The sequence below is a fragment of the Solea senegalensis genome, linkage group LG2 (genome assembly GCF_019176455.1).
Source record: "Solea senegalensis isolate Sse05_10M linkage group LG2, IFAPA_SoseM_1, whole genome shotgun sequence".
Classification (NCBI taxonomy): Eukaryota; Metazoa; Chordata; class Actinopteri; order Pleuronectiformes; family Soleidae; genus Solea; species Solea senegalensis.
This window is the reverse complement of record NC_058022.1, coordinates 24,864,028-24,985,923: the sequence shown is the minus strand read 5'-3', so window position 1 is coordinate 24,985,923 and position 121,896 is coordinate 24,864,028. Positions and strand designations below refer to the sequence as shown.

At 40.8% G+C, this 121,896-nt stretch overlaps 2 protein-coding genes across 2 annotated transcripts; both read right to left on the bottom strand.

The window, feature by feature from the left end:
* Nucleotides 1-4,905: 4,905 nt before the first annotated feature.
* Nucleotides 4,906-96,539, bottom strand: gli2a (GLI family zinc finger 2a). The gene is made up of 14 exons (XM_044018946.1): nt 96,066-96,539; nt 79,684-79,823; nt 42,151-42,256; nt 30,958-31,163; nt 28,513-28,737; nt 20,822-21,023; nt 20,081-20,279; nt 17,781-17,891; nt 16,867-17,010; nt 13,341-13,490; nt 11,969-12,133; nt 11,283-11,564; nt 9,475-9,841; nt 4,906-8,899 (listed from the first exon to the last, which is right to left on the bottom strand). Exons 2-14 carry the CDS (start codon nt 79,796-79,798, stop codon nt 6,627-6,629), a joined length of 4,545 nt encoding a protein of 1,514 aa, XP_043874881.1. The 5' UTR covers nt 79,799-79,823; nt 96,066-96,539; the 3' UTR covers nt 4,906-6,626.
* LOC122764944 lies at nt 67,703-73,467 on the bottom strand. The gene is made up of 5 exons (XM_044018956.1): nt 72,062-73,467; nt 69,833-70,825; nt 69,567-69,719; nt 69,183-69,275; nt 67,703-68,666 (listed from the first exon to the last, which is right to left on the bottom strand). Exons 1-5 carry the CDS (start codon nt 73,031-73,033, stop codon nt 68,367-68,369), a joined length of 2,511 nt encoding a protein of 836 aa, XP_043874891.1. The 5' UTR covers nt 73,034-73,467; the 3' UTR covers nt 67,703-68,366.
* Nucleotides 96,540-121,896: the final 25,357 nt, after the last annotated feature.

Below are 121,896 nucleotides of genomic sequence, written 5' to 3'. Positions count from 1 at the left end.
CATATTTATAGTTTGACATGTTATTTTGTTTTTAATGTAAATGTTTTGACCTGACAGTTTGAAAGTTTGTATATTATTAATGTGTTATTTATTTTAACTTTGAATTTTAGATTTGTATTAAAATGTCGCACGGTCATTGTATCTGTATTTAAATATAATATGTACATATATATATACACACACACACTACTAGGGCTAGAGAGATGGTTGGCACCAGATTACTGTTAATGCAAAGATGCTAATTCCAATTCAGTTGCTCCAGGCAATGCAAATACCTTAAATATATTGTAACACTTTAATATTTAGGTTGTTAACTTGAGTTGAAATATTGTAGTGTAGTGTAGAGTAGTGTTTTTTTTATTAGACATTCACATTTATAGTGTAAAGCAGCTTTAAAGCAGTGTAAAGCTAGCATGTTGTCACCGTTGTAGTTTTTATTTAATACAAAAATGTAGTATTATCTTTTTTCGTCAACACTAATGCATGTTAATATTATCTTAGTGTTTTATGACATTGGTGCAGTCTCATCATCATCTTGTTTAAGTGATGAAAAATAGGTTGAATACAGAATATTTTGTCTGTAAATAGAGCCTAAAAAATATCTTTAACCCTAACCCTGTATATCAAAAAATATCCAATGAGAGCTACTTGTCCTTTTTATTTTGTTTCTTATCACCTGTCATATGTAAAGCTAGACATTTTTATCACAGTAATAATGTATTATTTTTAGTCTCAATTACCTTCAGATAGCATTTGGTCCGTGTGGGTCAGCTGAGGATAGCAGTCTTTCATCCACTTGACCCTTTGCCCCTCTGATGAGTACTGTTTTGTCTGCTCGCAGCTCTGGTGCTGGGTGTCAGCCGACAGCTGACTTCCTCCAAACGCCCGCATCGGCACTTCGGGGCCGCACAGTGAGACACTGGTCACTTAGTGACAGCTGGACTGTGAGGAAGGGGATTCCACGGATGGAATGTTCTCTCTTCATCTCTGACATCTTGGATAACAGCGAGACCAAAATGACATTAATTACTTGCATGTGTGCAGACATCCAGTGTGACAGTGTTAATAGGTGTTACCAGATAATGATGAACCATTGTGTGGTTTTGTTGAACTCTTACAATGAACCTTTGCAACTAGGACAAGGTCCCAAAGAATTTTTATGTGGGACAATGTGGGTCGCCCATTACCATTGCTGAGCGGTACTGCTGATAAATTGTCTCGTTAATTTATAACATAAACACAGGAGGTTCACAATCTGGTTGGAACAAGCGCCTTTCTGCTTGGAGTGCATATTTTCCCTGGGTGTGTCTGGGTTTTCTACAGGGTTCTCTGGCTTCCTCCCACAGTTCAAAAACATGCAGGGGTTAATTGGACAGTCACTGACCGTAGGTGTGAATATACAGTCGTGCTGATAGGTTTACATACAAATTACCCAAATGACCCTGATTAAAAGTTTACATACCCTAGTTCTCAATACTATGTATTGGCCCCTTTAACTTGAATGACAGCTTGAAGTGTTTTGTGGTAGTTGTGGATGAGGCACTTCATTTTCTCGGATGGTCAAGCTGCCCATTCTTCTTGGCAAAAAAAACCCTCCAGTTCCTGTAAATTCTAGGGCTGTCTTTGCATGAACTGCACGCTTGAGATCTCCCCAAAGTGTCTCAATGATATTGACGTCAGGAGACTGAAATGGCCACTCCACAACCTTCAGTTCTTTCTGCTGTAGCCAATGACAGGTCGACTTGGCCTTGTAGTTTGGATCCTTGTCATGTTGGAACGTCCAAGTATGCCGCAGCTTTCAGGCTGACGAGTGCAAATTTTCCTCCAGTGTTGTCTGATAACATGCTGCATTCATCTTGCCATCAATCAAGTCCCCTGTGCCTTTGTAACGCTCATCAGTGATCTCCCTTGTGTTTCACAGTATGAATGGTGTACGTTTCATCATAGGCTTTGTTGACCTTGTTGTGGCCATAAAGTTCAATTTTGGTCTCATCACTCCAAATATGAGACTTTGCAAATAACTTTGCTTGAGAAGGCTGTCTCTGTGCTCTTTGGCGTATTGGAAGCGGGCTGATTTGTGGCATTGGCGTTGTAATAGCTTTCTTCTGGCGACTCGACCATGCCGCCTCCTTGTTGTGCATCTTGAAAAAGCCACACCATTTTTTTTTTGGAGAGTCCTGTATGTCAGCTAAAGTTATTGTGGCTTTTTCTTTGCATATCAAACATTTTTCCTGGCCGTTATGGCTGACATTTTTGTTGGTCTTCCTAACTGTAGCTTGGTTTTAACAGAATCCCTCATTTTCCACTTCTTAATTAGTTTGAACACTGCTGATTGGAATTCTCAATTCCTTGGATATCTTTTTATATCCTTTAACTGTTTTATAAATATAAAACTACCTTCTCCCGCAGATCCTTGGATAATTCTTTTGCTTTCCCCCATGGCTCAGAATCCAACAACGTCACCGCAGCATTGGATGAAACATTTTAAGGAGAGGAAATGTGAGGAAAAATCATGACCTCTATCTAGCTCTAACCAGGGGCTTGTTGTGTTTGGACCGAATCACATTCATAAGCAGGAAATGGTTGTCATCACGCTTATTTCCTCATTTCAGCCAAAAGCTTCACATGTTTATGTGCATTTAAATAACTACGATAATTCTGGTACAGAAACATGATCCTGGAAACTGTGCTGCTGAAGTACAGCCCCTAAAGTCTGAGAAAGTGCTATTCTTTATCTTGCATGCACATGATATTATCATTATCTTATCAGTAAACATATACATACCCTCTGTGAGAAACTGTGCTTTTCTTCCCTATCAGACGCAATGTTGTAGAATCAGATACGTCACATAAAGCAAACTGAGATCCTTCGCAGCATAACATAGCCTCCTACTACAGAGATGCTAACTCCTTTATTAATAAAGAGTGCAATTTCAGGACACAGTGAATACAGACCAAAGTGTAGCGGATTTGATTTGATCTCATCTCCCAGGTCGTGAGTTAAACTAACATATAGTATAGTAATGCAACTAGTGTATTTGTCTAACTTCTATTCTTTCCACTATAACAGCTGAGAATTCAAGCAATTGTGCCATGTTTCAAACTCACTTAACTCTTTATAATGTTATTAATAATGCAATTTTTATTATGCAGATGTATTCTACGTGTTTCCATAAAATATCACAAGAACCTCTGTACAGAGACAGATAACCAGTGCTTTAACTCTCTGGTACACAGAACCGACACTTCTTATACCTCATATGGATATGAGGTATATGGACTTCATGCACTGCAGATATTCAGTATTTTAGAATCAAAAATAAATAACAGCTTAAGGGTTTTGTCAGTTGTTCTGTCTCTAGCTGCATTAACATGTTGAACATATCAACTTTGCTGGTCACAAAGTATATTTTAAATGTTTAGCTTAAGCTAGTCTCAGTGTTTTCTTGTCAGTCACTGACAAAGAAACAGATTGATCTGTGATCCAGTCGATGTTCTCCTCTGTGGTGAGACTTCCTTCTGGCTATTTTCCTGCCGGCCTCTCTCTCTCTCTCCCCCTCTCTCTCTCTCTCTCTCTCTTTCTCTCCCTGAGAGAATAAAACATTCCAGTGGCAAAAGCAATCAGTGGCTTTCACTTCTAACCAGATCCCAGCTGAGTTTGCCGTCACTCTGAAGATTATTTGTTCTTGTTTATCCTGCATGTAGCATTCTGCATATTTTATTTCATGTCTCATATTTAACGTATATACATATAATTATATACTTTTACTTATTGTATACCCCATAACAACAAGGCTCCCTCATGTTTTCACCAATTAAATGCTTTGCTTTGTTCTTTCTCTAGAACCCACTCGTCATTCAGAATTTTGGACATCATGCTGTCAACTTAAGTTGATGCTTTGTATGTATTTTGTATAAATTGTCTATTTATATATATTTTTTTCATGCTATAAGATCACCAAAAGAGGTACAGGACACATACAATGTACAAACACATACATACTCTTGAAAGCATACAAGCAATCAGGACTCACACACCTATTGCTATGAATTAGGAACCTATAAAGTTGTACACGCACACATTCATTCACGCATGTAAAATAATTTGACACAGTCTAATTACATAATACATAATATCTAAATGTAGCTATTGTATTTTTTACAATATATATTTTTGATAATACAGTATTTAACCCCCCCTCCCCCTCCCCTGTTTTAGAAAAGCCAGTGAAAAGCCAGGAAATAGAGATTAACAAATTAGCCTTGGCTTTCATGTAAACTAACGTACTATAAACCAATAAACAACTTCCAGAGACTGACAACAAGCGTTAGTTGCTGTTATAGTGACCTTTTTGCTGATCAGAAAGGGGCCACACTGGTTGCTACTCGTAAGTTCCGACATGTGTAAAAGATGATTCTCCAAAGTTCCAGTTAAGAAAACAAAAGAATCTCATCAACCCTGAGCTAAATGACCTTGCGTTAATGGAGAGCATCCTCCCACTAAGTGATGGGAGGTTCCAAACATCAAAACCAGGCTTCAAATTATGGAGGAGTGAAGGCGAACTCAACTGTCCTGTGTCCTAGGACACACGCTCCCCTGAAAGCCTACTTTGAGACATTGAGGGGAGTTCTGAAACATTGTCCATTTTTGTGTCACAGGTTACAGACTTACAGATTTTCTGTAAAATGAGGTTCCTCAAATAAATAAACTTATAATATAATATTTACATACCAATTTATTAACACTGTCAATGTCTCCACTAATTAAATGTTATTCCTGCTGTTGCCATCCATGTGTGGAGTCAGTGAATTTTAGAGTGATTTCACTTGTAGTGCACAAGTCTTACTCTGATGTGGTCTCAGGGGACCCAAAGACCATGAGGTTTCAAAGAGGACGCAACCAAGTGATTTTAACTGAAAAAAAGAAGATAGTTTATTTGAAATGTACAAAAGCTATATACACGCACTCGCACAAACACACATACACACCCAAACACACATATAGCATAGGAAAAGTGAATGGTAGCATACACACCAACATTTGAAAGGCTACTTGAAAATTCAGCAAACATAGTAAAACTGAGGAATTTGGAGAGTTCACTGATCCTTTCAGAAACAAGATTTCATTATCAAAGTCGGAGTCCCTTCCTGGTCTCTCTGCAGTTCATTGAGAACCCAGGGGAGTTATGGGATGTAGTGTAGGGAGGCTGCGTGAATGTGTTAATTAGAGTTGGATCTGTGCTGAGAACACACAGAGGTACTTGCATATTCCTTTAGAGAACGCTTTTCATCAGACACAGGGGTTCATGCGTCCTGGTAGACCAACACAGTGGCAAATCCTTGTCCTTTCCAATTATTTACCCTTGTGAGACGGGACCGAGGAGTGTTCATTCCTCTGATCCAAAGGGCAAAGGAGGAAATGTGTGTTCAGGGTTCATCAGTGCCATCCCCAAGAGCTCGGACCATATGATCAAAAAGCATTTAATATCTGTGGACAATAATTGTGTACAACTGTGGTTAAACCAGGGCTGTCAAACTCTTCACTTTGTGAAAAGCAAATAGTCTTACAATTCTGAGTGCGTGGTACTGCTGCAAATTGAACCTTTATTCAAAAACACAGGTTGCAACAGTAGGTCTTTATCAAATTTGAGACCATATGGCAGTAAATGCTTGGAAATGCTCCACCCATATAGGCATTGTTTCATTGCATTTATTATCCCACTCGGCATATATTTTAAATTCCGGAATAGCAACCTTTAACCCAAAATGTCTAATTAGTGTATCGGCTTAGCAGAACAGCCAATAGGAATGCTCTTTGTCTTTGACCTGCCCTGTGATTGGTCAATATGTAACTGCCTTGAAGGGGTGCAGAAGTCTAGTTCTCTCTTAATCACTTCATTTACATTACGCTTAAAGGTTATTATGGAATTATTGATCAACAAAGACAAAAGGACATTGCCTACCCCAGCTTGAACTCATCTTGCTCTTCCTATAATATACACATTGACAGTAATAAGCAGTAACTGCAGCGTAGCTATGTAAGCATGTAAGAATCTTGCAACCCTTATAAAGCAAGACCTTTGACAGCCCGAGTTTAAACATCGAATGTCTATAGCATAACTTACAGCAAGTACCATATAGTATAATCTATACACACAAATGTCTTCATGAAAAATATTACCTGAAATCTACATATCATGTCTGTGTCCTGGTAATTCTGTTTTTATGTCATCCTCTACCTACCTTGATGTCCTCAGCAAGGCACGATGTGAACTGCTTTCAGTGCACAACTTTGTAAAGGGCTTTTAACGCCAGCAAATACTGAATGGTAGTTGTTTGTAGAAGTGTTTATATACCCTGGGCTATCATATATTTGTGGCTAAAAAGTATGGCTTTTTAACAAATGATGATGGTCAAAAAGAAATGGTCCTTAACCCTAGCTATTCTTACTATTCAGTTCAATTAACATATTATCTGAAGCAAATATTACAAGATCAGCATACTACTATGGACAATGACAAAAAAATGTATAAAATAACCAGTTGTGCATTGCTCAGTCAGTGCTTTCATGTCTATTCTATATATTCCTGATGTAATGAATGGTTAGCATGGGTGTTTAATTCGCCTCAGCTTATCATGTTGAGGAACTTGCTTTCTTCAGCCAAAGCAGTGAGCATGGAGTTCATGTCGCCAATAGCCATGTTGCCAATCCCTGCCGGTACAGAGGCAAGGGTGACAGAGTTGCGAGGTGTGGTCAGACGTGAGGAATTCTGGGAGAGGCTCTGTAAAAGGCCAGGACTCAGTGTGCCTGACATGAGGCTGGAGTGGTCTCCATCATCGAGCATGGTGTCAAAGTCAATCTGGGAGGGCTCAGCTCCACCAGATCCACCGGTGGAAGAGTCCACTGTACTGCTGGATACCTGGTTGACTCCAGGTGAAGCCATGTTGGGTGCTGCAGTGTTGCTGCTGGCAGGAGCCTGGCTGGCACTGGGGGACATGGGTGTATCAAAGCTGGCAGATGCTGGCTCAAACATGTGAATCTGACCTGTGTAGAATACAGCAGAGTTTGGATTTTCAGAGTTGCCGTTGTGAGACACTGATCCGCTGGGCCTTTTTGGGCTCGCCTCTGAGGTGTCATTGCCACGATTGTGGCTCAAATCAGTTGGCTTGGGTATTCGGCTTGGATGCATCATGTTAGACCCTATGTGTTGTCTGGATACAACCTTTGGCTCTGCCGGAGGCCGGGGTTGTAACATTCCTCTGCCTCCATTATGGATACTTTGCTGCTGCTGGGTGACGACACTGTAATTTTGCTGGTGATCTACTTGGTTCACATGAGAATACCCATCAGCCTGTGTCCTTGTCCTGTAGGTTTGCAGTTCTGGATCTGTTGCACTGTTGCGGGCAGGTCTCATGCTAGTGCCCTTAGCTTTAGAATTTGAAATTGCCTCTTGGCCATACCCTTGCTGTGGACTCATTTGCTCACTGAAGTTATTGTTGTTGTATTGCCTCTGCTGCTGAATCTGCTGGTGGGTCATATTCATCAGCCTCTGACTGTTGTGGTTCACATAGCCCTGCATAGACATGTTATGACTCATAGGCACTACCTGCTGGTTGCTGTTCAGGCCCTGACCTTGTGACTGCAGGGATCCAAAATTGTGCCTCTGCTGAACAACAGCTAAATTCCCCCTGACAGGATGCTGCTGTTGTTGTCTGGAATGCTTGGTTGAGGTGTCCACAGTCCCCGAACTCACCTCATTCCACTGCACTGGCATGTTGTTCTTGTTCATGTTGTCTGGTGCTGAGAAGGGCTGATCCTGACCATGAGTCATGGTGGCATCCACCATAGCCATCCTCCTCTGTGCGTAAAATGATGCTGGTGGGGCCATACCTGTCTGGTAGCCCTGAGCCTGATTATTGGAATGATAGTCTGCTTGGCCAGAGTTGTGACCTGAGACGGCAGAATTCTGAGACCTGAGGTATTGCACCACATCATCTGGAAGCACCATGTCATCCTCCCCACTCTCCCCTCCAACAATCATTCCATCTACTGCCATGTTTTCCATGGCTACATTCTCAGAAATGCTAGGTGGCCTCGGGGCAAATGGGTAGTGTTGCAGGCTACCATCAGAGCGAGTGTAGCCCTGCATAGCCAGTGACTGGTGGCGTTCTGAAGCTGAGAAACCATTGATGGGGTTCATATTGTTCATGCTGTTGTAGCGCTGGACCCTTGGAAAAGAAAGATGATCAAGGGCGGGACGTCGCACTGGGTCACTGGCACGACGTGGAAGGCTGGCGGGTACCTCGTGGGGCATCATGCTCCTGTTGCCATATCCAATGTCACTGCAGCGCCGAGGTGCAGCTCCAGGGGGTGGTTGACGGAACACATGAGACGAACCTTCCTGGGAGTCACTGTACAATGCCATGCGGGTCCTAAGGCTCATTCGGTCCATATTGGGGAGGGGAGTAGGAGGAGCTCCACCTGTGGCAGCAGCGTACTTTGCCTTGAGTCGATAATGCTGAGCTGGTGTGAGACTAAGGAGGCTTGGGAGACCTCCTCCACCGACACCACCACCACCACCAGTGTGGCTGGCTTCACTGGAGCGGCGGGACAGGTCAGTGGAGATGGGGTCATAGGAGTCAGCCGAACTGATGTTGTTATGGCGGTTGGCACCAAACTGGGATGCCTCACTGGAGCGACGGCTGGAATAGCAGGGCGAAATACCGGAGGAGCGGCGACTCATGGTGTAAGCTGAGCTGAGGGTGCTGGTGGTGCTGTCACGGCGCTCATTCAGCTGGTTCAGCAGTGTGATTTCACATGAGGTCTGGTCACCCATGCGTTGGCTAGGTTGCAGACCATTTAAGTTACTTATCACATTGGAGCTCTCCAGCAGGGAACCTGGCAAATACAAGGAAACAGATTACATAATGACAACTTATGACACATGGCCAGACCATGCCAAAAACGGTCAATCACTTAGTCAGTGAAAACATGGATATCAGCAGGGAAATTACTATAAGACAATATCATAGAAATAATTATTTTCATTTTGTATCTGTTTTTTTTTTATACCCATAGTTCTGGACGGGTATAGGAAATTAGGGTCAGTTCACAGAGAGCTGTGCATGTGCACAAAATTAGAGTGGTGCCATTGTGATGATCTTTTGATATTCAGGCCAAATAAGTAGGTCAATGTAGTCATTGACGACTGAAACAAGATTAGAACATTCATCAAGCAGACAAAGCTCCTGAATCATTCGGCGAAGGATAGGGTGCATCCAGACACAGCAAGATTTTTTTATTCCCACACTCATAAAGCAGCAAAGATGCTGTGAGGGCAATGTGGTGGTGTTAATCCGTTGTCTTTATTTTGAGATTATTCTTTTCTCTCCACATGTTTTAGGCGTATGTAAATAGCCAGTTGAAATATAAATGCCTTAATTTCACAGTTTAGCACAGCACACATTTCTTACCGACTGCAGGTATGGGAGGCAGCTTCATGCTGTTGCATTGGCCCTGCGGTGGATGTGGTGCAGAACTGCCCCAGGGGCAGGAGTCCCTCACTGTCTTCAGCCTTTCCTTTTTGATGTTTTCTAGCTTGATGGTGATCCCACAACCGTGACCTGCGGTTTTCCTCAACTGAAGCCCCATCCCACCAAACTGTCCCCCAGCAGGAACAGTGGAGTCAACCAAGGGGCAATCGTCCTGTGCACTGAGGTCCCCAAAGCTGCCTCCGCTGTGCATGGCCATCTCTACCCCACTGTCGTTGTTGTTGGCACTGCTGAGAGGCGACGGCTCACTGCTACATGACGAGTGGCCGCCAGGACTGGACTGATATGTCTGGAGGAGGACAGTGGAGTGGAGTTTGATGTAAGTACAATGAATCAATTAAGTATAAAGGTTCACTGCAAAATTGTACACACATTACAAAAGAATATATCACACCATGGTAATGAGCTGTTTGCATATATGATTAGAAGAAATGCAAGAAATAGAAAAACGGAAATGATTCAAATGAAATAATACTCGTTCAAGTCCCATGCCACATTCAAATAAGTCCCTGATGTTCTTCCATGTTAAATAGTTACCACAGTTACAGAATCTGATTGTGATGGTGTTTTGTAATAACTAATGGAGGCTAAAGTTCCAAATTCTCATCAATTATAGATGGGTTTGATTTATTTACAACAAGAAAACAAGTGGATAATAGATGAGATCTGTGAGCAACAGTAATTTCACAATGGTCAAAAGTGAACTACAGTCTTGATCACAGCTTGACACTGGCACTGTTTGTTCAGCACTCATGCTCAGTCCCGGCCTTTAAATATTCACGTGCCAGTGACTTTTATCATCAGCTGACAGCAGAGGCAGTGTGTGCGTCTGCACATGCATATACAACGCTGTGTGTATTATAAATATAATGAATGCAGTGATAAATGTGTGAAAGTGGATTATCATGCAAAGAACCATTTCACAAACACAACACAAAGCATGAGAACACGCTCGCTCATCTCCCACACTGAGTAACAAGACGTCAGAGGGACATTGTGAGCGCTCACCTCAGTGAAGTCTTTCCATTAGGAAGGTTAGAAGGGAAAGAAAGAAGCAAGTTCAAGCAAGAGCCAAAGAGAAGAGTTGGGAAGGATGCAGGAAGTGCTGGCAGTAAAATATTTAACCTCACAGCTATATAAGTAAAGCGAAAAACAGTGATAAAAACAGGTTTCTGTGCGTGAGAGAGACTCTCTTTGTTGTTTCCTACACAAACAAAGACATGCAATTATTCGATCATGTTATTTTAACAAAGAACACTAAACATGGTTACGCTCCCTCAAGGTGCAATCCAATCAAATCTCACACATTGCATTCAGTAACAATGATTTTTCTGCAAACAAATAATTACACTGTGTTCAGTGTAGAGCTGCACACTGTATAATTGTAGTTATCACACTGAGTGAAAGCGCAATACAGGGAAATGTTGAAGGAGGTCAATTAGATCAAACAAGTCGTCTTCTTCTAATCATTTCTGGTAAGCTGTACACTGAGAGGTGCAATTCTGCCCTCCACATGAAAAACTGTTTATATTCGCAGGTCAAAATGTTTAACGTTAAAGTTATATTTTTGTAAGTTTGTCATGCTGCTACTTTTTGCTTCAAACCAAACCACCACAGTCCTTGCTTCCATGACTAATCTGCAAAAGAAATCTGTCTGATATAACATGACTTATCACAATATTCATTCTGGCACAGTGACGTTTTTGTAAATGTATGGAATCAGGACACACCATGGATGTCTCCGTCTTGATAGATTTGATCTGAAGATAATCGTCCACTCCTCTGGACGTGCTGTTGGCCTCAATCTTGCCGTCCACACCTCTTGCACCATGCTTGGAATTGGCCTCATTCTCCCCATTGCCTTTGGGTGGCTGCTGTCTGGGAGGAGCGTCGCTACGTTGCTTCTTGGTGACGTGAGCCTCTGGTCCATGCACTGTTTTGACGTGCTTCCTGAGAGAACTTGGGTCCGTGTAGCGCTTGGTACACCCCGGGATCTTACACACGTATGGTTTCTGCCAACATATCAGATTTATCACAGTTCTTATTGTGCAAGGAGGCAGGAATGCTAACACAGGTGTGAATGACGTTATGCATTGCTTCTTCTCATACATACGTACTAAAAAGTTGGCAGTGTTTTCTTTATGTAAAATATATAGTTATACATTTTCTAGGTATACATTTCACTTGAAGTATACTTCAAGCAATGCGCCTGGTGAAATAAAACTATCATAATTCAAAATGCAAACAAGGTCAACATTTAATTTATCATCAATATTTTCCTGAACCCACAATTAAACAACAGACAAAAACTATTATACAGTTATATACTATATAAAGGTATGAAAAACTATATCTTCATCGACTAAAACTACATCACATTTGTTTGATCTCCTTTTCTCTCTCTCTGTGAACATACCTCATTGGAGTGTGTGCGGTTCTGGTGTTTGGCCCGGTCTGAGGCGTTGGAGAAGGCTTTGTTGCAGCCTTCATGTTCACACACATACGGCTTCTCTCCAGTGTGGGACCGAAGGTGTGTTTTGAGGTTCTCCAGACGGGAGTAGGCTTTGGAACAGCCCTCAAACTACACACAGACAGACAGACAGACAGACAAGAGGGGCAGACAATGAGACTGACTGCGTGACTGCTGTAATTTTGTCTTCAGTGGGTCCGAGAAAATCGCTGAGCAGCAACAACAAAAAAACCCTCTGTGTGTTTCAGTTTTCAAATGTGATCCACTCTTGGACTCTCGCCCACCTACTGTGGCACGCCACACTAAAGCAGCCCTACATCCCTTTGGTAGAAAGAGCTATTATGTGAAATATCTAAACTAAGTGTGAGGTGTGGCGGAGCCATGTGTCTGGTATTCTTTACTGTGACAAATAAAAGTCTGTGTTTGGCCTTTGTGTTCACTTTTATTGTACAAGCTGTAATTTGGTATTCCTTCTAAGCAGTTACTGTAAGTGTAATTGGCTTTGAAATGAAAAGAGAATTAAATTAGATGAGCTCAGAAATAAGATGCAAAAATCTGATTCCCACTGAAGATGCATGTGGTATTTGTGCACATAATATACAGCGTGATCCTAATAAGGGCCCTTGGCCCCCTGCTTGTCTCCTTTTTACAAGTCATCTGTTTTAATGCATTCACTCGAGCCTGTGAGTCAGCTTTGAAGCCATGAAAACAGGCCCTCAATTTGATCTTCACACGGCAAATGAAGGCTTAAGTAAAGCCCCCATTATTTATTGACACGGAAACAGCATATCACTGGTTCTGAGCACAAAAGGAAATTCATATTAAGTTTTTTAAAACAGTTTTCTGTTTCTGAGGCTTCTGTCAAAGGAGAGAGACTATTATGGCTTCTAATGTTCCTGTATGACAACTAAGTCCAATTTCTTGGAAAGTCCTTTATAGAGGGCCTGTAACCCAAATGATACGTCTGGACCTGATGTTAAAGGGATATTTCAGGGTTTTTTAAAAAAATAGGTGTGCTTGTATGAGGCACTGCGACTCTTTATCTTCCACATAGCTGGACTGCATTGTGCATGTCTGCTGTGATTAGAACTTTAAAAAGACAGACAGGCACGCTCTCAGTAAAAACATGGCTGCCAGCCGGACAGGAGAAAAACTTCCCTATCTTAGATCTCTGCAATATAAAGAATGATTTTGCTGCTTTAATTTGCCATTAGACAACCTTGTCCAACAGGAAACTGACGTTTATGTCGCTGTGTAAAATGTTCATGCTCCTGCACCTGTGATATTAGCAGACAGTAACCTTTGTTGGGTTTCTTACTGTGCATTTGTGTGGCTTCTCTCCCGTGTGTCGCCTCATGTGGACCACCAGCATATACTGAGCCTTGAAGGGCTTCTGCTCCCGGGAACACTCCTCCCAGCGACACACAAACTCCTTCTTCTCGCCATGGATGTGGTCATTGTTGATGTGCTGAGGAGGAGACAGCCAATCCAGTTCAGGTCAAGTCGGTTATTAGCATCACGTGTTTCAGAGAGAAGAGGTTAAAGAAACACGGTGACTAATCTGTGTGTCAACATGAGTATTTGTTAAAAAAAAGTAAATCCCTCTTTAATGCATCCATACATTTTCACTTGTACAAAAGTAGCATGCACGCACGCACATAGTGAGTGATGGCTCCATCCATTATAGGTGACAGTTATTATGTGTCTGTCAACAGGAGACAATCGCTTTAAAAGCGGCGTCTGTTTTTTCAGGCTCTGTGTTTATCTTGTGTCTGTTGGTTTCTCAAGGAAGAGGAACTTCCTCACATGCCAGTAAAAGTGATCAGGAAGAGCATTTAGTGACCACCTTGTATTTAAATTCCCTTCTCCTTATTTTGAATAGATAAGGAAGTTAGTTAGTTGGTGTCAGACGTTTTCCAGGGTGAACTTACTTTATAGTTCAAGTACTAATGTTGTCTAATGAAATCCATTGTGATACCAGCATGCGTTCCACCTTTTTTGTCTGTTTAAATAATTAAATTGAAGGAGGCAGTTACCTTCTCCTACAAACACTATGTAGACATCATATCTCAGCTGAAAAATATTATATTTAAATACATTTTATTTTGGTATGTCAGCTCTCTGTCCTATGCTCCTCTAATCAGATGAGCACGGATGCACTTGCTTCATACGTGAAAGATTACTTGAGAGACAATCTCTCCATCTTTGAAACTCATATAGATATTAACACATATTATTGTGTGTATTGACTCTCTTTTAAAGTATTTCCTTTTTTTAAGGTTCCGTTGTAGCACAGAACCGTTCCTTGTCCCAGGCTAAGAGGAGGTACAGAAGAGTCACTTGATCCACATTAAGATAAAAGGTTATCATGAAATTATTGATCAATAATGCCAGAGTTCTGCCTGCTCTACCTTTAAAATGCCTCTTTTTATTTTGAAGGCATGGTTGTGTAGACCAAAAAACAAAGTCATGTTTTTAATTATCTTTGAGATCACATCAAACGAAGACCGTTTTGAGTTCACGATGCAAAATGACACAATCTTTGAATAATGTCATGTAATAACCTTCAATAATTCCTCCAGAAACAGAAGTAATAATTTCAGAGACAATCTCTCTAATCTCTAATCTAATAGCAGCGGATGTCACCTCATTTGCTGAAATCGCCCGATAGTAATGAACAGCTGATAGATTTCTACTTTAGATGCATCGGGCTTTACACACAAACACAAACACACACACACACTCCACACACAGAGAATATTTCTGAACAGACACAAACTCAAGAGCTCTTATCCACTGCACCACATGCAAATATCCACACACCCAGAGGAACCACTTCATTTCCTGAGGACATCCAGGCCCACAATGCTCCACTTATGTGGCCATTTCTTCACCCGCGAAAAAGCTCAGCGGTTTGACAATTCCGCTGAGATCTATTTTGAGTGAGGGAGGAGGAGGAGGAATGGAAACAAGTGTGTGGCCCCAAGCCTGAGCGCAGGCCTCTATTTTCAGGTTACACTACTGTGAATCCATAATTGGGGGCTCTTGAAATGGGATTAATTTAACTTTGGTTAAGCAGAAGCCTGCGTAACCCACAGGTGTGTGTGTGTGTACTTGTATTACTTACCTCTGTAGGACCTTTTCTAGCATAAACACTGACCTTGTCAGGACCAGTAGTCCTCATGAAGTGCAAAACCTGGTCCTAATGAAGCAGAACCTCATTTCTGAGGAACTGGTTAAGTTTATGGCTAGATTTAAATTGTGGTTACATTAAGATATCAACTGCTAATGGTTCAGGTTTACCAAAAGTTGATGGAAAGCACATTTCAGAGTGTGTTGCCCTCACAATCGTCCACATCCGGGATCAAACCACCAAATCCACTGATGGACCGCTCGCTAATCCTGGCAAGCTTTCACAGAGTTCTGTAGTGTGGGAGCCAGAGCTGGGGCAAAAGTTCTTAAAGGTAACTCTGGTCCTGACTTGTAGCAGCGCAGAGTGACCTGCCCATCACCTCCCATCAGTCTCTGTGTCTATGGACCTGACACATGCTCTGACATCCATTCACACAGTGGAAAGCAAGAGGAGAAGTTGGCCTGGAAAAATGTGGGAGTGTGAGGCTCCACAGCTCCAGAGCTGCTGGCATGACGATGGATTTATAGCCCGCCCTCTGGGCTTTCAGAGGTTGGGGGTGTTGCTGGGAGTGAGAGGTTAGGGGTTAGGGGTCACGGGCTGAGGGTTTGGTGGGACACAGCTGCAGGGCTTGGGTTTGAATTTGGCGAGAGCCAGTAGGCTCATTAATGCTGAGCGTGTCAACCCAACAGGAAAGGATCAGTTACTGCGGAGCTTTGACTGGACTCAATCAACACAGATTTAATGAGTAGCAGAGAAGGTGTTTGAAACCGTGTAAAATGCATTGGTTGTTATACAATAGTTTGTAATTGACTTTAACTGCACTGGAGAATATAATCATCAATACTGACAAAAGATGCGGAGCAACAAATGTAACATTATTTGGGTTGTCAAACAAAAAGTCATTGATATAATTGAATAATTGATATTGAAAATTAGATTATGTACCAATTTGTAACTGTACTGATGCCAGCAGTGCCATCTCCTGTAATGTAAAGTGTCATTTAACAGGACAACACAATTACTTGTGTCTTGCACAGGTGATGTATTTCTTTTAAAATCATAAAACTAAGGCTATGAAAAGTTCAAGCAAGTATTTGATCAGCAATGAAAGTGACAAGTCACCAGAAGCACAGAAAATAAACAGTTGCATTGAAATGATGCTGTACTGTATGTTTTTGTGCAACAAGAACAACCTAATTTTTGATTATCCCCCTGATATCATGTATCTGTATTTTCCTCGATGCATTGAGTAAAAATTCTAGTATTGTAAAAACCCTGGATGAAGTATGTGATTTCAGTTCAACATCGTGATAAAATATGCTCACATTAATTTGATCATGGTGAATTTATGAGAATTATCTTGACTTGACATTGCTGTCTAGTTTTCTACGTACAGTCCTAGTGACTTATTTTAAAGTGCCACAAGGGGGAGCCTGCATCTTTCCAGTTATTCAAGGACTTCAGGATATATAATGATCTTATCAAAGATGAGCGTGTTCAATTAACGTTACAAGCAGGTTTTATATAACTATATTATTATTTTGACGAATATAATTGTCGCTTGAAAATTAAATTTTGTCCTATGCCAATGTTACATATCTGCACACTTGACATTGGACTCAATCAATCAATCAACTAACCGTGGGATTTCCTGTTTTAGGTCTACATACTATTTCTGTATGCGGGATCGTAACATGAACCTGACACTTACATGCACAAGTTGGTCCTGGGTGTCATACTCCTTGGTGCAACCTTCCCAGTGGCAGTTTGTCTCATAAATGGCCTCTGGCTCCTGCTTGCACTCATCTTTATCCAGATCCTCACTCAAGTCCAAGATCCCTCCACCACTGTGGTCCTGCAGAGAAGGAACATGACTAAAACATGGGCTAAATCCAACAGTACAAACATGAGTGAGTTAGCGCATATAAGTGAGTGGAAAAGGAAACATTGGGTGAATATTTTATCTGAGTATGTGTAAGGTTTCCTTAATTACAGTTGCCTTTTATTTCACTATCTACAATCATTTATAACCATATTAACAGTTAAACAAACAACTACCTTCCTACTCTAGGCAGCTTAAGCTGTGATAAAAATACTTAGAGCTGCAGTGTATAGAGGTATGTATAAATACTCTGTCAAGCAATATTATCTGACCTGACGGATGGAGCGTTTGTGTATCTACAGCAGCAGAGCTGGGGCGGATGGGGACAAGAAGCATTTGCCCCGTAAAAACTGCTGAATGAGCAGGTTTTTTGAGCAGTAGGATTCACTTCAGAAACTTTTTGTTGGTGCTTCATTGTGTTTTCAGTCATACTCGCTTTACTGGCATTATGTTGCTGTTGGCTCAGTCTGACTTGACACAATATGAATCACTTTCTGTGTGCAGCACAGGAATGTCACTGGGTGACATGAGATCTAAACACTGCTATACTGAGAAACACAGAGGGTCATGTGTAGGTGATGGACTTAATCAACACTGTGTGAACTCATTTGACAATGTTTTGAACATAATGTAATACTTTTGTTTATATGTAAACGTTTCACACTACTTTGACTTTTTTTTTGCGTCAACATATTTGCTAAAAGTTGCAAACTGCAGCTTTAATACTTTAAGAATTGTCTTACTTGAGCAGTCGGTGAGAGGGGGAGTGGACCCTCTGCTTCTGTCTTGACCTTCGATCTCTTGGTGGTCAGTGGGTTGACCGTACTGCTCACTGCTGGGTCACCACTGGCATTCTGAAAAACAGACAAGCAGAAACAGGATTGAAGAGAAACATGAGGCAGAATAATATGCTCATGTTTATCATCTATGCTTTTGGCGGTGAATCATTCCATGAATCCTAACAAACACCAATCTATCCATTCATCTGTCAGTGCATTCATTAGTACTCCCACTGAGGAGGATTCTACTCAGTCAGACACTAGTGCTCTCCACACAGTCAACACACACAGAGAGAGAATAGAGGAGAGGCTGAGAGGAATCACATAATTAAGTCACAAAGATAACATACAATTTTTTTTGGCTCTGCAATCGGCTGCAAAGACATGCAAGGAGTCATGGTTGCGCCAGGCACCACGGCCCATAAGTCAGACTGTGACCTGCTGCCGAGACTAAACAGTTTAGACTGCTTTATGATCGCCAAAGCCACAAGGAAATATGAAAGAAGAGGAGTTATTGCCTTCGCTACAGAGTGGGGAAGGGTAGGAGGAGGAGGAGGAGGAGGAGGAGGAGGGCATGGGGACTTGGAAGGGGAAGGGGCTTTGATCTGTCAACAGATCCCGAACAAGACGGAAAGACAAAGACTCGGAAGGCCTGTTGAAGCTCTAATGGAGATGAAAAGAAAGGAACGATATAAATGAGAGAGGGAGAGAGAGAGTATTGAAGTTCATTGGAGGGGGTCGAACATTTAAGGGGGGGGTTCACTAATCCCACCCAGACGCTGCAGTGTAGTTGAGCATTTGTGGGGGCCTCCATGATTCATTCAGTGGCTGAAAACCAAAAGGGAAATATGGCTCTGATCACAGTTGAAACACAGCTGAATGTGCATTTCTGTGTATGTATATATAATATATATATATATATATATAAATATAAATACAAATACATATGTATGTATATACACATATATATGTAAATATATACATACATATGTATTTATTCATGGAGGATGTGTGTCTTTTATTTGTCTGTGCACATCACATACAGTATAAACTCATATAAGCATATTGTTGTGTGTCAGTAAAGAGACACAGCCTGCGGCAGTGTGAGATGAGTGATTCACTGAGGGGGAAGTTTACATTAGGAGTGGCAGTGGTGTATATAGTGGACTGATGAAGAGAAACAGAGGAGACAGTGGGAAGTAAGACAGACTGAAGAGGGTGGGAATCTCCTGCATATTTCTGACCTGAGACACATTTTTACAAAAAAAACTTCAACCATGAAAACTCTCAGATTTAGGCTCCGTACACAGCATAAGTCAGAACAATCAACTAAAAGCCAGTATGGAAGTGTTTAAAACTTGAATTTTGGTTTGTCTGCAGGTGTATAAGATTTATAACATCAGTAAACATTTTCCTGATCAGTGTATGGTTTCGATCACTACTTTCGGGTTTTATTCAATACAGCATGATGTCCATTATGACAACTATGATTTAGAGTGAAACTGGCACAGTTGCAGGTGTAGGTGGATGAGCTCTCAGTCAGGCTCCACCCACTTTCTTCCAAAATATGGTCACTTCGGGTTTTAAAAAAACAAAGTGACATCACAGTAGGCTGCCAAAAAAACTTGTGTAAAATCAAATGATGTGTGGATCAGGTCAAGTTCTAGTCAAGTTTCCAGGACAACAGATGTCCTGGCTTAGATCTTCTCTCTGCTAATTGCTGACAGTGTTGTCATCTTCTGGCTAACTTCCTGTCTGTTGCTCCTGTTAGTATCCAGCTCTCTCCTCACAACATCATCTCATGAACATATTTGTAAAAGGGAAGCATTTATTCATGGGCAAACAGCCTAACTAAGCGGAGAGAAAGCACCACTTTAGGAGTTCTGGCTCCTGCATGGAAAAAGCCTGAGCCTGAGACTGAGAGACCCATGTCACTGAGCAAACAATCAGGATTTAACAAAGCCATTTTACTGACAGCATCAATCAATAATAAATGAGCTCTTGCTTTTTTTACATTCATGTGTCTACACTCTCAAGATTTAGCAGTTGTTGCCCATAGCTCATCACTTCTCCAGCTTTTTAAATACAGTAGCATTAATCTCCCTGCAGTGACTCACATCAATACTGGCAAATCCCCTTTTACACATTACATGGCAGTCACCTTACACCTTCATTTCTGTTCATATTGATCACTAAACATCATCTCTACCATCAACCCCCACATACCTACTTATTAATAATAATAATGGGACGCTCGGTCCTACCTGGTTTGCCTCAGAGTTGGAGGTGTTGTGGGTGGTTGACATTGGTGGAGCAGTGAGGGGATGTTGTCGTGCAGAGAAAGAGGACGGTGATGGTTGAATGAGGGGAGGTGTGTGGCCAAAGGTGTTGAGACTCCTCTGCTGGGACAACAGCTGCTGGTATGCCACTGGGTTGATAGGGTGAGGGAAACTAAAGGAAGGACTAAGCAGGAAGGAAAGAAGAAATTCAGAATGGAGGTTTGTCTAGAGGAGGGAAACGGTTACATCTCTCTATTTACTGCAATTCATTTGGTCCAAATATCTTCTTATTCTGCTACATTAGCTGTAGATGCCAAGTGACGGTGTGAACCGTCCTTTCTGGTTCTTGGAGGTGGTTTCAGAGTCTTGATGTACATATAGCGGCTTTTGTTTGCTAGAAACAGATCTCTGGATATGTCATGCTTAGGCCACATTGATTGTGTGTGACGCATGTGACTGTTATTAAGCAAGTAGACCTATATACTCAACTCAATGCCGGAAATCTACAGAAGAGGTAAAGTAATATTTTAGATTAAAAGTGGGCGAAATAATAATAATGCACAATTAATAACGAAAAGAGTAATCAGTGCTCACACAATGCACCAGTAGAAGTATAGAGATGTATAGATAATGTAATGTTCACTTTACCAGACAGCAAAAGGAATTCAAAGAGTAAAATTTAACTGAAAGATGTAAAGATAAAACGTTGTGATGGTGTCTACATACCTGATACCTCCTACTGAAAGGTGCCCATAGGAGCTGCTGGCAGCAGAGCTGGACCGGGAATTATTGATGTAAGCCACGAGGGAGTTGGGCGAGGTGCGGATCATGGTCTGCAGGTCAATGCTGGCATCTGACAGGGGAGAGATGGACAGCGCCCTCTTTCTGCTCAGCCGTGGTGTCAGCCGCGGGCTGGAAAAACGTGATACTGGACACAAAGACAATGCACGGGCGTCATTTATTTTTCACTGATCCCTCACTGAACACAACTAGACAACTGCTTGCAAGCAAATGTGTTATAGGGCTTCTTTCCTGCAGTTATAAGAGTCTATCACACGCTGTGGTCACATCTTATTTATCTGAAGTACAGTAATGTGCAAATTCTCTGAGCTTGCATTAAATCTCCACATGGCCTCAATGGAAACCAGCATTTATCTTGGACCATGTTCCAAGAAACACTTAGCCCCAAGCATTGTATTGGAGGTCATAGCAATGCTAAGCTACGCTCTATCGCCTCCATCGCTCTCTTTCACACACGCACACAGCTCCCCTTTTTAACATTCACATCCTCTTATGCTTAATGAATGGCTCACAATCATTCTCAGTAATCACCGCGATAGAAATCTCTTTCTGACCGCTGTACTCGGCGGACTTAAAAGGAGGCAATTTGAACAAATTGATTTCAGAATACCATTAAAAAAGAACAAGGCTGACTAACAAAGGTAGGGTTCATGACCCTCCTGCTGGACCTGGTTGCTGGACTGTTTTCAGACTACTTTCCCATGAACTGAAAGCTACTTGTTTTTCCTTCCACACTCATAGTCAATCATGTGCATTTTACAATTTTCTTTAAACATTTCTGAGGCCTGTATAGCTCCCATAGAGATGGAGACCAACAGGTTGTGTTTGGGGGGGGGACTGATGTGTGTTTGAGCACATGTGTAATTAGGTCTTACAGCAGACATTAGCAGAGGTGTGAGAGGCAGGAAACTCATAATAGGCCCATCACAACACACCTAGACACATGCACAATGAAATGACACAAGTGTGTGCACAAACATACACACAGGCATGTCTTCTCCACTCCTGCCAATATGTTACCAATCCCAGAGTCTCTGCTGGTGAAACTCACAGCCTCTTGAGCCAAATGAATCCAGGCACCGACCATAATCACCACACCAGACCTACTGCCATAAAACCTGCGTCGCACTTCCAAAACTGTTATGTTTGGGGGTGCCGAGTCGTAAAGCGGTGGCATATGTACTTAGTTAAAAGGCCCCCAGGAACGTCAGACGGCAGACAACAGTAGTTGGGTCGAGATGACAGAGACATGTATGAAAGAGCTGGCAAAAACAACAAACAGTCCTCAGGAATGTGCCTCTTTCGAGCTAATAAATAAATGTGTCGTCTATAGAGAAATGCAAAACATGTTGAGGGTGGAAAGGCAGGCAATCGTCTTCTTGGGAAAATGGATTGTCATAAACGGGGACTCACTTCTCACAAACTATGCGTTACTCAACTCCATACGGGTTTGAGCAGCTGCTAGGATTTGCTATGTCTGCAGTGGGGCGAGCTTGCTGCCTTGCCAACAAATTTAATGTGAGATAAGTGTATTAATATCCCCCTTTATAAAGCAGGAAACAGACCTTACAACCTGGTGGCCTGGCGCCTGCCTCACCCTTCTGGGCTCTGTGCCCAAAACACCACCCTCCATCTTCAAACCACCCACTCAATCTATACATCTACCTCAGCTCAGAAGAATTCTTAATGCCTCCAGCTACAAAAAACGTCTGTGAGATTCTAATGCTGAGGTGTTGTTTTAGTTTAGGGTCTTTTTCTAGTGGATGTCCGTGGTTTAAGCACATTCTACCTGAAGGAAAGTTCACATATGCACATGGACTCAAAACTCTCACCACTTGGTGAGTGGAGTGTTTTATGGGAGGTGGTTATAATTGAAAGGGTGAGCAGGTTCCGGCAGGGAGTGAGAAACCAGATGTTGCACAGGCAGTGGCGGCGCAGCACTGTATCGTAATGTGAACGGTGTGGGTATGTGTATATACAGTATGTAAGTGTATGCCATTGCTCTGTAGACTGCCGTGGGCTGGTTGTAATTGTGGGATATGGGATTTATATTGAGAGTCATAATTACAGGGGTCCTGGTGCATATTGATACAGTAAAATTAAAAAGAAATGAGTCATAAAGTGTACAGTATATACTGTACATGTGTGCATAAAAGGCTAGGCATTAGATGTGTGTGTGTGTGTAATTATCTTTTAGTATTTGCCTTGTGCTGTTTTAACTAAAAAAGCTTTTGTGGAGAATGAAAACACTTAAATTGCAGGGTTATACAGATCCCCACATCAAGTTGGCAAATAGTAGTGATATGCAAAGCAGTTCTTTTTGGTGTACTGAATCATCAGAATCAGTTCATTGTCACCAAATCGCTCAGTACTTCCTGCATGACTGGAGCGCAGACTCCGTCTGACACAGTCACTGAACTGGAATACGGCTGAAAGGGTTGTGATTCGGCTCACGATCGCCAGTCAACCTTCGGCAGTGCTGTTGCTAAATACACCAGACTCCTCTGTTAAATCATGAGATCTTTTTAAATTAACTTGCTATAATGTTGGAGATAAATGCATATTTATCTGGAATTTGAACGAATTGGTCACTGAGTCCATAAAGGACTGCTATATAGCCTTTTTGCCCTTAACAGTGATTCAAAATTGAACGTGTGGTATAACACAAAAAGAGATCACATCAACAATGATAATGATAAGTTAGAATTATGGCCTCATGATTTTATACCTCTGCTAACCCATTGAGTTAAAGTCTATAGCAATGTTGTAGTATTCCATATGCAATAAGGACTAGGTAGAGACATTCAATAAAAAATATTAAATATTTGCACACTATTATAACAATTTATATGTATATTATATTTTATTTACATTTAGCACATTATACTTTGTATTTCTCACCATTTGTGTGAAATGTTAACACTGTTGGTTTAGTCTGTTAGAAAATTTGCCTTCTTTGATTTATTATTTCATTTATTTATCAAAAATGGTTTCCTGAGAATTTTAAGGTCTAAATAAAGTGTATAAATTGTATTATGACGTAATCTTTCATGCGATTTTTGTGACCTGCTTACTAACTGCCTGGCCAGAACAGCAAATCACTTCATATTGTCTGAATTAAATGTCATGTTTATATTATATATATATATATATATATATATATATATTATATTATTACCAGGGCGAGACAACTTTATTTACTGGTGGCAAGTTATTGTGTGTCATTACAGTGGAGTTGTGTACCGACAGTAAAGTTGTGTAGCAAAATGTACCAACTGCTTTAAGTTAGCCACATTAGTAAAGTTATCATGTGTCTTTACAGTGGAGTTATGGACCAACGACTTTCTAAAGTTATATTCTTACTGTCAAGGGTGAAGCTCCTGAGCAACCTGAGCAACCTCCACCACCACACCACAGCTTGAGTTTATACCAACAGGGCCCCATATAACCCCCATACAGGCCTACTAGAGAAGGAGAATATTTATTTTCCCTGCAAGAGCTCACTAATAGCAACACTGTGAATTTTATTAGTCGGGCAGCTTGTACTGAATCGTCTTTGAGAGCGGAGAGTCCAGCCGCCGTTGTGTTTGTCAGTGTGTTTATGCACATGGACCCACATATAGTTAAGTGTTTGTGTATGCTGTCTGAGGGGACCAACCCTCTCCCCCACCACCACATAGCTACATGAATCCATCTCCTTCTGCTGCATCAATACTAAAATCGCCTTCTTTCTCAGGATGGCACACATTTACTTTGGCTACCGCTTTTGTCGTGGGAGCTTCAATGTTTTCCCGCAAACCGCTCCGATATTGCTCCGCTCACCCACCCCTTACAGTGCATACCTGCTCACTGAAATAAAAACAGTTCCCTGAATGCCTCCCAATGTGAAATGTTACTTTACACTTACAGTGGTAGTGTCTGTCTTTCTTACACATATCTGCAGGTATATTTGTATTAAAATTAGGGTTCGGGTGGACCCATGATGGCTTGGTGTGTTGCAGAAGCGTACCTGATTTTATTCATTATCCTGCCTTGAGTGTGCACTGTTGAAGTGTATGGTCTATTCATGAAGGTTAGGACTTAGGATGAAGACATTAATGTCAAGTGGACCATACCAGACCTCAGCAGACCAGCAGATGCAGAAACAATTCAAGAATCAGCAGCAGCAGGTTATTAAGCTTGACCAGTTTCAAAAACAACTGGAAATGCAAGCAACTGATGATGGTATGTGTGGTGGTGGATAGAATTTGGACATAAAAGAGCCAATTAGGCCATACCCGATCATCTGAGGGCCTCTTTTGCTCAAAATATCTGCATTTAAGAGATCATCAGCCATTACATAACCTAATATTAACCTTTGAAATCCACTGTCTAACCTCTAACAACATTATTGTTATCAAAATGTACTGACTCTGAGGGTTGGATTTAAAGATAAAAGCATGATAATGTATTGATCCAACAAATACAGTATGTATACATACTATATAAAACTGGGTCTACACTGGACAACAGGTTTGTTTAAGGTGCAATTTGAAGGAGACAGGAGACTGCAAGGTGATGCCAGGGAAGAATGTGGCAAGGCAGCATAGGACGAAGTACCAGTGATTATATTAGACAAAGCATAATAAATATGGACAAAGTAGAAGAACACAGAGAGACGGTTCATGGATGTTGTGGAGGAGGACTTGAGGACAGTTGTAACAAAAGAAGAGACAATGGAAAGCACAAGGTGGAGGTAGATCATCCACTGTGGTGACCCCTAAGGACACCTATGGAGGAAACAATCTAGTAAACAGCGTATGGATAATCGATAAACAAGCCATCCAACTATTACATGGCTGGGTAACTTTATGTTTAACCGGGGAAATTAAAAAAAAAAGCTTTTTCATTCCTCACGTACTCGAGAAACATTATTCGATTTTAAGTGTTCAATAATCCACAAGTAGTCCAGTGAAACCTACACTTATGTCAGAAAACTTTGACTGACGCGTGCAAGTTTTCCACCAGCACGCATCGTACAGCGGCACTCACTGTTCAACCGTACGCCTTACATTTCACTATCCAGATGGGAAAACAGTGAGTGAAAAGAAGCCATACTATGGGTTCACTGAGGACTCCCAGTTCTTGCGGTGGGTCTGTCGAGTACTGGTGCATAAATTGATTTTTATTATGGGTTTTATCTGCACTGCCATCCAAAACTAACATTAAGGGATAAAGCACATTTTTGCCACCTCTGCAACTCCTCCTCCTTCTCCTCCTCCCAAGCTATGGCAGTAAATAAGGCCTTTGATTCTGGCCATGGCTGCCCACGATGACCATTAGTCGGTCTCCTCGGTCAATATAGGCCTTGTGTTTGGAGACTGCGATGGAAGAGCCTCCACATTGGCCAACAGCTGACCACATCACTCACAGCGTGGCAGAACACTAAATAAATGCTGCTGCTGGGACGGCGGCAGCGAGTGTGGACTTTAGTGCTTTAGTGCAAGCGGGGGTAGGTCGGGGGGGGTTGTGGCTATTTGAGTAAATAACTTCCCCAAACAAAGTGTGGGCAAGGCAGTACGGCGGCGGTCACTGAGGTGGCTAGAGGTGGAGAAGAAAAAAATTGGGAGGCATTTCCCTTCATTTGTGTAAGCTCCCTCCCAAAAACCCCTAGTTCACACTTCACTCTCAGTGCCTCTGTTGTGTTTACCAAAGTGATTCAGGTCAGTAAAAAAGATGAATTGCAAAGGAATCACATTTCTGTTTTGGTTTTCTTCGCTCTCTCGCTCTCTTTCCCTGTTGTGTTTTCCTACCTGTGCATGAGGATGGCTGCTTTGGTGTCACGCAGCGACTTTGGAGAGCGTAACACTGTGAAAGCAAAGTGGCTGTTTTGTATTTTCTGTGGGTTGTGGTTGGGCGGAATGAAAAGAAAAAGCGAGGCAGGTGTCAGAGCCAAGCGGAGTATTTGATTATCGGGCATTAAAAGGCCGACTTTCACGGACAGTTTTCCTCTCTGTGCGCTTTCTGTTCCCCATTCACGAAGGCTGAAAGTTTCTTGGACACATTTTGCTGCTGAAATCAGACGTGTTTCACGGTGCTTGACCGTGGTTTTGATTGAGGGCCGAGTTTCTGATTGGCATGAAAGAACAGGCTGGTCTCTGTGTGTACACGTATACAAGTTTTTCTGCACATTTGCCTGAGTGTTAATGCTTTTGTGTGGATGTGGCCTTCCTTACCCAATAAAAGCCTTGTAGCATAGAGGAGACTAACATCTCAGTTCCCTAAATCCTTTAATATTTTTAACAAAACTTAAGCGTGGATTATTTGCAGGATAAACAGCACAGCTTCATACTAAAGGGTCATGCCATTATTTGAGTATAGATGAGTGTGTTGAGTATTAATGGCTTCAGTTTGAATATACTATCCTTCAGCATGTTTGTACGTAAGTGTATAATCACTTCAAAATTAAAACTTGTTTGGTTTTTGTAGCCCAGGTTAAGCCTTTTATATCTACATTAGTCAACATTAGACGTTATTTCATGGAAACGGTCATTTTGAGCCACCATTTTTTCTGCCCTTTTATAGTTAAGTCATTTTAATTAACTCCAGAAAATGCCTCAACCCACTTTTGTAGACATTTTTGCCTTTCTTCACACATGGCAGGAGATTTTCTGGAAGTTCACAACAGCAGGAGAATCCCGGTAGCATCCATTCAAGGGGTGGAGCCTGGCTTGAGCATATACTGTAACACGTATGCTCACTGTGAATTATACAGGGCTTCTCCTGTTGTGTTTTGACAAGGATTCACTTGCACATTATCCAGGAATGTGACTTTGTAGCTGACAGGAGCAAATATGAAAAATGTCAGAAGTGACTTTTGGGAACATTTGCATTTTCGACTTCAGTAGCACACCTGAAACACCACCAGCATGAGATACTCTAAGCTAATGTGGTTTTATGAGGCATTTATGTACCCCCCCCCCAACATCAACAAGCTGTGGACCCCATGCTACATTAAAGTGCAGAACTCTCCACTATGTTTGATGTGGCTAACTCCTCCACGAAAATGCCTCAAGAAGAATAACAGGATGGTATCAGCATGTCTGATGTCTGAGAACAAAGGGCGAGATACAGCCACTCCACAGTATGTGCCAAAGACTTCATGGTCGCAAGTTCAACTCAACCCCCGGCAGGTTGTACTCAATTCCCTTGTAAGTCGCTTTAGATAAAAGCGTCTGCTTAATGACATGTAATGTAGTAGCTGTAAAGTTTGGCTGTTACTCCTCCACCTGAAATGCTCTTCCACATGTGCTTCAATACTGCTATGAGATATTGCTTCTGTGATTACATTTTCAGAGGTTTTGATGGATTTTTTGAGTTTAAAAGTTTAAACAATACTTTGCTAATCTCAGGCTAACAAAGCTCTTGAATTTGATAGGTTTTTGCCAGACTTAAGCATATTAAAGCTCAGGTAGGTTGAATTTGTGGCAATGAATAATTTAATGATGAATAATCACATTCAGCATGCTATAAATTCTGTAATCGGAGAGAAGGCATTGGTTGCGGCCTATGCTACAAGCAGTGTGAGAGTGGGACAATAAACACATTAAAAAGTGGTTCTTTGAAATATTGCTCACCATCCATGGGGCTGATATAATCAGGCAGGTGAGTGGCCGCTGCGGCTGCAGCTGCTGCCGCCGCCGCCGCTGCTGCTGCTGCGGCGCCACTCTGCATCAGGAGGTCACCGTAGGGGCTTCGCTGAGTGGCACTGGCCATCAGGTGGTAGTACTCCGTAGGGTTGGCTCCTGGTGGAGGAGGGGGAAGGCTGAACAGGGCGCGGTCCTTCAAGTGTTCATGGGTCACTGAAGCAGAAGACAGATGATGGAGAACAGGTCAATTTTATCTTCTTGGCCTCATCAGTATGACCACAGCATTTTCTGGACCCTTAAAGTGTACTGACATATAGTCATTGAGGACACGAGGAAAAACAGATTTTGCCATATATACACTTTTTTTGACACTTTATTGTACAACAAGAAACTTAAGTTTGTAAACTGCTCACTCGCCCACACCAAAGTAGAAATAAAACAATTTTTTTTAGCTCAGGCTGACACATGAAGCTACTAGGTGAGTCCAAACTAAATATTTCAAACACCCAAATCCCCAAAGTAACAGATTTTTACTTATTGATGGAGGCAGCAGTCAATCAACAACTCCTGTGTGCCATGATGTAAAATCACAGATTTTCTCTATGGACTTTGGTTTTCAAGATTTTCAAAGCCGAACCAGAAGCATATTCTTAAGATGGTAGCCTTAAGTTGGCAATGATATAATTAGATTTATTAGTTTGTTAAATTGCTAAAATCTGTTTCCTTGTGTCTCCACTGGCAGGCATGTTTTCACTCAAAGCAAGCTTCCATGTCTTAACAGAGGTTACTCACAAAGTGCAGTCAAAGTTGACTATGTATTGGTACCTCATACAACAACATACAGGCATAGATGTATAGGCTGATGCTGGTTATTGGTTGTGGGACTCAAGGTTGGTATCACTGGTTGGGGGCCAAGAGACTTATTTGGGAGTGAAAAATAGACCTATATAACAGTATAATGGTATAACGGTAATGGTGCACAGGAAGCATGTTTGTGCTTGCAGCAGGACCAGCAACAGCAGTGACCCAGTCATGTTCCTTTGTTCTCCCCACGGCCGCCAGGTCACGTTACTGCCACCGCAGAGTTTGTGTCTGAGTGTTTGAATGTGTGTGACCTCACTGCTGAACACAGAGGCATGAAAAGGAAGCGGCTATACTCCCACTGGTTTATTTTAAATCAAAGTGACACTGGTCTCATTCAGCAAATTCAGCAAAGGGAACACTCTGCAGTTGAAAGTAAATAGATTTGCATTTTTCTTTGCCTCATGATGAAGATGATGCAATTTAATTTTCTACAAAAAACATAGATAGTCTATTACTGACAGGCAGTGTAATGTGCATCAAGTTCACACACATAAAATGGCTGTGGGGATGATCAGATCTGACACTAGTATTTGTATTAGGTATTAAGGTACTAAGTATTGGTATTAGGGCTGCAACTATTTATTATTTTAATAATCAATTAAACTGTATAAAAAAATGTTTTTGGTTAACCGATCAGTTGTTTGGTCCATCAAATATCAAATCATGTTCAACACATGTCTGTGTTTCCCATATCTCAAAATGACGATTGTTCGATTGAGTCTTTTACTTTGTTTTATTTTGTCCAAAATCAAAAATGAAATTAGTTTTAATGATTTATTGGTTATATGGAGCAAACCCCCCGCCACAAAATAAGAACTAGGAGCTGAAAAATAATCAGGGAACTTGTTTTAATTATTAAAAAACAAATTCATCAATTATATATATATATATATATACAGTATGTATATATAGCGAGCATAGGTCTCTCACCATCACCTTGTGAACTCATTACTTAACTGATTCCACACGTCTGTAAAAAGTTGTTTTTTTTCTTATAAAATACTGTGACAGAGTTTCCAAAGTTTGTTCTTCTGTTTCAAATCAGAGGAATATTTCCATCTTGCAAAAGCATGAAGTGTGTGTGTACACCAGTGAATGACAGACAGCATGTGAGAAGTACACAGAATGAGTCTTAATCATCATTGGCCACAGGTAAACATTGAAAATGTGTCTGCATAATTACGTGTACAGTATCTGCAGACTATTTTTGTAGACTGATGCTGTTAACATTACCACAAAATGCTTAACTAATATTTGAAATAGTGACAATAAGTCTATCTCTATACCTGTTTATTTTTATCCTGGCGCATAGCAGTAGATTGTTTGTTTTCACACGTTAAAAAAATGACCACAATAACAAGTTCCACCACACCATTCCATAACTGAGACTGGGGTCTTTCAGGGGGGACACTAGTCCTGTTACTACTCTGTGTGATTTGTGTCTTTGAATCATTAATTAACAATGAAGGTAGACTTCATTATTATTTTTTTAACGCCTTTAAGTAACATCAACATTTGTGGAGATTACGGTTACAGTCAACATCCGAATAACTGTTGGGTAAAACTCACCTTCAGCGGGGCTCAGTCCCCTCGCAGCGGAGATCATGGACAGTGTGGGGCTTCCGTGCACTGAGCGCAGGTAGTGCTCCATGTGGGGACTGACGTATGGATGTGGTGGGCTAAACGGTGACTCACCCGCTCCGGCTGCAGCGTGGGGTGATAAACGGATGAGGGAAATATCTGAGATGACTGGACTGCCTGTCAGTCCTGGAGGTCTGTGGAGAGGAAATCAAAGAAATTAGACATTGGTATGTAAATAATTCAAGGAGGAATAAACCCATTCCATCAAACCCTCCCCACAATTCACCGCCGAAACCATGATTTGTTTATGTTGATTAGGTCTGGCATTTCTCTCCATTTCCATTTATATTTCTGTTTTTTATTGAGACTTTGTTTATTTCTAACCCAACTATTTTTATAAAGATATGTTCAGATATACAAGTTGCCATTCCATATTCTGCGTGTTATTCTTTCCATTTCAATATCTGTAGCGCCATTGGTTTCAGACAGTTTTAGTAATTTGTTCAATTGCTACTATCCATAATATAGGTGTAGGTATTTATTTTCGTAAACATCACAGATATTTTCCTAAAATTACCATAACCTAGTAAAGTTCATGGAGAGTTATGGTAACTTCTTACTAAAAATCGATCTCAAATTCCATTCCAGTCACAGAGATTTCTCACGAGGAGTTTGTCCTCATTTGTATGTCCTCGTACTCTTAAGTGCTTAGAGTGCGGGTACAAATTAACCTCCTCGCATAACCTCAAACAAGCGTCTATGGTTACCATATTTTTCTTCTTCAGTGTCTTTTTTGACCAAAACAAGTGTTGCGCTCCAGGGAGTATCAGCATATGCTGTGTCCATGCGGACTCAAACTGCAGGGACCTGCAAGGAACTGTAAGGATCACAGGACCTGAGCAAACATAGGCACACAGAGGGTACAACCCAGACCTTACCTGCATAGTTATTGAGTGATTTTCAGTGATATACCCCTAGACAAGCCTGTTTCCACTGTATTTTCTCAATCCATTCACACCCTTTACTTTACTCAGTCCCACAGCTAATACATCATTACCTCCTTTTGTTCACCTTGTTCTAAAACCCCTCAAGCTACACAAGATGAGGCCAACTGCAGACACTCTCTTTATCTGCGTGAGTAGGAAATACTGTGGTGTCTCTCATGTCACGTGATGTATGAGAAACTGCAACTTGACACTCAAAAAAGGTTATCAAGAGCTCATGGCTACTGTAAGCAAAAAAAGAGAGTCTCCAACAGCTTGGTGGTCACTCCAGGCTATACAGCAAACTTGTCATCTGTGGGATGTAATTACCAGCTCTGCTTGCAAAAACACAGACAAGTGGGTGTTGTAATTCCCAAGGCCCGAGGGGTTGAACTCTAGATAAAAACGTCTGCTGGTCGCTGGCGGTGGCACAACCCTTTGAACGGGGCAATACTTTCTTTACGTCAACCTGGTGCACTTCAGCTCTGATAAGTGGCCTGTTGCTCCCTCAGTGTGTGGCAGGAACACCTGGTAGAAAGTCAGCTGTCGCAGGGGCACTGAAGCAGGAGAAGTTATGACAAGGCTTTAATTTATGTGGACTTCAAGTTTAAACTACGCTCTACGGTCGGACTTGGCCTTCAAGATAATTTGACCCAGAGGAAAGAAAGCATCATAGACAGATGATGTCACAAGTGTGAATGATCTGAATCTTTGTTAGGAAATAATATGTGTTTTACATTGATGTAAATATTAGCTTGAAACTCGATCACTGTTATGTGGTAATGCGTTCAATACACACTAAAGCAGGCTCAAAGACATTTGACACTTACATTATTCTCTGAGATCATAAGGAAGTACAGTAGCCATTAAATGGGATAAACCCTGAGTAATGACCAGACTAAGACTCACTGTACTGTCAGCAGCGCAAAGGACCGCACACAGTGAGCCTGATTCATTTAGGATTAAAACTTAAAATGCTTAGAATTTACATTTTTAATGGCGTCATGGCTTATTTTTAAGTCTTATTTTACCTAAATTGTAAAATTTAGGTCACGTATTTAAAGATTTCACAATAACAATATTATCCTGAACAGATTTATCTCAGTTGTATGTTGCAAATGTTGAAATAAGTAGTGAGTAACTTTTTTCAAAATGTTACAATTATCATTAATACCGGGGTGTCATGGCCTTGATTGATGAATAATATTATAATACTGCTACCATGTATGCTGAGTGTCATTTTGATTGTTTACATTTTGAATTTAAAAAAGTTCATTGTTTAACCCTGAATAAAAGTCTGTGTCACACTCGTGTATCGTTAGTAATTAAACATACTTTCTCTTCACTTGCTTCAAAGTGGCACACAATAATGCAGTGCAATTAAAAATATAATAAGAGGGAATATGTTGCCTTTATGAGTCTGCGAGAGAAAGCGTCGCGAAAGCTACCACTTAAGCGGCTCGATGACCGCTGTGAACAAATGAGTGTTTATATGTGTGGTTTTGATTCTTGGCAGCATCAACTGCATGCTGGGAATACTGTGTGTTTCCTTGCATTTGTTACCTCTATAGGACTTGTTCTGGTTTAAACACCAGAAAAGTAGTCAACATTGAGACCAAAACCTGGTCCTGGTTAATTTTAGGGCTAAAGGTTGAATTGTGGTTAGGGTAAGTTTAGGATTATGGAATTAAGTGGTTATGGTTAAGGTTAGGGATAGTGTTTGTTTTGACTGTCCAAATGAATGGAAGTCAATGCAGTGTCCTAAGAGCTGCAAAAACATGTGTGTTTGTAGAAAAGGGTTTAAGGAATAAAATTAACATAATTAATTAAACAATTAAATGCAGCTTTGACTCTGTTGAACTTTTGAGGTCATTAAACTGCATCTTTGGCTAAATCTACTGATCCAGTTGAACAGTGGCAGAGAAAATATCTACAAGACAGAAGTAGAAAAAATCTGTTTTGTTTTGTAATATAACTTTGGATTGAGGGGACACATGATAATGCAGTGGCTAGCACCAGGATCTGGTCACCAGTCCAGATCCTGGTCTGACCAAGGGCCTTTTTTGTGTGAAATTTGCATATTTCCTTCCACATTAAGAAAAAACATGCAGATGGACCCTCTAAATTGACCTGGCCCTGGCCACACAAAGGTTTGAAAATTAAAGAATGAATTTGGATTGAGGACAGACAGAAAAGAATCTGGATTTTGAATGCATGCTTTCACAATGCTGATGCTGTACCAGTAAACATCTGATAAAAGTGATGGGCAAATCGTTTGACTGCTGAAATGAGTGTGTCTGTTGCAGGTTGTAGTTACAAGCCTGGCGAGCATGCTTGGCAGGATTTCTGCACACCATCCTCCCTTGAGTTTCCTTGCTCAGTCTCTCTTTCACTGTCTTGTGTGCAGACGCCAACCTGCCCCCGGCTCAGCTCAGCTCAGCCCTGCCCAGCTCAGGTTGAGCCAACCAACCCAGAGCCCGTACCTCGCTCCATTTCCAGTAAGTGCCTGCAGACTGCTAGCCTTGTCTGAGGGCCAATTTTCTGCCGTCAGGTCCGCTCTTCCCCTACAAACAACCATAAAGAGCTCTCTGTTTTCAGCAGAAGGGAAGAAGTGAGAAGAAACAGACGCTCCATACACAAAAACACACTTCCCTTGGTCTCCCTCTAAACAGCATACAGAGATCTTGGCAGTGCCTCCTCAGATTAGTGCTTGGGTGATTTACTGAAGGACTGTCTGGGTTAACTGGCACGGATGATGCCTCGCTTTCTTATCACATTGAGTGAATCAAAGCTCAATAAAGTAACTGCACATTGGGATTCCCAGCATTTAGCTAAAGCTGCAACTGTTTCATGTTTAAGAAGAACGTTATTAGAAACACCTGCATGTTTCATCATTTACTGATGAATCAATTGGTACCATATTACAACAGTGACACACAAAGGTCAACATTTCAGATTCAGGTTCAACCAGGGTGTGACTGCATGTTTTGTTTTATGTGTGTAGGTTTTCCCTGGGTATTTTTACTTTACTGCACAAATAAAGCCATTAATACCACTGTAGGTCCACGGCAGTGGCTAGCATTCTTCAAGTCATTCTCATGAGTCATTCTCATTTTACAACCATTCTGGTGGTGAATTGTGTAAATACTGATGAATATTTTCCTGAATATTTCATTCCAATTATGCATTATCTCATCCGCCCACAACCAACCTCTTAATCTGTAGTTTTATTGACGGGTTAACCATGTGCCTGCAGGCATTGAACTGCAACCTGCACATCTCTGACACAGCATGCCCATGTCCCACGCTCCACCTCCTTAAACCAGTGTGTCGACACACAAACACCACTTGCATAGCTATCATTCAAACAAGTGTGTATGAGACCTGCCGGGGATGGCAAATAACAGTCCTGTCTGACCGTGAGCATTATTGAAGCTTTGTCAATCCACTCTTTCTCTGACAAGATGTTACTTGAAGTCTCTGTGTCTTCAAGGGGTTAGACGGGAAGCTCTCCTTGGGCCTCAGAGTCCTGGGAGGACCTCGCCTCTTAAACTGCAGCTGCCATTTCAAGAAACCTCTATCATACCTGAGCATGATGGGTGGCTGCTCTGTTAGAAATGAGGGAAAACAGTTCCAGGACTTTGTCATTGATGAGAAATAGGGGCAGAGAGAAGGATGAGCAGCATTGAGTCAGAGGATGACATACTTTCAACGAGGTAATTGCTATTTGTCTCCATGTTCTGTACTGTGTGATTACATACTCTGTGTTGTTCCATTGCTAAAACTCTGTGGTGAGAAGAAGTGATCTGGACATGGTACAGCTTGTTGAGAATATACGTAATCACGTGAGTAGGTGCATACCAGAGAGCACGTACATTAGGCTGGTGGCAGGGGCAGGTTGCAGCTTTGTTTACACGTGCTAAGCTGTTACAAAAATTCAGTTCTACCAACTCTCTTTTTATGTTTTAGCCAGAGCAGTATCAATAATCACAACCAAGACAGTAGTATCACCACCCAGTGATTTTCTCAACGCTTTCTTAAGATAACACACAAAGCCTTGTGAGGTCGACCTCTGACTAGCAAAATACAATCACTTCACTCTTAAATCCAAGTGAATATCTGTGCCAAAAGTGAAGAAGTTTCAGAGAAAAAGAGATAGAATCACAAGAATGGGACAGATGGACAGATGAATGGATGACCTGACAACATTCTTTCCTCTGTCCCCTGGCTGTTGTCATAATGTAGTCATAGAACCAATTTTTTTAAATGATTTCCATATTATGTGTCAAAGCATTTCTGTAATATATGGTGGTTTTGTAATTCTTACCTGTTTTTCCATTTACCTATGGTGCCCAACAGTTTGATTAAATCCAACAAGCATGCACACTTTTTTGCAGCGGTTGACCAGGTGTGCAGGGTCAAGGGTTGGGGTAGATGAAGCGCTCTTAAAGCATGAATCGTTACTCCCTCTTACAGCACACGTTAGCAGGCTCTTAACACTCACAACACTCACAAAAGGCCATAACAACTTCAACCTTCAGGCATTTGAGTGTGGCAGCCCTTTGTATGAGCTGGTTCATGTTAAGTTAACGCCTTAGCCCTAGGTACAGTAGGCAGGTTGTTGTTTTGTTGTCAATGATCAATAATTTCATAATTATCATTCAGCTTAATATAAATCTTGGAGAACAACAGATAATTACACAAAGGCTTAAATGTATGTGTTCCATATTTAATTGTTCTTTGTACTCAAGGAAATTCATATTCATGCATTAGAATACCAAAGAGCTGTAACTTATTCTTATCTTCATTGTTGATCAATCGTTTCATCTATATTCTATCTATATCTAAATGATGTAAAATGGGTGAAATGATGACATCAGCAGACATCTTGTTTTGTCCACAAAGAAAATATATTCATTTCACTGTCATAGAGTAGAAATCTGAACATATTAACATTTAAGAACCTGAAAACAAAACAAAAAAGTCATGTGATCAAAACAGTTGGTGATTCATTTTGCAATAATAATCAGTCAGCCCTAATAGGGAGTGGTTCATATTGTGATGTGTCATATGGTAAAGTTTCATCATGTTTTGAATCCATAAACAGTAATTATTGAGCTGAAGCTTGAAATTAAATATAATGCACATCAAATTGCAAAATTGAAAAAAAAGAAAAATGTCCTTAGAGAGATTGCCTTGGCTCTTGTGTGTCAGTCACTGCATATGAAACTCAGCAACTATTTTTTGTGTGATCCTGCCCACTCATTTGTACATACTCTGCATCGACACAAACAGTTGATGAAGAATAAGGCTGTATGTATATGTTGTAGATGTGATCACTAAGTCTTCTGCGCTCTTTCTGCAAATGTAAAAGTCATCCAGTTTCACTGCCACAAGATGCTGCCAAAATAACCTGTTTTCATGGAAAGGTGATATAGTTCCCTCTCTGCTGGCCCGCCTGCCTACCATGCCCTCCTCACTGACCAAGAAGTTAGTATTTGCCCCTCTGGCATTTTCCCCACTGGCTCAGGGTGGGAGGAATTATGATGTGACACACTCCCTTCTGTACTTCTGGGCAGCCAAGGCGATCAAGATAAATCACCACGCTACCCCACAGGGGACATGCTAAGATCCTGCCTTGGTTGTTTTTGGGGCCCTGATGAGGATGCGGAGGATTTAGACACAACTTGATACTGTACTCCCTGTGAAGCAAGGACTGTGTACAAGGGAGGGGCTCAGGGAAACTATGTCAGACGACAGGATAATATACTTAAATGAGAAGGGATTATACACAGGGTAATTATCCATTATTCAGCTCCACTGCTGTCACATACCATTTGGTCTTTTTGAGAGCGGGGAGATTATGCGAAGGCTGTGCAGTTCACCGTGAACATTTCAGGCCATTGACTTGAAACTTCACAGTCTTTTGATTAATAGCTCCCTTGTCTTTTCAGCAGCACATTCCTGGCTGTGCATTGGTGGGGCATTAGCCGTGACGATGAGCCTAACCCCAAGCCAACAAACAGCAAGTATGATAACAACATGCCAGTCAAAAAAACACTGACAGCCAATAGTCTGAATTGACCCCCCCTACCCCCTTTTTCAGTGCCAAAGGAACCAAAACAATGAACAGGAATAAAACATCAACCAAAATGGCTGATGTGTAAACTGTATTTAATCAACACATTCCGTGCTGTGGGCCCTTTGAACAGGCCTGACTGCCTGGTGAGTGGGACCACATCTGTTTGTGCACTGGGGCGGTGTAGGCCACAGCTCTGCCGCACAAAAACCTTGGGCATATTTCAACTTTTCAGTGCTGCAATTTGCACCCCGACTGCTCACCAAAGAGCATAAATACAGGCTGTGGAATGAGCGGGGGATCTGTTTTTCTCATCCGTCGCATTTGTCATTGAGGTTCTGGGAACGGAAGGCCAGATTTTGGATACTAATTACCCGGTCAAACATGTTGGCATGGTGGCTGGCTTTCCTGGTTTGTGGCTTTGCAGAGATGCCCTGACTCCACAATGTGCAGCAAAACATCATCTAAGTGCTGTCTCTATGTCTACGTTCTACTGTCATCCCATGGGAGGCTTATCCTAATGTGTTCCAGAGACTGTTGGGATATGGCATTTTTTTTCTCCTCTGGTATGCTAAGTTCGTGAAAAGCAAGGAGACCACAGCTGGGAGGTTGCTAATTTAAAATCCTGAATCAAGCATCTTGGAAATGTGCTTGGAAAATATCCATACGTAAAAACACTGCGCCTTCTCACACTGTAGCCTATAAGAGTACAAAACACTGGAAGATTTAAAGCACTGTTTCTCAGATATAGCACAAGGGTCTGTGATAAGCTTATTAGGGTGTATCCTGCCTTTCACCCTATGTCAGCTGTGAAGCTCCCCCCACAACCCGGGGAGAGGATAAAGCGTTTAACAATATAGTCCTATATTGTTACTGTTATAACAAAAAACTTATCATCCAATTATTCCAAGGAAGATACACAGGGCAATCCCGGGAATGTTTTTATTTTCCTCTGCTGAGAAAAAAAAAAAGAAAAACCTCTGATATAAGGGTCTCAGTATGTACTTGTTGCATTGTCTTACAGTGACTGAAACCCAGTCCCATGGTAAAGGTAAATGTCATTAACAGTATAAAGTCATTTGTTTCAAGCATATCTTGAATATAATAATTACTTGCAGATATTCTACTTCTTCTTACTTGGACAATTTCAAGATCATGTTGTGGACTTTTGGAAACAACGGCAACAATTTTAACACTTACTGTCAGAAACAATTTTACCATTAACCTAAGAAAAGTTGCACGCAGATGGGCAACAGCCTATGAGCGACCAGCATGTGAGAACTGCACATGCGTGCGAAGACGTTGTGGCACGACTACAGCGTCTGTTTATCTCGTCACTTAGTCATCACACAGACAGACTTGCGATAGCATGACTTTATGGCCACGTCATATGTATTTATCGCTGCCGACAAGCACCACAACAGTGACTCTGGAAAGTGAGATTATTGTAATTCACTCCAAACAATTCAATAAATATCACATGAAAAAATGTGAATAAAAAAAGCATGTTTCCCATTCTGCAATGATAATGTGAGCTATGTGTTCTTACTGTATTTTAAGGTAAAGGAAAGAGGGGAAAAAGCAAAAGAGATGAGTGTAATTTTGTAAAAAGTCTGTATCATTATTGGAAGATACTCAAGGCTATGATATCAGTATTGCGTCGGTCATGGAGAAGTGGTTTTCGAGCCAAGGTGTTCCTTAGACATAGCCTTGACGAGATAAAACACATTATGTAAAGTCCCAAGCAAAATATAATCAATTCATTTTTTTTTTAAAGACATCCTTCAAAGCTTTACTGAAATATATCATTCACAAGGCAGAAATTGACATGTGAGGGCACCAAACCTCTGACCACCAAAATAGCCAAAGAATGTCCTCAAGACGTTCTTGGGATATCACGTCCACAAGAAATGGGATGTACATATGATAAACAGACAAGGCCTTGTAACCAGGCTTCACCTAGACTAACAACTACTTCCTGATTAATGTAACCTAACCCAAGAACCAAAATTCATCCATCCATTTCCTTACATTGTTAGCTGAGGAGCACAGCAGGGAACAAAGATCTGCGATATGACAGCTGTGGCAGTGTGACCGCCAGACCTCATTACGTTACACACAAACAGTGATGATGGCTGAACGTGTGAACATATGGTGTTAACAAATCTCACAAACATGAAGTCCAACCCGGACATGCAGCTATACCGGCCATTGACGGAGTGCTGCCACCAGGCACCGTGCACTGCTTGCCCTGCTCAATTTCACTGCAACAATGACGTGCAGTAATTAGGTGAATTTGGCACGGGTTGTGGGAAAAGACAAGTCAGATCAAGGTCTTGATGAATTAGTGGGGACACTGTCAGAGTTGCATTCGCATGAATCAAAAACAAACTGGTTGCATCCTCACCCCACAACCCCCATCACTCCTTTCCTTGCTTTGCAGGTGATGAATAGCTTTGCCTCTGCTATATATCACCTGATCTCGCTGAATTTAAATGTAACAAAACCACTGTTGATCTAACGCCTGGGTTCCCTTCCTTCCCATATTTGAATATTTCAGATAAAGAAGTACGGGAAGGCTTGGCATTGTTAAAATGGCCACACTTTGTTTATGGTAATGCCACAGAAAATAAATTAGTGTTTCTTTTCAGGTCGAGTTAGAAAATAACCAAACTATTTATCCTCTGGAAAGTTCAAAGTGACATAGTTTCACTTTAACAACCAATAATAAAGTTTGTCATCATACAGGTTATTCTATAAAATTGCTGCCACTTCTACTTAAGTGAAGCATCAGTATTGCTCTAGCGTCCTTCACTAGGGTTTCTTGTTCCACTAGAGACTCTTGGCACAGCACCTCATGTTTGAGTGATGCTGGCACCAGAGAGTTTTCCAAGTCTCAAACCATTAAATGTAAGGAGAGGAGACAAAAAAGGAAATGTAAACAGTCTGTTGTACCGCTGCTAAAATGTGGCCTGTCTCTCTTCATCTCTGTGTGATTTCTGTTCTGTGTATCTTATCTGAGGTTTCTGAAGTCGACTTTCTTGCTTGAGCTAGAAACTGTTCCCAGCACTGGTGCTGACAACCACAGAGGAGTAGTGCTGAATTCTCAGAGAGAACTGGAATTACTGCCCGGTGGCTGTTTGTCTCCACTGATCAACAGTTTCGGTAGACTTTCTTTTTCCTTTTCCAGACTCACATAACATGTACGATGACAACAAATATCACATTCAACAGGCCAAAAACATTGTTCTTTGACCTTTTAGCCAAATCTTCCAACCAAATTTAATAGTAAGAGAACAATTCTAGAACAATTTCTCAAAGGCTGACCAACAAACCCAGATAATGTGACTATAGGAGTTGAGCTATACTGCATATGTATGTTCAGTTGTACCAGCGTTCTGTGCATGCCCCACAGTTCCCACCTATTGTTAAACCTGTAATTAATAGATGAAGAATAAGAAAAACACACAATTTTTTTTTTTTTTTTAATTTAGGATCGAAAAGGAGACACATTTCATAAGAAATTTGATATTTTTAAGTGAATTAATTTTTACAAAATGAGCCTGACTTAACTGAGCGTGGAAACAACTGACAGTAGCCAAGAATTAGCTTATTAGTTCTTCCTTGTGCCATATTTATGAGGATTTCCTCAAAGTGTTCCTGAGTTTTCACAGTCACAAAGCAAAAAGTTGTGAGGGCACACCAAAACCCCATCTTCAAGTCCAAATGAACGCCGGTTATTGAGATGTTGGTTTCAAAAGAATAGGGCTGGCAGCAAAAACACGATGCTTCTGGCCACGGCTGTCGCCTCTGAAGCTTACTGCTCCACTATAAGTGTAAATGTGTGTAATGCTTTTGAATGCACATAGTGAACCGCTTGATGATCTTTAAATTTAAATGATCAATCTTTCTTAGAGTGTGGAAGTAGATAGATCATCCTTATAAAAGAAATAAAAACAAACAGTTGAAAAGTTTCTTTTATCATTTTGATAACTAATACGGTGCTCCATTGTACTTAACTTTACATTATTTTAAACTCTTTACCTTGCTTACTTGCTTCAGAAACTTTAAAATGCAGTGGATTAGTGGATTTGAATATTGGAACCTAATAACACTTACCCATGCATGGCATGAAGTGGGTGTGGTTCGTAATGGTACCGCCCCTCATGGTGTCTCATGTCGATTGGGATGGGTGTGTGAAACGGCGGGAAGAGGTGGTGGGCACCTGTGAATGCAAAGTAGAGAATGAACAGTGAGACTGGGAGAAACAAAGGCAGTGAGCGATTGGAATCAACATGAGGTGGACAAGACACTTCCTCTGAAATGCAACCGAGCTGTTTTTACAGTTCCTGTAATGCAGCGGTAATTGAAACCTTTTTACACCGTCTGTGACTTTCGCCCCAGGAATGTTCACTAATGGCTTCGCTCTCCAGCCAATGAGACCAAAGCAGGTTTTACACAACAATGACGGTGTTTTTATGTGTCAGACAAAGAATGCACAAATCCACTCTTTCCTGCCATAAATGTTCAGGAGGCTTGAGGGAAGTCTCATTAGAACAACACAGCTGATCTTCATTAATGAACGTGTGTCATCACAGCAACTGCGCATGGTAACGTAATCATTGAAGGACTGAAGGCAGGGGGGGGAACACTGGGTTTACACCAGAGGTCTGGTCAGGAGGGGACCGGTCAAGAGACATTTTGTCCAGCTGTGTGAAAAAAACAACATCTGTTCAGCAGGGGTGGGGGATTCGGCCTTAAAATTGAATCACAGTATTCCATCTTTATAAAACAATAACTACATTTGAGATGATATTTCACAGTTTTGATATGAAACCACACAGAGTTCCTCCCAAAGAAACCTGTGATGCAAAATGAATGAGAGAAAGTGATAGAGATAGATTCTTTGGTTGGGATGACCTGCGAGCAGAGAGACCAGCAAGGTTAAAGGTGAGAGTAGATCCTCCTAGAGTGAGAGTTATTATCTCTGTGATGCAGATCATTTTATTTAAATGATAAAAAATAGGTCATCTTGTGTTCCAAGTCTTAAAGCCACTTTCACGAGCAGAGCTAACAGACCGTAGATCAGGTATAATCACCATTTGATTTCAGTTCCACTGTGTCTCCATCATTTCTCTGCAGAGCAGTTAAAAAAGGTTAACTGCTTTTAACCTTTTTTAAAGGTGACGATTGTGGGTCTTAAGAAAACAGTGCAGCCAACGATAATATACGATGCTGATGTTTTTAGATGATATGTTTGACCATTTTTCTTTCCCATCCCCTCCATTTGATAAAACACAACAGTTTGATAAAAAAACAAATGACACACAAAATTGCTCAACTTACAAATGCTCTGTATTATTTGATTTTGTAAAATAATAATGTTTCAGTGTATAACATAATAGCATTTAAAGAGTTATTGTTTGTGACTGTAATCACAGCAATCATACTTTATTTACTTAGAGAGTTTACATTTTTGAAACACCTCCCTGTTTGAGATGTGCCTCAGGGAGAGTCCTTCCTTCCTTTGCTGTAAGCGGCGCCGTGAAAACAAGGTGAAACAGGATTCTGTGCCTGTAGGCGACGACAGAAAGCTGAGTGTTGTTTTAGCGGATGCCAGTTACAAAAACAGACTTTATAGCGACTTAAACCTGATTGGGGCTTTTGTTATTATGATTGAGGCAATCATCATGATGTTCTTTGTTAATTCTGATGGGATTACACATGACTGGGAGAGCAGAGCTGCCCTGAAGGCACCAGACAACTGTTCCCCATTTGACTGATGTGGAATCTGTTCACGAAGAAACATTAGCTAATCACTCATTGTTTCCCCTATGACAACAACAATAGATTTAAAAGTGAAATGTTTGTGCTAAGAGAAAATAGGACAGTGTTCCGGTATTAAAGGCGACCATCAAGAACAACATATACGAGTTGAGCTTAGGACATGAAACTTGTGTGAAAATATGCTGCAACAATTCTTATAGAATCTAAACTTTCCCATCAAATAAGGTATTAATGATGGGCTTTAAATATATACTGTATCTCATGATATCTGGATGGACAAATCAAAAATGCTAAACACCAAAAAATGTGTTTTGCATTTTGAACAACACACACACACACACGGGGTGTGTGTGTTGTGTCTCTCTCTCTGTATGTGTCTTACACATACAGAGAGAGAGAGAGGGAAGAAAGAGAAAAGAATCCTCTCTTTCAAACCAAAGTGAGTTGTAAAATTCTGTGTGCTGCCCCACACTCCCATGTCTCCTAGTCTTTGAGATCTGAGGGCCGACAGCTTTGTGTCTCTATCGAGATCTATGCTGCTGGATCGCAGCCAGTGACCCTCCATGGCTTTTGTGTGTGAGACAGGCGGCCAATTCCGAGTCAACTTACGTGCTACAAAGCCAAGCTAGACACTGAGTGAATGAGTGAGCGGGGGTGAGAGCTGGGAAAAGCAGTTCAAGCTTTGTTTCACGAGTGGAGCCAAAGTTGGATCTTCTTTTCCTGAGAGTTGCCCTCTGCTTGTGCTGACTGGTGCACCTCCATTGAAAAGCAATGGCCAAGGAGATCAGACAACGTAAAAGACGGGTTTTTACTGGAAGTGAGGACAGCACGGTAACTGGACAGAACAGGTAGTCATTAAACCTGGGGTGGATAACACATTTTCGGCATTACAGATCAGTTATTCCAAAATAACGTTTGAGCATAATGTAAATCAATTGATCCAACACAGACGTCGATTTGACCTGACCAGTCACAGGGCAGCTTGGAGAGAGAGCGCTGCTGTTCTACTGGGCCATGACAACGAATGATGACGTGCAAGCACAATAGAGAACATCCAGCAACTGTACCATACCCAAGGGAAGGGTACCATTATTGGAACAGTTGGGGCCGGTTATCTTGCTACTATTCCTAAAAAGAAAAAAAAACACAAAAAAATACATACCATACATACCAAACCGTACTGTTCCACTCAGTGGAAACACAACCTCAGTTGTTTTTCCAGCAATCCAGCTTTAAACTCACAAACTACAGGAACCCTTGTTGGAACCCTTTTGTTTTTTCTCTAACATATTTTTTGTAACTCAAAACCTTTAATTGCATTGCTGTAGGTCTTTACTTTTCCATAAGCTTTTACCAGCCACAGTGGCTTCTTGGATTGATTTCTTATGTTTTTTCCCCGAGAGACACCTGGCTACTTTAAAATAGTTTGTGTGGCAAACATTAAAACCTCCATGAACTTTTTTTGAAGTTCAGTAAAAAGTGGGGACAAACAAATGACACCAAGTCCCCAAGAGGCTGATTCCCCGGTTGCAGCTGCTGGATGTGGGGGTGATAAGGGCAGGACAGGCCCTTCCATCAACCAGACAGCTGTATTGTTTCCTAGGCTGCGGGAACACATGACTATGCTACACCAAGGTACATGACTATGACAATTGACTCACACACACACACACACCTCTATTTCTTGATCTGCTGTCTGCATTTCCCCTTTGGGTGTGTTGGTATGAAGGGTTACTTTATCCTGAGTATAATTTATTGAAGGCATACGAAAAAAACAACAACTTGCGCTTACAACAGCAAAACTATAACAAAGTATTGCTGCAGATAAAATGGTTACTTAAATAACTTTACTTTGTAAAATCCCATTTTGGGATTCTGCAGTCTGATAAATGCAGTTTCTACAGTGCATTATAGCATCTCACCACTACCATATCTTCACCAATACAGCCCATAGTGTATTTTAACTTATAGGGATAGTTTGGGATTTTTTTAAGTGGGTTTTATAGAATAAAGATAGGTTCATGTGAGCCCAGTTAAAACATGGCTGAACTGAAAATACTGATTTTAGCCACTTAACATGAGGCATGTTGCTTTTGTCAATGGACTTTAGTGCAGGGAGTAAGTGGCGTATAAAGCAACATTAACAACAGTTTCCTCTTGGAATAGACTGTTGATAAGATAGCATACACTCAAACTGACATTGATTTTATTCAGTGAACCTTTAGTTAAATGGCTAAAATGTGTGTGTCAAAAATCCCAATTTGACACAGGAAATGCTTGATATTGTTACGCAAGTGTCACTTTCTGGTATTTATATTTCTGTATACAAAATATACCTACTGTATTAAAAGCTGGGACAACTAGATACAGATTTCTTAGCTGTTACAAAAAAGGTTCTTTGTAATTTTGTGTTTCACTTCGAGGATCTACCTTTGTAAACCATGGCAAAAGCTCAAAAATCAGCACACTGAGGGGCTTTTGTGTTAGGGGGTAATCTTATATCATGAATCAGTCCAACCCACAGGAACCTTTGAGTGGTGGTCGGTTTTTTGGGGACTATATCTGTTTCTGATCTCCCATAACGTGTTTGTTTAAAGACCGAACATGTCTTTGCCCCTTAGCCCCCATAATCAGGCTCCAGACGTGAAAAACATCCTACCAAGCAGCAGTGAGAGTCCCACATCTTGTCTTTTTTTTTTTCTTTGTTTGCATCTAAAAGCCCAGGTTTGATCTTTCGCTAAAGACAATGCCAGGTGTTCACTGTTAACAAAGGTCCCATCGAGCCTCGTGACTCCTGAGCAATGAAGACGGAAAAGTACTCTCTCATTATGTCCAAATGAAGCCCCACATCAGGACCACGGTGAAGTGGAGAGTGAAGTGGGCTCATGTCTTTGAGGAAGTACTCAACGATAATAATAATGCCCTGAGAGGCCGGGCTGGGAATAATTTTCAGGAAAAAAAAAAACCTTTGTCGTGTTGAGAGAGAGAGAGAGAGAGCACAGGCAAGAGTGAGAGCGCAAAAAGAAAGAGTGAAGAGCAGAGCAGAGGAGCGGGAGAGGTGGGGGTGCTCCATTCAGACAGGAAATTCCAGCAGAAAAAGTTGGCCCGTGTCCTAACTACACAGCGCCGTGCCAACGGCTATACACAAGCGCTCATGTGCATGCATACACTCTCACACATTCACCATTACACACAAACAGACACGGATTTGTTCCGCAGCTCCCTCTCAGTCAGCAAGTGGCCGAGACAAACACTAACATTAACTTTGAGATTGAACAGAAAAAAAAAAAGAGTCTCTGAACGTGTTCACATCATGCTCGCAAAGTCACACCACGGCAAGTGTCATGCCTGGGGTTAATAAAACGTGTATGTTTAGCCTAATCCTGGAGAATCCTGCAGTACAAACACACACACACACAACAGGGAATCTGCAGGTTTAGTTTGCAAGATGTCGCTTCCTCTCGGGCGAATATGTGAGCAAGTGATGGCGACAGAGGGATTAGAGGCTTACAGAAGAGCATCTATGAAAGAAAGTCCTAACAGCATGGTTCTTTACTTTTAACTGCCCCTGGGAAGGGTAAAATGATACATTCTTATTGATAGGGGGATTTTGGGCACAGAAGCCATAAGACAATATCCAGAGTGACTTTAAAGGATATTGTCCACACATGTTCCTGTGACTTCAGTGCATGCCTAAAAAAATGAAACACACTGATAACTGATTTCCTGTTGACTAAGAATTCTGAGGCATATAGTGTCTATTAGGGTTGAACAACTTATCGCTTTCAAATTTGAAATACTTTATTTTGGTGACAATTCGCGTGTTCAAGTTGTCATCCTTGCGCTCGAATAAAAAGCCGTTCGTGTTTTGACTGTGTGGTGTGGTAATGCCACCATCCCGCCTTAACTCTATTACATAAGTGATAAGTGAAGTGAACCTTGGCTTTAAAATAATATGAATGAATAAATAAATAAATATATTTTTGTTGTTTTATGCTGAAAAACACAAGTCACTGGTAGAAAAACCAGCAGGGGCATCAGTGCAGTCTGTGGTGACACGTCCACAACACACATTTGACACCATTGCCCTTACATAGCAAACTACATTCAATAACTCATTTGTAAGTGTGAGGGTCGCTGTCGAGTCATGCCAGTCGTGTCAGAAAGTGATACTGAACCTTTAAACATAGTCATTTGATTAACTGTTAAAACTATGATTAGTGCTGCTTCAAACTGTTTCCAGTGATCACTTGCAAGTAGGTTTCTATCGGGCCCTCGGGCCTTTGTTTAGATCCCGTTGTCATGACGCCCTCATCCCTCCTACCCCACTCCCTCAGAAGTGTTGTATTATCTTGCAGGGCTGCTGCAGTCGACCGGGCCTTTGCTGCGTTTGCTGCGTTTGCTGCTGTCCGGGCCTGTTTACAGAACCTGCTCAGACCCAGCTGGCTGCTCTCCTCTGTGATTAGTCTCTGTCAAATCTGTGCGCCTGCCTCAGACAATCACTCCTCAGTCTCAGCATCAACCCGTGTGAACCTGCCGCCAGTGTGATCCATCACCTGGGCTACAAGGTGCCACATTGCCTCCCCTAATTGTTCTAAAGCCTGAGTACTACAAAGACCTTTATCTCACCTGTGTTGCCATTAGCCAGTGATATTAAATTCTACACAGTACCAAGGGACACAGGATAGCTCAGGGAGGCTATTGTTTTGTCGGCGATTTTAGCTCCACAAATGTCAGTAATCGTACCTTTGGATGATTTGGAAATGTAATTTATTTTTTAAGCTCCTTTTTTAGTGAAACGTTATGAACTCAGTTAACTAAACTAAAACTAAACACCAGAAAAATCAAAGTCATTTGCTCAGGTTTTTACCCAGCGGCAGCACAGGGGGACCACTGCATATTGACTACCATGAAACACCTGGCCTGAGTGGGGATTAGCGGCACATTACGACATTAGTCTACATAAGTAGAAACAAACTATGCATTTCAATGTCATTTTGGTCCACAGCATAAATCAGTTTTCTCTCTCTCACGCACACGCACACACATTACCAGGCAAAATAAGATCATCTACTATGAAAGTGTTCACTTTGCTTATAAAACAGTGACAGATTCCCATTATTAAAGCACAGTGACTGCAAGTGTTTGACATATATACTGTACCTCCATGGTTTTATCTGCCACTAAACATCCTATATATAACACCACTCATAGCCAGCTGCCAGATTATTACACTTGCACTTACTTTCAGCACCGATTGCTTTCTCGTACACACACTACAGACAGCCCTGTGCTCTCTCTCCCTCTATGAGGCTGTTCCAACCTAGTATTAACAACCATTCTGAGAAATCCTAATACGAGTGGACAGCTGTCCGTCCTTCCTTCCACACCTGCTACGAAGCAGAATTTTTATAGCCAACCTGCACCGCACTCCCAAAAACACACGTCATCACAATGTGCAGAAGCCTCCGCTTGAATCACCACTAACAGGTTTAACCCAATCAAACTTTTGCTCCCACTCTTTAATGTAGAACACAGTCTTTTATTTTTTTGGAGCAGGTCCAGCAGTCCCAGGCCTCTCATCGTTCTCACTCATATTTTCCACAATGCTAATCTGTTCGCCAAACTCCATCCAACTAAATCTACAAGGAGACCTCGGATTTCCAGCTCTCTGAAACAGCTGCACACAACGCCCTCACCTGAGAATGCATATTTCTATTTGAAAACGAGACACATGCCACCCGGAATTATTTTTTAAATTCAAATACGAGACGTCCCGTGTCGATGACGTGTCAGGATAATCGCCTTCCCGTGCAGACTTCAGATTTATTTTCTGGCCACTTTAGAACACAGGCGTAAACTCAACTTGGTATATGATGCGCTAGGTTTGTAAGTGTTGCTGCAATGGTGATAATAAAATTAAGGAAAGTTTAGGCTATGTCCACATAGGTACTTTTCTTTTAAAATTGCATACATTCTGCTTTGGCTATGCCTGCCAGACTCTTTGGATGTATACAAAAGCTGCTAGACTTCACTTCTGTGTCGTCATTGCGTTAAGCCTGCCTCTAGCGCACCAGGAGAAAAAACCCATTTGGGATTGGTTCCCTTTTTTAGGGTCCTTGCCAGACATGTCTGCAGAGCAAAATCAAATCTCTGGCAGACTTGGCTGGGTTCACCCAGGCTACCTCATCCTTGGCCTCCAAACAGAAATCCTTTCTCACCATTGTTCCGCGATCCACTGGCGACCAATCACGGCTATTGCATGCAGTTTAAAACCTTTGACTTTGAGCAGAACGCCTACATACTTCTTTAAACCTGTAGACATGCAGAAAGTATGTTGAGGCCTTAAGAAGAGTCATTTGCCCACTTGACATGTTGAGTATATGTTCTGCAAATACTTCAAACAACACATACAGTGTTTATTTTAAGTTCACACCCAATAATGTGTCCTCGCATTTGCTAGTGTGAAAACACACAAAGGAAGTCAAGTCGTTTAAGATGGCGAGAAGTCCTCTCTTTTGGGAGCCCTTTAACCTCTGACACACAGCTGATGCTCCTCAGCGTAGGCTCACCACTCCCGCTCCCTGACTCATAAAAATAGAGCTTTCTTCTAGAAAGGAAAGACGGGAAAGGCAGAGGAAATACCCAAACAGCTCACAGTGTGTGGGAGAAGAAGGTAGCACACATCAATCTAGAAGCTGTCTCTGCTGGGGGTCACCATAAGGTGAGGCGCCCCCCCCCTGGGAGACTGCTCTCCAGACCTGAGTGCGAAAACTGAGTAGTATCTCCTGGACAGACGTTGCCTGGTCTCCATCAAACCCCCATGCAGAATCGTTAGATGTGTCTCCCAGAGTGAGACCAGTGAATGTTACTGAAGATGCAGATGTCAGTATAGACTCCTCTTCAGGGACCTTTTAAAATAATTCATGTTTAAAATAACCTGTGGTGGTAAAAATGTTTATATCCACCAGGGTGGACAGTTTTATTAAATAAACTCATGGTATCCATTTGTTTCACGGGTGACATTAATAGCAGCAAAGTTTATAACAGCCCTAGAACCATGTGGACTATTTCAAACTTTATTTCTTTCTCCTTTCTCTTTCTCATGTGTGTTTGCGTCAGCTGTGTAACGCAAACACGCCTGACTTTGAATTTTATAATTCTGATGACAGGTGAGAATAAACTGTAAAAAAACCAAAAAACATTTAGTTTACTCAAACTTATTCCCCCCCTTTTTGTTCTCCTCTGTACACTATGACGTCTACACTGAGCACTAGTTTGATCAACTCGACTCCCACTAGTGTTGTGTTATGTGAGGCTCTGTTTGGGGTCGACCATTTTAAAGCGGAGACAGATTTGGAAGAAATCAAGACCTGCTCAGCTCAGCTGACTGCTAGTGGCGTTCATAACACACGGCAGAGCATTGTAAGTGCTGTCAGCTGTGCTCTCGGGTCATCTGTCCCGATAAGATAAAAAACGTTAACACACACACACACACACAGCAGGGACTTATAAACCCCCTTCTTGTCTTGGCCTCTTTCTTCGGGGCAGCATTCAGCATGGAAACCATCTCACTGTGGGAATTAGTTTAACAGCACTAACAAGAAACAGCTGTAAGGCAGGTCCATGGGCCTCTGACCAACTGGACTGACTCTTTGTCTCAGGTGATGTTTTCTCTCGCTCTCTCCGTCTAATAAGAAAGCGCTGCTCTTTGTGAAGGACCTGTCAACTTAGCCCACAATCTCTTATACAGACCCTTGCAAAACTGCTGTTCCCCACCTGTCCACCAGATGCCCTCACACTTCCCCCACCTGTTTCCGTCGCCAGGTGCCAACTTTGACCAGTTTTCTCCACTTTTCACTGACTCCCAACACATGCCACCTGTCCCAGATCAGATGTTACAAGCCTTCTTCAGTCAGGTTGGTCAAGGTCTCCGTGTGTAATCATCGTTCTGTTCCGACTCCAGTGTCCAGTGTTTGTCTGTGCTTGGGTCCTCCTGCCAACCTCAGTTCCCATGAGCCATGTCATCCTCATCTTAGGCCCATGTGTGTATGCAGCAATATGTCATTTTAGTATGGCTGGAATGCAAACATTGCAAACTACTGCATTTTTGTGAAACAGTTCTTACTCTAACAGGAGGTCAAATAATGTGAATTAAGCATCACAGAACTCACATGAACTATAACCGTCCCTCAGGATTCACTACCGTCATATGGGACATACATTCACAACCCTTATATATCACATTAAATATAATGTGCCTTTTTTAAACTAAAAGTGAATTGTCATAATTCAGGCAGAGTGTAGCGTACTTGGTTATATTTATAGAAATGTCATATTCAACTTAATGAAAACCACGATTAAACTAAGCATATGATTAAGGTTTGATAGCCTTGTCTTGATGGTTACAAGTGACTGTTATTTTTTTTATTCTTAGTCACAAAGAAACAACAATGACAATTATCAAATGGGAAGCATTTGTTCTAGCCCCACTAGCTTTGCCAGTGTGATGGACAGTGACACGTAGAAGGAAAGGCAGTATTTGGGGTTACTTCCTGCCTCTTAAAATTCAGACAACAATAGGCAAGACTCCCAGGCTTCAGGCTACAACATGAGAAGAGTCCATTGATGCAGAGATAAGGCATGCGGAGAGGGAATAGGAAGGACAGAGGAGGACAGTCAACAGTGACATGAATTTTTAGAGTGACAACTCTGTAAAGCTGTGGTTCCAATAGTGTTTCCCCAAGTAGATTGAATGTTTACTAGCTCTAAATACAGAAGTATGGCAATCAAATAAATGAGGACTATGTATAAAGCAGCTGTAAGACCTGCATAGAAGTGCCGACATGTTTGTGAAATTGCACACGGAGGCTGTATGTGCACACTTCTGCAAAAGTCCTGAAACCCTCCTGCCAGTTTCCTTGTCAAATGTCCGAGCGAGCCTATGTGAGAACAAGGAAGGAAAAGCTCTGTAAAATTCACAGCAAGCAAGTGTCTGGCTTCCTGCATGCTAAAGCCAGGGTTCATTCCTTGTGAATGCCTCGTGACCCGACCAATCTCCCACCCAGACCCAGTTTTCCAGACATTTTCCAGCGTTAATGTCCAAAAATGGCTTACGTAACATACATCCCTGTCATTACTGTATATCAAGAAGTGATGGTGGTTGTCTCAAACCAATCTGTTAGCTGGAATCCAATCGTAAAAGAAAGATATCATAAGAACAAGTATTTTATTATAAAATGCTGATATTGCTGTTTGTTCTGTGCATGTGCGAAATGTGATTAGTTCCTATTACCGGTAAGGTGGAATGACTACTAGAATTAAAAAAGAAATAATGGCTTCAATAAACATGGAATGGCAAACACAGAAAACAGGAGTTTGTGTAGGAATTACATAAAGTGTTGACTTTCCTTGGATGTGTGTATATATACACACACACACGCACACAACTGTGGTTTCTGACAAGTGACAGCAGAGCAGCTGAAACCTCCGAAGACTCCAGAGATGAGAGCCGGAGAGGCTGGGACATTACTCAGCAACAACACACAACAGACCTCAAGATAAGGAATCATTTGTCACTTGAGCTGCAGTGACAAACCCAGCGCTCTGTGAGATAAAATTAGCCAGCATGTCACTTCCCTCGTGTGACACTGAGAGAGCTGAGTCACCTCAGGGTAAGCCTGTGGGGAATCTCTTTTATCCTCTGTAGAAGATTTCAATCATTCTATGCAGTTATGAGATTCTTTTAGAGACAATCATGCTGTATTCCTTTTGTGCAAAGGTAAAACATTAAGAATAAAACTGATTAAGTAAATAGGTTGAAATTATGCTGCAACCAGAGTTTCACTTTCATTCTATATGTTTGTTCCATGGAGACAATGTGTCCTTCTGTTTCTGTAAATGATAAATCTGTACATACATAAAGTAATATTTTTTAAAAGCATGGAGGAATGAGGTAGAAAATAAGGGTAGAAGCCAAACATGAGATACACATGTTATCATAATCGGGCCAGTTTCTATACAATATATATGCATTTTTAAGATTTCTTTTAGATTTAATCATAAAAAGAATTACAAGAGATAGTACCTATGTCGCTGCTTTGAAATATTTTGCGATGCTTCATTGTCTACCTCTTTATCCTCCACATGAGGGTTGTGGGAGAAGCTGGAGCCAAACCCAGCTGACAACGGGCGAAAGGCAGTGGACAGGTTGCCAGTTCATCACAGGGCCGACATAAAGAGAAGCATTCACTCTCATATTCAAACCCACAGTCAATTTAGAGAGTCAAATGAACCTCTACATGTTTTTGGACTGTGGGAGGAAAACATACATACAGAGAACACGCTAACTAAAGTGTGGCGAAGCTTCTTTTTTTTTGCACATTGTGTAACTAGTAGATGAGAAGCCAACGGTGGTTTATGGAGATACCGTCCATAAATAAAAATATCAATAGTCGTACATCAAAGTATTGATATTAAACAGCAAAGCAAAACAAATTTAGAATAAGCTTTTACACGGTATAATTCATTACATGCAGAGATCCGCTAAGTGTCACAAATCTTTCTGGATTAGAGACCTTTGCAGATTTTGATTGCAGTGATGTAAGTATGAGCTGGTCCTCTTCATGTGTAGTTAAACACACACTGGTTTAACCACAAGCCACTGCTAATGAATGCTGAGCAACCCTACTAGAGCAGCTGGTCTCCAGTGAGTGCCTTGCTCAAAACCACTACAGTAGTCACCATAGCCATAGCGTTACCCTGAAGGTCTACAGACTTAAACTGGTCAACTTGGATTGACTGGAAACAGTTGTAAGTGGTATTTATGACCTCATGTGCACTCGTTGTCTCACGTTGTCATGTATACGTGACGTTTGAAGCAGGCAACAGCATCAAACCCTGAGCTGTACTAGCTAAAGGGATTGCACACTGAGGGTCGTGCTCCCCGTGTTTGGAGTAAAGCCCAGGAGTCAATTGACACTGCTCCAGTTAGATTTATTCACACAATCCTCGAAGCAAACTCAACAGCATAGCAAACACTGTCAGTGGGTGGAGGGAGGGAGGGGCCTGCTGGCATCCACGTCTCCACACCGCCATGGTGACAAGAGGTCACATTTGTTTAGGGCAGGACAAACGCCTCACATGGGGCCATTCCCACTTTCTGCATCATATTACACCACTATGGATTTAACACTTAAAAAACACAATGCACTGTTTGATATCAGGGAACTATAATCTTATCAACTTGGGAAGTCAGTGTTTCTGTAGCTGCGGCAAACAAGGGAGGAGAATGTGAGGAGCTGCAGCTCTTTTAAGAACAACTTTGGACAGTCACAAGATGATCTAGTGTGATTCAGCGCTTTCAGCAGATGCCCTACCTGTTCCATCACCACAGGCATCATTATGGTGATGGACTGAGAGATCTATAGTTCTTCCAGAGGTTTCTCCCATTTGTTCCCCTAGAAAAGGGTTTTGTTGAGTTTTTTTCCTCATTCGATTCGATGCTTCAATCAACATTTGGGGAACTAATTAATCCGACTGTCAGTGAAGTGTTGCTTCTTGCAGCAATGATGATAACCTTGCACTTTTGAAGGGCCTCGATTAAGACACCCTCACATATGAGAGGGAGTTCCATGTGCTAGCTCAGACATAGTGACGGCACAATTTAGTGGTGACATTCTGAAACAATTACAGCGTGGACTCGCGCCAAACTTTAGGTTCCAGACCAAATCCAGGGTAAAGACTTACTGTATATGCTTATCTTGAATCCATCCAAGGAGGAAGGGAAAAAAAAAAACCCTGATTAATTCCCTTCACAGTCTATTTCCAAAGCCGAGTTCTATTTATTAAAACTAGAAAATATTGTTTTATACCTCTTACAGAGTCCCCAAAGGCAGATGAGGCTTAGGATAAAATAAACATATGACTACAGATTGCATTAGATAATTATTTCATTATTTGTTTCGGATTTCCCTTCAGTAGAAACAAAGAAACAAAAACCATCTGGTGCGTTAGGTTAAAGATGGTCGAGTTTCTATATTGTGGCTTTTGTTTTTGCAAGGGCTTGATTAAAAAGCATTTTCCTTGTGCTTTTCTTCCTTCAAAGACCCCTTCTGAGAGCACACTGAAGTTTTAACTATTCCTGCCTGGCTCTTAATAATTATCCACATGTGGCCCAGTTGTGATCTTCATCAACCACCTCTTGTTGAGAGCGGGTGCCACATGCTGCCACTGTATTATTCTTAGTCTTCTCTTGATATGCACCACATTAAGTGCTCACAGTGAATGCCATGTGAGGTTGCAGTGTACGCTGTGGTTAGGAGGGCGGGGGGGGGTGTCAGCTCCAGCTTTCCAGTGTTGGTTGGATAATTATTTTTTCGGGAAAACAGAATGAATACAATGACACGCCCACTCGTTCACATCTCTGTAGAGCCATTTTGCTGGCGAAACCTTTTCCTAAAGGTACAAGATTGTTTTATGCTGATGCATTTACCACCTAGCTGTAACCAGGCGTTCCAAAAACATAATTGTCCAAAAATCTGGCAGGCATTTACAGCGCTCACTCACTCCGGTTCACATAATGGTGGTGGTGGACTCGTAACAGCATGTTGCCTGTGCTTAGTGAAGCATTTGTGTCACATTGAGGGTTTATGGGTTTATGGGTTCATTTTCTAACATCCGATCCATTCTGGCCAGTATGGGAGCAACACAGTAAGTTAATATTGTGTCATCTCATGTGTACAACCAAAAACCTCCACCTTTTCTAGGTTTTCATAGCCTGGGTGAACCCAGCTGAGTCTGCCAGCAATTTGAATTCACTCTGCTGACACGTCTGGCAAGGATGCCGTCATAAAACCCGGGCACGTTAGAGGCAGGCTTAACATGATGGCGACAGAGAAGCGACGTCGAACGGCTTTTGTTTACATCCAACGTGGCAGCCACCGAAGAGCACCTGTCTTTCGATTTGACTTTTGCTTCCTTTTTAAGTGACCTGCTCCATGGAGGTCAAAAGTCGTTAGATGCCATTACTAGATCGCCATCATTCCTACAAAACTACAACGTGCATCTTTGTTGACATGTTTTCAATCGCTCTGCACACTGGATCATTGGTCTGGTGGGTTGTAGGTCTATCCAGTTGTGTACAGAGGTATTTTCATCTCTGTCTGTTGGTCACGCCTCCTGAAAGTAGGAGGTGACTACACCCCCCCAGGCTCATACTCAAAATGAGAGTGAGATGCAGTATGACGTTAGCCAGGATAAGGTTTTTCTGCTTCTCATTAAAAACTAAAGCAAAGTCAGGAGCTTGACATCTGTTTGAATCCATTGTTTTCCAGTTGTGTATTTTTGATCGCTGCAACTCCGCAGCTTTTCCATGAGAAGCGGCCGTGCCTTTTGCAACACATTTAAATGTGTTCGGCCCCTGAGGTAGCCCCTGGGCTTTTCTATAATCAGCCCGTGTCTGTAGCAGCCATTTACAGTTCGTGGCTCTTAAGGTGAAAAGAAAACAGCTGGGCACAATTTATTCATCCTACATGATAGTGTTTTCAGTGTAAATCCACAAAGGTACTAAACCTTGTATGGAGAAGGTGGAGCTGAGTAGATCTGTCAGCAATATGTGTGACCCTGACACAGTAGAGCACTGTTTATTTTCTGTCAACAGTCAGTTTTGGTTTTCTTTAAAGATTTTTGTCCTGATTTGTGGCAAAAAAACAAAAACAAAACACCACACCACGTACGCCATGCTTTGTTTCTATTCATCACACAACTATATGTAACAGTGCAGTCAAGTTTTCAGCAGTAAAATGATGGAAGACTCTAAGCTCATTTCTCCCAGTGGACAAAGACCACTTTCACTTGTTGGAAAAAGCTGCGTTTAAAAATAAGTTAACAATTTTTCATCGTGTGCCTCCATTTACAATCAAATATTTGCGTGAGCAACTGAGAGCTTACATGTGAACAAATCCTCCTCTGTTTTATTTCACACATTATTATTCCTTGAAAAAAAATAAAAAAATCTGGCGGCTACATTACCTACAGTAAAACTCAGCTGCAATGACATCACATGAGGCAGTTGATTTCAGATTTCAAACTGCTCCATGTGGACCAATAAAAACCTTTTCCCTTTTGTAAAAAAAAAAAATGCAGTAATACTCCCAAAACATTTTCAAAAGAACAAAGTGCTTAACCAAAGATTGTTTAAAACTATAAAAACATTCAACTTATTTAACTTGTTTAACGTGGAAACCATGAGAATTTCAGCAGGGGAGCCATGAGTTGAGGGTTTCATCAGTACAAAGCCTCTATTTACAGCAAACCACTGTGCCGCTTAGAGTCTAGAGAAACGCCACTCTGTTTCCATAGCAATAGACCAGCCAAAGCCATCTGATCTCTCCCAGTCAGACCGCCACTTGTCAGCTCATATTAGAGCCAGTGGTTGCCTCTGCTTACATGTGGTACCCATCACCCCATAGCCTGAGGTAGTGATTGTGTTTGGCTGCCGCAGCACCTTGCCCTCCCCCCAGGGGAAAACTGTTTCACTCAGTCCTGGAATCTCCCCTGGTTATATGTGCCATGTTATGACAGCTTAATGGTGCTGGTAACTGTGTGGCAGCAGACAGAGACGGTCAACATAGTTACTGAGGATGGGCTCGTCCCACTGTCAGTATCCCTGACAGACAAAAACCGTCAGATATCACGTCTGTCCGTCATATAAGTAACGAGTAACAAAGAATTCATTTCATTTTCAATTCATTTGTACATTATTTTGTCAATTAAATGAGTTGTTTGTTTCCAAAATGAACCCTAAAATATAGACATTTAAGAAGCTGAAAAATCCAAGAACCTGTGTAGGATTAAAAATATTAAATAACAATAATTTAGTTATTTATTCATTTAGTAAAATACATTGCAGCCATGTTGGCCAAGCTACAATAATCATGTCAGCTATGTGGACTTGTTTTAAGTAAAGAGAAGCATGGAAACCAGCAGAGTGTAATTTTGTTTGTGGGAAAACAATTGCATGAAATGAAAAATGTAAAAAATATATTTTTTTTTAAATGGCTGATAATAGAAACATTTACCAGCACAACTCTGAGCTTAGGTGTTTAAGTAGATATTTAAGTGTAAAGTCATCTCTGTTTGTCTTACACTTGACATTATGGTCTTGACACTGATTATACAGTGTAATTCATGCATTTACACTGATCCTTAATACATTTTTCATTCACTGTGTTACTCTCTGCCACTGGGACAGGGATTTTGCACTTATGTCACACAGTATCTGCATAATCCGAAACAATGAAGAGTAGCAGTAGTAGTACAACAGGAATGCTTTGTGTTTAAATGGAAACTTCATTAAATGAAAAATGATAAAAAAATAAAACATACATTAGCTATTCAAGGTGGGTTAAATCAACCTGTAAAACCCTCAGTGCTGGCATGCTGGCAGGTCTTAGCTTCAGCAATCATTTTACGAAGGAAAAATACTTCTCAGGACGTTCTTCGCTGAACATGATCCGACAGAACCCCGTCTGTTCCTTCTCCCAGTGCGGACTCCTGACAGTGGCAGGAGCAACACACACACATTCACACACTGCCAGTGTGTAAACAGAGTTGGGATAGCAGTGTGGAGCTAAGGCAACAGTTGAGCTGGAGCACAAACATATTTTTTTCACGCGCTTCACAAACATAAATAAGTAATAAATTCATATTCAAAAGTCGGCCGATGGGGAGGAGCGAGTCGCTCCGAATGAAAACCTTGTGTTATTGTTGTTACTTCATCTGCCCCCATGCACAGTCCTGGTCTGACTCTGAGGCAGTTACAGCTGTGACAAGCTGCAGGAGCTAAACACTGTGAAAACAGTCACACACACACACACACACACACACAGCTTTCCTGCAGCTTCTCTAGTGACTATGTTCTCACAACACCTCACATTAACAGCCATTACTACATAATAAATCCCGCTTTTACACACACACACACACACACACACACACACACACACACAGGCACGCAACATCAATAACAACAAAGCATTACCATTGCATTTAACAGAGACCAATATAGTTAACAATCACACAATATCATTTTAGCTGCCTTAAAGGTATAAAGCGTATAAAGAAATTGGCAGAAATTGAAAACTAAGTGATTATACTTTTTAATTGTACAATCACCTGATTGTATAGTTGTTTTTCATGACCCCAGAATGAGCGTTTCATGGTTACTTCAGGAGCCAGGTCAACTTGACTAACTTTTTCACACCGCACCTGATGATTTTAGATTTGAGCTCTGTGTCCTGAATCCCTTCAACTATATCTATGGACATTGCCGGATGACCTGTTGATGGGAGACTTTTGCACTGTCCTAATATTTTACGAGATATTTTCGCCCTATGTCAGCTGTGACTGGCACCAGCGGCCCTGCGGCACTCATGTGGACGACAGAGCGGAAGCCGATGAATGAATGAATCAATGAATCAATCAAATTTTCAATTCAAAAAGACTTCCATAGAGCTGCTAATTTGAGAGTCTGTTGTTCCATTGTCATGAAAGTGTAAGTGCAAGATTAGGTAGCTTTTACATTTGGAAAAAAGAATGTAAACACGAGCAAAACCCAGAAAGAAGTGTACATGTATTTTGGCTTAAACTGGGTATTCCAATCAAAACTGAAGAAAAAAATAAATAAATTGATTTTTGAGCTTTTGGAAAAATTAATTTCTCCTACATTTAATAATATGATTCTGTGACTGTTTCTTTGTATTTGGTAAGATATGAACACCCACCCACATCCTCCACAAGGAAGGTAACAATGCAAGACGCGGCACACTAATTGGTGAGCACCCAGATATCCAAGAAGTGCTAATGAAGAGGCAAAATAGCCACGGTGAAGAAAAGAATGAGCAAAGAACTCAGTTTGAGGGTGAGGCTGGAGGCAGAGGGGGTCCAGCACTTACTGAGTCTCTGTCCAGGGCTTAGGATCTACTTCCTCCTCTATAATTAAGGGGTTATCCCCCCACACAATGGAGAAATTAAACAACTAAAACCATACTAGGCAAAATTACTGCTTTTCCTGGGAGTCAGAGGAAGTGTCTTGATGTGTAAACAATACCCCCTCTTCAGCTGAGTCTCTCACCATCTCTCTCTTCCACCCCCTCCTTCCTCGTTGTTCTGTGGGAATCTCAGATGGTCCAGATACCCTCTAAGTCTTAAGACTATAACTCAGCTGAATAAAGAGGATTTACAGCGCTTTTTATCGCTTAGCCATACAACACTCTGTGAGAATATGCACTAAACTAATGCAAATACAGATCAACTTATGCGCTGAAAACCTTTCCGGCTGTTTTTAAATTGCACAAGCAACTGGACTTTATTTTAATTTTACTAGTCCACACTAAGGATTCCACACAATAGAATGCAAATAGAAATGTGCGATTTTTGCTCTCATGGACACAGGAGCTGCTGGTCTACTGCTGCAAGTAAGACATTTGGACTTCAAGCTGTCAATGATGAAGGCAGGACAGGATCAGGCAGGACACTCTGGTGTGGGGAATTCTCCGTGATTAGGCAAATTGGACACAATTAACCGTAGGTGTGAGTGTGAGAGTGGATGGTTGTTCGTCTCTGGCCCTGTCATGGACTGGCAATCTGTCCAGGGTGTACCCCACCTTTCCTAGGCACTAGTGCCATCTGCAACACCTCATGTGGAGGATAAAGTGGTAGAAGATGAGTGAGTTAGTGAGTTATTTTATCCATTGTACCTAAGTGTACTCCAGTGACTAAACTCTTCCTTGTGTCCATGGTGGCAGCCATGTATTCACTAAGAGCAAGTCAAGGATTTCATGCCGGTTCAGTACCTCAAACATCACACTTCAAAAAACCTGAGATAACTTTCAGGTGCCTTTAGATAATGTACATTGTGATTTGGCACCACACAAGTAAACTGCAATATAATCTCATTGAAAATGTATGTTCTCTCAGTGCGCACACATCAGAACCACGTCTGTGCGCAAACATGTCTATATTTGCCGCTGTCAGGAGGTGACCCCACTGCTCTTTGAAGGGCTGATCCAGGAATTCTTTTGGCTTAGCTTCAACACTGTCGGGGAAATCACCTGGCAAACAAAACACAACAGGCTCACATGCTTTACTCATGCGTCCAGGCGTTCATTCAACAAACACTTTGCATTTCACGAAGACGCATGCTGTGTCCTTCCACTTAATGAAAGTGGGGAAGCTGTAGCGCAGCGATGAACCTCGGTGCAGAAATGACAAAATGGGGAGAGATACGGCAGAAAGGCCTTTGAGACTATAGCCATTGATGCTCGCTCTGAATGACTGGATACATGACACAGATTTTTCAGTTCAACTTGTCTCACCTCTGTTCCTCTGCAAGTGGACCAACAATATATGACAACTGCAGTTATCATATCATGTGTTCTTCAATTATAAAAGAGAAGAAAACTAATATTTTGATAATAGATGCAGCTCTATCCGACAACAAAGAGTCAAAAACTGTTCAAATCTTAAAGTTCGACCATCAAGTTAGAATATATAACACATTATGAATGTAGCAACGTTTATACCCAAGATTTGCAAAATGAACTTGAATAAGAAAACAAAATAATGACACAAATATATGTACATTTTACTTCACTGCACACATGAGTTGTTACTGCACTGCTGCCTCCATCAGTGCAGGTTAAAAGTGCTATTTACTGATTTGGGGATTTAAATTTCTGTCAGTAATACAAGCTTTGAGGCAGGACTAGACTAGCAACATCTGTCTCCCTGCAAGCTAAACACACACATTGTTTGTATGAACTTTGATGCAGGAGAGTAAGCAGTTTACAAACTTCAGTTTCCAGTTAGAAAAGGCTGCAAACATGCAATAAGGCAGTTAAAGATTTTATTAGGTCAACTTTTTTTGTTGCCTTTCCCGTCTGATAATGATAAATTTAAGGATTTTGGTCCAAAAGCAGTCAAATTTGTAGGCTGAGACATCATTTGTTTGTTGTACTTGTATCCTCTTTAATCACCAAGGCAACCTCATCTGCTTATTTTGTCATCTGTGACCTGCATTTAGGAAGTATAACATAAATGATGATTAAAGTTTCTTTTGTCAGACATGTTTATGGAATTCCAGTGCCTCTTCTGCTGCTGCAAACCCAGTCACTGCCTGGATGTAATGCTCAGCTATTGTTTCCTGCTTTGACCCCTTGATTTAACCCAAGCTCATTTCACTTGTTCCGCCCACAGGCTGGCGGGTGATATACGTACGAACAGGTTTGGCTTAATGTGACTCTGCCCCTGAGCTCGCAGTGATTAGGCTAATTGTTAAACGCTAACAGAAGCAGAAGTGAAACCTTAGAACTGTAATTACAAGAAGCAGCATTTTCCCTCTGGAAAGATTTCACTGATGGAAAAAAAAGAAAAAAATCAATTTCCTTCACATGTGTGTCTGAACTGGATATAGCACAATTACACCTATTGACACCTATTGTCTATTAAGGGTGGGAGGAATATCGATACACAATGGCATAATCATATCACCTTTGAGACACAATGTATAGTTGTTTTTTTTTACTTTAACAAAAAAAAAGAACATGTCTCAGTTGCCAGATCACATTGAATCGTCCTGACTGATACCGTCAAGTTGTCTATATATGTGGTCCTTTTGATTTACTTTGATTATGGATTGATTTGATATAATTACGGAGGAGATTTTAATGTCCTTTTACTGAGAGGACAATGGGAGTGAAAGAAACTGAGTCCAGTCAAGAAAGCAACAGGAAAAAGTTGTTTTGTTCCACAATCACATCGCGTGACAAAATAAGTGTTGGCAAGGGGAATGTCGAGCAATAACTATGAACCAGATTTAGACCTTTGAAGTCAGGGAACAGTGTGGAGTTATGGTAATTGATGTCTTGTCAAGTTTTCGTTATTTATTTTCGTTTTCTTCAATTACTTTCTCAATTATACGATCAGTTGATTGGCCTATAAAAAGTCACAAAAATGAGTGTGTCCCAAACCTAGAAATAATCTTATTTTGCGTGCAAGCCAAAATGATTCAGTTTTAATGATTTATTTATCATGTGGAGCAAAGAGCACCATATATCACATTTAACAACGTGGAAAAAAAACAATTAAACTGTCCATTAACGTGAATAAAAAACCCCCACGACCCTCATGTGGAGGATAAAGCGGTAGAGGATGGATGGTCCTTGATTAGAAATATGAATTTAAAGAGTGTTGGAAATGTTTTAGGCCAATGTAAGTACACTACTCAACATAATATTTAACATTAGTCTCATTGTTTTTAAACATCTAAGCAAAAACATATTATATATCCAAGGGGGGTATAGCATAACATTTTATAGACCCCTTAGAGAGGTTGTTGATGCAGACTCTGCAATGTGTTTATTGTTTTCTTTTTTCCTCCACTGCTGCCTGAGCGGCTGCAGACATGCCTGTGTTTTTGTAAGTGAGTGGGCTTCCTCACTCTGTGCAGGACTTCAGCTAAATGATTTTCCTCCACAAGTCTTCTGCGAGGGTCGGACCACAGCTGTGTCTGCGGGAAAGGGGTTTCAGTGGAGCGGGTGTAGGGGGGTGGACGGGGGGGGTGGACTTGTGACCGGAAGCGCCTGACCACAAAGCCGGCGTGTTTACATAAGTGCCTCTCGCCCATGTTTACAGCCGGCACACATTTTTGTTTTACCATGTCTAAACTCCACACGTGTTTATTTTGCTTCACTTGAACTGTGAGTGTTGCATTAGTGGAAGTCGCGAGGCTGGCAGAGTGGTGGCTCTGCAATTCCTAAGGACACTGAGGGGCTGCACTGGGTCAGGCATTCAGAGAAAGGGTTCCAGTTAGAGGGTTAAAGCGGATGCCTGAGGTGACACCTAAGAGGAGACAAGGAAGCTCGGGATGTATTTCCACGGCATGGGCGTGTGTTGCGTATAAAAAGTCTCCACAGTTTCAGCCGTGCAGTGATGACTCTGCCCACGTTCAGTAGGCACTTTTTTTGTAGCGGAGATGCAAACTAATCCTGCCGTGCCGTGCCGTGGCGAGGCGAGCAGAGCCGGTGGAAATACGCCATTATTGGAACGGTTCCCATCAGCCTGACAAACAAAACAGGCAGGAAGTGTCTTAGAGGCAGGGGCATGGATTACACTCGTGCATGCTGGGAAGGAGCTTTCTCTTTAAAAGAGGATGAAGCACAAAAAAGAAGAAGGGAAGTACAAGCTGGAGAGAGACTCGAGGGATAGGAGGAAAAGGCTGGCTGACGGAGTGCTGCTTAATCCCCTAAAGCATCCATATATTGCCTCCACCTCCTCTCCCACTGCTTGTAAATGGCAAGGAATGTAACATGCTGTCTTTGGGCCCTGCATGTGCAGACGCCTCTGGTTCAGAGAGATTTATATTTGCAGACATTGCCCAAAGCATACCATGTTGTACTTTTTTTCAAGTCTTAGAAGCTAAGGCAGAGCGTTCCAAAGAAACAACCAATATCAGAAATGTCCTCTCATTTGAACCTGATTTATGTTTCATAACCACATTAGAGAGCTGCCAAAGGCTGTCAGTTTTCCACTGAGTCAACACTCTATAGGCATTTGCTCAAAAACTACAGTTGGAGTACAAGCCTGCTCAGCATTAGCTTTTAAGACTGTGTTCTAAGCATTCGCTAAAATAAACATTTGTCTTGTGATGTTCGTTTTCAAAAGTAGAAAAACAACATCTCTATAGTGCTTTCAACCTCAAAGAATTCCTCTGAACTCTGCAGTTGGATTCAGCTCGAGGTTTCTTTGCTTCATGTTCATATAAAAACTCAAATAGAACTAAGCCAGGGAGCTTATTCATAATTCAGATTTAAATAAAATGTAATGATAATGCATGTATACACAGTAGAGTAACCCTTGCAGCCAATTGCTGCATGTATCTCTGGAGGAGTAGTACACTGCCTTCTCCTTCAGTTCTCCTCTCCTAATATGTAGGCCAGCTCTTCAGTGATGAGACAGTCCTGTAATGACTGATGATGATAAAGGCAACAGCCTCTGCGACTATACGCAAAGCTCAAAACCCCAAATATACAAATAAATAACAAAACATAAACAAAATGTACCCTCATATGTTCGCACTTCTTTGCATATCTATTTTTAAAATCCTGTCTTGGCCAGCCAGTGACCTAAAGTGAAACTCAGCTATAAATAAAAGACACCCACTACATCCAAATATGTTCCAAAGGTTTTCCAGAGGCCACATGTGACAAATCAAGAGTCTGCAAAAGACACTTCCAGACAAAGGAAGCCAGCAAGTGTCAAATACATCCTTCCACCTGGATGTTCCAGACAATCTCCCACTGTCCTGTATCTCTGTATATGACCTGTATATGAATGCATTCACAGACAATCTCCACATAGTGGTGTTAACAGCAGGTTTGTGCTGATCAGGTGAATATGGAAAAAAAACAATTAAACTGTCCATTACCTTGAATAAAAAGGTCAACTTTTTATTCAAGGTATTTAAAAGTCAACTTTTAAAGTCAGGGCAGCCGATGGTCGATAATTGACACTGATGTTTTCAACTTAACTTCAGTGACCCCTGCAGTGAAATTATATACAGTATTTTCAATAATAAAAAAGTAAATAAAATAAATGTGAAATAGTTTTAGTGATTTAGCAACATGTATCAAGTTTTTGTTAAAAAAAAAAGGCACAACGATTAATAAATATCAAGCACAACGACCTCTAGTTTAAACTATACAGTAAACTTTAAAATCACACCAAAACGACTGCTGAACAGGATTCTGTGTGTCATGTGTCCTAAAATTAAAACATGTATACATTTCTTGTATTTATCAATAATAATAATAATAATAATAATAATAATAATAATAATGAGTATTCAATCAAACGAGCCAATTCATTTATCACCAACATCTTTTTTTGTTGTAAGATTAACAAATACTTATGTGAGCAAATGAACTAATAAATAGAACAGGAAATCAATACAAATAACAAAAGTAAAGAAAAAAGTGTGTGTGCAATGATTTCTGTCATTTAGTCTACACAGGCTGGATGGAAATATGGGAACACGGACAAAAAAAAAGGTTATGCTACATTAGTTATAACTTAAAGCTTATAGTGAACATATCAGTCACATAATGTAAATGTAATCCAACTCTGTGGATGATGAAATTTGCAAAAAAGGCCATAAATTGAGTCATTCCGGGACAGAAACCGTATCAGGCGCTCTTGAAGTCATTCTTGGAGGACAGCCGTGAGTTCCTGATAGTGTGCAGCTATAGACTCTGACAGGAAAATAAACAACACTGGGACTTGGTCAATAGGCCTTCCTGTAAGCTTGTTGCTTGAAGGTCTTCTCAAGTATCAGGAAAAGCATTATTGATATGCTGTACACTGTAAACCCGGATAAGTTGAGTTTACTTAAAAATTTTTAGGAAACTGGTTGCCCTAAAAAAATTAAGTAATGTTTGATGAAAACTTAAGTGAATTTAACTCAAAAAAATGAGTGGATGGCATCGTTATTTTAAGTTTAGTACACTTAATACCAAGTTTGTTCAACTTAAAATCACAAGTAATATCAATTGCTTTGCCCCTTTATTCCACTGTTAATTTAAAGTTAAGTGCACTAACCTCCAAGATGATTAAACTTAAAAACATTAGTAGAATCAATTGCTTTGCATATTTATTCCACTTATAACTTTAAGCTGTATACACTAACCACCAAGTTGATTTACCTTAAAAATTCCATTGCCCAATTACTCCACTATCTGAAGAGTAAAATAAAATCTGTTTAAACAGATTTAAAAAAAAACTATACAGATTAAATTTAGAAAATAAAAAGCAAAACCACAGGAGTACATTCTTGTCTACATGTTTTATTAAACTTGTCTTTATCATGTTATCAAATAAAATGGGTTTGCGATGAAAATCAAATAGGACTCCTGTGAATCAGGAGCAACATCAGTATCAATGCATACAAAAACATGCATATCAAACAGTGCCCACAGTAAACATGGTATTTTAAAGTGCAATATCACAAATAACCAAGCACTCAGAACCAGAGCAGTGGTATAAGTATTCAAACCCGTTTTACAGATAGTTGATTCTTCAAATATTGAACCTGACCTGCTGAATAAAGTGGAAGGTGCTTTTCATGCACTCTTTTGAAACAGGATGGCATTAAAACTACACAACCAATGCCAATGCAATAGGAATGAAACTAGATCAGTGTTAATAACACGAATCATACACCCATCAGCATGGAATTAAACTACAAAATCAGTGGCAATGCCATAAAACATACTGTAGCTAGAAATAGGAATGGAACTAAACTGCTAGATCAGTGCTGATAACATAAATCATACACCAATCAGGATGATATCAAACAGCAAAATCAGTGGCAATGCATAAGAAAACTTGCATATCAAACAGTGCCCACAGTAAACAGTATTTTTAAAGTGCAACATTACAAACAACCAAGCAATCAGATCCAGAGCAGTGGTATAAGTATTCAAACCCCTGTTTTAAACAGATAGTTGATTCTTCAAAGATTGAATTTTGGGTTTCAGCTCACCTCTGCCCAGGTTTAGCATGACCTGTTGAATAAAGTGGAATGTGCTTTTCATGCACTTGGGGTAATCCAAGTGCAAGGCATAAATCAGTCCAAAAAGGACACAGAAAGCCTGTGGCAGGTTGGCCAGCTCCTCCATTACCACACTCCCTTCCAAGACGATGCTCACTTTGGATGGGTTGAGTTGAGGATGTTCGTCAATGCAGAGGATTCCCACTGGAGTTTCACTGTACACGTCCTTGTCAGTTGCATCCTAACAGAAAAATAAACAGACAAAGAGAGGACATTGTAATGTCAATAATTCTGTATTGACCACAGAAATTAAGAAAGGACAACACCAATTTTAAATCATCATAATTTGACTGTGCATTACAAGAGCTGTTTGAAAACCTGTGTGCTGAAATGGTTTTGTAGCTCAGAAGAGATGGAGACCTTTTTCAGTCTCAGTCAAGCTGAAAGGTTGTGTCAAAACTATTTCCAGTAAAGATGCAATTGTTGCAGTTGACACAAATTTAATCTCAAAAAATAAGAATTTATGTACGGGTTTTTCATAGTCCTCAGCAAAATAAAAAAAAAGGGGTCCTTCCCTGTGGCCCCATCTCACACTAGCTGATGTCAATTTCACAGAAATAAAGACATTTTTGTACAATGTTAATTTGTTTGTAATTTAGAGTAGGTAGTAGTAATTTAATTTTTTTAGTCAATTAATATCAGATGGTCATGTTGTGAATCAATAATGCAGATATTCAAAACAAATTCAGTTACTTACCAAGCAGGTTTTGAAGAACGCAGAGGGGTCATCCCCCAAAACGACTGGCAGTCCCCGAAGACAAAGGCACCTGATGTCTGTTGGCTCAGTGGTCTGGAAGATAGTGGACATAACTAAGTACATTCATACTGTATATGGTTAAATAGCCAGAAAATCGATTTACACAATTTAATTACTTTAATACAAACTTCCTGGACAGAAAGTAGAGAGGAGTGGACAGAAGGACAGAAGAGGAGAGATAAAAACAATAGCAAAGTATAAAGAGTAGGAGAAAAGAGGAGGAAATGGAAACGGGAGAGCAGTGAAAAGTAATGAGATAAGAAGAAAGGGGGAAATAATAGAGAGGCAAGACAGGCAGTCAGCTTAGTAGACAAGTCAGCATACCTTTGTCTGACGTAAAAGGTCAGTTAAAAGCTGTCCACTGAGGCCCCTCTTCTTCCTGAACAGGTCCATCAAGTTTGGCGAGAAACGGTCAAGTGCCTCAAAGAAGTTTTCTTTGAGATTTTTCCCCACCACTCTGGTGAACTCGTAACACACCTGAAAACATAATGCATGGTCAAATGAAAGACATTTATGACCCTCAACACAACACAATTTGGGTCACACAGTGTTAACCACTTTTTGTTAATACCTAAAACAGGTATACAAACCTGGCTTTCGGAGAAAAGTGCTGGCCATCGCTGTACAACCTGGGTAATTGCAGGCTTGTCTGTCACAACTTCTTTTCTCCGCAGAGCAAAGGTCTTATCCATCTCTTTCTTAATAAGGGACCCATTTGGCTTTGCCTTCATCATCTCATTGACTAAAACCTGGCGAGCTGCTTCCAGGTTGTGGTCATCCAACCCCTCTGGATACTGAGGCAGGAAATTTATTTCTCCTTTCCTTGGCTTCTTGATGTCCTTGTTTGGAGGGTCGCCATTTGTTGAGTATCTTCCACGTTTACCACTGTTGACAGTGACGTCAAGTCGGCCCAGCTTGCACATTTTGGCTCTGTAATTTCCAACCTTGAATTTCAAACTGTTCTTCCATCCAACACAGCCAGAGGGGGACCCCGCTTCTTTAAGACATGGGTGCGTTTCTACTAAAGCTTGTGCAACAGCTGCTAAATCTTCCTTTTTTGGGTATGCATCAAATGCATAGATGACCTCAGCCAATTTCTCAAGGATATCATGCTTTAACTCTTTTGTCACTTTCAGATAGGTTCCATCCCTGAGATATAACAAGTTACCTTGACGGAGTCGGTACTCAACATCAACTGAAAATTTAGGAATTTCAAACACCTCTGGCCATGGCACACTTCTATCCAGAGAGGAGTTAGACAGGATCTCAGTGTCGGCCAGGCTGCTTGTGTCACTACACAATGAAGATTGTTCAACTGGTTGAATGACTGGTACCAATTCAATCATAGGGATGATTTTAATCGTTGGCTTATCTGGGAGCTCTGAGACATCTTCAAGGTTACACAGTTCATTGTTGAAGTCAGGGTCTTGGTACTGTAGGACGAAGTTGTAATTTGCTTGGAGAGTGCCTTTAAGCCAGCCAATCAAGTCTTCAAGTGTGTCCGGTCGTGTTGTCATTGTCAATTTTCTGATGTCTCCCTCTGAGACAATAACCCTCATGATGAATTTCTCTTGAAGAGCCATCTGGGGAGAAAGGATATGCACAAGAAATTAGCAAATAACATATCGTTTCAATGTTACCATAAGTTCTCCTTGGACCCTGTATGCTGATAACGGGAGGACATCATTCAGCTCCGATATCTTGACCACATGTGTGGAGGGGATATCACCACAGAGAAGTTGGTAAGATCTGAAATGCTCACAGTACCATGCGGTCATTTTGTGGCAGATGAACAGGATTTCTGTGTTAGCTGCAACAATCTTTTCAATCTGGGCAAATTCAGAGAGACCTGAGCAAGAGCCAAAAGAGAGAATCATCCCTGGATGATACATGATTCCATCTATGCAGACAGATGACACATCCAGAACAGAATCTACCTTTGCAATGTCTCGAGCAAATACCCTCTGAACATTCAAAGGGAAAGAGGCAAGAAAAACTGGGGTAACCCTTGCCATCTCCACTGATGGTTTGAAAAATGCGCAGCAGTCAAGATGGTAACTGACTGCTTTCTGGTGTTTTGTAGCGAGTGTCATTGCAACATTTTTGAAATTTTGAGAGTTCCGAATTGCTTTTTTAAAGAACTTATGTTTCCCCTCGAAGCGCATTGTCCAAACATCGCACAAGGGACCAAACTTCCTCACAAGGTAAGGATAGTGTTCCAGATAGTGATGCTTTGGCTTTAACCGAAAATCTGGAAAAGTTGACTGCAGAAGCTGTCTGTGTTCTGTTATTTTACATTCCATGAAATGCAGTGTCTCTTCAGTATGCCGTGGTGCCACAGCCAGCTCAATTATGTCTTTAAGAAGCATCAGAATTTCCCAAGTGTCATCACCCTCAGGAACACAGTGACCAATGAGAAATGGGAGGAGCCTTATGAGACACCAATTCTCATGGGCATTTCCACCAATGCTTCCTTTGGTGGAAAATCCTTTTCCGATGATCTGAGGGCGGTCTGTTTTGTCTGTGAATGTATAATTAAAGTGTCTGATGGTCTGATTTAGTGTATCTAACGTGAAATACCCCTTGCTTATCAGATTTTTAAGACACAGGGACAACTCAGTTGGCACAATGCCTTCAAAGAGATCGTGCAAGATGTCGGGAGGATACCCTGTGACCACATGAAAATGCTCAAGATTTTCAGTTAATGGACATGCGCTTTTCACACCATAAGTCTGAGTCAGTGCTGTGTCCTCTCTCACCTCCTGCACTTGCCTATCATGAGAGTCTTTGTCTCTGAGCTGAAAGAATCCAGAACATACCTCTTGCCGTTGTGCGTCTCTGCTGCTCACTAGACAGAATCTGCAGAACTTGTCCACCTTGAAGCTCTCCAGGAATCCTGCAAGAGAGTGAGCACCAAGATTATCAGCGGCAACATATAAGACTGTGCCCTTCACACTTGCACCTAGTGACTCTATGTAAACACCATTTTGCTCCAATATCTTTAGATCATAGATGAGAGGTTGCAGAACTTTTGCATAACCACACTCTTTAACTGTAGATGTATTGCATAGTAGAGCAAGCTGGATTGAGTTGAGGGTGGACCTGTATTTTGCAGGTATGTTTGCAATGACCCAATATACTGCACACATTTTATGTTTCAGTCTTGACGTTCCTAGAGGATTGGCTACTTCAAAGTCGTCAATGTAAAGGCCAAGAGCAATTGTGAACTCATCGCTTGCAAGAAGAGAATTTTCATTGAAGTACTGCCCATCTGCATAAGACGTGTATTCCTGCAGTACATGGACTTTTTCTGACATAGCTTTGTCTAACACGTCAGTTTTGTTAAGCAGCTTCTGAAGCATTGGAACAATCGGGACATATGCAAGCGGTTTTTTGCCTTTTTCCACAACATATTCAATGGGGTTTACCAGTGGGAACTCTTTGCGTACATAGGCTGCTCTCTGTTTAGCAGTTCCTAAGGGTCCATCTTTGGCACAAAATGACATCATGTTACACTCTGACACAGCACTGGTAATTTCACTCACAACTGTATCATCCACATTATCAAAGTATTTATTTAGTGTAGCTCTCACTTTGTTGTGCAGAAGTGGCTCTGACAGCTTATTGATTTGACAAAGCTGCTGTAATATTGCTTGCACAGAACTCTCTGGTATGTGCATAACTGTTTGCATCTTTAACAGAAGAGATGCTAAGTTGTGCTCTAGCTGCTTTCTTAAATCATTAATATCATTATCACTAGCTTCTTCACCAACTCCTTCCAACTCTGCCATGTCATCAGCATGTGATATTTGCTCTTGTGCACCATCCTGATCATGACCTTCATAATCACAACCAATGATTTCTGACTTGAAGCTCTTCCAGCTGTGGTCCTTGTGTGCTTTACTCTTGTGTGCTTTGAACGTGGAGTAGACACTGCTTTCAAAGTCACAGTCTTTATAAGGGCAACTGACTTTATGGTTGACTTTTAAGTGTGCATTATGCAGGTGACTAAAGTAGTCAGTTTCAGTACAAGACTCAGCAAACCCACATGACAGACAACAAAACTTTACTGGTACATCTACAGTTGGTTGCTGTTCTGAAGGTTTGGTGTGAAGGCGGGACAAGTGTACTCTTAGTGCATTGAGTGATTTAAATGTACACAGACATTCCTGGTGTAAACATGGAAATGGTTCTGTTCTTGCATAGCTCCCATGTTTTAGTCTATAGTGCTTAAAAAGCTGTACTCTCTTTTCACAGATGAAAGGGCAGTACTTACACTTCCACAACATGTCTTCTGGAGACCTGCAACACAATAAAAAGAAAAAAAAACATGAGCTATTGGGAAATAATGTTAGATTATCCTCTACAATCTATCTGTATCTTAATTCTGGATAGTGATAAAACTGTATAATGCTATTTGTTCACTTCTTACAGAGTAATGTTACTTTGTGGAAGTAAAGAGGGTCACATGCACATTGCAATATCACAGCCTGGTCACATGAATACAGTTAACATTTGACAGGTGATGTACCAACAATTAATGGCAGATATCTTGAGTGAAAAAATACACAAACAATATCCAGTTAGCGCAGCAAGAGTAAAAGGCTGAAAAATAGGAGCTTCAAATATCTTTTTATGCAACCTTTTCAACGGCCACAACACTGGAGGTTAGGTTTAGCAGAATATTCAAAATGTCGGTTTCGAGCGCGCGAGGGGCCTTCACTGTTCACTGAATAAGTGAGTGTTAACAATACGTAAAAGACGTTGTTATCACTGCTCACAACAGCTAATAAAGCTATGTGTGAGAAAAATGTCCGTTAAAATGCTTTATACGGCTAGCCAAATGTGTCTTAACATTACCATGTCAGTTTCGCTAATGAAAACGTTTTTTCCACTGCTCTAACAGTCATTGCTAGCTAGTGCTAACTTTAAATCAAAAGCCATCACAGAATAAAACTCGGTTGCTCACTTACCAGTAAAATGTCTGTCGGGCACAACAGCAGCGGACAGTTGAAAATACACGAAGGAAAAGTTCAAGTGACGTGCTGCAACATGCCTTCGGGCAGGTGACCTATGCTGCATTCAAGTGATGTCAGAATAATCGGGTAAATGATTTTCCGACTGACAAAAATCAAACAAACACTGATAGGCTACAGTAAATATCGACCCGTGTAGAGTAAAATAGATTAGCAAGTTATTTATTTTCATAAATCATGATATCAACGATATCAAGTCAATTGTTTTAGTGATTTTAGGTATTGTAGAGTCTACTAGTAGAATACAACAAGAAGTCTGGGATAAAATCACTGATATAAAGCTTAAAAAGTGTTAATGCATAGTTGATAACAACATGAAACATCACCAGAAACGGCTAACCATGTCTTTTAAATGTTTTGATTATTAAAATATAAAAAATTCTTCTTTGTAGCATCCACTAAGTTGAAAAATGACCTCGGGAACATCGAACCTTCCTACACTACTTGAATGCAGCGGGAATTTAAGCGGCATGGTCATGTCCAAAACTTATAAATTACATCCCATTTAACTTAAAGTTACTCATTCATGACATTACTTTCAAATCTAAGTATATTCTACTTCCAATTAGTAGACTGCGCTTAAATTTGATAGTTACACAATCAAACTTAAATTATCTATGTACGCTGTAATTGATTGTTTGAGTAGAAATGACATCCGGGCTAACAGTGTAACGAAACGTTACAGTTAGATGACACCTGATAGAGCTGATTCTCTCGACACCGGCAATACGAAATATGTAGTTTGGGCTGTTAAACGTGAAATCCATGACATGTTTGGTCGCTTTAGGAGCCTGGGGAGATGTTTCTGGTATGTAATTCAATCTACAGCATTTCTCTAAAATATGTATGATACATACTGTTGCACTATACGACAAACTTAAGCAGAAGGTTTGTTATCTTTATTGGTCAAATAATGTGTGAATACAGAGGAGAAGCGTGAACAGCAATTTCTTTTCTCTTTTTTTGTGTTTCCTCTTTGCACTAGGGACGAATGATTTCGGTAAACATGTCTAATTCTGATGTATCCTGCAGCTGGGATACAATTTGTGATATTTATATGTTTCACTCGGAGTTTTAAACCGAGATGTGACTGTGACACCATCAGTATGTGAACGACTACAACAACAACATAAAGTATAAATTGTTTCCAACACATTTTCACCATTGATTAAACTGTCAATGGTTCCCAGACTTTCAAATTGTGAAGTTCAAAAATGTATTTTGTCCACAAAAAAAATCAACTTACTGTCACAAAGCAGCAAAAAAAACACAAAGAAATAAACAGATAAACATACAGCAAACAGAATATAACATCATTTGAGAAGCTGACTTTTATTTTGTTAGAAAAAAAACACTGAAACAAAATTAGGGTAATTCATTAATTACCAAAAATAACCGGCAATTATAAGTTTAATTGCAGATTTTCAAATGGTGCTTTTAATTTGAAAACAAATAATTGCCTGTCCGTACTTTGCACTTTGTGCTCCAGTTATCAGATTAATTGTTACAATTATTATTATTATTATTTTAACTAAGATGGAGGGCGAAGGAGTTAAACCCAAGAGTGAACATAAAGGTCTGGCATGAATGCAGTCAGTCCTGCACAACTCTCACACAGTCCAATCCCTCACCCCCTCACCCCCTCACCCTCTCATCCAGCCTGTGGAAGCGCAGCAGCGTAAGAGCCTCATTTAGGGACACAGAAAGAAAGGCAGAAATTGCTTTTCTCAGGAAGATTAGTGGTTTTCATCCCTTTGGAGTAGGCCTGTGGCCTATGGATGGAGAGCGTAGTCAGCGGCGTATTCATTTTCTCTTGGATATTTTTCTTTACTGACTCGGAGTTGGGGGTGGGAGTGTTCTAGAGAAAGGCCCTGTGACCTCAGGGTGGGGGGGCTCTTAGACTCACGCTCCCATGATGACCATTATTAACGCCCCGATCCTTATCAAACACCTGACTCCTCTTCGTCCATCTACACTACAGTAAATGCTCCAAGGCCGTCTGGTAACAATTGCATCTCATCAATTTTTTTGTGGCAGTATTTTGCAGGGTGTGACTTAATGCTTATTTAATGCTTATTGGTGTTTTTCTTATTGGTGGTTTACATAGGAAGCAAGGGGTTTTCATAGGCACTGAGAACAGAGCTATGGACACAGTGATCAATCTGTTTCCCAAACCTCAAAACGTTTTGTCCTCAAACCAAAGACTTAGGTTTGCTGGACATATTCACATTTAAGAAGCTGAAAAATCAGAGAAATCTTTTTATTTGTAGTTAAAAATACAGTAAATCACATAAGTAATTGATGAATTAATGTGGCCTTAAAATATGATCATTTCTAAATCTTTTTTTTTTTTAAAAAGGTTTGGTTTAAAATGACTTGTTTTTTAAAGAAGCTGCATAAAATGCAGGATAATGTGCAGCAAGCCTGTTATTTAGAGAAAACCACAAAAAGGTGTATGAATCATAGAAGGGCAACCTTCTTAACACACAGTACATCAAGGCTGTGAATAATTATATGTAGGCAATGTGGCTTATAGGTCGAAGAACATCAATTCATGGCCGGGTTTGCAAGCTCTGACCAGAGAGTCTAAGAAGAATGAACATAACACAGGTGGAGATAACAGAGTGTGTCTGCTCCACTGGCCTCGTACAGTCAACATCAAAGAGGGATGAGGGAAAAATGATCTTTGGCAAACTTTCTCAGCACATAATAAGGGCTGTAGGAACAACAAGAAGGCACAAAGTGTCACTATACAGTGAAACCCTGCACATCTGAGCATTTTTCCCCCTGTGTGAAATTGGGGTGTTGGGGGGTTGGTGGGGGTGCATCAATCACAGGTATTTCTTTGAAACAGTGAGATGTTTTACAGTTGTAGAAGTGGGTACCTAATCTGAACACATGTTGCTCTGACATGGTGCGGCACAAGCCGAAACAGACTCATAAATCCTGGGGCCTGGGAGTCGGGTTGCAAGGGCCAAGCCTGTGGGAGCTTGTCCCATAGCTGTGAGACAGATGCAGGCAGTCGCACAAAATGTGGGTGCCCACTTAAACACCATTAACAAAGAGGCCATGAGAAAAGAAGCCTCACGCATCCATTACATCTTCACACTCACAGACACAGTCAAGTTCACCCCGGGCAGGGTTTGTCTCCATGAAACACAAGCAAAAGTGAGCTCTCGTGAAACAAGTTATGAGATTTCGTGGCCAGCTGGCACAGAGGATTAGGATGAACGGGATGTTCTCAAGATGTTTCTGCTTAAGTTACACCATTTTATTGTGCAGTTTTATTTCCATGCTTGGAAAAAAAACTGTAACGTAGTCTGCGTGGTTCGGAGTAGAGGTGGGAACCTTATGATTTAACAACGATTACCAAATATCTTTTTGAAAAAATGTGCATTTGACGACCCATAATCAGATAAGCACGACTATTTACTTCCATTTTATTGTATTAATGCAACTGGAACACTACATTTCTGAGAAAATCAGAAAAAAAGAAAGAGAAAAACAGAAATGGTGCTGCAATGACAGAAAAATCTGAATTTAAGCCACAGTTACCACTCATCCACGCATCTGTAGAGAAATGATGAGAACAATAATTGATTGAAATGGGTCTCCCTGTGATTATAGAGCAGTGCTATCCTGCTGAATTGAACTGAAGTAGGAAGAAAGTGAGAGCAGCTGCAGCAAGCAGCTTTTTTCACTCAGTAGAGTCCTCCAGCTGATTTCCATCGAAAGGCATTCATAAATTTCAAAAAAATACTCACAACCCTGCAAGTACTTTGTTAGTCCTCTAATTAACATGTATTTAACTCGGACTCTTTTCCATGACATCAGCACACTGAGGCAAATAGGTTGGTTCAATTCGGCAATTTCTGCCAAATTTCCAATTATGGATTTCTTCTACATCAATTCATAATCATTCATGAGATAGTGCTGATGCCTCTTAGGCCTTAGGTCAAAAAATATATGACAACGTGCAAATGAGGACAGACTCCTGGTGAGAAATTGCTGCTATCGGAGTGGAATGTGAGCTTGAAGTATGCATGTGTGGAATGCTACACTGATGCCGACGCTTATTTACTATGAATGGAACTGTGTTCATCCGTGTACGCACATCTCTGCAGACAAGGAACACGAGCTTTAGAATCATTTTAGTTTTTTTCTTTATCAACTCCTAGTTTGGAGTACTTTACAAGTCTAATTCAAATTTAACCAAGTTGAATAAACAAGCACAGAGTCCAAACTACTTGATTTATTCAAACTTGCCCCATTTTTATAAATGCACAAGCGTATTTTTCAAAGAACCAGTTCAAATAAAATAGAAGGAATAATCAAACTGAAAACAAAGGCAGGGCTTTAAAACTAACTAACGACACACCAATGTCCTACTTTTTCCCTTCGCCAGTGTGACAAAGTGAGCGTCGTGATGGCAGGCCACCAGTCCCTTCATCAAACAGTAAAACTCTTTGAATGCTGTGTTTCTGCAGTTGCCCCCTCATATGATGCCAGGTTGTCTTCTTATGGGCTCCCAGTGTCCACCAGCAGGCGTTAGTAATTTATAACAGTGGTACCTCAGAGGCCTGAACGAGGTCCTACAGCCTCATTATGAGGAGTTTTCGTCACACATTCACTAATGAAAACATGAGCTCTCATCTTTTAATTATGAATCTCACACATCCTACCCGCTCTGTGTGACCCCACAAGCACAAATAAACCCTGAAGGGTGAAGATGATTTTCTGTTTTGCAAGGTTATACAAATGTAACCCTCACAGCCTACATCACACACAATGGTCATAATGGGTGAATAATTCATCTCCTGGCTTTGCTGGTTTTGAAAAACTTGTGGCCTCTTTGTAGAGTTGCCACAGAGTAACGTCCTAGTTTCTCACCATGCATCCCTAAACAATTAATGCTCATGGCTCCTCTTGTGGCAGGCCACCAAAACCATCATTAAGCAAAATATACTGCCACAATGTCATAAGACATCTTATTAGCATTTCAAAGGTCCCTCCCTCCTCGCAGCCTTTATCTGAGGCCTCTGATACACCATGTCGTCCACTGCCATGCCAGCCTTTTTTAGTAATTCATGAAATTTACACTCGGGAGGTGAGAACAAGGTCTTTCGACCTCATTATAACATTTTTTCATCACCCATTCTCTGACATCTCTGAAAACATGTGACCCCCATCTCTGGGTTTAACTCTTTTCATGTGCCACCCAGCAACTTCTGTGAATAGCCGTAATGTTTCAGCTCACTGCACTGCAGGGTAAGTGATCCCAGACAGGAAGCGTCAGGACACGAGACTTCTTTTCAAGGAGTATAGCCAGTGTATCACCAAACTATTCACTAACTGCACTTATGTGTAATAATGACATGTGAGAAAACATCATAAGATTGTCGTACCTCTGGTCAGGGTGGTGGGCGAGGGCTTTTTGGGGAGTTCTGAGAAGCTGCTTCCATCCAAGCCTGAGCCCTTACACTCCTTCTTCTCAGTGGCTGTCGGAGCTGAAGTCTCCATGTCGCTCTTCAGTTTCCGTCACAACCTGAAAAGGTAAGAGATGCACTGAGAAATCATTTTATAAGTGCATTAACACAATATGAGCCATAATACAATACAATACGTAAACGCGAGTGGCCCTTAACGCAGAGGTTCTAACCCACAAACTCAGTGCTATTACCTCCACACGTCTGCGTGAATGCCTCGATAACTTTTGCAACACGCCACTTGTTTGACTTGTTAGGACCTGCGAGGCCATCCACTGCGAAGAACAAACAAGACCCATGGCATGGGGGGGGGGTAGCCATCGCTCATGGCCATAGCTTTATACCTGCTTTCAGACACTGGTGAGAAAATGTTTGTGTACTTTGATGGACGATGGCAATGCAGAGCAGCTGTATCCAACCCATGTAAGGTCAGCATGCAACATTATTGCACCTCAGCACCAGAATGCTTTGGGGCATCCACCTGTTTGCCGCTCTATCATGTGTTTATGGCTAGAAATTACCCTGAAAATCTATTGCACAAAAATGTTTAAGGATTACAGGAAACATAAAAGACATATATAAACATTTTCCAAGCTAACATCCAACATTCCAAGCCAAAAATGGCATTTAAGTATTTGCCAGGATTATTTGATAAATATTCTAATACCCCACCCAAAATACACACACACACACAAAGCAATAGAGAAATATTCTTTTTCCTCCACATGTTCAAGAAACCAGCCATTCAATAGCGTATGCAAAATTACAACAATACAAAGTAATGAGAGAGCATGAGAGCTCGTGAAAGTAATGCAGGGTTTACAGTGTGTTGAACCCAGAGGAGCAGCTAACAAGATGCATTCAGTAACCCTCTTAAATTTAATCAGGTCAACTAATTAAATGTGTCCTGCTGCTGCCACATTGTAGTAATACATGTCTCATAAATTAGGTAGCCACTGGGGTGATACTGATAAAACATTTTACATTTTTTTTAATCTTTAAAATATGTATACTAATAGTCAACTGACTTTTTCATAATCAAATCAAATAATGGAACATTCATACCCATTCCTAATGAGAACATGTAACTGCAGTTATGAATCCTGGCAATGATTCTGTCATGAAAAGATTTTCATGTAATTGTTCACCGATGTGGTCACCGCTATAGCCAAATGTGTGAAGTACTGTGTTTGGTTTCATGTGGCTATCCAACATGTTGTCCTTCATTGTAAGATGTGTGTCCTAGCTGCCATGCCTGCGACCCTTTGGAGGTGCCAGTCGCCTGTCACAGAGCCAGTGTAAGCCGATTAGAGGTGGGCGACTAACAGGTTTATGCTGCATCTGTTTCTTTTTTTTTTCTGGTGCCAAAAAGTCTTCGAGGTCCAGCCAGGGAGTTGTCTCATCTTGGAGGACTCAAAACGCCACCTTTGTGGGTCTTTATCATGTACAAGGTTTTTCAGAGAGCAGGCTCTTTCTGAAGGTGAACCCATTTTGGCTCAGATAAGACATCCCCATGAACATGCCCCTGCTCACAGCAACTGCCATTGCCTTTCAAGTAGCCTGCCCCTTAAAAATAACTGTGAATCCTCCCATTACCATCAGCGCCTGATTAAACATCTGGCATCACATTAATGGCTGTTTCCCTGCTTTTACAGCATACCAACCATTTGCTTTCTAGTTGCCTCAAAACCTTGTGCCAGCTCTTTGATGAAGCCAGAAATTCGGAATAAGCGTCAAGAAAGGTCATCAACTTAAAACAAAATGAAATAAGTCAGTTAAGAGGACATTTAATGGAAAAAAACAAGCAATTCAACTTTAAAGATCTGAGTCCATCTCTAAAAGTGGCCGCAATTTCACCCTGACCCATCCCCACCCCCACCCACCTCTTTCCATAATTATCAGGGGCTTTTACATTTGCCCCGTTTCACACTGCCTCCCAACAGACCAGACCTTGTTGCCCCCGATGACAGGGAAGCCCGTGTCTGACAGGCTGGTACAGGTGTCATGAGCCAAGTGGACAGATGGCAGGGGCCAAAGGCGAGCAAACAACAAGGGTCCACTTCTTTCCCCATCTTCTGGTTGGCTGGGTAGTCCATTGTGGCACGAAGAGGATAAGACACACTTCCTCCGAAAGCCCCCAACCCACCCTCTCCTTACCCCACTCCCCAATGCCATGTGACCACAGACTGGGGACTTCAGAGAGCAGGACAGGATTACTAACCTTTACAGAACACTCAGTCACCACAATCTCAAGAAATGAGGATTTCTTATAGTCCGCTTCAGACAAATAGATCTTCAATTTTATGCAGAGCAGTTTGAGATACCTTTCGAGTATTTTATGGGAGAACGTCCACATTAATTCCTCCACATACTTTCAAGAACTCCGTAGTGTCGCAGTGGAGGAATTCCCACCAAGGTGTTTGAGAGTGGATTAACGGTGTGCTGTGTTATTGTAAAACCGTGGACGACTGAGCAGAGCACTGTTGCACATTGTAAGACACCACTCCCTCCATGCTCCATCTTTAAAATCTTCTTCAGCGTAATATTGTGTTACAGCAGCTGGAAGGTGTTAATGACGTTCAATTTCAAAATATTATTTGACTTCACAGAGAGGGAGAGACAGTAAGTGTTAGGCCAGGAAAGACACCATATGGCAATGTATGTGTAAGACAGTAAGACAGACTGCATCTCAGTCTAATTTGAGATCGAGTGTAAGTCTGGAAAGGTTGTACTCACCTCCCACTTCCAAGAGGAAGCCTCTCTACACAATTGGATAGACCTAGTTCCAGATGATGTATGCAGAGCTATGGACACCGTGTCAACAAACGTGCTAAATCTCTGGGCTGTAATTTTCTCATGTCTGTAAACGGCTTTAAAAGTCTACGTCAATAAGTGATATAGCACATACCATTGAAAAACAGGCATACCAAGCATAAAAACAATCCCTCAGATTACTACTTTGAATGATTTATTTAGTTACTTCCATGCAAAGCTACTTTTTTCATGGGTGAGGCTATCCATAAGATTTACAGTGAGGCTGCTTTGTTCTGGTTCCTTCCTGCCACATAACCACGAAACTGGACGTCACTGAGAAACGTCTTCGCTTTTAGTAAATTATCTTACAAAACATTTGAGTGTGTGTGTGTGTGTGTGTGTGTGGGCGTGCTGTGTGTTTCCCACTGCTGGTTCAAGTGCTCTAGTACTTGAACACAGATGCCAAAAAAATACGTCTTGTTTTTAATAAACTCAAACAATTCTTCAGTGCTATTTTCAAACACAGTCTGCCCACAGTGGGAAGACTTTAAATACATTCTGGCTGAATGTGAAGTTACCATATATACTGATTCATAACCAAAAACAGGCAGTAGAAAACACTCTGTATCTATACTGTAGATACAGAGATTGTTCACCTCCGTTGTGTTCAACCAGTCCTGTCTCTGATGGACCGTCCAGACATGCCACTTAACCACATGAGGCACAGGAAACAGACTGAGGTAATGCGGAAAGTAACTGTTATGTTTTCTTTAGCCAAGGTCAGTCTTAAAATCATAAGAAGGTTGGATACCTCCATCTATTTCAAATGACTTGTTTCCGGAGTTTCTTTCAGGACAAATACATTTTAAGTATTTTTTTCCTTAATCAGATTTCCACTCATTTAAAGCGAGTTGTCTCTCGTCGGCCTTGTTCCTTTTCTTCCCTTTCAACTGCTCTTCCTCTCGCCGTTAATTCACTTTCCACCCCTCGGAGTCGCAGGACTTTTTTTTGTTATGAGACCTGCCGTGTGTTTTCCTTAGTGCCTCGTTCAGTTTCAAGTGTTCCTCTCCTCCACTACCGTTCAACAGCTCCCCTTTCACCAACACTGAAAGGAATGCAAACACACATCAAAAGAGGCCCTCTCATTTTGAAGATTTCCAGGCTTTGCTCTTCTTACTCTCTTCCTCCCTATCTTTCAGTCGATGCATTCCCTATGCTGGTAGGATCTTTATCCTGGCAGCGTCAAACACACACACACACACACACACACACACACACACAAATGGGTGCACACGTGCAATGGGACACCCACCAACTGCTGTCCCACACTCTGCTCACTTGGCAAACACAAGAGAGATGGATCGGTGAGGTCTTGATGCCCTCATGCCACCTGCAGACCGTTCTCCTCACATTACTGGTGGTGACATACATGCAGGTTCACATAACAACCAGCAAAAGCCAAAATATGGTTTAGTTTTACATACTTTTGTGTCTTCATCACGGGCATGTTAGTGACATGTCATTTTTGGGAACTGGAGAGGATCAGCTTCTGCATTTGAGACAGGACGTTTAAAAAGAAAGTTTCATGTACTCATACTTGTATTTCCCACAGTGGGACTACTAAGGGATGAGGTTCTTATTTTACCTAACTCTGAAACATTCCAAAAATTACATTCCATACATACATATATATATATATATGTATATATACATGTATACAGTGTATAATATTTGTTAAGATTTTAACAAAGGTGGTTGTTAATGATTGGCTAAATGTAACGATTGGCTAAATGAGACTACGGCGGTTGTAAGGGACACACAACATCATCACACTGAACTACTGAGCTACTACTACACTGAAAACGGATCTACTCTGTACTCGTCCCTACAGTCCTGTTCTATTTATACTTGCATGCTTCTTCCAGACAATAACTTTGTGAGAGGAAAACGTCTTAGTGTGGTGAAGCTGGAGTCAGCTGTGTAGTGATTTATTTCAATGTGAGATTTTGACTGAGGTCAGACTCTGCTGCTTGTATTGGCTTTAAAAATCATAAAATATATGTTATTTTGCAACATTCTATGTTAAAGTCATAGATCATATATAAGAGATATACTCTTAAATGGCTGCATGTTCTTAAATGACCATGGGCCTAATCATGGAGTAAACTGGAAGCTTTAAAACAGCGGTAGATGTTGTCACAATGGGTCCCCACTTGGTTATTACAATATGAGTAAGCTTGATGACATTTTATTTATCGCAAGTGATTGAGGTATTGTAGCTGCAGAAAAATCAAACCTCTGTTGTATGTAACTCTTTGGAAGTAAAGTCACACATGAGTCATGAGGCTGGAGAATGCAACACTCGACTGACAACGACTGACTAGTGTCTACTGACCCCTTCATGAAGCTGACCTAAATTCTTTGACACATGCACAGTCTCTGCTCTTAAACCATCCTCCAGTTGCACTCACATGCTTAACGTGATACACAAGGCGGAAGAATGCTAGAGCCGTCAGATCTAATTTACAGGTGGACAGGTGTAAAAGTCAGGGATGGTAGTGGTGGTGTTGGATTACACACAGGCGGTCTGTGACAGCTTCATGGGAAACCTCTAATTTTACTGACCCAACTTTCTCTCCATGCGAGGTCTCTCTTAGCTGACCAAATAGTTTTACTTTTTGATTTCCTCGTTTCTGGGCCAGAATGAAAGAAAATAAATACTTCAGGCCTCTTTGGTCACGGTGAGGCGAACGAAAACTCAAGCAGCTAGGGGTAAGAACACACTCGGTCTGCGCTCAAAAGTGGCGTGCCTAGAAGTTGGGCATGTCTTCCAACTGGAAAGTTGAGTTTCAATCTCCAGCTACTCTAGTCTAAATGCTGATGGGTCTCTGGGAAGTACACTTTATCCCAAATAAATATGTCTGGTAGATGGGTGATAGAAAAAGAGTGTGGCATGTGGATGTGCTGTATGACTCTGTGTGTGAATGGCAGAACAGAGTGGTCATCAAGACATGTACTAGAAACTGTAAATACAGACAAGATAAAAAAAAAAATCAATCTCTATAGTCATTACACCAAAACTGACTTATTATCAGTTATCCTTCTTTTAATTACAACACTTTACAATCTGAATAGCAAAATTTGAAAGATACTATCGCAAACACAATAAATATCAGACAAGGAATGTTTTTTGTTGACAGATGAAACAGTGCCATACTGACAGAGACCTCTGGCAGAAGACAAGTTTCAACGAGGACAGAACACATTCTCTGTGGGTGAATCACTTGTCTTTGGAGAAACATGTCCCGATTAGGATTTAAAGCTCAGGTGTGAAAGGTCGTGTAACAGACCGTGAGATCTCTGACAGCTGCAGATCAGCCATTAGTCTGATTCACAGGCAGAAGTGACCTCAGTACAGGCTGTCGGATTACAGGTCAGACAAACAGATAGGTGACTGGTGTAGCGGTTTGCTTGTATGATTGGCATCTACTTGATCAGTATCTACCTGACCAAAGTACAATGCAAATTGCAGGGCCTGAGCTGTTTCCACAAGCTTCCATTTTATGGGCTGTGTTTCCATCGTGGTACAGTTGGGTACGGGTTTGAAATGAATTGTTATAGTAACGATGCTATTAAACGTGACAACAAACAACATAGCAGGTTGTCTCAACAAGACGTCAAGCTTTGTATGAGCACAGACTGTAGGCGTTTGCCTTGCCTTCCAAGGGTTATTTACACTCATCGTAAGGGAGTGACGTTTTTCTCTTGCCCAATCAGCTGACTGTCGAACATACCATTTTACTCCAAAGAATGGACTGGTCGGAGCTGGTTATTTTGAACTATTCGTACTGGAAAAAAAAAAAAAGTTCCGTACTAAAACTGAACCGTTCCACGTGGTGGAAACACAGCTCCTGTTTGCTTTGAAGCTCTGCGCACAATCACACAGGCCTGCTCACAGCTGTGGGACCTGTCCAATTGTTCGTCCACACGGTCAAGCAGTCTTCCCTACCTGAAACATGATTCAATCATCTACATACATTTCGTCTATTCAGAAACAAAAACACTGGTTCATGGCTAGGGCTCAGTCCCAATCTTGGCACTTTTTGGCACTCCCATTCAATCAATCTCTGCCACATTTTCATTACCTGATGGGTAGCATGAACTTCAGCAGGTCCGGTTTCATGTTGCACAGAGGTCTTTGTACTGCTCTGCTACCAAAACAATGTACCATTGGGTACCGGTACCAAACAGTACACAACCCTCGTCATGGTAGATAAATATTAAGACACCTGATATGACTGTTGTGTTTTATTTGATGATACATCAGAGATAATGATTATCCTGTACATTGTGTTTTAATTAAGAAAACAACTTTCCCCCACGATATTTCAAACTTTTACATCCTGTAGGCAGCACATGAGGTCTCAAAACTCAAACCCAAACCATCCTGTGGAAAGCAGAATATAGGGAGTAATGAGCGGCTAACAAGTGATGTAATATAAAAGGCATCTAAAACAGCAGACAAAGGCCTTATGGATGAGTTCTTACCCCACCCCTAAATCTGACCTTTCCTGCTAGTGAATGCAATATCCTGTGGTTGAGCTTCTCATCTCCCTCAACCAACAGAAACCAGATGTGGAGCTCAAAGCCTACACATAGTCCTGAAGCAGAGTTATTCCCTCTGTCCATGAGCAGACCCGGACTCTGAGGCACAGAATCAATGTATAAATTGAAGAGTTCATGATTGGCATTGGGAAAAAAAAAAACAGGGGGACCAGAGATACTCAGGAATTTGGGTGTGTTGTTCTTATAGCAGCTGTCTCTGATGAGTGAAATGGGCGGAGTTACCCTTTAGTATGAAAACACATACTTTTGGATGTACAACAGGAAGGCCTAAAGGTTATCACAGGACCAATTGAAGGGCAAAGTGCTGAAACTGATGATTAATCAGTTAAGCTGCATTTCCACTGCAGGAAACTCGCAGTAACTATGTGCAATTTCACTGTTCGGACTGATCATTAATTCAACCTAAATAAAAAATGTGTACACCACAAAAAAATATTTTTTGGTGAGCATTACTTAAAAAAATCAAGGAACATTTGGAGAAAGGGTTAGCAGAAAATGGTGTAAAGCCACATACGACTAAGGTTTTAGCTCCAGAAATGATCTGTGTCCATACTACAGCTGAAAACGTATATGCATTCATGTCCTGGTGCAAACAGGAATCATATCCTGTTTGGTTTCAATTATTATTCAACCACAGAATTAACAGCGCTATTACCATTAGAGTGTCCAGAGAGCACTCGGTACAGTATGATGAAATTAACAGCCCCTGACTACTAGAGAAAGCTCTGACAGCTTTTAACTTAATTATGCCTCATTTAAAAAAAACTAAACAAAAAACAATACGTTAAAACTAAAGGTGTAGATGACAAAGGAAATTTTCATTCACAGCCATTTCATGGTCAATATCCACATACAGCAACTCAATGATTTACTTTGTAAAGTTTGAATCTCTGCACTGTTGCAGCGGCGCATAACTTGCATGTCAGCTGTCATTAGGCTGTTGTAGAAATCTTAAAAAAAGAAAAAGAAACATCTTCTAGGTTGCAAACAGACACCATTTGAACACTATTGCAATTGTTTTACATGACAAACAATTACAATTAGGTGGAATCACTACCTGTGTGATGTTTGTCATTTCAGACCTGTCACAGCCAAATGAAGCTGAGCATGTGAGGGAAGTGTGTGTGTGTGTGTGTGTGTGTTACAGTCACAGCTGTCACCTGTGCCACATTACATACTGCTGAGTCAGAAGGTTTCCTCTCTGAAAGCATTTGGCTGCGGTCATTCATCCTTCAAATGTGTTGTTAACACTCACTCGAAACTGCTTCAGCTGTCAATAACTCCGGCAACTACTTGTGTTTCACTGAGGTTCATTGTTGACGTGAATTCACTCCAGTGAAAGTGTTTATGGTGACTGATGGTCTATCTGTTTTGTGCATCGCTCGCTCACACAGCAAACTGCTGCTATGCCCAAATCGTGTGGCTTTTGAGGAAGAATTTCAAGGGGTGTCAGTGCGTGTGTGTGTGTATTGTAATTGTAACTACCACAAGGACATTACTGTGTTATCACTAATTGTAATGCACTTTCTTACTCTTCCTCATGTTTTACTATAAACGGAGGGAAATGACTTGTAGAAAAACTGTGACATAAGCCTGTTCAGACAAGTCAACGACTGTGAGTCAATGAGGGTTGGGAAGTCAACTTTCTGCTGCCTCAAAGCCACTCGCTGAGCAATTATAAATATCACCATACAGGTCTCATTTATGACCTGTCATTTTTTCAACGCCTGAAAACGTACATATAGGTCGTTTTCTGAAAACGTGACTGTGGGTCGCTTTTTTCAAACCCCTGAATGCGACGTAAAGGTAGTATTTTCCAACTCGAATATGCACAGATGTTACTGAGGGTAGGGTTAGGGCAAAAAAGACAGGTAGTAAAAATTAAAAAATATTAAAAAGGTGGTATAGTTAGGGACCGAACCAGCGCTCTCTCTACTGAGCCGACTGCCGGTGCCAACAACGGCGAAGCCACTAGATACAGCGTCTAAGATGGAAGTGGTTGCTGTTATGTATACAACCGCTAGGGGCGCATGTTTTGCAAATGTAAATATAGGTCGTAATTCCTGCATACGACCTATATGTACGTTTTATTGGAGGACAGTCTCGTATGGTAACAAGGAACCTGACTTGTACGTGTAAAGGGGTGTACACCAGTTCACATCGGAGTCTACACAGCTTTGTCCTCCAACAGGTTTCTAATTTCGCTACAAATATGACCAAACTTGACAGTGCAGAGTTCACACTGAGAGCAGCCTGGTGTTGCATGTGAAACAACTGCAAGCAAAGACGGCCTCTCACGTAACCGGCGCGGTTTTTCATCCCACTTTCTCTCTAATGAGCTGATTACAAAACATGAGCAAACCTCACGTTGGACTGGAGCCAGAGTGAGAGACACAGAACGAGAGAGAGAGAGAGAAGATGATGGCAGCTAAAGGAACACAAAGAGGGCGGAGGGAGAGGTTACAGAGCTGGTGGCTAAAGACAACCACATGTCTTTATATCCAAGCTCAACTCTTACTCTCTGTGTCTGTTGTCTCTGTCTTCTATCTGAGCGGAGACTGTGGTCTGGCACTGAGTCAGCACCATTTGGTATCTAATATCTCCCATCATATGGAAATGCAAAAAAAAGGGAGCCCGACCACTATACCCTCGAGGCTGCGTTGACTCTGTAGCTATGGGAGGGCCTAGTGTAAATCATAACTTACAAACTCTTTGCCCTCTCCCCTGCCAACATAAAACCAGGAGTTTGCAGCACAACACATCCCACTGCTCCTCCTCCTTTCTTTCTCTGCACGCCGGGTCTATTTTGTTGTCAGTGGCCCCCAATCTCTGCCTCTGCATCAGATTAAGGCCTCGGGGCAAACATCACAGACAATACGCCATTGTCTGCGCGTCTGTGTCAGTCTAACTCAGTGGCTCCCAGTCACACAGAAACGCCTGTTGGCTGTTTGAAGAGGAAGTGATAATGATACAGTGGAGGGGAATCATGATCTTTTCCCCTCCTACATTTTAATACCAGCAACATCTTATCATCTTTTTACATCCACCAGCAAGAAGTGAATTAAACCACAGGAGGGCGTGAGGGAAGCAAACAGGAGCCAGCTCATACTACACATCACACTGGTCTCTCTCTCTCTACATTTGGCAATTATTTTAAATAACAACAGTGTCCTTCCTTATTGCAATCAACTGCAATTATGTCAAGATTGCATCTTCTAGCCAAATAATGTTTAGTCCTGACAGTATTTGTCACCTGAGTTTCAGTCACACAGTTCAACAAACAGAGGGAAAGAATGTTTTAAATTGCCCAATGCCAATTATTATTGCAGCATTGGCTGGTTTTACTCTCAGAAACTTGATAAATGTGGCTAAATCCAATAATGCGTTTATCTTTAAATGCCAAATACCTGTTTTTGCAGACATACAATGCAGCAAAGAGAGATAGAGCACACGTGTTATTTGGTTGTGCCAAATGTTTATTTAAGTCATTTTGTGGATCACTTCTTATCAAACAAATGCCACAGTTTATCAGATGGGAGGGAAAAAGTTAAATCGGCCCAAAACAATTGTTATTATTTATTGGCTGTGCTGATATTAAAAGATCGACATCAGCCACATAAATGCAATCTACCTCTAGACTAAGGGCCCATATACACAAGAATTGGATGAGTGTGCCATCTCCTGCCTGCTCCACCCAGGCATCACTCCCTCACCTGGACATTGTCCTGCTGTCGTGAACATGTCTGACTCTGACAACCACCTACTGTGTTCATTATACATGGATGGCAAACCCCAGAGAACGTCCAGACTTGATGTTTGAATGTGCAATGCATTGACAAGCTTCTCTAATCTCATCTTTTAGGAGTTTGCATGTAGAGATTTGATGTGATGGCTCTTTGCTTTATATTCCTTCAGCAGCGGTGCAACACTAATGCCGGATTATTGAAAGACATTGATAAAATTTCACACTAATATCATTAATATCAATGTGTCATTAATGATTATCACTCATCACTTGCACAGGTGAGCACCTAAACCTGCAAATTAAGATACAAAAGACAGAAAAAAATAACCATCTCCGATGTTTCATCTAAAACTGTATGACGTGAGTAGGTTAAACGAGACCAAACTGGGTGTCGACGCAGTTGCAACAAAAAAAGCAGTCACTTTCCATTGTCCCGAGAGTTTATCTTGTGTTGAGGTAATGAAATCAGTCTCACCATCCCCCCTTCCCACAAGTAAGTGACCTCCTGTGACCTGGCAGGCCCCCAAGACCAGGTCTACAACCACCATTGTTCTCTTGTAGGCTGATAGACAATGATGATGTTCCTGCTGAGATGCTTTTGGGAAACTCGGTTTCCTATGACTCAGTTAAGGAGTGTGAGAAGAGCTCGGCGAGGGAATGAATGATGGGAAGATCTTTCCACTGTGCTAGTGATGACACACCATACACTGTGCACATGACTTTGAGGAGATAACATCTGCGGAATTACAACAAAGATCCACAGGAAGAAGGTTGTTAAGATTAAACATGGAAATTATAGTTTTTTAACAGAGTTAACAGTTTCTATCCTGCTTTAGATGAACGTGTGTTCGTATGGTGGCAGCCACATTACAAACACTGTGTCTTTCTTTCACACTTGTTTCACAATAAATCAGTCGTACACATAGTACTGTTTAATAGTGATATTTATCCACCGGTAATGCTATCAACGGCGAGCCAGGGATTTGTTTGCCTTTTCAACTGGGACGCAGAATAAATCAGTCGGTGACGTCACTCCCAGTTCCGACCTGCGATGTAAATGGAACACAGTAGAAGTGCTCCCAGACTGATGAGGTCAATCAGCCAGTAATGATCTTGACGCTTATTTCACCGTACAGGCTCGTTCAAGGCACCTCAACCTCCCCTCTGTTTTCCAGCCGCATGTGTGTGTTTTTGGAGGTTGCGCGACGTGGAGGACGTTGAGACAATCCGCCCTGACCTAAGTTTTTGTGCTGCTGGGGTTCGAGTGTCCACTCGTAGCTGCTCTGGTGTAAAGATAAGAGAAGCGCGGTGTGTGAAGGCGAAACAAGGCCCCCGAACTTCACCCATGCGTACTTGTCCGAGGTGACGCGAGACTATTTAACCTCACGCACTTGAGAGAATGGAGAATGAACGGGACCGAGTGAAACAACAGGCAGCAAATGTCCTCTGGTGTCCTCGTCCAATGAAGGGCTCTACAGACGAATGAAAGCAACCACCGCTCTCTCACTCTCTCGTTCTTCCACTTCTCCAGCCCCCTTAAGTGTGCACTGTAAGTGATAATGGTGGCAGCACTCAGCACGTGGCTGAGGACCCACACGCCTGACAGGAAGAGTTCCACCTGAATCACTGAGGCTTGAAATCACTTTTGGTCATTTATATATTTCTATCTATTCTATATTTTCGATTGCAAAACGCAAACATCTGCTTTTAAGTGATTGTAATTTGGATACATCTGAGTAAACAACTGTGGTCAGAGGTGACAGAAGGATAATCAACATTTATGATCGATTTGTCAGCCTCAGAATTATGAATAGTCAATAGACAATTGTGTAAATATATTGCAATTACTTAGTAGGAGACTCTTAGTTTTACTATGACTCGGAGTCATGACACACATCCTCTGTGATCTCTATGAGCGATACATTAAAGATCTGCATGCATTTGGGTTTTTCTTACAAATGACGCCTGTCAAGTTTGAGAGTTTGATATTTGCAGATATTGATGCTAAAAAATTTGTTTACAAAATTTAAAAAATAAATAAAAATTAACAGACTGGTATTTACTGGTCCACCGTTTCATTTCAACCTATGGAAATTTGTAATATTTGATATTTTTGTATTTGTTTTAATACTATAAATATCATTCAAATATGGATTAGGGGTGGGGGATATGGCTATAAATTTCTCTTCCTTCATAAAAAACAACTACAAATAACAAGGGCTGCAACTATTATTCGATTAAAATATTATTAAATTACTAATTAACTAACTAATGGATTCATTGATAATTGATTTGAGTGTTTTCTTTCAAAAGCTAAAACAAGCATTCTGATTTTTCCACTTATGAAATGTGAATATTTTCTAGTTCCTTTGCTCCATATAACAAATAAGTCATTACAACTGAATAATTGTGGTTTGTGGACAAAGCTCTGATCATTTTTTTACACACCAAACAAAGTACATGATTAATGGAGAAAAAAAGCGACAGATTAAGTGTTTATGAAAATAATGCAAATAATGAAGAAATAGTCAAAACAAATTTAGCTTATTTTTTTAATTCTGTTTTCTATATACACTATATTTACAGAGGCCTCCTCCTGTCTAATTAATATTTACTAGATGTTTAAGATCCAGACATGTGATGACAAACATCCTTCATCTGGTCAATGGTTTTGGCAGCATAATAAAAAAGTTAGTTACTGTATCAGCATAGTTCTGCATCAGTACTGACAATTTGCATCAAGAACACATGGATTTATTGTAAACTTTTAAACTACAGTATGATGAGCAGCAGGTCAGAGGTTTACTGAGCAGTAGCCACTAAAATCCACTGCAAAACATTTGATTTAGCTGAATCACTGAGGCCCCGCGCCTCCGTCCACCACGCCACGCTGAACACATCACCATCCTGAGCTGACAGGCTGCTGAATGGCTCCACTGCTGCAGTACAGCGTCTCAGTGCAATGAGGGGTTGAGCTGGTCTTACAGGCATTTTTCTCTTCTTCTCTAACCTTTGAGTTTACTCAGCAGGAGTGGGTGGTTGTGGTGGTGGTGGTGGGTAAGAGAAAGAGGGGTGGCTGAGTGGTGGGGTGCTCCTCCCCCCTCCTTAGAGTCACTCAGACTTCACCCCTCTCCTCCGACCCTCCTCTCTGTCCCTGTACGCTAGACTTCATCGGTATTCCTCCCTAAAAGGAGGAAAAAAAACAAAAAAACACCTACTCCTCCTCTTCTTAAACCCCTCTAACACACACATGCAAACCAGTCACTCCCTTTCCAGTATATGATTCATTACATTTTCTGCAGATTTCCAGCAAAGAGACTTCACAAGATCAATACAACTGGGGGTGTGCATGTGCAAAGAGGTGATACATAGAAGAGCATGCAGGGGCCGGGGCTGCAAGATGAAAGTGACATGGTCACTATGGCTCTCAGCAGAGCCCCTGAACTGAGGCTGAATGAGCTGAATAGGCACATCCATTCTTTAGTCCTTTCAGCCGCCGTAGGCTCCAACTGTTGGAACTGTTCATTCCTCACAATGGCCAAACGCACTAAAACTTTTTCTCCGTCTTTTTTTCTCATGCAAATCACCTCAGCGCTGCCTGGGTTTGTCATCATGTTAAGTGGAGAACGTGCATGTATCCTGACACTACACGCAAATGAGAACTGTTGCGTCACATACAACGTTACACGTTCATTCTTTTATTGAACCTCCAATAAATGACTCTAAAATCTGCTCCTTTTCATCTTAAACACCACCAGGTCATCAGACTAATTTACTTTCTTACACACAAATAAACCCACTTTTTTATATATATATATATATATATATATATATATATATATATACATATATATATATATATATATATATATATATTTATTTATTTTTTATTTTACTAATAAAAATGGCAAAAAACAAGTAAGACACACGTGGGGCTTGTCCTGCGTCCACACATGAGTTTGGAGATCATTAGCAGCACTTGTTAGATGAGGCTAAAAGCCAACAGCAAATATATCTGGTTAAGAGGCTCACAAAGGCGTCAAGTGTTTGTTGACCGCTCAGCCTGAAGAGCAAATAGTAAACTTTGAATCTTTCATCAATATGTACACATTTCCATAGCAGCAGCAGCAGCAGCAGGGATGAGTCTGTGTTGCGTCTCTAGTTTCTACCACAAGTTCCTTTTTCTGCTTTGTAGAATTAAAAGATTAACAATTTCAAGTGCTTGGAAAGTGTGAGTGAGAGTGACCAGCATAAGTGCAGGAGTGAGCTGAGACTATCAATCAACAACGAAATGCATTGCTAATTATTTTGACAATAGATTAACCGGCTCAAGAGTATTTTTAAGAAGAATTAAGAACAATTCTTAAATGTGAATATCTTTGATGTGTGGACAAGAAAAATGACATTTGATCATGATTCATGACACTGTCATTTTGAGGTTTAAGCAACATTGAATTTGATTGAATTTTGTTTTTCTTAAAGTTTAATTACTAAATAGCTGATAAATGACCGGAGACAATAACTGACAGGGTGATTCAACATCAAGAAAAGTGTTTTTCTTGATGTTAACTTGACTTCAACACACAATTATATTTGTGATGAAAATGGACAAAAGTAAGTCAAATTTGCAAAGTTACTTTAACTGGTATTACGTTTGGGGTACTGCAGTAGCTTCATATTCTGCAGACAACCTGTGAGTGTGGCACATACTGTTTGTTTGTTCGAATATGCATATTTTGCATGATAAGTTAACTTTACAGTTACTTGCATCCTCGAGTCTCAGCATGATAATCCAGCAGCTTGAAATGCTGCAGACTTTGAGAGGAAAACACAAGTTTGTGTTCAACTATTTCAAGATTTTACAAGAGGAAGGGTGGGGGGTTGGCGCCGAGTCTTCTGATCAAATCTCTTCCCATATGGATCAAGTTGCAGGACGAGGAATTTTTTGGATTCCTGTGTCAGATAAGTTCAAAGTGCAAATAAGATGTGAAGCTGCTCCTGAAGCTGCCTCATCATCTGCCGCGCAGCGCCGCAGAGGACAAAACTCACACAACACCACAAACTTTTTTTTTTTACATAACATAAACAAGTCAACGCCAAACTCTGCAGACAGGACAGCATCCCCACTCACACACTCCTCACACACTGTCCTTTCCCTCCCTCCTTCCTTCCTTACCTTCACCGCTCTCTCCTTACGCGTCGAAGCCGGAGTTCTCCTCGTCTTGTCTTCTTCTTCTTTTTGTCCGAGTAAACGTTCGCGTGCAGTCGGGTTTCCCGTAAACTACGAGTGCGCTGACGCCAACGTTGGCCACGAAGCGCGCAAACAACACGCGTCCGAGCAAAACTCCATTAAAAAAACAATAACAAGCGACTTTAGGAAAAGTTGGGAATCGCGCAAACTTGGCATAGCATGACCGCCCCCCTGTCCTGTTAACTTTTTCTTTTCTTACAATCCATCTTCTCTTCTCCTCTCCTTCTCCAGAGACGTGCGCTCTTTCTCCCCGTGCGTCCTGTGTGCGCTCCTTCAGCAGACGAATATGATACGTACAAAACGATGTAAAAAGAAAAGTTAGAACAGGACTTAGCGCAGTTTGGCTTCACTCCCACAGTTGTTGCAGAGACATGCGGTGCTGTTGAGATCCTCAAGCTGCCGATCTGTTTTCAAACCCCTCCTCACCCTCCTCTTTCTCTCTCTCTCTCTCTCTCCACCATCTCCTCCTCCCTCTCCCCTCGCTCCCTGGTGAGTTGGGCCATTTGCTGCACCAGATGGGCCAGGCTAACTCAATCAAGCAGTTGTAGTATTATACTACAGAGGAAAGTTAGATAAAGTTTCATTTATTGTTCGGTTTTTTCTTTATAGTTGTGACTATTGTCATTGTTGAAAAATGAAAATGGTTGACAAACTTTAAAGAATGACTTCAACTGGTAGCACTTACATGAATGTTTATTCAAACTCAAGTAAGCAAGTTTTCTTCATATAACTTGGCAAATTAGTTTGGATTAACCTAAATCATTAAGGTGTGACCAAGTGAAGTCATTTTGGGTTTTTTTCAGTTTGTCAACCATTTTCTGAACGCAAAGCACAAAACACACAAACGCAAATGAAAAAAACACTAACACAAATCACAAAAGTAAATCAAAAAAAACACAAATGTAAATTAAAAACAAACCCAAATGAAAAAACACAATCGCAAAACACAAACGTAAATGAAAAAATACAAATGCAAATCAAAAAACACAAACGTAAATCAAAAAACACAAACATAAATCAAAAAACACAAATGTAAATCAAAAAACAAATGAAAAAACACAAACACAAATCACAAAAGTAAATAAAAAAACACAAATGCAAATCACAAAACACAAAAGTAAATCAAATACACACAAAAACAAATGAAAGAACACAAACGCAAATAACAAAACACAAAGTGATGAGTATTGTGTTTTTTGATTTGCATTTGTGTTTTGAGGGGTTTCAGGGCCACCGTACCAAGCCCCTTTCTTCAGACCTCCAAAGCTACGTCTCTGCGAACTTTTTCGGATACTTGTTCAAATGACAACGTGATGCTGAAAAACAGATGGCAGTTTGATTGATGCATCACAATCCAATTCATTCATTTGGGCCGTTCATTATGATTGGAGGGTGTTTTTACAGGCCTGTCCGCTCCACAAGGGAATTTTTGGATTTTTGTGACAATGCATTAATTCGATTGTTACAATCGGGGTGTGAAGAGGATTTTAAGCAATACAGTAAAAAAATGCTCCAGAAAATAATCTCTCACCCCACCTTAAAGTTTATTCAAAGCAAATTTACCAAGTGACAGTAAGACAACTTCCTTAGTTTAGCTTGAATCAACTTAATTAAACAGGTTGTTTTTTAAGTGCAGGAAGAATCAACACTTTTGTTGTTACCGTTGGAAAAACAGCATTTCATTGTATGTTTCAATTCATGTGTTATGGCGATTGTCGACAAAAAAAAAGAAAAACTCACATGAACACCGCAGATAAAGGTCTGGTGTATTACATTTACACTGAGAGGAGAACTTCATTCATTTAGTTATCAGTTGAAGTTCTTTTTTTGTCGTGGAAAACCAACCTAAACCCTGCTGTGCCGATAGTGGAAAAGGGCCATAAGTTTGTCAACCATTTTCTTTTTTTCAGTGTTTTTCAGGCAAGTTTTTCACAGCAGATATTATTATGAAATATGATGAAGTTTTTACCAGTAACATTTATTTAAGTTACACTCCAGTTTTAAGAGTGCCGTGTGCTACACTAAATACTTGACACTTAAATTAGTATCTGGGTTTTTTTTCCCCTGTATTTTCTGGATGTGTTTCAATAAAGTGTTTGAGAAATACTGTATGATAATTACAGTACAGTGCACATGGTTGGTGTAGTGGTTAGCACTCTTGCCTTTGCAGCATGAGGACCCAGGTTTGAACCCCGGTTGGATCAAGGGTCTTTCTGCATGGAGTTAGGTAGACTGGACACTCTAAATTGACCATAGGTGTGAGAATGAACGGTTGAACGGTTGGTTCTTTGTCTATATGGACTGGCGAACTGTGCCGGGTGTACCCAGCCTATTGCCCTATGTCAGCTGAGATTGGCACAGCACCCCCCGTGACCCTCCTGTGGAGGATAAAAATGGATGGATGGATAATTATAGCAGGTTTTCTCCGGATTCTTCACTTTCCTCCCACATTAGGCAAACTGGACACTCTAAAATGAACTCTGGGAGGAGGTACAGGGCTCCTTCATGTAATCATATCTGACTCAAACACTCGATCATCCCAATCAAAGCGATTCTGGGGGGGGTATGTATGGTTGTATGGACGTACGTACACATGGGTTGTGTGTGTACAGCGAGAAGACCCGGGTTCGAGCCCCGGTTGGAACAAGGGCCTTTCTGCATGGAGTTTGCATGTTCTCCCCGTGTGTGCGTGGGTTCTCTCCGGGTTCTCCGGCTTCCTCCCACAGTCCAAAAACATGCAATGTGGGGATTAGGTAAATTGGACACTCTAAATTGACCATAGGAGTGAGTGTGAGAGTGACTGGTTGTTTGTCTCTATCTGTGTGTGGCCCTGCGATGGACTGGCGAACTGTCCAGGGTGTACCCCGCCTATCGCCCGATGTAGCTGAGATTGGCACGGCACCCCCCGTGACCCTCTGGTTGAGGATAAAGCGGTAGATGATGACTGACTGACTATAACACTGGAACAGGGATGTATATAGGGATGTGTATATTTGTTTTACATTTTTACATATATTACAGTGTACACCTTATTAGTTGAGGAGTGTCATTAATTGCGTTCATGCAGCTGGAAACAGACATGTTGAGGATTCAGGAACATACTGTACATAAATAAAACTAAATTAATTGTCAGTGTCTAAGAATTTGGAAAAGAATAGGTTTTTTGGGTATTGCGTAACTTTCTAAAGAAGGTAGTGGCACACATGCTTCTCCCTCTCCCCATTTGCATCACGTCTGAGTGTTCACTGTGCTCATGATCGGCCTCTGTAGCTGCTGCCTGTGCCGCTGAGCCTGAGCAAATCAGGCTTGTTGGCCTCTACTCTCCTGCTGCTATGGTTCTACAGGCAGGAATTTTAATGATCTGGCTGGACTTTCTGATCGCAGTAACAGAGCAATATAAGTGCAAAGTAGTGACGGTAAAGCTGTTGGATAGAGAATCAAAGAGGGAGGAGAAGGGAACGGGAATAAAGATGGAGAGGTGAGAGGAAGTTTGACAGGATCACAGGCTACAATGAGATTGTGGTTGGATCACATTACCTCATGCATTCTTTTGTGAGCACATCAGTAAACTCAGTATTTACCCTGTTGTTTATGAGCTACATATTAATAAACTGAACTCATCTTTCCTGTTGGTGGATGATTAAACACATTCTTAAAGATATTAATATTGCAGTACTGTCAATGTGTTAGGATAATTTTATGATCTATCTATCTATCTATCTATCTACCTAATTATACATATATACTTGACGTATGTTTATATGATAACTGTGGCAGAATATTAGAAAGTAAATTAAGTGATGCCTATTTAAAGGTACAGAGTGTGTAGAATTTAGGAAGGGGTGGTGGATCAATCAACAGGAATGTAATAGAATATTTAAGTATAATTGTATTTTCATTTGTCTTCTGTATGTTTTGCTGTTATATTTGTACAGAAGCGCAGAATGGACAAATCAAATAGCTCTAAGGAGGGCTTGACATGTTTTTTTGTCTACCTGAGGGCCACCCTAGTTTTTCATATACATTTGAACAGGGAGCTTAAAGCAAATGCAAAACCACAACATCCTACACACCAGTCCATTAACATATATATGTATATATATATATATATATATATATATATATATATATATATATATATATATATATATATATATATATATATATATATATTGTATATTCATTAATTCAGTCCCATTTTTTAATTGTATGACTGCTCTGTAAAGCTACACAGGTATGGAGGGTGAATTACTCCAATCATGACAACACCACACACACCTAACAAACAAAAGGGAAATAAGAATCTGAATTATCTTATTAAATACAGTTAAAACAACACAGCAAACAGAGATAAATAGTGACAAAGGCAACAACATGCAAAATAATCTGTAGCAGGAGGAGGAGCAGCATAGAGTCACTCACCTACTAACACCACCACCTCCTTGTTCTCACCAGGAGGGGGCACTGCATAGTCTATCCAGCTGTTATTCTAAGTTACAGTATGAGCACAGTATTTCTGATACAGGCATTTAAATTGCATATTTCAAATGCAAATACATTTTTTTTGTATTTTATTTGACATGATGGAAATGCCCCTGCGACCCTCATGTGGAGGATAGAGTGGTGGATATGAGTGAGTGTAAATGCCTCCCTATTTTGTATCTTTAATGTACTTCAATGTTGTTTATTGTTGTGTTTTTAAAATTCTGTAAGCTTTTGAAAAATGCAGTTACATTTTTGTTTTTGACACTGTATTTTGTAGTTTATTTTGATACTTAGTTGTGTTGCATGGACTCAGAGGGCAGAACACTTCTCTAACCAAAATGAAACTGCAGTTATTCCTCTAAGTTTTTACAAAGTAATGAACTTTTCAGTTTGTGTTTATTCATTCATTCATTGTCAACTACTTCATCCCCCTCATGAGAGTCGCTGGGAGCCAATCTCAGTTGACACATGGGTCAAAGGTGTGGTACACAGGGCAAACATACAGAGACAAACCATTTACACTCACATTCACACCTATGGCCAGTTTAGAGTGTCCAATGAACCTCTGCATGTTTGTGGACTGTGGTAAGAACCCGGAGAAAACCAACAGTTTCTGAAAATATATATTATTTTGAATTTCTAAAGTCTGGTCGTGTAAAACAAGCTGACCATTGTGGTAAAGACTGAGTCATTCAAAGTCAGGTCAAGATTAAACATCATCCTCAGAGGGTTTTATAATCTGCATTACTCACGGCGCCCTGCATCCTCCGGACTCCTGATAAAGTGAGAAGCAGCAGCATCACATCAATGTAAAGTGGATGAGGTCAGTGATGTAAAGGCAGCCCTCTGCTGGAGTACAGCAGCTACTTATCAGCCGAACACTTGGAAAGCACCGCAGACTGGTGACCCCTTTACCTGTGACTCACAGGCTCAGCTTGTAAACACGTGTAAGGATGAGTGATAAAAAAAAAAAAGAGGTTTGAGTGTGGCAATAAAAAAGCAAAAGACCTTCAAATGGTCTAATACGTAACATACACAAGTACATATAACACAGAATATAGCACATCTATGTTTAAAATAGATAAAATAAATAATAACTTCAGTTTTATTAGTGCAATTTTATGAATTGAAAATGATTATTCCCAACCTCATGCCCCCTTAAATCCAACTGCATAATACTATTATACATATACATAACATCTTTCAAAAAGAAATGTACTAAGTGCTTTAAATAATTAAATTAATAAATCCTCAAACACATTTTAAACTTTTATTTAAACAGAGCTTAATTTCAGTTTCACTGGAGGACGCGGTGATGTGGATTTCTTATGAAATGCTGCCCTCTAGTGACGATGTTTACTTACTGCAGTGTGGTCAGCATCAACAGCTCTGCTAGTAAAGACACCAATTTCACTAACTTAAACTAAAACGGCAACTTGTCGAGAAATGCCTGAAATGTCATTTTCTCGGCTGATCCAAACTGAAATAAAAACATGCTTACACACATTTTGTGTGTGTGTTGACGCACAACACACTACTGTTGTTGTTTTTTACTGTCACTTGTAATCATAACATTTAAGATAAGATATGTATGTATGTGTGTATGTGTGTGTGTAACATATTTATCATTTATTACATGCGGTCAGGGTTATTTGACTTGTAGAACAACAACATAGAGAATTGAGTGTATTGAAGTTAAATGTGGAAAAAGCTGCAAGTACTTTGTGCCTTTACAGATAAAATACAACAATAATAATCTGTGTGACACATCTGTATTACACAATTACACTGTATGTTACATTCATTCTGCTGCTCAAATCATGAAGAGCACTGTGCTTAATCTAGTTTAGCCATCCATCTTCTACTGCTTTATCCTCCACATGAGGGTAACAGCTCAGCTGACAGAGGAGGCGGGGTACACCCTGGACAGATCGCCAGTCCATCACAGGACCACATAGAGACAAACGACCATTCACTCTCACACTCATACCCACGGTCAATTTAGAGCGTCCAATTTAATGTCGTTTATATCAATATAATATGTTTAATACTTCTTGTAAATGATCTCAAGACACTTGGGAGTTCCTTCCACCCCCTCTCACACAGCGCCCACTGAATTATATCAATCTGTCATTATTTGTCATCGTTACATTTACTATGTGATCATCTTAATAGCTGTAATCATGTTCGAAGCAAAAATTCAAAAGGAATTTAAATGGACATTCAGTTGTGTAATAGTAACAGTGGCCATTCAAACAGCAAAAATACGAGATATGAAGATAAGACTATCTCATACAGATAATAATACAGATTTCATCATACGAATTCATTATGTGAACCAAAGAGAGAGCTGGATTCACATTACACGGAACATGTAGAATGTGTAGTGTGCTTTGAGTAGTGACCAAAAGCACCGTATAAATACAGTATTTATTGTAGAGTATATGATTTATTTACATAATTAAGGAGACAAAAGCATGGGTCAGTTCATCAAGATTTGCACACCAAATATGGAAGAACCAAGAAAATATTCAAGATCAAGTACTCTAAGTATTTGTCCAACACATTTTTATACTTTTACACACATGATTATGATGTTTCAACATTATTGCAAATGATTTCTTTAAATAGGATCTCACGTCAGATTTCAGTGTATTCATTTCAATTGAAAGGTTACAAATGACACACAAGAGGGTCCATGGCAGTTAAAAATAAATACATAAAAATGAGAGATGGGGTATGATGCACCAAATGATAATCAGGCACAATACAGATATTGATTAGTGCGATTGGGATAATGTGTATTTTTCAATCTCAGTGTTTATTGGGTGTGAGACGGAAGTTGCTAGTAAAAGAGCTGGACGTGGGGAGGGATGAGGAGAACTGTGATTTAAGAAGTTGTGATTAAGAACTTTAAACTGTTGAGGGCAGCATTATACATCTCAGTGTACAGCCTGGTGGAAATGATTGACTGAGGAGACGAGAAAGCAATTTGGTGAACAACTTCCACCTGTATTGAAGAACTTTAAACTGTGATCACACCTTTCAGTGTACAGCCTGTCAGAAATGATTATAATTAGGAGAAGACAGTTATTGGGTTTTAACATGGGTTTTGATACAAGACACATGGCAGCAAAACGGAAGCAGGTTAGGTTAATTCCTTAAGGGGCAGATTTTTCATTTTAAACAAAGAAAAACATATTAAATGATACATTAAACAGCAGCAGAGAAAAGCAAGGATGGCATGGGCTTGCAGTGGATAAACATGGGTGGGGCCGCCACGGAAATAACAGAAAAACCCATGAGACCAATATTGTCAGCCGGTATATAACCCTAATGGGGCCCACATGGACATGCTGGCTGGGATACTTCCATAAATCAATCAAAATGGACTTCAAAACATTATTTTCCATATGCTAAAGTGGGACTGAGGATAAATCAGGTCCAGATGCTGAAATTGAGACTGCAGGATCAAACCTCTGACTTCAGTGACACGGGGCTTTCCTTGGCCACAGCAAGTGACAGTGACAGTTTTGTCCTGAGGTTTTTAGTTAGGTGTCGGGCTGGACATTTGTTCAGTCACGGCTTTGGGAATCCTCTTTACCAGCATTCTCAAAGTGGCCATGACAAAAGAGCATCCGTCCGGAGGTATGAAAGCTACAAAATAGCCCTATAAACTGAATAGAACTGTCTTAGTGGCCATTTCCTTGCCTCGGGTGGTAAATCACAGTGTTTGTTGTGGGGAGGTTTACGTTGTTTGTGCACAATCTGCCACCACTTCAAAGCTGTGGGACCCCTTCAAGGGAGGAGGGAGGTACGGGGGTGTTGTCCCCTCTCAGTGACTCACAGTCAGCCTCAAAGGATAACATCCGTTCCGGGACATTTTGTTGGCTTAACTGGGAGCTGTGGGTAAGATGTTGTCATTATGGAGCCTTTGAGAATTCAGCAGGTGGGAACAAGTCATTTCCAAGTTTTAAAGCTTCAGATAATCTGAACCGCTCCTAATAATCCTTTGCAGGAAGAATTACAATGACTTTCAGTGATGACTTTATTTTGGGGTTTCCCACTGAGCACCATTGGCTATAGACTGTAAATGATGTATTCTTGCGGTTTGAAAAGTGAAGTTTAGAAGTAGGACAGTTCGCCACCGCTCGGAAGTCTATGGATAAATGAGCCTACTTCTCAGTTGATGTCTAACTTCATTCTCTTGTGGAGTAAATTGTGTCAATCACTGGTTTCAGGTCCTTTTCAGCAGAATATGACATCAATATTGTCGATAATATTTCAATTTAGAAGAAAATAGATGGTAAAGCATGTGATGTCTGGGAGTCTCCATAATGGGATTTTTATATTTATTTTCTATACACTCTATGGCAGTGGCAGTGGTGACTTTTAGGTAATAACTATGTGTATACAGTATGTATTATATAACCCTCTTTAATGATTTTTACCAATTTAAAATGATATTTACAGATATGGTTGTACATGGGTCGTTACACAGATCTGTCCTTGTCACGCATTATATTGTGAATTTGGTCACAATATTTTAATATATAGTAATATATATTATAATAATATAGTAATTTATAGATTAATTGTGGATCCCCATATATAAATTTTAGTCAATTTTAGTCAACAATGCACAAGCTATGATACTGTAGCTTTGGTCACTATATACACACATATACATGTATATATATATATATATATATATATATATATATACATATACTGTACATATATATGAGAATGTATAGATATATGTGTAACAGGCACCTTTAACACCTCTCACTTTTTAATAAGAAAAAAAAACCTTGTTCTGCAATCCCATTGCCAAACATAGAAGAGCTTGTACTTTTACCCTGCGTTAGGCTGTACAACTGTCCCACCATCTGTTTTATTTTTTAAAAACATTGAACATGGTTGGTTCATCAAGTGTCAGCAACAGGCAAAGATGACATAGACTGTAAATATATGATGAAATATCTACCAACAATGGATAAGAGAGGGAGAGAGAGCTTTAGCTAATCTTGGTTGATTTCTCTGGTAGCAACCTAGTTCTCAAAGTGTTACAAACTGCGTTATTGGGTGGGTGGTGGGTGATGGTGGGTGAACCTAACCCTAACCCTAACCCAAAACACCAAATCAAAACAATGTCTGCAGCCCACAAATCGATATTTTAAAGTGAATAATGCTTGAATTTACGTACAACAAATGGGCCCCTTTAAGACCTAGACTCTTGAGTAGCCATCTGTATCTAAAACCTCATCACAATCACAGACTGCCGAGTGAGCTGGCAGAACCAGCTGCCCACAAGTGCCCAATCTTCTCTGACTCACAACCCAGTCTGGCTCTTCAAGTCACGGTACTGTGTGTGTGTGTGAGACAGAGTGCATGGACGAGCATCAGACATCAACTGACCTGCACCACTGATCACACACTAACTGTCTCTTTCATGGGAGAGAAATCTGTCTTTTCTTGTCTTTGATGGCTCCCAATGATACAGTAAAAATGGTGTTACAATAGAGAAAGTTTTACAGCTGGAGCCAGTGTTTTTATTTTATAGAAGTAGTAAAAGTGCTTTTATTGTTGAGAGTTTGAGCCTCACTCAGATCGGTGTGCCATTGTCTGTGTCTGCAGTACCTGTAGTGAACACAAGGAGTCACCAGTGATCTATTCTTAGGAGGTAATGGTAATTTAAGTGAGACTCTTTAGTCTGTTGCCCTGATATTATAGCAATGTTTCCAGTGTAGACACAGAAATCAGATTAACCTGCCAGGGAATCCTGTATTCTGTACATAATCTTTCAAAGTACAAATACTTCCTGTCTGAGTCATTATTATGGGTGATTTCAATATTCATGATATTGAATTACCATTATAGAAAAAAGAACAAAAACTACACGTCACCAGCAGCAGCACCCACAGTCCCAATACACTTCATGTAACGTAGACGTAACAGTGACAGTCTGGTTATCGCTTACCAGTAAATGTTTCTTTAAATTAGATGTCGAGTCCTTTGGATTATGACAGCATTTTCACATCTGGAAGGCATAACTAACACTGACTTGCATAACTTACAAATTGTAATCCTACTAATAATCCCAATTTTCACTAAATGTAACCGTAATGTGATTATGTCTTTTTTTCGTTAACTATAGAATTACCTTTTTTTCCCATATCTAATTTCATGAAGCCGTTCCTTGTATTCCATTACTCCAAAGCCTAGATATTGACAACAACTGCCTTAGCTCTGTGTTTACGTCTGTAGTGAACTCATTTAGTTTTATTCAACATGTTAATAAATCCACCCACAGTTTTAATCACACCTTCAATCTCATGTCGACCTATGGCGTAGAGAATCTGTTGATTTTTTTCCCAATAAACATGTATTTTCCGACCACTTTCTAATTACATTTAATTTTCTTATGATAATCAACAGTGGATTCAGAAATAATCTGTGACCGAGATGACTGTATCTAAATTTAAGGAGAGAGCTCCATGGGCACTGACATCACTGCACAGTGTTAATATGAGCCAGGATATCTATCCTAATTTAACTCCGATTCAAACTGATTGAGCTCCTTAATAGTACAGCAACTTCACTATGTACCACACCAGATTCCATTGCCCCTCTGAAAAGGAAGGTAGTGAGTCAGAGTTGCCGTAATAAACCCCTACTTAAAAAACCCACTCTCGACCGAAATGTTCTGGCTAATTATCGTCATATATCCAACCTCCCGTTTATTTCTAAAATCCTTAAAAAAGCTGTAGCAATCCAACTATGTGATTATCTGCACAGCAATGGATCTGTTTGAGGACTTTCAGTCAGGATCTAGAATAAACATCATAGCATAGAAACGGCACTATTGAAAGTCACCAATGACCTTCTGTTGGCCTCAGACAACGGCCTTGTATCTAGACTTTTAGATCTTAGTGCTGCATTCAACACTTTTTTTACTCTGGATCATGTTATTGGTATCAAAGAATCTGCATTAAACTGGTTTGAATCTTATTTATCAGTTAGTTTGTTCATAGTAATCAACACTCTGGTGTTAAACGTGGAGTTCCACAAGGTTTGGTTCTCAGACCAATTATTTTCACCTTATACATTTTATACATGCTTCCTCTATGTAGTATTATTAAAAGAACACAACCTAAATCTTCATTGTTATGCAACTGAACATTTAGTCACACTGGTTGGCACTACCATGGCCTCAAGTTCTAATGTATGAAACATTGGAGTGTTGTTATTCACCCAGAATCCACTCTCGCATACAACAGGTCTGTAAGTCAACCTTTTTCCACCTGTGCAACATAACACAAGTCAGACACGTCCTGTCATTAAAGGATGCTGAAAAGCTTGTTCATGCCTTTATTACATCTAGACTAGACTACTGTAACTCATTATTATCATTATACTCTAAATCCTCTCAGAAGAGTGTCGTGGTGGGTCAGAATGCAGCAGCGTGGGTATACTGACAGGAACTAGGAAAAGAGATGACATCACTTCAGTGCTCCTCTCTTGTGGAAGCAGCTCCGACTTTAAATGTAGGGAGAGTGTCTGCCTCCCTAACCCAAAGTTAAACTAAAAGCCTTCCTTTAATAAAGCTTATGGTTAGGGCTGGTTCAAGTGAACTCTGAACCATCACTTAGTTATGCTGGCATAGACCTAGACTGCTGGAGGAACAGCCATTATGCTCTCTCCCTCCTTCCTCTTCTCAGCACTCACACTTTATCATGACAACAACTTCGTTTTCTCTCCCTCCCCCGAGTTTGTGCTCTTCCTCTCTCTTTCTCTTTGTTCTTATCCCTGATTCCAGAGCTTCAACACCTACTATAACTATATATTATATAGCTGCATTACTGCTAATGTCAACATAATCCTCATCCATCCTTCATCTACAACTTGTCCTTGTCCTGAGGGGTCACATGAAGTGCTGATACCAATCCGAGATGGTATTGGGGCAAGAGGCATGGCACACCCTGGACGAGCTGATGAAGATGATGGTGATGATGATAATTGTTATTAATGCTATTCATTTTGTTTTTATTTTATTTCTTTTTTTTTGTTTACAATTGTTTTTAATCAAGTTTGCCATGTATGTGTGTGTTGAGACCAGGCAAAAACTGCCAACAGAAAGATGGTCATCCAAAAAAAAACCTCCAATGCCGATAAGAACAACTGTGAAAAGATTGAAAGTCAGATTATAATAACAAAATGGAGTCTTTATTGGATTTGACGCTTGGCGTTTGTTTTGGAGCGTCTTTACCAGGATTACTGAAGTATCTAGAGATGGAGATCAACACCTGAGACAAACACGATCATTGTTAATTAAGTTCAGCAATGACCTGCCTTGTGTGTGAGTGTGTGGGTGGGTGGACCTCCCAGCTGCAGTTGTCAGTGATCTGTGGTGCTGATAGGAGGCAGCAAAAGAAAGACACACATCTTCACCTAAGGCCATTCCAGCAACATCCGCTCAGTTCTTAGGTTTGGTTTTTTGCGGTGGTTGTTTGCCAGTTTTTTTTTTCCTGACAGCCAAGCAGGGAAGCGTCTTGGTTGGTCCAAAGTACAACATCCTGTTGTTCATTGACTGGAACTAAATCTGTTTAAAATTATACCAACCACTTCAGCACATTAACATCATTAACTTATCAGCTGACTGCTCTTCAAGGCTTTCTGTAAGATTTAGTGTGGCTTTAACAGACAGCTGATGGAATTTGGAGCCTTCAGTACTCAGAAGTCGTCTCAGAAATCACCATCACACTGATCTACAAAAAAACATTTTTGAAAGTGGCACTGCTGCTGCAAAAACACATGAGATGATGGCCAAAGCTCTACTCCCAGCTGCCGATGTTGCGATAAATCTCAGCGACTGTGTGCGTCACTCTCTTGTCATGGTACTTTGAATACTATCAACTCTCTTTCAAGCTTGCCCAAACATGGAGGGCCAGTTTGAAAAACCCCAGGGAGGGATCGGGACAAAATATGCAGGCCAGATCCAGATATGCATCGCTGGTCTGGGCCTTGGAGAATAAAAGGACAGCGGATGAGGGGAAAAGGAATAAACTGTCCCTCATCTCTTCATCTCTTGCCTCCGTGTGACTAGCTTGCAGTGTTCCTCTCTGTAACCCTGTTAAACATGCGACTTTATTGCCCAAATTAACGTCACATCCTCGCAGGTCTTCAGCTATAATCATTTCTGTTACTCAAGCTTAGAATGAGTCAAAGGTTCACAGTGACCTCTGGATTTAAGGACATTTAAGAATGTGAGCTGCCAGTTTAAGTCCAATTGGGGATTTCATTTCCCAACAGGCTTCTACATTAAAGACAAAAAAAAATAATATTGAATAGAAAAACAGTCAAAAGCCTGAGATTATGTCCTCAGATTGATTGCTTCAACAACAATCCGAAACCCCACAAAAATATTTTTTAAGATGATGAAAAAACAGATTAAAAAAATAAAAGAAAACATCAAGTCCGCTGGTAAAATGGCTTTTATTGGCCGCTTTCCCTCACTCGTGATGATGGTTATCTTAACCTGCATGAGGCAAATTATAGAAAGGGGCGATACAAATAAAATGAGACTGTTTGATTATTACCAGAATGTTAAACTGAAAAATGGTTTGGTTTTATTCATGAAAAATGACAATTAGCTGTAATTGTGAAAAATTAAATATTACAAAACATAAAAATGCTAGACGCCAATGAAAAATAAAAACAAGAATATCAAATTATGCCCCCATCAGAATATTCTATTACTATACTATATATAATTTTAAGATTTTATATAGTAAAACAATACTTTATTAAATCCAGAATCAAGTGTCTGAGAGCAATGTTTTACATGAAATAAAATGTATTGATTTAGCCATAAAATAGCCCCAGAAAGGCTACTCTTTTACACATTAAATGGATACATATTGACTACATTATTCAATAAAATAATCAACGAATAACAACATTATTGTTATTTGTTGATGATTTACAGATGTGCAAAGCCTAAACAGAGGAGGCAGAAAGTAAAACTTATGCCCAGTTTGGCCGTTAGTGTCTACTCCTCCATTATGAGGTCATGTGAGGGCTTTCAGACACCTGTCCAAATGGTGTTACCTGAACACTACACAGACGTACGAGATCAAGGCCATTCTTTTTTGACATGCCTTCCTCCCTCTGCTTTCATTATAGTCGGCCTGCGCTATATTACACAGTAACCCTCGCGACTGGCCGAGACCCAGTGCTTGATCGTCTCAAGTGAAAGACCCGGCTGTTTTTCCCCTTATGACCAAACTGTCTGAGAACCTCAAACACCGAGACAGACAAGGAAATTGGGGCTTTTCTCTGAAATGTGCATTCTGTGGTCTCCAGAGGATCGGACTCGCTCTCTCTCACATATGACTCAGTCACCATCACTGACCCCACCTTGCTGTAACCCTTGCAACTGAGAGGGGCTATACTTGTTGAGCCAAACCTTCTGGGGCAGGAACAGGCTGAAACCAGTCATTAATAGATGCACCACATCTGAACATGGGGCTGTAACCATATTACATTTTCACTTGGAATCCCAACCCTTAAAAAAAAAAGATTAAAGCATTCCTTATTCAGACAAGTGTTTCAGTTTGATCTGAGAAAATAATCTGCATCCATTCTAACACACCTTAAGACATTTATTAAGTAAAATAAATAAGCCTCATTTCTATTCTATATATTCTTTTCATTTTAAGTAATAATTTCTTATACGACATCATTTCTTTGCTTGTGGTAAGCACAACTTAAATCTAGTTTTAAGGCAAAGTACAGTCTTTAAGTGGCTAGAGTTTCAAGGAAAACCAGAAAAAGCATATACAACATAAAAATGTTCTTGTATCCCTTTCATCTGGATGTGACTGAAGTAGTTCACACGACAAAAAAATCCTCACTTTGCTAAACTTCAGCAGGTGAGTACAAATCATACACCTGTTTGACATCAGTTGTGTGGATTAGGGTGTCTAGCTCAGGCACAGAGCAGCAGACTGCTGCTGTCTATGCAATTAGCTACGAGCACCATTAAAACCAAGACATAACTAACTCCATACTCTCACAAATGTGCGTGTTGCATTCACTGCTCTTCACAGTGTTGTAATTTAAAATACACATCACACTTTTTATGGCAAAGGAGAAGAGACCAAACAAACACCCTTACTGTACAGTAAAAACAACTAAACTTAAATGTGTGGCTAAAAACAACAACTGAACTCAAATAAAACAGGAGGATACTCGTGAGTTCATAAAAAAGCATTATGCCTCTGCTGGCATCTGCTTCCTCTGTAGCACTTCTAGGTTGTCTGTCCTTTCCAGTCTCTATCTTATCTTTGCTGTCTGTGGTGTCCATGCACTTGTGTTCATGTTCTCTTGTGCTTCTGGGTGCTATTCATGCTTCCATTACTACTAGTGCAGCATCCATACCCTTGCATTTCTTATCCAAACTGTCAAAAATGGGTGCCCTTTGTAAGTCACCTGCCAAGTTTGAAGGTGGTGTGATAACAGGGTCACATTGTGCCAACCTCCAGAAATGGCGTCGCCATCTCCCACGACAGCTTTAATGATTCACTGAACATGCTTTGATGTATGACACTGTGTCTGGTGCAGTCTCTCTCTCTCTCTCTCAGATCTCAGACAGGTTAAAGATGCTGCACGACAACAACCTTTGCATTGTCAACAGTCTCAGAGTCACTGTAAAAAGCACCCTTCAGTGTGTGAAGGAGTCACAAACGGGATTTACCTAAAGGGCACACTTTAAAACCTCCTAGGTCCAAGTCCCAGGTGACCACGTCTAATGTCACTCATGTTTTGACACGCAACTTAACTGATGTTGTTTTGGAAACGTATACATTTGAAGTGTGACCGTGTAAAAAAACAACATGTGTGATTGACGGCTGAGCGAGATCCGCCTGCAGTGACTGAAGCTGTCCCTATTGGTATCTGATACATATCCGCAAAGCAAACACAAGCCACATATCGCATTACCTAATCCCACATATGCTGTGTTGTGTGTCGCTAGGTATTTTAAGGACAAAAACACGGAACAAAAGCTCTTTTATAGTCCTGAAGCAGTTTGCTTTGGAAAGCAAAGACATATTATTCCTCTCTTAAACAAGAAGCCAAAGTGTAGGTGCAGCTATAGAGACGGTGTAAACAGGTCTCACACATCATAACATTCATGGCATGTAGGCCAGAGACGTCTCAAAGGTGAGTCAGTCAGACTGGGCCACTGTCTGGGACTTTGTTATTCCCTCAGTGACCGTCTCAGCTATCTTGACCCCGTTTACCTCGTCTCTGCAGTGGCAGGCAGATGTCCAGTAAGCACACACAGGACAGGAGGGAGGGACAAGAGAAGCCTGATGTCCTCATTAAAGACTCCTAACACCCTTTCCTTGGCAGGATTCAATTTAAGTCGCTCACTTGACTTGTGTGTCGTGTGTGTGTGTGTATGTCAACAGTTTATTACAGTGAACGTTATCAGTGAAAAAGTCATTTCAATCAAAAGCATCGATCCATTCTCTCTGTTTATTTCAACAATTCCCAAACTATATTGGGAATTGTAAGAATTAGAGTCACATCAAATGATGAGATTGTGTTCGCTTTGTAAACTTGTGTGTTCAGACTGCAGTAGAAACATGATGACAGCCTCTGTAAAGCGAGGCCCTTATAGGCTTATAACTAGGCAGATACTACATTGGCACTCTCAAGAAATCCTAGTTCAGGGGGCATTCCTGTGTAAGGTATGACCCATCACTGTCAAAGTTCAAAAAGATTAGCTGAGGTTGGCCAAAGTGTGGGTAAAATTATGAGAGTGGAGGATAAAATAATCTGGTACAGGTGTGCGGGGGGGGCATGCCTCCTCCAGCATACGAACACAAACACACTCCAAACATATAAACCGGGGCAAGAAACATGAGGAAGGGAAGCACAGAGCAGAGACACGAGGAAGGAACGGGGAGAAGAAAAGCTGGTACACTAACAGTTGAAGTGGATCTGCAGATGTTTCCATCGTAAACTCTCTGAAAGTAGTTAGACTGAAATGTTAATCTTTAGTCTGGAGTGGACTTAACTGGATGTTGTTCTTGACTAAGACAAAACTAAAATATTCAATATGTTTTGCCATGAGAGCAAGTCATTATTTGATTACTTGGTTTGGCATTGAAGTCTGAGGCATCATTCTGAAAGATAAACAATGAGAAATGATGTTTCTTTGATTAAAAAGTCAAGGTTTGGTGAGTGTGGAAGAGGGGAGAAGTTCACTCTATCACTGTCAAGGTTTATTTACATAAAGAAAACATCCAGTCACACACTATCTGGAGCTCAAATCAGTTTTACTTTTGAATTCCAGGCCAGTCTTGTAGGAATTCAGCATCTGTGGCACAGTAAGTCTTCCAGTGATGGCTGCACAGTGTTTTGAATTTGGCAATAGCTTCTAAAGCCTGTGAAGGGATATTTATTCAAGAGGATAGAAAAACAGGAGCTCGTAGGAACAAGGGAAACATCAATTAACAATCAAGTGGAAGCCAGAACATTCAATAATCCGAAAATGGAAAATAGAAACTGGTTGCTCTGGTGAAAATTCTAAATAGACACAACTGGGTTACACTGTGGTGACAGGGCTAGCATTGCCTATATAGCGTTGCCTCACAGCAAGGAGGTCACCGGTTCGGATCCTGATTCCACGAGGGCCTTTCCGTGTGGAGTTTGCATGTTCTCACCATGTACATGTGGGTTCTCTCCAAGTACTCTGGTTTCCTCCGACGGTCCAAAAACATGTAGAGGTCAATTGGACACTCAAATTGACAAATTGACTGTAGGTCTGAGTGTGAGAGTAAATGGTTGTTGGTCTCTGTATGTTTGTGTCTGGTCTGCGTGTTTCCCGCCTTTCACCCTTTCATGTCAGCTGTGATTAGCTTAACCCCTCCATGTAGACAGTGAATAGTCAAAATATGTTGTTTGTAATGGTTATTAAAGCCCTATTATAAAAGCCTCTTAATTTCTTCATCCCATCCTCCACACTTTTGTGGATGGCCTTCTTTTATGCAAATCATCATTGTATGATTATATAGTTTTGGAGGAGATTCACACATTTATCTGTTAAAGGATAAGACACACATATCATTATGTGCAGTGTGCATAAACGTACTTATGAGTCCTAAACATTTCAGTTTAGGTACTGACATGTAGGCAGCATTTTATCTGCGCTGTGTGTTCCCTTTGTGTGCCAAGAACCAGCTTCAGACATATCGCTCTCACTGAGAACATGGCTGCCAGTTGGGACATCAGGAAAAAGATTTTAGCCAATAAACTAAAGGCCCACCCATTAAAACCTATGATGACTTAAATTCATGAATTCATATGTAAACCTATGGAGCCCCTGACATGATATGGGGGGAAAAAAAAGATTTGTGGCCACGAAATACCAATTTGTGGTCATGGAATACCAATTTGTAGTCATGGAATACTAATTTGTGGTCATGGAATACTAATTTGTGGTCATGGAATACCAATTTGTGGTCATGGAATACCAATTTGTAGTCATGGAATACTAATTTGTGGTCATGGAATACTAATTTGTTCCCCCGTTTCTGCGTGGGTTTTCTGTCACTCTAAAAACATGTAATATGGTGATTAAGTAAATTGGCCATTTTAAAATTGACTGTAGGCATGAGAGTGGATGGTTGTTTGTCTCTATTGGCGTATTTCCACCGGCTCTACTCGCCTCGCCTCGCCACGGCACGGTTGAAGTAGCTTTTCCACTAGCTTTTTCCACTAGCACAGTACCTGCTCCGGCAAGGTTCCAAAAGCGTGCGGTCAGACTGCCGGCCACTGACTGGCCAGAGTGCCGTCACAGGAAGAGACGTCCCACACACAGATCAAGCTGAACGGTGCCAAACTGTAGATCACTTAAAACCACTTAACAATCCTAAAAACGTGGGTTAATCTCCAACAACTAAATACCAAAAATATCTATATTTAACAGAGGAGTCTGGTGTATTTAGGGAGAGTGCCGGCGATCGCGAGTGGCCTTTACAGACCGCTGCTGCTGTAGTCTGTGGAGGAGGAGGCTGTACTCCGGAGACGTGTGGAAATCAAGCCGAACTGTGCCGAACTGTAGATCAGTTAAATCTACTTAACAATCCTAAAAACATGGGTTTCCAGTGTCATGTCTGGGGCTCCATATAAATCTAACATATCTAAAGAATAAGTATGTTGCTTTGTCTTACAATTAGACCATTTTAGACACGTTTCTGACTGGATGTAGTAGTTTGTCAAACTTTGTAGATGCTTACCCTGCCACACCAAAGTCCATAGAGAAAATATTTGACTCATTTACTAATAATTTAATACACTGCATATGGGAGTCCACAGCTGCGTCCGTCAGTCAGTCTAAATGTGTTATTTAGTGACTTCAGTGTTTGAAATCCTTCATTATTTTTGGCCTAAGTCACAACGAAGCAGCAGACCAGCAGCTTCAGTATCCCTGCATGCTAACTCGTTTTCTGTACGTAATTTGGTGCTGGAGTGTAAGAACTTTACAAACTTCAGTTCCTAGTTGGAAATGCTGTTCATCAATGTGATAAAACAGGAAACCTATTCTTAAGATATCGTTGACTTAAGCGGGTATATATTTTATTAGGGGACTCCTTTGTAGTGGCTAAAACCTCTTTATCTTCTCTAAAGGGCTCCTCTTGTTAATAGGGTAAACGACCACATTTGAATGCACCATTTTTACATATAGGCTGCAGCGTTTCCGATGGGTCCTCAAATGCAACAGAAAACAGACGTACAAATATCATTCATTGCTCTGTATGTACAGGGGTAATGTTTGTTTCCTGGCATCTTGTGAGGTTAAATGTTAAATTAAATATCACTCAGGAAATGAGTGAAGGACATTTTTCACATAATTGAATGCGGGACGTTTCAGAAGACGCGGTTGAAGAATTCAACCTGACACATTAGCGAATGAAAGCACAGCCTTCTGGTTTCCCTAAGAGCGGCCCTGTATTACATCTACCAGTGTAATCACAATAATCTGACCGAATCTCATTATAGCACTACGAGAGTCTAGACGGCATGATCTCTGCACTGCTCACAACTACCCTCGCCATCAGGGAATATTAAATGATAACACATGCAATCAGAGGGCAAGTGGTTGGATATCATAACAAATGATATCCAACCACAAAATGATAGTTACCCTTATCAGGGATTGCTCCGGGAGTTTGAGCACTTGTTGGGCTTTACGGAGAGCTTTCTTCTGCCAACTGTGAGAAATGTCAACACTGGACCATAAATCGGTTGTTAGAGAGAAGAACTCCACTAAACAAATCTCCCATCACTTTATTGAACATGTTGGGCATGGTGAAATATTTGCAGCTGAGCAATTTGTGTTAGCGATCCTGCATTTCAATTAAATTAAGTTATTTTTCCACCATATAAAACTACGCCTTGTCAAAGGTGGATCATTTGGTCCACCTTGTGCTGTTTCGTTTATATTTAGTGGATTTAGAGAATGTCCCTATAATTGTTGGCTGGTGATGACCTTTTAGTGGTGCCGATGTCAATTTCCTCCTGAACTGATGCAGAGTCAAGTTGAGCAAATGGTGCAGAGTGATGGACTCTGAGGTGAGACCACATGCCTGGGAAAAGACAACATAGGGCCTTATTTACATGCTTTGCCGCCCCAGTTTCTATTGAAAATACTGCCAAATTGATGATCATCCTTCTTGCAAACTAAGTCTGCCATGTCTCTGTGTAAGAGCCAAATCCAGTTACGTGTTGACTTTCTTTCAAAATAAAAGTCTGGAAATGTGGAGCAGCTATGTGATATGCGATACCGTAAAAATAATATTGTGATATACAATAACATCTAATATCAGCAAGCCTAAGCGATTGTTCTTGCTTCCATTTCTTAGGACAGCCTAAAGAAATATTCATGTTCTAACCTTTACCATAAACAATTAATGTCTAACCCTAACCTTAACCCTAACCCTACCCTTCTAAAGAGGTAAACAAACAAGTAAACACACACACGCACACAGGTTAAGTGAGGACACATCATAGACATAATGACCTGACCTGAACCTTAACCATCACAACTAAGTGCCTAACCCTGAAAAGGCCCTTTAAAGTTGTGGTGCCCAGACCAGATGTTCAAAATATTGGTTGTTGTATGTTTATAAATATATAAATACAGACACACAAACCTCATCCAATAATCCGCCTAAATCAAACCGCAGCATAACCCTACACAAGGCACAGTAGACCGAGGATTTATAATCCGCCTGAAAATACAGCATAAGAGAAGAATCTGTCTCCCTAAGCTGTGCTTAATTGCGTATGCACATGCTTTACTTTTATTTACTAACTGTTTTGTTTTTGAACTCTCACCCCTGCCCTCTTCTTTCTCCACAACAGAGTAGGTCGACTGAGCTTAATAAGTCTGCTTTATGAGGTTGGACATGTTCCAGACAAACACATGGATTAGAGAACATGGAGACACACACTGTAACCACAGGCACATGAGAATAATGTTGTATTTTTTTGTCTGGATTTTGTCTACTGTGGTGAAGGTAAAACTGTCCCCATGAACATGAGTTCACATGTCCTTGTTTTGGTCTTCACTAGCGATGTGCAATTCTCTTTCCAAACCAATAGCAGGTGTTATGACCCCAGGCTCGTGCTTTCCCTTTCCTTGTGTGCGTCTCTCTCTCTGCATGCACGCAGGTGTGCATGTGTGATTGAATGATGTGTGTATGCGAGTGTCTAGGTGGATCCTGGGAACTGATTGGTCCTGCACAGGAGGTTCCACTTTTGGGAGGCCTGATCATCCCAGCTGCAGTGGACTTCCCTTGAACCACTCACTGCCAAACTACCAGCAGACATCTCATGCTTGTTTTAATCAACCTTTTAAATGGTTTGTTTAATATGTTGCTGGGAGTCTCCTCATAAACATTGCAATCAGGTTTCCCTCTAGGCCTGGTAGTAACACAAGTACAATCAAAAGGTGATATTGTTGATACTGATACTTTTGTACAAAAGTGTAATGTGTTCATGGAAATAAAATAGTGTATTTTGAAATAGGCTATTTCAAATTATAAATGACACTGACATTGTGGAGGCCAGGTCAACTGACACAGATTTCCATCACTCCCCTTCTTGATCAAAGCACCCTAACATAGTCTGGAGGTGTGTTTGGGGCAATTTTCCTGCTGAACCCTTTCTTGCAATACAATACCATGGCAGGTGGAACCAAAAATCTCAAATTTGGACTCCTCACTTCTTAGAAGGAGGGCAGAATGCTGTGTATTGTGAGACTCCTTGAGACTGAGCAAGAATGTTGCACATATAAACCAAATATTTGTTGTGGTTAATGAAGAAAAAAGCTTTATTTATCTGATGTTTTCTTACCGGAAAAGAAGAGGCTAGAGGACAGCATTGACAACTGTTTTTATTGGCTAGTCACAGGGAAAATGTTCATGTCTTACACCCTCCACTGAAAGAAGGCACCCTGAGGACTCTCCAGGAACTTGACTTTATGGATATCCTGGCATCCATCGAAAGGAAATGATCCAGCTTAGATGCCAGACTGTCTTTGGTGGGTGTTTCAGGATTCAGCATCAGGCGTTCTCGCTCACAGCTGAGAATGAGGTCCACATAGGGTCAGTAAAATTGCTCACAGAAGAAATGGGCAGAAATAAAAACATAAAAGAAACCCTCATCAATCTCCAGGCATCCAGAGAATCTGGTTTTCCCTGGAAAAAAAGTGAAGAGGATCCTGAAATGTTGGTGGAGTTCATCCAAAAGCAGAATAAACTGAAACTCCCAGGTAACACTGTCCTTTTATCTTCCATAGAGTGAGCTTGGGAGGGAAGAGGCAGGAGTACCAGCACCCACGATTGATCATTGCCAAATTTGAACACTTTAAACAAAAGGAGCCGGTAAAGGGATGAGAGGAACGGACCTCAACGTCAACAATCAGTTTCCCAAAGAGATCGTAGAGTGATGCACGCACCTGTTCCCATTGACAACTATGGTAGATTCCAGGCTGTAAGAAACTGTACATTAGAGGCCAGTTGCACTGGGACAAAGAGGTAACCCCTAAACTCTACTAAACTATACAGGTGTGAACAGGTACTTAATAAGGTACAATGCATATCTTTGCACTAAGTGACAATTACGTACACTAATCCTCACTTAAGACAGTTTTACATGATTACAACTCTTGTAGGCAAAATTGTTTGTGTGTGTCTATATAACCACTGTTGCTGCTACTATTTGTGCCATGTTTCATTATCTCCACTCCAACATCCATCTGTTAATCTATTTAGCATGTCACTGAATTTACTGTACCTCTTACAGAAAGCACCAAAGTCCTGCCAATGCCCACATCCCAAACATCTGTCAAAATTCAGCATATTGTAAATCTGTTGTGCATGAGACATTGTACCTAAACGTCGGATGATGATGCTTAGACTTCACTCACTGGTTCTTTTTCCACATGCACGTGGTGCAGAACACTGAAGCACCACTTCATCTGGAGAGCCAATCAGGTTTGGAGGCCTGCCAAAGGAGAGCTCGGATTGCAGTGTTGACATTGCTCATTCTCATCCTTCACCTGCTCTCCATTAGCTCTGTGTTGGTGATACCGGGGCAACGTGGCATTGTTCCTGCAACAGACTCATTTTTACCCCAGGCCAATAGTACAGGGGCCCTTGTGGTATCACTGGTGTCATGGAAAAACCCTGTGGTTTGAACCCTGGATATACTGTATACATTATTGGTTCTTACTTGACATGTTTAGGTCTGTGTAGTCAATATTTTCTGTTCAAATACTTTTTTTATGAAACCCACAAAAATCCACTGGCTGCCCAACCAGTTCAAACTCTTCCTTATCACCTACAAAGCTCTCAAGACTCTTGATCCATCCTACCTTGTTGACTTCCTTTGCTGTCACACATCCACCTTCTTCCCTCTGCTGATACCAAACCTGGAAGGGGACAAGACCTTCTCCATCACTGCCACCTCCCTTACTACGCTCTCTTTTATTTGGTCTGTTGGTATTTGAAATGAAGGTCAAAATAATTGTTCTCTTGCCAATGTGATTATTTTCTCCAATTTTTTTTTAATGTTTTTCTGCTTTCGGCTTCTCCCTCAATCCCCACAGTGGATCACCTTTGAGATTTTGCTCATATTCTGTTTCTCATACTCTTTGTCTGTGCTGCAGTTGAATCACTGCCCATGTGCCCAGCAGCTCAGCTGGGCCAAATGACACAACAGATAGCATGTACTCTATAGCTTTGTGGAAGTATTTGGGGAATATCGCAGTAAAATGCAAGTTGTGTCCATGTAGCAAGAGTCCGAACTGCAACTCCTTCTTCTTCTTTGAGATTTACAGTATGTATCTGCAGTTTACATCCTCACAACACATTTTATACTATATTCCTGATTATTGGAATCTTCCATTATCAGGTGTTCTCAAAACACTACTTCCTCAATACATTAACTCATTAGTTTTAGCACAGCATGTAAAAATATTATGCACAAATACAAATTACTTCTATTTAATTCATTTGAAAAACAACCCCCAAATGTAAATTCCAACAAAGTGAAAACATCAATCCATCTCCGTTCTTTCTACTTACGTACCGTCCATAACGTCATATAGATGTTTGTTCCCTGGAGGACACTTTTGACAGAAGAACCAGAAGTGGATAAAGGAAATGAGAAACCATGGCAATATTTCAAAACAATATTTATTGTAACAGCGATGCATCACATTACCCTGTTATATAGTTTTACTACCAGTGTACAAACGCCAATGTTTGTATCATTTCAATTGTGTAGGGGCTACCTTTATTCTGTCAGGTTGAGAGTAAACACTGACCACCTATAGATGCATTGTTTGTTTCAATCGTGTGAGAGGCCAGAAAGGTCTCTGTTGTGAAACATTGCCCCGTGCATCTCTGCTATAATGTCATTACTTGGCTCCTTGTTCCTTTGTGTCCCCTGTGGTGTCAATATCATGTGAATTATAAAGGCATTGTTCTTTGTTTTGCTCATGATGCGACACATATTTCATATTTCAATATACAGCAACTCCTTAGAGGGACAAGTCATGTTGGTGTGTATTACCCCCCTGAGGAAAGGTACGTGTAAGCTTTCACGGACACACACACACACACACACACACACACACACCTACTGAGCGTATGCACAGTATATGAGCATGCACTTTTTTAGATAT

Excerpts from the sequence above, each read along its gene's own strand:
- LOC122764944 (XM_044018956.1), bottom strand. The coding sequence starts at position 73,033 with ATGGCAGAGTTGGAAGGAGTTGGTGAAGAAGCTAGTGATAATGATATT. Across the intron at positions 70,826-72,061 it reads GAGACGCACAACGGCAAGAG|ATGGCTCTTCAAGAGAAATT; the intron begins GTATGTTCTGGA and ends CTTTCTCCCCAG. Across the intron at positions 69,720-69,832 it reads CACTTTTCTCCGAAAGCCAG|GTGTGTTACGAGTTCACCAG; the intron begins GTTTGTATACCT and ends TTATGTTTTCAG.
- gli2a (XM_044018946.1), bottom strand. The coding sequence starts at position 79,798 with ATGGAGACTTCAGCTCCGACAGCCACTGAGAAGAAGGAGTGTAAGGGC. Across the intron at positions 31,164-42,150 it reads CCACTTCATGCCATGCATGG|ACCTCCAGGACTGACAGGCA; the intron begins GTAAGTGTTATT and ends TCCTCTCCACAG. Across the intron at positions 17,892-20,080 it reads CCAACTCTGAGGCAAACCAG|AATGCCAGTGGTGACCCAGC; the intron begins GTAGGACCGAGC and ends TCTGTTTTTCAG.